Source organism: Lepisosteus oculatus, chromosome 6 (genome assembly GCF_040954835.1).
Source record: "Lepisosteus oculatus isolate fLepOcu1 chromosome 6, fLepOcu1.hap2, whole genome shotgun sequence".
In the NCBI taxonomy this organism is placed as follows: domain Eukaryota; kingdom Metazoa; phylum Chordata; class Actinopteri; order Semionotiformes; family Lepisosteidae; genus Lepisosteus; species Lepisosteus oculatus.
The window spans coordinates 29,905,076-30,049,254 of NC_090701.1; the positions used below are offsets into that span (position 1 = coordinate 29,905,076).

At 36.7% G+C, this 144,179-nt stretch overlaps 1 protein-coding gene and 1 long non-coding RNA gene across 2 annotated transcripts; one reads left to right on the top strand and one right to left on the bottom strand.

The window, feature by feature from the left end:
* Positions 1–35,528: 35,528 nt before the first annotated feature.
* Positions 35,529–40,253, bottom strand: LOC107078229 (uncharacterized). Its single transcript, XR_001479184.2, has 3 exons — positions 40,167–40,253; positions 37,170–37,225; positions 35,529–35,985 (listed from the first exon to the last, which is right to left on the bottom strand). It is a non-coding gene; the product is annotated as an uncharacterized lncRNA (long non-coding RNA).
* On the top strand, positions 37,985–91,454 carry wnt9a (wingless-type MMTV integration site family, member 9A). Its single transcript, XM_006634181.3, has 4 exons — positions 37,985–38,151; positions 78,908–79,167; positions 79,863–80,125; positions 83,492–91,454. Exons 1-4 carry the CDS (start codon positions 38,060–38,062, stop codon positions 83,966–83,968), a joined length of 1,092 nt encoding a protein of 363 aa, XP_006634244.1. The 5' UTR covers positions 37,985–38,059; the 3' UTR covers positions 83,969–91,454.
* The last annotated feature ends 52,725 nt before the right edge of the window (positions 91,455–144,179 follow it).

A 144,179-nucleotide genomic window follows, 5' to 3' on the forward strand; every position in this document is an offset into this window, starting at 1 on the left:
CTGGGTAGACTCTTGTAAACACTTCTAATCATGTTCATACAGTGGGTAGGAATTGCAGTAAAGAATATGCGGCTTTCTGTGCGTTTGTGCATCAGTAATCTGCATGCAAATTGAACATTTTGTATTTTATAACACAAGAAAATTACATATTTCACAAATACTGTCGATAAGGGATCGGACAAGGGATTAATAATAATAATTATAATAATAATAATAATCGTATTTATATTTATACGCTTTTGATTCAGTTTCAGAATGATTTTGTAGGCTTTATTTTAGTAAATAGATTTTAAAAAACTATATTCATCTTATCGAGATTCAAATCTTCATGAAATAGTGTTTTCTTTTTTTTCTTTTCCTACACAATGTATATAGTAATAACAACTATACATAGTTATACAACGATAGTCACGGGCATATTAGCAATTCATCTTCTATGTAAAGGAATCGAGATCCAACCTTTTCCAGTCGAAAGCAAGGTACCTATCAGCAGTTTTGAAGCTAAAATGTATGTACACTTGAGCCATTAAGCCATTATAATAGTTCATTTATAATATTGACAGTAACAATCAAAAATATTTATTTTAAAATGAGTTATTTTAAACCAAAATCTCCAGCGATTAAGCAGTACAGATTGTTGAAGAAGCAATTCAGCCTATGTCAGGGTGGACGCAACGGTCTCCACCCACGCACAAAAGATGTTCGGTTTACTGAAATCATATAATCTCGTAGACCTTCAAATTCAAATACGGGGCATTCTGCAAAGAAATTATTTTCTGTTCTTTGGTATCTCTATATGACATCACAAACACCTGCAGAGTTTCTGCTACAGAGGTCGAAAATATATGATTGGCTGGTTGGATTAAAATATATTCAACCAAGCCCTCGTTTGAACAATAATTTACAGAACTTTTGTTAGTGTTTTTTTTTTATTAATGTTGTACTTGATGTTTCTGTCCGATGTTAAAAAAGGTTTCCTCTTTATCAAAAAGACAGTAATGCAACGACCCAATGTCCCTATAACAAATGCTAATCTTAAAATCATAACATTACCATAAGCAACCTTTCTCTTCTTATACAGATGATATTTCTGTTAATGTCGTTTATTAGCTCACGAGTAATTAAAAAAACGTTACTTTTGTGATCTAAGCGCTATTAGCTAAATAGCTTAATGGCTATCTAGTGCTATTTTCTGCGAAGCATTAAAGAACAACATTTCCCTATTTCCCTATTTCTATTTATCGTTACTTTTGTTTTTAAAAAATGGTAATTTACACAGAACAAAACACTGAAAGACGCATAATGTTAATGATGAGCATTATGAATCAAAAATACCTTTGGACCGTAGTTCTGGTTTCTGGGGACTCAGTGTTAAGTTAGATTCTGAAATAAAAGTGTTGAGGCTTATAAATGTGCGGATGGAAAAAAAAAAGTAAAAAACACCATAAAATATACGTTAAAAGGTAAAAACGCCATATAAATATACGTAGTGCATGTTTACATAACTGAGATAATAACATTTACAGAAGCAGCAAGCAACAATGCTTGATTTGTGCCTTTACTCCTGACCTCCTTGCTTGCTGGTCGCCGCTTTCGTCAAGCGGTGTGGCACTAGCTCTCCTAGTGGAGTTTCAAAGACAAGATCCCTTTGAAGATCGTCTGTTGTGTTTATTTAAAGCGACAGGGTGTTTTGTTTTCCTATTTCGATGTCAAGTAGCTGTTGATGGCGGATGAAGAAAGAAAGATCTACTGCAAGGAGCATTGGGAAGTGGAGTGCTTGTTCGTATTGATATTCATTATTGTGTCACTGCCTCATGTTGTTTTTTTTCCCCTGGCAATGAAAAGACAGGTTACACAGAGAGGTGATGCTGTTCTGCTACACGTGTCTGTGTACAGTACTTCAGCTGTTAAGTTTATCTTTGTAAACTCGAAAGCAGCAACAGTAAGAAGTGTGTGTGATAGAGTAAATGGCCGATATATTTATTATTTGTAAGTTTATAAATGAGATACTTTATTGATAGTCATTCCCAGTTACGTCTTAAAATATTTTAGGATTTGTTCCAAAATCAATAAAAATAAGTATATGACATTTGAAATAAAAAAAAACTAAGCTCAACGTCGGAGACAAAGAGAGATAGATGAGTTTATCAGAGTTTATCATATTTTGTCATTAATAGCTGATATGCTCACCTCCTCCAGTAAGTCTCTTTTTTGTAGGCCTATATGAGTCAATTGAAAAGCTTTTTAGGTAAGAGGCAGCCCGATATTTCACACATTGTGCTCACACACCGTTTAATAAAGTCCAATGTTCGGGCCAGGAGCCTCATCAGTTTCATTTCGGTCTCAGTCTCGGTCTCAACCTGAGAGGGGATGCTTGACTCTGGATGGGAAGGCACTCCATCGCAAGGTTACCCCAAAGTATTGCCGGTAGAGCGTCATACGTTCCGTGTCCACAACGTTCCAAGGAAGAGTGCAACAAATTATTCTTAATTTTCAAATTGGAAATGTTCTGTAGCTGTCTGTTGTAAACTCACTGTAATGACGTAGGGATGAAAGCGCAACTACGAGGACGTCGAAAAGTTTACGCTGTCACAAGAATGACCTTCACACTACATATGTATTCATATTAAACATGAAATAAAGGTTTAAAAACCGTATTCAAATACTCAGCCATAAATACGCTATAATGAACTTTTTTCTCCCCAGAATGAGTTTCCCCGATGTTGCGAGCAAAACTGAGATTTGTGTCCACTGCCACCCTGCGTTGAGGAAACGTAAAGCAGCAAACTAGTGACAATTCGGTCAAAAAGAAAACTCGTTTTCAACATTATATTTACCGACTGTTTTGGCCTCATATCGTTTTATATGTTCATAAAGTAAGTGGGGGTAATATAAAGTACCCAACATTAGTTGCGGACATTGTTAGTGTGATTGCTGGTGGACTCTTTCATTATTTCACTATTGTTTTAGCTTCGCTCTTGTAACGATTTATTTTCAGAGAGGGACATTTAATATGGTACACGTTTCTCATTTGGTGACAGTCTGGCGTGATATGTAAGAATCGACAAAAAATACACTACACACTATGCTGGTTGAAATGTGGCGTGGCACGATGTCTGATTAATTAGGTAGTTCAGTTCAATTTACTGTCTGACATTTTTAGCAGACGCTCCTTGCTGCAACACTCCAGTTCTGTGTAATCTCAGAACTCTGCTGACAAGCGAAGAGTTCTGCACACTTACATCGGCAAAGCTTAGCTAAACAGTCATAAAAGAAAGCAAATACAGTACATAGAGCTATATAGAAGCATACATAAAGCAGGACTAAGGAAAAGACAAGCGGAACACATAATGAGAAAGTGAAAACGAGATGAAGTAGCATACAAGAAAGAAAGACGTGGGTGAAGACATGGGTGATAGAGCTTTGAAAAAAGTGAATAACAATAGATTTTAGCATTACAAAGCACAATCTCATTAGCAACAATGAACAAAAAAGGGCATAAGGACAAGTGCATTGTTAACGAGCGGATTCGGAGTTTTTCCTTTTTTAAGATAAACCCATAAATTAGAGACACGTGTGTCCTCAAAACTGCAACAACATCTGGAGCCTGTACCTCTATTGACCGATTAACCATTTATTAATCACTCACGCCAATTATTGAACGTCTGAAGTCTCTAATAAATAAAAAAAAGGTTTTGTCTTTGTCATTTAAAACCACTTGCAAAATCTCAGTTTTTCTGAAAGGTCATCTGTAATCAAAAATTGCATTAGAAATGACATGCAATTTTGTCAATACGCGTAACGACAGCACTACTATTCCAGCCTTTGTCATTAAATCCAATACACCCACGAGAATTGCCTATTTTTTGTAAGTAATTTACTTTTTGGTTTTCGCCAATCAGTATTTCAATATCCAACGCAGGTACATCGATAACAAGTACCCACCCACGTACAGTATGTGCTGATTCCCCATTTGCAGACTTTAACCTCGTAAATTTATCCAGCATTTACAGTGCATGACCACGAATTTTAGCCGTAGTCACCCAACTTTTTAAAAGCCTTTGGAGTCACCGAGATCCCAGTAATATTGAACATTGCACCGTTACTGAAGAGATGTATAAATGGTTTAATCAAAGTGTAAGATTCAATATAGGAGTCCTGTCATATATCATTTAGTTTTATGTTTATTTATTGTTTTGAATAAGTGAATAACGGTTGAATAACTGAATAGTCATTTGAATAATATACAAATATTGTAGGAGGCAATCCCGTTGCTGCACCACTGAAGTGCAGCACCTGTTAGCCTTCTGTAGACATGCGCTAATATCCTCACTACGCAACAGAATAGGTGGAGATAAGGTGAAACTGTTAAAAATTGCATGGACAGAAGAACCACAACTCTAGAAGTGAAATGGATGTGAAATAAAATACGAAGACAATTTTGATCCTTTTTATATATTTGTTTTTAAAGAATACCCTTTCATGATTTTTTGTATTTATTTTCAAACCCAATTTTCAATTATCATTAGCATGTGCCATTAATTTATTTGGGAAAACAATTTAGGAGTAGTATATTGTAATCATGACTGTGCGATTTCAGTTTTTTATGATAAACACAGTTTGGCTTGTGAATTGGATCATTTTAAGAGCACTATTTTGTACTTTTTTACTGCACCTGTAATTTGAATCCTACTGTATCTTCAGTAGGTCACACAATGGTTGCGTGTAGGATGACGCTTGTATTTTACCTTTATATCGCCATCTAGTGGAATGTTCAAGATGTTGTCACTCGTATCATGAACATCTAATCACTATTCCAGTTGCATTCTAGGAAAATAAATGAGGAGTATTAACAGAATATAGAAATCTGTGATTAGAAATATATATAGTATTAAGGTATTTAAAATCCCCAGTATTATGTATATCCACTATCCATGTAAATCCCTTATTAAATCTATGCCTTCAATCTAGAGTGTTTCAAGATTTCATATGTGGACTAGTTCACGTAGTGCTTACCCCACTTTAGTTGGTAAGTTCATTTTATATGGAATCTGTAAATATAGACATGCATATTTTTTTCTGTACTATGAAATAAAAAGTTTTATATACATATGAAAGTATCTAGCACAGAATCTGACAGACAGGAGTTCTAGCTCAGAAACCCATCTACTCTGTGAATAATGACATTGTAGTTTGTGTATTATTAATGTACGTTTCTTTTAGGTATCCGGTCCACCTTGAAAGAACTGAATGAACACAGAAACATTTCTAGTAGTAAAGCTTATATATTCCATCGCAATATTTTTGTGTAAACCTTTATTGGAGCTTTGTCACTTTTGTAAAACAATCAGGAATAGGAAAGGAGGACGAATTAGGCATTGAAAAAGTTATTGAACTAGCACAGTAAGAATGCAGGACTTGAAATATATCTAAGATATTAAAAGGTTCCAGATGTGATAATCAGTTTGCTGTTATTATTTTAGATATTTGCTGAAGGATTTTAAAGAACAAAAGTACTGATGTTGACCTAGTACTTTTGTTCTTCTCTGGATATACCACTTTCTTTAAAAGGAAGTGCCTGCACTCATCAGAAAGTTGACATAATAGCTTTGTGTGTCGTCTTTATCCTTTAGATCCCATTCTCTTGAGTTCATTCAAGAAACATTTTGCTCCTTCAAGACATTGAAGACATTTGAAAGATGTTTGAAGGTTTTGGAGCATTGCCTTTTGTTTTTAGACACTTTCTATGGTTTTACATTTACCATCTGAACATCCAGAGGCTTTGACTGCAGGTTTCACTTAAAATCCACACAGTATTTCAGTGACAAATCATAGGAGCATGTAATTCCAAATTATGGCATGTTGAAGAAGAGGCAGAATTCATCCTCCTAATGAAAAGCCTATTACTTGAAAAAATATGTTTTAAATAAGAATCATTTTCATTTACCATTTTGTGGGGAAAAGTCTATGTAAAAAGCATTAATTTCACTGAGAATTTGGAATAAACCATAACGACACTAGGTGGCATCGAAGTTCAAGGAAGTTATGCTTTTGCAGTTACTAAAATAAGCTTTAAGTTGTGAGTCTCTAAGGTTTGAACCAGACATTAGTGCTTTATCTTGTCATTGTCTTAAAAGATTGTAATTAAGGTACCATTTTCCTTTATGAAATTTCAATGTGCATAAACCGGTGAGTGAAAACATATTATGTTTAACAAATGTGAAGGAAATACCAGGTTTCTGGTGCAGTCTCAGCTGGTTCAAAGTAAACCCTGAATCAGCATATAGCAATCATGAACAGACACTCACTTCACAGCATGATGATTTCCAAGAGGAGAATAAACCAAAACTGAAAGAATGGCAGAGGACCTGTGTATGGCAAAGCTCATTGTGATGTCTCCAAGATAAAGGGATAATTCCAGACTCTTTTTTTTGTTTGCTCTTTGTTTTTGTGTGGACAACATTTTACCTTTACTGTCTGTTTTCACTATGGATTAAAACATATAAATTAGGGGCACCATCCAGGTACTTTATACTGAAGAGGCCTGGAGTCAATTAAAATCACCTTGATCTGAAACAGTTATATTTAAATATCCCTCATTTGTACGATAACTACATTGACTAAAGAGCTGTCACTGCACTATTCAAGGTTTTTCTAAGGGAATCAATTAAAATGCAATACTAAAGCCAAATTCACAGTCACAGCTTCCAAAGCACATTGAAAAATGGTCACACATTTGGCAACATGGACACTGTGTGTGACCTAGACGTAATGTTATTGTGGGATACAGCCTGGGCACACAGATGCGTGTGCTACAGGTGCAGACTGCAATGTTTTCTGATGTAAAGGACAAAATGGAAACAACGAAAGTGGACAAGTTGCAAAAGTGTGAGCCATTCACTTTCTTCCAACATTTCATCATTATTGGCATGGAAAATGAACGAAGCAGCAGTGTTTGCTGCTTTGCTGCAGTAAAAGTGCACGGGAAAAGCTGACTATAAATTTAGCCTCCGGAAAGGTGCTAATAGTACAATTTGCTACTTAAAAGCAAAGTGCGGCAGGAAATGAAACAACACTAGAAGACTGTGTCACAGTGGTGTAATCTTAGCAAAATACATAAAGGCAATAAAGTTCTACAATAATAATTTACCTAATTCAACAGTTAGCTATTATAAGCCTCAGGATACTTTCTCTTAGCCAAACACACAACTTTTTCTCATTCAGGCTCAGAGCTGCATGGGCCAAAACATACTTCCTGATGCTGTCTGTAGCATAGAGAGGTCAGTCATTTTAATGATGATATTGTGGAACAGCATCACAACAACAAAAACATGTCATTAAGCCATGGCTGTATTAGTTCTTAAAATAAAGCGGCCAGGATCAACAGTCTATGTAATATTTAAGGGTTGTGGAAGTCTGGAATGAGCTACCCAGTAATGTAGTCAAAGCGGACTACTTCTTTCAAGAAAACGCTGGATGGGATCCATGATTACTCAGCTCCTAAAAAGTTCAAACAAAAAACCAAACAAATACGGAGTGAATGGCCTCCTCTCATTTGCAAACTTTCTTGTATTTTTATAAGAAGTACAAGAAATATTGTAAATGACAAAAATAGCATTCAATTATATAAGGTGTTCCTGAAGTTTCAGACAAATGCTTACATTCCCTTCTTTTGGGTCCTGCCAAAAGCATGGAAGGGTGTAATATATTGTTACAATAGTAAATTATGATGTTGTTATTGTGTTTTAGAATTTTGTCATTTGAGAATGACCACATGTATTAATCAATTGTCAAACTTGCCGTAGCGCTATGATCTTCTATATCATATTCTGTCTTGTATGATAAACTACACTAGCTAGCAGACATGGATGTGTGTGATAATATATTTGGAGCTTAAAATTTGAAATTGTCATTTATTTTTCTAATAATGCACATTTTGGAATCACAAATCATCAAGCAGCTTATATTACCCTTACTTCTCCTGGACACAGGGAGGAGTGAGCCCAAAAGGTCAACAGAACATTTAACATCAAAAAGAGGAGTGATACAGCTTCCATTGACGACATTACCAGCTTGCTTGCACCCTTGCAAGTCATAGTGCCCACAGTTAAATAGCAAGCAGAGGACACCTTGACACAGTGAAACCAACTCAAGCCCAGCTCTGTATTGCTGTATGAGGCTACAATTTACAAAAGAAATAGCCCACACCTTAGCTGGGTATGTGAAAACTGTAGGGTTTAACTAATATAGTCATTATAAAACATCATTCTAAAATGCCTGAAAATAGGTTTATTGCAAGTTATTCAGAATTATTCAGAAAGGTTTTCATGTCTCCTGTGTCATCTGGACTTCAGCTCTATTTTATATCTGCAAAACCTGTTTTATAAAATATTCATTTGAGCCGCTTTATACATATGCAAAACCCTGTGCTTGTCTATATTAAACGTCATCTGGTCAGGGTTTATCTAGTCTTTACCTAAATATTTGTAATTCCATTTGTTGCTTCTACAGTGTAAACTAAGCCTCCTAATTTCTTATAATTTGCAAACTTGTCTAGCTTATTAAATAAAATAGTATCTATATCATTGTTATAAATTAAAAAAAGCTGTGGTCCTAGTACAGATTCCTGGGGTACTCCACTAATAACATCACCCTAATTTGAATATTCATTCTTACTTATTCCCTTTGTCTTCTAATTTAATAATCTATTCACAAATACTTACATTTCCCTGAATGCCAAAAACCTGTAATTTGAGAACTGTTTATGAGGAGCTTTATCAAAAGTATTCTGAAAATCTAAATACACCTCTAAGATGGGCCCATCTTTCCAGGAATTTTTTCACCCATATAACTTAATGCACTTTTATATTCTTTTTACTTTTCACACTATTCTTTTCAAGGCTCCAAAACTCAACTCACTGTTTTTATTTTCATATTAAACCCTTCTCTTGCCTGGTCAGCCTGTGTCCCAAGCAACCCTGCACTGTAAGAGAACTAGAAATTTACAAGCAAGCCCTACTGCTCTTATGGCACAGACTTAGGGTTCCACTTCCTGCTCTCCTGTAAGTGGCCCTTCCACTACCCTCAAGCACACACCATACTTTCTTTATTTATTTTAAAACCATAACAATCATAACACACAACTATCAGTCTTGCAGTCTGTCAGGTACTCACCCCCAACCAGGTCTCTTCTCTGTCCCTGCAGTGGAGCTACGTCAGCCACTGTACCACTCATGGCCAGGAAGCAACTGGATTGGCACCCTCTGCCACTCTTACCATTCAGAACTGGGGTCTTCTAGCAGCACTTCCTGTTTTTGGTCCTTAGCCAGAATTTTCCCATTCTCTGAAGTGTGAGAAGGCAGGAGAGAAAACCTGATGCTGTCCAAAAGCCCTTTTCTGTTGGAGCCCCTCCAAACTCCTAGGTATAACCACATTGTTCCCCTTCTGGGGGAAGATTCCAGTGTTCTCCAGCTTCTGTCTTTCTGCACACCATTCACTTTCTCACAGAGCACGCTGGCCACACCTCCCGTGCCTAATGTGGCCGACAGCCCTTCAGCCATCCAGGCTGCACCTCTTCTCCAGTGTCTCCCCAACACACATACAGTACACATTCCCATGAATGAACGCATGCAGATGGTTTGTTGTCTAGCCCTACTGCATCGCTGGAGATCTCTGTCTTACAGTGTCCCAGTGGATGATGTGGAATATGCTTTTCTTCCTCCTCAGTGGCCCTTACAGTTACAGCACAGCCACTGCTGCACCCACTCACAACCAAACCCTCTTTTAGCAACCTCAGGCACACAGCACTCACACAACACCTTATACCATAGCAAGCCTATGGCTGGAAGCTCTCAGTTAACCAGTCATGCTGCGTTTCTGGAGAACACATGCACACAAAAAACATCCCTATAGCTCCTGAACACATCAACACTCAAAGCAGGTTTGGGAGAATTCTCTACCGACAGACATTTTAGGAGAAACATTTTCAAGAGAGATTTGTTAATCCTTTGGGGATACTAGATTTAACTTTTAATTTGCTAACACTTGAGGTAAATGTATTCTGTGCTTGAAGCAGAATCTTTTTCATCTCCATTTTCCATTGCTGGAAAACAGATAGCACCAGTTTCCACTGATATCTATCCTATCCCATTCTACTGTACATCTCTTAAATATCGTTCCTTCAAAGTTTGATTTCCTGAAGTTGTAGACTTTTGCTTTGGACTTAACGGTTCCAGTTCCAAAATATACTTCAAAGCACCTCATATTGTGATCACAAAATGAAAAGAAAGAAGCTGGGGTATTAGCTGTAACACCATGGCTTGATACAGTAACTTGTTCTATACTCCAGCAACACTTTATGTAAAGAATTGCTTCCTGTACTCGGTTTTAAATGCAGTTCCATGTACTGTAGTTTCCACTAGTTCTCCTTTGGTTTACGTCACACAATTTATTGAGAAGAATCTCAATAGGCTAGCTTTGTCAACGTCCTTGAGGTTTTTGAATACATTTATCAGGTCCCCATGTACTTAAGACAAAAAATATCCTTTCAGCCCGATGTTATGTCACACACAGCATCCGTTTGGGGTTTACGACACTTTTGAGCTTAGGGTTTTGGGGGTTACCACTGTATGGCACTTAGGTGCCTTGGCGGGTTTTGCAGTTCTGTGTCGGTTACGAGTTATGCACAATAAAGAGCAGATGTCTGAGAAACCTGTCTGCCTCAGTCCCTGGTTTTACATGGTGCAACACCTTTCCCTTGAAAGTCCCTATCCCCTGAGTGTATCTGCTTTCTCCTCTCTGGACTCATACCAGTTTCCAAAGCACCAAACATTTTTTTTATAACATGGTGACCAAAAACAGTACAGAATATTAAAACAAGTCCATAATTCAATTTTAACACAATATTTTTTTAATTAAATTCTGTACATCATAATGTTTTATGTTTAGGAGTAGATGAAAAATGACCAGAGCCTTTTTTTCTGATAGGTGGGGCCATTTAACAAAATTAACAAAAGAGGTGTGATCAAGTCTGGTGGTCTTGTCATTAGCTTTCCTGGTCATGTGCAGTTCAAAGCCTGGAAATGTTAACCTTTACACCTATCACCAGCCAAAAAAAAAACAGTCAAGTTAGACATGAGGAAATAGCTATTATCCCCATAAGGGTGGTCTCTTGCAGGACAGAGCTGAAATGTATCGAAATGGAAAATCCTGTAAATTAATCTTCACCATAGATCAAGGATGACATAACCATCATCATCATCATCATCATCATCACCACCACCACCATCATCTTCATCATTATCATCGTCATCATTATTATTAATTCCCTTGTATGAGCCCTTATCGACAGCATTTGTGAAATACTTAAATGTTTTTTGAATTATAAAATACAAAATGTTCAATCTGCATGCAGATTTCTGATGCACAAACACACAGAAAGCCACTTATTCTTTATTTGCAATTTCTACACAATGTATGAAAATGATTAGAAGTTTTTACAAGAGTCTACCTAGAAAAAATTGAAAATAACAACTTAGCTTCGATGGAAACAAAGAATAAACTAAAACCACACGTTTATAATTTTGCATTTTTGCAGCTTCAAACTAGGGAGTGAAATCCAGACAGGTTGTTATAGCTACCCAATCCACAGGGGTCCCCATGTCTATTTAAACCCCTCTGCACCCCTCCTTCTCTATTATGTTGAAAGGAAAGAATGGTGTACTACTCCATTTTTGTTTTTGGATAAAGAGATAGACACTATTCTTTTCCATTTGTGATAGATGCATTAAATAAAAAGAACCCCGTTTAACATTTCTTTTAGACAGTCTAGTTCCATTATATTGTTGCACTGTAGGAATTCACTGCTTTCTAAAAACAAACCCAGAAGAACAAATGAAAATGTATCAAACATATCAATGTGTTCCCATGTATGAAGAATTTTAGAGACTGATGTGAAAGGTGCTAGGAATCCCAAATACAAGGAGGTATTAGCAAATACAGTAGTTGAAAAATGCAGACCTTTTGTTCCTGTTGTTACTGTGTTTTTGTATGATATTACAATATTATTAAAGATTAAGCAATGATGCTTAATATCAGCTCACTCTGTATGGCTGACCAATGTACTTCCCTGAGGGTGGAATTGGTCAGAGATTGCTGTGAGAAAAAATGTTTAAGATACTGTAAGCGTTAGAACTATAATAATTGTACTTATTGAATGACTAGTTTATATTGGAAGCTGAGCTGTATTCTGATGACAGTGAACCTAAAGAAGAGAAGAGAACCACACGGACATGTAAATGCATTTGGGAGGCCCTGTTAACAGTTGCTGTAACAGATTATGCTAAATTAAGATTTTTTTTTCAAGGTTTTAAATCTTGATCTCTCATCACTGGATTTTCTGTAGCTCATTCAGTTTTTCCTCTCCAAGAAACAGAAACACATTGTATTCGCCATTATAGCGCTTGACCATGTGTAGGGTGACCTCATCTTTGCAATGATGTCACTCGGCATGATCTAAGGGCTTGTCGTAATGCCAAATGACCTCCCCCTACGCAGAAATTGACAGCAACAGTGGACACACTTACTGGAAGGGCAGCATATCTCACTTTGCTACAGTGGAGGCACAGCAATACCCTAGTAATGAGGTTTCAAGCCAACTTTCCTGGTGGCCTCAAAGTTAGGCTAGTGATTACACTTCTCTTGGCCAGAAAAAAAATAATAGTGGGCTATCCTCTAAGAAAATTATTCTAGTATTTTAATGCTACCACCTTAGAAAATGAAGAATAAATATTTCAACAGACAAAGAGCATGTACAGCACTCATTGTTATGGTTGACATCCCTCCCCTAGAAGGCGCTACATTTACTCCTGTCAAAAGTCCCCTGTGATTGTTGATATGTGTTCCAGGTTGTATCTCCTCCTATTTAAACCCAGCACCTCCAGTGCTCAGGGCTCAGCATTAGGGTATGGATGTCACAAGGCCCGCCTAGCACCAGGATACCCTATGTCCGTCTCCTGAGGGCATAAGTCTCATTCCTGACACCTGCTGTTTTCTGAGCCCGGGGTCTGGTGTTCCTCGCCCGGTCATCCCAGGATCTCCATGTTTTTCCTATGTTCGTGTTTTCCCCCTTCCTGGGGATTTTAACCTTGTTGCGGCCCAGGATGGATGGTTAATGGCCTAATGGACTGTGCCCTGACCTGCCTTTGGACCTGCTCGGATTTGGATGCCTCTCTTTGTTTCCCCGTTCACCATCTCACAAACTATCACTCTTACTTTACTGCACCATTAACCCCCTGTTAGTCTTCCCGTACTCCACCTAATGTCTCCTTCAGCTCTTACTGCTTTGCATAGGGCCTACATAACACCCGACATGGACTATAGAATCTTTCGTAACACGCATGACTGATAACTTGATTGGAGAGAGTCTTCTTGTTAGGTAAAAGGATCAAGTGCTTCTTTGTTCCTGTATTTGAACATGCAGCCTAAATTGTATCCTATTTGAACTCACACATTTCTGGAAGTAAGTAAGGATCAATTCTGCTCAACTCATCTGGTTGTGTTCCAGTATCCACAAGTCCATCCATCAATTTTCTAACAGCTTCATCCTGTTCAGGATCATGGAGGAGCCGGAGCCTATCCCAGCAAGCAACAGGCACAGGATACACCCTGGGTAGGATGCCAGTCCATTGCACTGCACACACACAGACACACACACACTCACACCAGCATCTCTAGAAGACAATGAACCTGAGTATTTGGAAGGAAAGACTTCCTTATTGTGGGAGGAAATTTGAGTACCTGGATGAAAACCTTTGTGAGCACAGGGTGAACATACAGACTCCAAGTCCTGAATTGCACACAGGGCCTCAAAACTGTGAGGCAACAATGTTAACCACTGTGCTACTGTGTTGCCCTGTCTACACATCCTTTCTACATGTCATTAAGGTATTTATCAAAACTCCCACAGTAACAACATGTAGAAAGAATTCTAGGGTGGTCACGAGACCAACGAAAATAAACAAATATAATTTCCCTCTTATTTGCACCAAGTCAGTTTTTTCTCAAGATGAATGTATGACCACCCTCAGAGATTTAACATAGAATTCCTATTGTCATGCTACTGTATGTGTAATATTCATATAAACTTAAACGAATACAGTGAAAAGATACATAGAATTCCCAAAAAGGAAAAAAAAGATAATATACCATTTTACAAGTTCTGGTAGTCTGTAGCAGTTTTCTAGTATTGTGAACAGACAAGATGAAGTTGTCAAGTCTATTTTATCTCATTTTCTTGTAATGGTAACAATAATAACCATAACCCAATTGTGAATAATGTGATGATTCCAAACTGATCCATTCTGTTGTGCCCTTTAATTCAAGGTCATCTATGCAGGAACCAATTAAAAAGTCAAATGTTAGTTAGAGCGAAAGTATAAAAATAACATGTTCACATTACATATGATTATAGCCCCAGATTTGACCTATGTAACTTGAGCAAGTCAAGCATTACTGTTAAATTTATTGTTAAATCATCACCATTTATTATTAAATGATGAAGAATGTATAATTCTATGCCTGACAATTACAGCTTGATTGCCTATCATTATATCAATGTCAGAGCACCTTTATAGGCAATTGGCTAAAACGTGACCTAACCTTCCTTAACCACAGTGAAATTTCTTTACCAGAAACACAGTTGACATTTTCATAACAAACAGAGCAGTTTTGGAGAATGACATGAATGTGTGGTGGTCAGTTTAATTTAGATTACATTTATTTTTCGTAACATTAATTCATTATAAGTGTGTGCAGAATTATTAAGACTTTTTACAATATTTAAAGAGCTCTAAGAAATTCCTGTTTTCCATTTAGACAGGAAAAATGTCTTTCAACTATAGTCGTGGAAATTAAGCAATAATACACTGCAATTGCAAGACAATTACCATGTGTTCTATGAAATGTAGCAGTATAACTCCTGTATTTAAATACATTATTTAAAATTTCAGAAATGTTTAGAACGTGAACATATCAACTAACAAAACAGACCTCTTCACCATTAAATAAAATCAATGAGTATATAATGAGTTTGTGCGTTGCAGCTTCCGAAGAAGTAAAAGTACACTTGAATAGAGAATATATCAATTGAGTTATATTTCCATGGGAACGCTTACACTGTTTAGAAGCCATGTGCATAATTATGTCCACCAGATGTCAGCATAACCTAACTGAAAACCCTTGTAACCTGGTGCTGTAGCTCAGACAAACTGCTGCCATATTTTTTTTTATTTTGAAAAGGTTGCAGATTATAAGCAAGTTAGTGAAATCGTTTTTTTTAACAAAACAAACTTTCTTCTCATTTTCCTTTTAAAAATATGTGATCTGGCCCTTTATTTTAGATGTTTACGGGAACATAAACAACTTAACATTAAAAGCTTAACATTTAATGAATAAGACAATATTTCGTTTTTTAATATTTAAAAAAATCAGCCAATTAACACATTTGTAATTGCTTAACAGAAACAGGCTACAGCATATATATATGAATAATGAATATATATACGAACATGAATGTTTTATTGTAGTCCAGTTCAGTGTGTTTCCATGAAGTAACAAAACATGTAAAGGCAGTGGTCCTGAAGACTCAAGCCTGAGTCTTGTTCTCCTGACATGGTTTCCAGTAATAAGAAGAAATTAAAGTTTGTTCTTACAAATTGTGGGGAAATAACAAAACTGCAAAATGACAAAAATAACAAAAACCCCTGTCTTGAGTGGAAGGTCTGAACTTGCTTGTGTTTTCAGTTCACTGAAAATATGCTCTAATGCAGCATGTCATTGACTTTCAGATTCTCTCCTGTCACATTATTTCCTTAAGTGTTTTGGCGCTGTTCCTCGGTCTTAACTGCAGTGTGATGACCGGTTTGCATTCCACACAGCCAAGCCTGTAATGGCTTGCAGGGTGTAAGTGAGGTAATTAATGAAATTATCAACTGAGGGACTCTGCAATCATGTGTTTTGACAGATGGTGGTAAAGAAGTCAATTGATATTTTAACTGATTTTTTTTTCTGCAATGACTCTGATGCTGTATGTGTGCTCCTTGTGCGACATCATCCCTCTCTAGACATGACCTGGGCTGATTTTTATAATTACAAACTCATGTTGAAATCCCGATGGTATAAAAAAACTGTGGTTATTTCAATTTTCAGTGGTTTCTTAACTATTTTTATTTATTTACTTTGCCTTGGTCAGGAGAGGAGTTTAAAACTTCTCCACTGCTTTTTTCTGTGTTTGAGTACTGTCCCCCATCTGGCTTTATTTCCTGAAGGTGACTGACAGAAAGTTCAACCAATTGATAGCTGTAGGGTAACTACTGGGCACTGCTGAGAAGAGGCAGAAATGTGTGGAATGAAAGGGTGGAGTGACTGCTTAAAATCTGTACAAGAATTTCTAATTTCTCTTACAGGCAAATGAAACACAAATGAAAAAATGGCATTTCTCTAAATACAGCTTTTAGCAGAACATCCATAATTTTTAACCTAGCAAAAAACAAAGGATTAGTATTATTTCACAGGCTGAACTTCTGCGTCATTATGGCTTAATTGTTTTAAATCTAATCCATGCAGTGAATTGTCATACAACACTGTCATCGCTTGATACCATGTCAGTAGGACATACTGTGCCAATACTTTTTTTATAAAAAATGTAGTATTAACAATGATCTGCAGATAAATTGGCCATAAAAATACAACAAGGTGTATGTGTTATACTGTATGTTGACCATTACATGACATGGGAAAACATAAATGTTCAAAGAGAAAAATGTTTAAGATTGCCTTTAAGGGGAAGAATACTTCAGCTAATCAAGTATCAGGTTAAAGTTTCTCTTGCAGTGCGAATATACCTTAGGTTCTGAAAACAACATGGAGACAAAGGGTGGGAACTCTGCTTCATACGTTCTGTGGAATTTCCTATTCATGTGCACTTCCATGTGGTTAAATCCCACACTGTGGTGGTCTGCAGTTTTGTTAGACCTGTCAAAATAACTGGAGCAAGCCCTGTATATCGCTCATGATTCTGAAGTGATTTGTAGTGGGTTTAATAGTACAGTAACAAAAGCCATGCCGTTTATTATAGTGGTAGAAGTTGCAAATCTGTTTTATTTTTGGGACTTTGCACATTTTTTCCTTCAACCTTATTTTAAAATCTGAGAAATCCAAGCTGGATTTAAAACCTGCCTCTTAATTTAGTCAGTAGTCCTTGCACTTCAGTAGAGGGATCTGGGAGAGAATAATACACACAATAAAGAGATAAATACTTGAATGGTAAAGTATATCTTGTGTTCAGTCTTAAATATTCCATTTGTCATCAATTCTATTACATGTATTCTACATGACATTTTCTTGCTTTCTGCATAGAATCATTCTTGTGTGAATGGCAGAAAAATCAGCTTGTGAAACAGAGGCATGCAGTGGAAACAATTAATAAATTAAATATATATAGAACTTTTGTATCCCAGAGGAACTAATTCTAAAAATAGAAGGGTACCCACATTTTGCAATACTAAAGTGCCGCACCCAAGTGCGGAATTACTTCACCAGCTCAATTCAGGAGGAACTTTAAGAACCTTAGGCCAGACCATACAAGTCTAGCGTAGACTTTGGTCAGAACACTGGAGTTAACATCATTACTCTTGTGAACATCATTATCTACAGCTCCACCTACATTATGCCACACAATAACAACCTTACTTTTATCACTGCCATTCCAGTATTGCCCAGTTCCAATGGAACAAGTAAAGGTTTATTCCATGCTAAAAAGAGAAGAAAAGAAACACAACATTTCAGCTGTGGAGCCTTCTTTGGGTTCTTGGACAGGTTAGCCTTTCTTAGCTTCTGAGACCTGACAAGATTAGCGTACAAGGTGGCAATGATGTTATTAAGTGGTGCATAAAGCTAAAGCTTATTCATAAGATTCATAAAATGATTTCTTATATGTGTGCTGCTATCGGTGTATACAAAACTGCCCCAGAAGCCAGATTTCTGTTGTACTTTGCTCTGGCGCAAGTTCTTAATTTCTTAGTTTCTTCATTGGTCACAGACTATTGTATAGCCCCATCTAGCCCTTTTAGTTCAATAAGCCATTTATTTTTAATTCTTTCTTATTATGTTTATTCACTGTTGTAGTTTTAAAAAAAATCATACATATTAATAACTTTTCAGAAAGGCATCCAGCTGTTTCTAGAAAGAAGCAATGCTATTTAGTTTTGGCAACATGGGTGGATAGCATACTACAGAATCCCACAACATGTTGATTAGGTCCGCATCCACTAAGTTTTCATTTGTGTCCTCTACTTCATTTTTAATCATTGTTTATCCCTCATGATCAGGGACGGCCATTAAAACCAATATGGAATTTGCATACATTTTCTTATCTTGTCATATCTTTGAAATGCTTCCTCTGCCCTGGTGAATGTCTTCATTAAGCTGGGTGAAAAGAACCTTTGACATTCAGTGTCAGTCTAAAAGCGAACATTACCAACCCAATGAAGCTTATGGCTCCATAACTGTAGTTTCAATGTTTGTACTGTCTGCTTGGAAGAGAACACTGATTTTGTATCTGTCCACAGACTTGATACACAACATTTTCTGCAAACAGCTTTGGTGATGTGACTCCAGTACTTTTAAATTTCTCCTGAAACGTGAACCTGAGCACATAAATGGAAACTGAATAGAGCATTAATGCACAGGAAACTATTCTTAACCCAAAGGGTTATGGAGTTTGAAACAATTTACGCAGATATGATATAGAAACCAACACCTTATGATTCTTCAATAAATATATAGATAAGACCCTAAGATAAATTAGCTACTGCTACATGAAAGAGACAGACAGGCTGAATAGCATGGTATGGTAGCAGGTTTTACACTTTGTCACCTCTGGGTATTATGAAATGCTTCTAATTCTTAGTCCTGTCTTAGTTATTTGGGTTATGTAATATTGTTTCTGAATTTTGAAGACCTCAACTTAATATTGTCAAATATACATTCATGATACAATATACAACAAATAAGACATGACCCAGATTTGCAAATAAATATCACAAAAGGGTATCCTTTTGTGATATATCCTTCAGAGAACACGTCAGGGCTGTGAAGATTAAAGATCTCTCCAAGCCCATTGTTTCTCATTTCACCTCTGACGGCCATGACCACTCTAATCTCTCCGTCTGTGTTCTCAAAGACGGTTTTCCGAACTCATACATCAGAAAGACCACCGAAACTAAAATTATTCTGCAGCTAGGATCACACATTCTCCCTTCCCTTAACGACAGATTACATTCATTGGAAGTTTCATTTCACACCTCTCTGCACCCATTCTGACTTCACACCTCTTGATTGGCCTCTCTTTCTGTCCCCTGCTCCCGCCTCTCACTCCTCCTCCCTCCCAACCTTTGTTCTCCCGCTACTTTACCTTTGCCTACTGCCCTGTCTCTCTCACACCTGAAGAAGGCTCCACGGCCGAAACGTTGTGTTCTCTTTCTTCTTTTTTTCAGCATACTTGTTCCTTTGCAGCCTACGCATGCTGACGCAGCTACCTACCTGAACTAAATATCACAAAAGATAACTTAGAGAATCTAATGGAAAATAATGAAAATAACAAATCCAATACACAAAACTTGTAGTCACAGTTTATGACTTCCAAATGACTTCTTACATACATACTGTATTTCTGTACATGGAGGCCGAATATTTATTGATTCAATTGCATTGCAGATAAAATGAATGTTTGACCATCCTTTTTTTCAGACACCTGGCATAATTTGCTTCAACACTCTTATTTAACTTTCAAACTCTTAAAATATGCTGATAAGAGACTGGGACATTTTCCAACACAGGGCAGTTACTATGACCCCTCAATCTTACTGTCTGTGGCATTTTGCCCTGGGCTGAGTCTCAGTGAGTCTTCAGAGTGGGAGTGGTGTGAGACTGCTGTCTCTGTAACCAGTATTAGGAGAAAGCCCACCCAAATTTTATCTAGCTCTTCCTTTGATGCAAAATCTCTACCTTTACAGGACTTCTCAGTCCCTTTTGTACGAAAAAGTCTTCCCTTAGTGTCAAGATAAAAAACTAAGCCAAAGCACTTCATTTCAGGCTTTCATAAAGTTCTCTTTCTTAGGGAATCAGGACAAATTGCGACAGGATGGTTTTTGTTAAGAATAACTAGGCAAGATAGATTGTAACCAGGTCTTGGTTCAAGGTTAAGAAAAAGGACTAATTACTCTTCAGACTTACTAAGGGTGCATACAGTAGAGGCAAGGTTTCTGAAGAAAAATGGCCTTTACTTAGAGGACAATTAATAGATTTTACATACAGTATTTCCCATGCTCTTATGGAGAGAAACCTTTTGAATCAGCTCTTTAGAAAAGTACATAGACTTTTGTTACTGGTTGTGCAGATCAAGTCCTTTTTTAGCCGTGTCACCGTTTTCTTTAGGAAAACAGTGATTAGGTCATACAAAGCTTGAGTAGGAAAATGATTTGTTATGGGACTGGTCCCAGGTTCCCTATCATCAGTGAACTGTAGCCTAGTAAGGTGATGATGGTGGGTGAAGAAGAGAAACTGGTTCAGATTGCAGCTCTTACTGATGACAACGTAAGATTTTCCACATGGGAAGGCCTCTGAATGTATTATTCAAAAAAGGATAAGGGTAAAAAGACTTTTAAGAGTTCAGAGAGGGTGAAGGCAATGCAAAGCAGTAATAATTTGTAACAATACAACATTGCTCAAACTAAATGAATGGCAGTTTGCTTAATATAAGAGTACTATCTTAAAAAAAATAGCAGCCAGATAGCTATATCTGCAAATCTGAATCATGATGCCAAGTCAACTGATTATGTGTTTTCAAATGCTATTACTAAACAACTTTGTAGTTTGCTTTCTTAAGTGTGTATCCATCTATTCCCACTTTACACTGATAACAAAGTCTTCCATTAAAAACTGGGACTAAACTAACCCGTGTGAAAGTTTTGATTGAAGGCAAACAATGACTGCAATAGCTTTGTCACTCTGTACATACTGCTAGTGTCGCAGGGTGATTCTGTTCCTAAGCAACCAGTGAACCAAGGCCCTGATACACTTTGTATGCATTGTTTATAAGTTAAATATGGATTTTAGATCTCAATTAAACACTAAAAAATATCAGATAGAGGGCCAAGAATGAGGATACAATATATGGTGACAAAAACGCTTCAGGATTCCAGCTTATAAAATAAAATATAGATAGAGAGAGCAGCAAGCCAGTGTTTCCAAAAGAACAGCTACAGTTAGAAAATATAGTACACCTAACTGGCACCTGTTCATTTAATTTGCCTTTCAGGATGCTGAAAAGTGTGGATATTGTGTGGACAAATCTCAGTTCACAAGATTAGTTGTCTTAGTTTCTCAAACAAAAAAGACAGAAAGTAAGATATTGACTTGGTAGTGTAAGTCTGGGTGACTATAAAGGTGATGAGATCTTATTAAAACAGCGGACACGTTTTTATTATGCCAGGAACAGGGTATACTGTATATTCATAAAACAAAACAACAATGACAACAGCTTGGCTTGTTGGTCTTACACCATACTGTTTCTTGTCTCTGGCTTTCCTCTCTGAAATAGAAAAGAACGTAACACAAAGCAGACTCAACAATATACTGTAGTAAATGCTCACAGTGTTAAGCACATGAAACACAACTACACAACTGTGTAAATAAAATAAATTTTGGAACACATTAATTAATTGTGTTTAAGCTTTTTGGAAACTACTTTCTTCTAAAGTTTCAAAGTTGTTCAATATTTTGAAAGTGGTAATTTACACTGTACTGTATTGATTTTTCACATTTTCAAATTTTCACTCTTCATTATTAGTGCAAAGCCCTCATGGGTTCTTAGTTTAAAGGCCTAAAATATTTGTCTAAACTGTAATAACCTGGGTTCAAGGTAGTGATTTCCAAGCTTGTATCTATCCTGGAATATGTGTACAATTGTCTGGATGAGTGATGTCAACTTTCATGATGCCAGGGACCAGAAGCCCTCTTCATAATCCTTCCAGAGTTTAAAATTAAATATATTTATTTCACTGTTTATTGCATAAGATAGGCATATAGATATTAACACAGGTAGCTGTTTCTCCCTTAGTAAGGATTGACTGTTGAAAAAGACATAGAAAAGTATTTTATAAGACACACCTTTCAAGTTTATGGTATGTATTAAGAGCAGTTGTTATAAGTTATGGTAATTAATATTAATTGACCTTAGAAATAATCAGTGTTTTACAGCACTGAGTAGGGCAGAAAGGTCTAGTCATGCTGGTGAGTGAAGATTGGAATTACTGTCCATGATTGTTAACTTTGACTATACAGTGCACTCATTATGAGACAGAAGTACCAACAATTAGCCTTGCTTTGTATACCTCATTTAAACCTCATGAATATGAAGAAAATATATTTTTAAAGGAAACATTATTGAACATTATTACATTTTGACATTTTTGTCCCAGTATTACCATATTAGTATTTCAGCAGCAGAAGTAAGTTTAATATCCCAAAGGGGATATTAAAAGGGGAAGTGTTATTTAGTGTTTATCCTGATGTGTTAAGAATGCCATGTTTACTTATTCAGAATACAACTGTGCAACTTTGACATAGACATCCTGCAATCAAACTCACTTATTAGTAATACCTCACTCTCTGCAGCTATGTCCTAATCTCTTGAAACCTCTCCCTTTCTCTTCTGAGTTCCCAAAAGACCACAGGACCTGAACTGTGAAGACAACAAATCCTACAGCCTTAAAAGCAATTCCCTAACAGGAGGTGTTTATTGAGCTACTGTATTATTTTTTTCAGTTTGTCAGTTTTGGCAAGGTACTGTAGGGCTAAAAGTCTTCTCACAAGTGACAGTGAGATCTTTGTTTTTTTATGGGGCTACATGCTAGACTCCAGCAGATGCTGGAATAGAGCTGTTGCATAGGTAGCAGTGTCCAGTTTGAGATTTTGGAGTGGAAGTATAGGATGTGTTTAAGAATATCAACGTCTAGAAAACAACCTTGTAGCCTTTTTGAGAGAATAGCATTCTTCTGTAGGTTCTCCAAGTCCATTTGGGCAGTTCCACAAACCCCCCTCCACACAAAGAAGTGTTAAGATGACCTTTAGTGGCTGGGACACACTCCTGAGAGACACCAAAGGAGATTCAGGATCCATCAGTACCAATCTTTTTGCTGCTCTAATGCCTTCACCCACCACCATCAAGCTCAAAACATCCAACTGTACTCTTATATCGGTAAACTTTCCAAGAGTCTAACTGGCCTGGCCATGAACACATCCTAGCTTAGCCCTAGACTTCATAATTTTGATAAGGAAGTGAAATCAAGACATTTCCTGGTTCACAGGATGAAGGCATTCAACATTGTTGGGATACAATGCATACATGGGGACATTCCCGACTATCCAAAAAGTGGAGTTATCTTCCCATCTAACAATCTATGTCATGAAAGGGATTGATCTGTATTTTTGTTATAAATGTGATATTCTGGTTTATTATAGGAAGGGCAATTAGTTATGACTCAATAACTCAATAGGGAAAACAGAGAATCACTAGTCAAAAATTGATAGTGAATAGGTTAGATCATTCCCAATCTGTACTCAACAATCCATGGAGGAGGAACGTATTGCACCAGGATGCCTGAGATACCTGGAACACCTTTCCTAAGGGAAATTCTGATGAGACAGGCTACATCAATCGTGTTGCACATTATGTAGGACATCTGCTGGCTGTTCAAACTTAAATCTCTCTGGACCTTAGTTAACCACAGTCAAAGCAATAGCATTTCAACAAAACTCTTAAAAACATGCCATGTAAACATGTAAACATAAGATGTTCCTAACTGGGGTAAGTTCATAGCCTCCTTGTTGTTCGTTGTACAAGAAGAACCCCTGAACAACAACAGCAGCTGTACAACATGGTAAACCAATTGAGAATGCTTACAGCCATTGTATTGGTGTTACTCCCAAATTGCATCCAGAAATATGGACAGAGAAGGGAAAAGAATATCAATCTGCTCTAGGCTTGGCCAGAAAAAATGGTGTCCTGGGTACTAAGGTCAGTTGGGCTTGCAGGACAAGTGTATAATTAAAAGACAGAGACCAACATGGGGTACCTCTTAGTTTGGTTAGTGGACTACTGGAGATGAGCCACAAGTCTCCAAATTAGATGCCATGGACTTTTATCCTCCTTTAAACCCAAAAAAGGAATAGTCAGAGATTTTTGGAGTTAACAGGATATTACAGGGAGTATCTTGCTCTGCCTCGATTTCCATCTTTCCTTTATCTTGTAGATGGACACCTCAGGCAAGGGGTTTAGGTGTTATCACAGTAGCCTGTGGGCCTTGAAAACCCAGTGATCATCCTTACCATTAAACCGTTACCCTTTGGAAGTGTGCTGCAGTAAAACTTGAGAAGAAGTGCTTCGTTTTTCTGCACGTGACAGACTGTACTCCATAGTGGTAAAGTACTTTGACCACTGTACTGCACAGTACTGTTCAGCACATTAGACGATTGAGGATCAGGATCTTAACACATTAATGCTAACTTACTGTCCAGTTGTTGCTTTTGTTCTCTTCAGTCTGAACTACAGGGGAAGGTACTTGACAGGCCAGCTGCAGCCTTCCGTGATGATTTGACACAGCTGTAGGGGCACCTACTCATTACCACAGCTCTACGTGCAGCAGCTGAGTTTCAGTCCGTTAATTCCTCTGTCTCTTCTCAGTCGTCAAAATACTCCACAGCCTGAGCTGTGAAGAGAGAAAATCCCACAGCCCTGAGCACAAGCCCCACCAGAATGTGTTTATTAAATTAGCTTGTTATGTTAGTTTGTTTCTTTGTGTTTGTTATTTTTGACTGTTCTTGTAAGGAGGCATGGCTTAACACTATCAAGTGACAGTGATTTTTTGTTGTTTTTTTTAAAACATTGTTTTTATTAAACAATAAAGAGGTGTAGTGGCACCTGTTCATGGGGAAGTCATGCCTCTGACATGTTGTTGCCTCGCAAAGCAACATTTTCAGAACTTGAACTCCATGCTACATAAAAAATAATAAAATATGAAAAAGGCTTTTTAATAGTTTAACTGAAGTTCATATAACTCCAACTTCTTAAAATTGTTTCTGTATTGATTTTCAATTTATGTTGTAAATCAATGTCAAACAACAGGATCTACTTTCATTTATGGCAAACATTAACAATACATGTTCCATATTGAAACACACTCATACTGTACTTCACTACATGTGTACAAGTTTTCCTCCATGTAATGTTAGGGTCAATATCATTTTAAAATCTTGTGTGAAGTTTTAATTCTGGCCCTTAACTGTATCTCAACAGCTGCAGAATGCACATGTATCACTTTGGATGTTCACAAGACATGTTTACAAGACATTGGATCCTGTTTGTTCTGGACAGTGTCTGCATGGACATTTCTACCATTTGGATTGAGAGTGCAACAGAGGGGCTGCTACAACATACATGTTAAAAAAGAAAATTTATCTAGATTCATCAAAGCTTAGCAAAAGAATTATAACCCACCATTTTTGTTTTCTTTGCTTAAGAAATGGTAAAAATGTTACACCAGTAGTAATGCTGTAAACAGAAATAAAAGACAATGTGGCCCAACACTGAACTTCTTGCAGCTTGAAAATAATATTTACTCAAACCAAAGCAGCAGCTCAGTTCAGGAACTGCAAATGATGTGACCGACGCCTGAAACAGCAGAGCTACACAGATGCACAGTCAGCCTCCAAACCCCAGACCACAAATTATGTCTGGTGCATGGAAAATATCATGCGGCCTAGGGCAGAGGGGTCGCAAAGTTGCATTAAACGGATGTAAATTACATTCCTCACATGGGACGTGACACAAAGGCAAGGCCAACTTTCTACTTATTTTCTGAGGAGCTGGAAGGTACAGCTCAGGGTATTCAAGGCCAGCACATGATATCCTTTCTTTGAATGGAAAACCCACAGATTCTACTAACGAGTTAAACTGTTAACTTTCGAATACATATGAAAACATTATATTAAATCTTGATCAGCATGCTGTAGATGCAGTGTCTGTAGTTAGCTATTGTCTGTTAGTGTCTGTTAAGGCGATAGAAATCAAAATGTTATAACCACCTTTCCTTACACTTGTCTGGAGATTCCCAAGTTTAAAATTACAAGCATATATAAGTGGACAGTAGAAGTATACTAAGCTAACAGACTGCATATGCAGTCACACAGCTCACATAAACATTGAGTCCAACCAGCCAAAACACCAGTGCCCTAAAGCAATATGAATACTCCTCGGAGACTGACATCACCATAAATATACTCTCATTATACTGTGTGATATATACACATATCTTGAATAAATGATGTCGACAGTAATTAAATAAAAAAAGATGTCTCTATTTTTTCTTTACAAGTTTTGTTTATTTTCCAGTCCATGTACAGCAGTAGTCATAAATCTCTGTCACACCTCTTTAGCTTCTCATCTGAATGCTTACTCCTATGACCTCCTCTGATGCTGAGGCCAAAGAGCATGTGAACCTGCTCGAAAGCTTTGACTTTGAAAGTGTGGCTGATTCTACAGAAATAATTTTCAGATAAACAATACATGCAGAGTGTCTTCTAGTATTCAGAAATGTCATTACTGAAGCAAAACGCATAGACCATTCTGGTATTTTAGAAAGGTGCTTACAAGCTATTTCCCAAGCCTGGTTCTTAATCCCAGTGTGACACACCATGCTAGGGAAATAACTCGACTCACAGCTGTGTTAAAGCACAAGCATCCTGCGCCACATCCCATTTCGCTCTACCAGGAATGATCAGTGTGCACTGGTACATAAGTATAACTGCACAGCATATCTTTACATCATTGTCTTTCTGTTAAAAACATCAGAAAGGTTACAAACAAGAGGAGGCTCTTTGGCCCATTAAGCTTATTTGGCTCCTTGTAACTAATTGATCTGAGCACTTACATTTCATGAAAGAAGACAGAGTATAAACTTCAACAAAATGGCTGGATTGCCACAGGTTACAGTGTTAAAATGACCTTCTCCTGTAAATTGTAACATTTAGACATTTCCTCTGATTCATGTTTCACTTTTGACTCTATTAGGTTAAATTTGTAATGAATAATAGAACCTTGGTTTTATGTCCTATCTGAAGGAAACACCTCTTATAGTAGTGTCCAGGTCATAGGTATGGAAATTCTGGTCCAGGGGGAACAGTGCCAACTATTGGTCTACCAACACCACTATAGCAACCTGGATTTTTGTAGAGGTTATTCATCACAAGACTGACCACATGCAAGCTTGCTTTGCGGCTAAAATGTGGTAGGTCAGCTGACTTTGTCAACGCCATTGAAGATTATGAATGCCTAAATCCTGTAGAAATAGAAAGATGGGTTACAAACAATAGGAGTCCATCTAACTCTTTTCTGTTCCAGACTATTATCCAAACTCACAGTGAAGGTGATCCTCAAGTCCCTCCTCCTACCATCCCAGATCAGCCACTCCAACACAAACATCCTCCACAAAAAGTGTCATTTCTGCCAGTTCTTCAAGATCTTTTCTTCCTATTCACTGTACATTTAACTTGTTTCTGGTGTCACATCATATTTGTCTGTTTTTAATGTTTTAATGTTTTTTATGTTTTATTTGTAATGGTAACTTTGCACAGCAGTAAAACATCAGTATCTCATGGTTATTTGCTCACTATCCAAAATCTTCAGTACAGCAAGAAAAATATTCTGTTTGTTGTTCAAATTCATTATACCTTGACAGCACCAGAAAAGGGGATGGGGTTAACTTGGTTATTTCCTGTGCTAACAATATTCTGCTAATGGGCCCTCTTGCCTCTCACATATCAGCTTAATACAATACTTCTGACTGACATCTGTAAATACTGTCAGATTGGCAGAGACCTTCATTATTGATCAGGGAGGTCAAAGGTTGCTCTGGCACTGCTTTGTAATTTATTAACACGCTGAGAGTTCCTTTGCTGACAGCAGTCACAGCAGAGTTTACAGTCTAATAAAATATCTTATTTCACAGCCTTTGTCTCCGAAGACAAAAAAAAAATCTCTCCCCACGTTATGGAGAGAACTCCAACAAATCTCTCCAATACTGAAAATAGCAGTGTTGAAAAATACTTTTTCCAACATTTAAATCTATATCTTCAACCTACAGAAGTAGTTAGTCTGTTTTTCTTCTTCATTGAGATTGTTTTAATATAAAAAACACAACTAAACTTTCTCCCTTAGCTTTACCTCGTGTGCAAACATTGTAAAAGAATGCCTGTTCCCTAATGAACAATTTCACAAATAAAATACATATCCAATTATTTTTATGTGACCTGATTTATGTAAACTATTATAATAAAAGTTATCTTTTCTGGGGATTCTCTATTGACCTTTTCAGTAAAGGAATCAGTTTGAATTCCAGGCTGGGTTTTGATTCGGGATATAAGTGGTTTACATCTGATGTGTGGCATTGGTATTAATCAACTGCAACCAGAATTTCCAAACCGGAGGCACGCAGCTGGCCGACTGCCTAGGAGTTTCACCTTCCTCCTCCTCTTCTTCCTTTTCAGCCATTAAGGGGTGATGATGTGGACTTACAATTACAAGAAGGTGCCCTGGCATTGTACACTGGGGAGGGCTTAGAAAGCAGCTCACATCACAGAAGGTAAACACTACATTACATGGAATTCACAATTTAAAGACAAGAAGAAAGACTTTTGCTATTTTGAACAACTGAAGGGAAAACACCAAGGAATATCAATTTGAAATCTTTCCAGTGAATATTGGTAAAAAAAAATCATGCCAAGGGAAAAAAAAACATTCTGCCTACATAATTGCTGACTACCTCAAAGAAAGGTTGAAAATGAAAGGCAAAGGTCTGTTAGTCTGTTTTTTTAAAAGAATGGTGTTAGGTGAAAGGCAAACAGAATTCTTCCAGTCAGAGGAATTGGCCAACAGAAAGGCTGCTAAATCCAGATTTGTTATCTGAATGCATCAAAAAGCATTCATCACCCAGACAGCTTTCCTGGATTTATGCACCAAATTCACAAAGTATTAATCTAAGAGCCTTGCAGAACATTGAGGAGTGATTCAAGGTCCTGTCAAGATTGTGATTAGGGAATATTAGAAAACTAATTAAGTTGCCAGGCAGTATTAATAACTCAGCAAGACAGGGATTTATTGTAGTTTATTTTTTCAACATTTTATATGAAGCTTTTTTTCAACCTGTCATACTTTGTGCAAAGCTCCATGTTCCCTGGGACACAAACTGGAAGGTACACAGTTCAAACTGTTTTCCCAGTTACTAAAAGTAAGTAGCACCATAGTGAAGTTTATAAAGGATGTGGGAATCAATTATCCCAGTTGACAGACATGTAAGTCCAATGGTTATTGCTTCTAAAATGGGATTACTTTTATTATTCCCAATGTTAAGAAGTCTGACAAGTACTTTCCATGTAAGCAGGTGTCCTACAGACATTTTCTTTTGAATCCAAGGCACTTGCCGTACACTGGCAAGTATATTATACACAGGATTATGATCCCTATGGTTGCTGGCTACCTAGCGATAGTGATTTTCACTTCTTAAAGCAAAGGATAAAATGAGTGCCAAAACCAGTGTACAGAAATTCATCCTTTCGTAACGTCTTCTTTACCATTAGCTAACCTGCACAGTGAATGGAGATCCCTGTACGGTAGGAAAGGTTCCCAGAGTTCTTTACTCCTTCTTGGTAATACATTCTGTTTGTGGTTTGTTTTTTCTTCTATGTTATAATTCAGGCTCATTTCCATTTTGGACTTTCTTATGTGTAAATCTAAATCTAAAACCACAATATTAGCCATATTATTTTTCAAACTCTGTTTTTAACCGAAACCCCATTTTAAGCCATCCCATGACTTGTGACTGGTTGCTAGTGGGTTCAAGTCACTGCAGTAGACTCTGTTGTTTACCTAGAGTGAGGTGCTTTATCTCAGTTGATCCAGGCACCCAGCTATATGAATGGGAACCAGTATTCCTGTGGTATTCCATCCAGGAGGGGATTCAGATGGTCTCTGATTTTTTCAGCCTAGATACCAGGATAATCTGTGGTTAAATGAGCCATTGGCTGTGGCTTCAATGGAAGTGCCTACAGTACCTGCCTATTGCATAACCAAAAATCAATATCATTTCCAAACTAGATTTTACAGTACTATCTGGGTTTAGAGTTTAGTTGTAGTTTAGCGATAATCATTTTAGGCACGAATGAGTCACAAATTGATACCTGTCACATATGTCACACGATACCTTTCTTGACTATCTTGATAGGAGCTTTTACTTTTAATAACTTTTGCTGTGATAAAACAGGTAGGAGATGTACAAGTACAAGTCTGTTTGTAAGAATCACAACCCTTGATTCACAACCCAAAGAATCACAATTACTACCCTTACATGTCGTAATGACTTTGGCATATTTATTTGCATGTGCAAAATGGTACAACAATCAGTAAATCATTTATGGAGACAGTTTTACAGACATATTGTAAATATAAAGCCCAAATAAGATGAATACCTTTGGTAATATATATATATATTACACCTATGTATCTGCATATCATGTTTTAACCTTAAATATTTTATTTGTACCCTTATTATTATCTTTTCATTTGGAAGCCATATCTTACAGTACCGATTCCTGATTTGATACATCCTTCCATTTTCAAACTGTTTTATCTGACATAGGGTCATGGGGGAGCTGGAGCTTATCTCAGCAGCAAACAAACACAAGGCAAGTTACACCCAGAATGGGACATCAGTCCATCACAGAGTTCACACAGGCACAAACGTGCACTCACTCACATCAGGGCCAACTTTTACAGTATGTCTTTGGACAATAGGAGAAAACCAGAGCACCCAGAGGAATGCAATGCAGACTTAGGGAAAACATACAAACTCCATGCAGATAGCACTGCATCACCGTGCCTCCCATCTGACAAACTGTACATCTTAAAACATATGAATTCATTTTGCAGTTTGTTCATGGTATTTTTCAGTGTTACAAAGTCATGATTTTTCACATTGTTTCATTTTCACGTACACCAGAACTCATTGCATATAAAGACATTGCACACACAATCTCTAAATAGCATTAATCCTCCATGTCAGGGAGTGGCTGACTATTCAAGCATAGAAGATTTAATGCTGGTTATTCTGCCTGATATACTTGCAGTTTGAGTGCAGGATCCGGTGTTTAAAAACAACACCATACAGTATGTAAGTACCAATAAACAGTGAAATTCTATTACAGGTTTATTTCCTAATCGTTGAATGCAGTATTTTCTCTGGGTTTCAATTCTAAGAATCACTGATCAATGATCATTTTTACATTCAAAATGTGTTTTGCCAAATATTTCATATTCGAAATGGTTAAAAGCAAGTGCCACATCTCAGAAGGTTAAAAAAAATGTTTGTCCTACTTCTTGTTTTATTAATACTATAGTCTGAGTGTACAAACAGAAACCTGGCAAAATCCTCGTGCTACCCACCTGTAGATGCTGCTTTCTTCGTATGTGGTTTTATTATGGAGGTGAAGAGTCCTCATCCCAGTTCCTGGCAGAGTTCTCTATCCAGGTGTATTAAAGTAAACTGGATCAGGTCCCAAACATTGTTGGCTTAACAAAGTGCAGATTCCTATCATGAGCTTTTAGTATGTACAAGAAGCCCTTTTGCACAGAAACATCACCTTATATGATGATTTTATAAATAATGTTTAATTTTTTTAAAATATTTGGAAAATAATATTTAAAAACGTATATTTCTAAGTCTATTTCAGCTGCTGCTATCACTATGTCCATTACAGATACTGCATTCAATAAAAGTACTACAACTGCAACCACAACCACTTATCTGATTGTTTTCGAAGTTTCTTCAAAGCAAAGAACACCTGAAGAGCTGAAAGAGGTTAGTATATTCATTAGGTTCAGTTAAGACAGTAATTAGCTTTTAGTAATTAGCTAATTTCTGCTAGACCAGGGCTGTCCAGTCCTTGTACTTGAGTGCCTGTGTATTTGCACCTTTAATTCAGATCATCTCTTAATGAACCAAGTTGCTTTGTTGTCAAAACATGGATGCAACTGTCCCTCATAACCAATTATTTCATAGAGATTTTTCATTGGAATTAATGGATACAATGCCTTGATCAAGTTGCTCTGACGATGGGCACATTTACAAATTTGATTTAACTGGGGACCAAATCTACTGTATATGATTAAAATAAAGAATAGAAATTCACTTATCACCATCTAATCCATCCTCGAATGCAAAATAATATTAAATTCCCATCTTAAAGTTTTAATTGTCAATGTATTATATAAATTGCTAAATGAAAATAACATAAGCAAGACCTTCATATCACTACTCACTACAATGATATGTTTCTAGAGGATAATGTACAAGGTACTGAAACACAAACCTTAAGTGACCTTGAGTACCAAGTGTTAGTTTCTAGTCTACAGATGTGAAACCAAAGGAACACAGAGTACAACGGCAATGATGAACGGAATAATTGCACAGTCTAAATGGTAGAACAAATGTGAATGGATTGTGCTAATGCGATCCAAAGATTGTGCTAATGCAAAACAGCTCCAAACACTTCACTGGCATGCTGTTCTGCAGAACCCTGTTTCTGTCTATGCATGTTAAGGAATTAACTGTAACAAACATTAGGTACAAAAAAGGAGGGGATTTTTCTAAATAGTACTAGGCTGACAAATGCTGAACCTCTTTTGCTATTTCCAGGAGAAAAAATGATCTGTCAGCTGCTCAAAGGGTAAGGGTAGAGGCATGTGGTCAACACAATGTGACAACACAAATTAGGTTAATTAGGTTGGGTAGCAAAGATGCTGGCTCAGAGACAGGTTAAGCTCTGTCATCCAGATATTCCAGACAAGTTCGAGCTCAGTCATGTCACGCTGAGCGGGATCCCCCAGGTGGCGCTGCAAAATCAGGCAGAGCACCACTGGGGTGGCTTTGGGATCTGTTCACCTGATTTTTCTGGCAAACGCCTGTAGGCTTGCAGTAACATCCATGAGGGATGTGCTCTCTCGCAAAGGCTGCTGACTTGCCTGTGGGCCTTGCACTGTGTCATTTGACAAATGGCTCTGTGGGAGGGTGTCTTGGAGGAGTGAGCTTCAGAGTCTCATTCTGTCCCACAGGGTACATGCGTTCTTGCCAGAGAGCCAGTCAGAAAAACAACTTGGCAGCTCCACATTGGGTGTGTAGGTAATACAAAGGAGCTAAATACACTGAAAAACACATTTGGACCAGAATCTGAGCTAAATGACAGCATTATTTTAACACCACCAGATAGATACAAAGAAATCACATGTGTGAATGAACGTTTTGACATATTTTCAAATCATTGTATAGTAAAGAAAGGTTCAGAATCAACATCTGAAGACAACATGACTTGATGATTTGATTTATTCATTTAAGTGTTGACTATCCTTCTTACTGACATCTTTTTGAAGAGGTTTCTACACATTGTTGAACCTAGGCCAACTTTACTTGCATATTCAGGTGGATTTATATGATCAAGGGTAAAATATTAAAAAGACTGACTTGCATTGTAAAAGGACAGATGATTGTAAATATAATGGTCAAAATACTGTATGTGTGAGATATTTAAAAGTATTAAATATATTATATTTAAAGAGATATATAAAATCTTAAAACACTTTTACAACAACTTGTAATGAAAGACAAAAATATTACATTCTGTAATGAAAACGATGGAAGCTGGATTAAATACCTCTCAATCTCTGCATGTTTTAAAAAGTTTCTTTTTTTGTGGTTTATGGGTGAGGTTAATGTCTAAAAGTTTTAAAATTAAGTCTCCACGTGGCAATCATAGTGCTCAGACCAAACTATTAAGGCTGTAAAAAGTAATTAGTCAGTGCTGCCAAATTTCATAGAGAACAATATACGCACAGAAGCTTTCAAAGATGCCTTCTTCAAATAATCAAAAATTCAATGAATGGTATTGTGACATCATTCTACTGGTTCCTTTGTCTAAAATGATGAAAGACGTAAAAGCACATATAAAACATAGTGAGCATGTTAAAACACACCGCAGGCAGATCAGAACACTTAAAAATGCACACTGCTGTTTGCTGACAGGCATAGCAAGTTTGGCTTCCAGATTTACCATCTCGAGTTTTAAAAAAGGGAGCTTTATTGTGAAAAGCCAGTAAGTGGTTTATAGTCCCTGTCAATACAACCCATGCATTGGATTTAAGGAGATTATTCTAAAATTACAACAAGTCATTCAAATAATAATAAATTAGGTACTGCCAGTGAGAGAATGCATTTTAAGCATAAACTCAAAAAGTGCACACACAATAAATTGGATAACAAAACAGATAATACCTTAAATAATATTAAATTCCAAATGTACAATGCAATATTGTACAAAAACCCATTAAGTTGTAAAATGTGCTCAAAGATGTGTGCACTGGCATTACTTCAGTGGGGCACTTCTTTCCTTGCAGAAAAGTCCCAGAATTGTTCTAATATAGCTAGTACCAGGAGCAGAACAGAAACTTGCAAAAATATGTTTTCACTTGCAGACCGCGACAAGAAAGCCCTTTTGATTTTTGAAATACCTTTAAACAATATGTTTGTGTATCAGCAGCCGTAGACTTCTCCTGGAAATATGTAAATGAACAATACTACTTACGTTTAAGAGATTGGAGAAGGGAGCTGCGTCAGCAGACGTAGGCTCCAAAGGAACAGGTAAAGGCTCATTCCATGCTGAAAGGAAAAGAAAAGCAACACTATGTTTCAACTGTGGACCCTCACACATGAAGAAGGCTCCACAGCCTTAACATAGTGTTTCTTTACTTTTCAGCATGAAATGAACCTTTACCTTTTCCTTTGTTACTTACTATGTACAGTGTATATGAAGGCCTTAGAATAAACAAATACGGCACGGATTATATGACTGAAACTCAAACAGAACAGCATTATCTGCTAGTTGATCACAGTAATATTAAACAAGCCCAGACCATTCTGCTCATTCATATTAGATAAGAATATCTCAATATTCTTAATCTGAATTAAACAGCAGCTTTAACTTTGGCTGATTCCTTGCATTTTTTAACATTCTAACTTACTCCATTAAACCAGTACTGTAAATATTTGCCTCCAATCTGCAGTCCTGAATCGAACTCCACTTCATTTCCAGGTGCAGCTCTGGGTAAATGGACAGATCAATAGATTATGAAGAGGGAAATCATAAACCGGTTGTAGAGTAGCTCAGGGAACCTTACTAGATACAGTGACTAGCAAAAATCTTGAAAGCCTTCCTTTAGTGTGTATATTCACTTTGTGAAATGATAAAACAATACATTTTTTAAACTTCATATTTTATTCGAAACTTGAATGAAACAGGAAAAACGGGATTATGGTTATTGTATACTGTAAGTGTTTAGACCCATGAACTCAATATTTGGTGGAAGCACATTTGGAAGCAATTACAGCCGCAAGTCTTTTTGGAAAAGTTCCAGTTTTTGCCCATTCTTCTTGGCTGAATTGCTCACATTTTTCCAGGTTACTTGGTTATCCCTTATGTGCAGCAGTTTTCAATTCTTTCCAGAGAATCCTATCGAGATTCAAGTCAGACGTTGACTGGGCCACTCATGGACATTCAGTTTCGTATTCCTAAACCACTCTGGTTTCATTTGGGCCTTGTGCTTTGGGTCACTGTCCTGCTGGTAGGTGAGCTTTTGTCAGATTTTATGTCTGAAGGTGGTTTTCTTCTTAGAATTGCCAGTACTTTGCTCCATTTATCTTCCCATCAATCTTGACAAGCTTTGCAGTTCTTGCTGATGAGATTATCTCCATGTAGTAGTTAAAATACCTGGACATAACAATAATAATAGAGAATGTTGTTACCATCACCTTTAAAACTATTACAATGCTCAAAACATGTAATAACTCAATTGTAAAACCACTTACTTCTGAAAACAAGGCCTTATATACACAACCACTAATTAATGCCATGTAAGATAAGATAAGAGCACTTTATTGGCCATATACAATTTCTAGTATTAGGAATTTGTCTTTTCACATACCCCAACTAGCTCTCCATGAGACACACAGACAGAAAAAGAGAAGCTTGGGGTCAGAGTGAAGGGTCAGACACTTAAACAGCACCCCTAGAGCAGTGTGGATTAAGGGCCTTGCTCAAGGGCCAAAGGGAGTAGGATTCCTCTGCCGGCCAGGGGATATGACCTGGCAACCTTCCAGCCACAGGTGCAAATTCTTAGCTACAGAGCCACCACACTGTCCATGTAAATGCATTAATTCTAAATAATTGACTGTTAATTATTTACTTAATCATACCTAGCTACTAATAGCTGATGTGTGGTGAGTGTTCTGGCGCACTATGGCTGCCGTTGCATCATCCAGGTGGAGCTGCACACTGCTGGTGATGGAGCGGTGTCCCCATTACCTGTAAAGTGCTTTGAGTGGAGTGTGCAGAAAAGCGCTAAATAAAACTAAGCAATTATTATTAATTATTATAATTACCTTGGTGATCTATTTACAAAGGTCACCTTGATTAAATATCTAAAGATATTTGCCTTTAGAGACTGTTTTGGCGTCCTCTTGTGGCAGCCCTGTAGTTATTACAATCCTTTCATGGGACAGCCTGACGGATTTTAAGGTTAATGTGATCCAGTGTCAAACTGTACCATGAATATGGATATGGATATGAATATGGATATGGATATGAGCAGCATCATGTCCAATGCATTTATAGAGCTGTCATATTTTGTCACAGTGGTACAACATTTCATGCATTGTATTTAAAGTCTTTGGTTGTGGCGGAGCATCTTAAACAAAAATAGTTGGTGCAGATATCTGCTGGTCGGGGGGCACATCTGACAGCATAAATGATGCCATCTGGTGGCACAATCCGTGAACTGTGGGGATTTATTCAACATTTCCTCTAATCTAAATGTCTACTTTTTAAAACTGAAGACATGTTTGATTTTCTTTAGTTCCTCTTCTTTGTCTGTATGTTAATTTCCACATACTTACCTCTAATTTTCAATCCCTGAATTACCAGAGTAGAAAAAGGGGATCCACAGGGTGACCTGTAATGTAAATTTAGATAGATCATCTTTTTTGACACAAAACAGGCCATGTTGCTGTACTGGTGAAATCAGAATCACTACAACGTTTAGATAAAGTTTTATAGTTTGGATATCTGCTTAGGAGCCATTCTCTCACAGTTATCCAGGATTCTCCAACAACACTGTCAATTACAAAACTGCATGTTGCCCACTTTGCATATGCTTACTATGGTCTTTGTGTCTAATTACTAAAATACAAGTAACGCTAAAATAGATTATATCTGGCATTACTAGGATGCAGTAAGTAAACATTTATGTATGTTTACAGTCACAGGTAAAGGACGTACAGTATCTGCCAACTGTTAAGATTTGTTGGGCCATACTGTTAGCCAGCTACAAACAATAAAACCACTCCTTATCTCAAAAGAAGTGTTCTCTGAGCTTCCGTATTAATACGACCATATATAGCGCATTTTTCGACGATCGCATTATTTACAAAGTATTTGAAAGCCTTCAATAAACTGCATTTAACTGCATCTACCTTAACTGCTGCAGCCCTGAAATCTTTTTAAAATATAAAATAAGCAGTTTAGCTCTGTGTCTTTTCCAGAACCTTATTCACTGTTGGAGTACAAGGCTGCATATGGAGTACAAGACTCAGTCAGATTTCCTCTGCGTTATCTAAATAAATGCAATGTTAAAGGGTTCCCACCTCTCTCTCTCTCTTTCGCTCACTTGCTTTCGCTTAATGGGAGGAGCACAGACTCACCGTATAAGAAGTGCCCATCGCACAACTAAGAACTTTACACAGCAACTCAGGAGAAACGAAATGATCTGCCCTGGAGCCGCAGCAAAATGCTGGATGGACACCTACTCCTGGGATGGTTATCATTCACAGTTATAGTCCTCCTTATCAGCTTGCCTGGACAAACCACTGCTAATTTCGGGTAAGTGCTATTATGTTTGAGTTTGGTTAAACACATCGAATAAATACAAGATGAATTAACACAATTAATATTTGTTTTCTAAAGAATTCTGAGTTGTATATGAGGATGCGCGATTTTAGGGACGTTTGTTGGCTCGTAAAAAATGGGGTGATTATTATTAGAAGTAGAAGCAGAAGCAATAACTTCGATTGTAATAGCTGTATAATACAAATGCTGTTTTTCTTATGTTTTTCCACGAAGTTACTAAATGTGTAGCTCGTGTATCAGTGAAGTATTTGAGCTGTGGTTTGTTGAACATTATTTTTCTAGTTTTTTCGGAGTTTTCAAATCTTGCTGATTCTCAGGATTATGCAGTTTCTCCGGAAATATTTCTGTTGTGTGGTTCTCACTCACTGGGAAGTGGCGGCAGGTTGTTCTGCACAGGTTGCTGCTGACATGCAGCTGTTGATTCGTCCGCAGTTGTTTAACTGTTTCAATATAAGCGTGTCAGGCGTTTGTTTCGCCGGCACTTTGATTACATTGTCAATTCACACGCATTGGTTTAAGGCGTTATTCCGATCTACGAAAAGCACTAACAAAAACATGTCTGGCTATTGGGGTATTGCTGCATTTTTTGGTCTTTATAGCGTTTTGCGTATTAATTTGATGGTCTGCGAATGAAAAAGTATAACTGCATTACAGCTAAGTTTATAACTCCCCTGTTGACTTTCATTTAAGCGGAAATGCATTTAGAGTTTCTCGGGATTGGTTCGGTGCAGTCAGAGACACTTCTAGGTTTGTCATTCACTTTAGTCAGAATGAAACAGATACCTGAACTGGAGCTCGGCAGTTTGACATTTCTGAACTCCACCACTCATGAACACATATACATTACAAAGAAGCACACAGACATAAAGTACACTACACCCCTCACACCATAGTAACGCTGTCAGCCGACTTACTGTATGACAATAAATACAAAGATTAGTCGAAAAAAGAAAGAAAAACGTAACCAAAACGGGTGCTTGACGCAGCTACTAAAGATATGTAGTTGACGTTTACTCTGCGGTCATAGTAGTCCAAGATAAATGGACATTAGATACTGTGTGTCCCCGTTGGCTCCCATTATGTTTAATAAAATCAGAATTAAATGAAGGAAAATGTCATAACCAGGAAAGTTCCTGGTCACTGTAACAAAACTTCAAGTTAGCGTCATATTTTTACAATCGTTTTTTTTTGCACAATTGATATAAATATTGTCACAAGGACACAAAAAACTCCAGTCTGAGAAAGGTGATAAAAACACAAGACATACGTATAATTCTCGTCATCAGAGCGGTCCTTACTGAAAAGCAGTGAAATTCGGCAAGGAAGTATTCCGGTTACGGACACTTAGTTTTGTTTCCACGAGCACAGAAACAATGCTCGACAATGTTAATGGTATTAAAACAGTTTGTAATCTCAAATGAATTTAAAGAAAAGTAAAACAAGACCAAATCTTAGAAAAATATGTAGCATCCAAAATGAACCAGATGTAATGCAGCGCTTGTTGTGTGCCCCTCTTAAACACAAGAACTCAATCCTGCACGAATAGAGCTTAGATGCATTACTGACCTCCTATTACTGTAGTTCCCCTGAACTATTTAAATGGGAAAGTACAGTAACACGGCGACTTCATTCCACCAGTCTCTTGTCAGATGTTATATAATTCTCTCTCAGTGTATTGATCAGTTGAAATGAATGATACGTTACTTAAAAAGAAACACAAGTGATGGGGTCCTGGCATACACAGTACACTTTGCGATGTCTCAGTAGTAGAGGTTAAACAAGCATTTAAAAAAAAAATTACAACTACAGCCATTCTTAAGATGCCTCTTCTCTTTAGACAAGCACAAGATTTATGGAAAACATTCAGACATTGAGACTGAATAACTGTATAAAGGAATATAAGAGACTTTGTCCCTTCCCTGATTTAAGAAGATGTGGAAAAGAAGTCATGGTGCATAAAAGTACAGTATTTCTATAGCATTACTTACTGGAGGACTGCTGAGAAATCTTCTTTCTTAACAAGTGAAATGAGTCTGTTGCTCTGAGGGTATGCAGCAGGGTGTGTTCGGTGTAGCATGTTGTTACAGTGTGACATAATTCCCAATGAAAATACCAGAACTACTGTGCATACAATAAGCAGACTTGACTCTGCAGGACACTGTATAGACTACTGAGGTGGCTAAATCATGTTTTATGTAAGTAGGAGTACATACATTTGTCTCTTGCCAGCTTTATGTATAAATCTCTGTGTTGTCATTATGCCTGCACTGAATTTTAAATAATATGATGGTTTTGTTGGGTAATTTGTATGAAAGAAAAGTCAGTGTGTATTTTCTTACATATCATGAATAAAACTACACATTTTCAGTTTAATATCTGGGAGTATGCATTTGTCTGTGTTTATTTATCTGTGTTTTGTTTATAAAAATCATACAAAAACTGTTGTTTCTGATGTCTTCAACACATCAAATTCTTTACATTGAATGCCAAAAGATTTTGACTTTAGGATTCTTTCTATGCAATGTCATTTCTGGATTTGTGGTACCGTATACTATATTTATGTTTTTACTTGGTTCCTTTCAGTGCCTTCCTTGTCAAACATAGATTTGAAGCATGTATTTTACATTATTTTCAAAAAGCAATAAAGTGTTGCTGATTACTGTATATTCTGTGAACTGATGTAGCCCACCCTAGTTTCCATTGTTGTTGGATGTTGAAAGGTACCATTTTAATGTAAAACATTGTGAGTAGTGTTGAGCTGCCATGGATTTAAGTCAATGAAACTGTATTGCCAATCGTTGAGTTTTAGTTTGGTCATCAATCAGATGTCACTTGGATTTACCCATCAGGAGAAGACCATAGTTGACTGCCAAGTCATGGCACCCACTGCATCTCTGAGAATGAACAGGAACCCTCTCAGTGGGGTTGAGCATCGCTTGCTGCTGTAATATTAAATAATGCACACGGGGAGATGTTTGCTCAGTAAGTGAAAGAATCTTGGATCAATTCAATGTCTCTAGGGCATTTGAGATAAAACGTAGAGTTCTGCAATGGTTTTACCAAAAATAAAAGTTATAAAAAAGCTGCAACTGGCGTTCCTATGAAACCTCTTTCCACCTTCCTTTTATCATATCAGAAATAGTTACTTTTCTTTGTCTAAACTCTTTAACATGCTTGAGACAAACATGCACTAGGATCTTAAATAATATTACCTACTGGGACCTACTGTACTGGATTTTTAGTTTTCAGTAAAGCTTAAAGCAGTGTTTACTATGTACAGTATCCGGCCTGTCAGTCTGTATGACAGGGAGCAAAACAAAAAGAGAGGGAATAGCGGGAGGTTTACTCAACACGTTTCAACATTAAAGGGAGCAACCCCAAACTAGTAAAGTGTTACTACTCAAGACACAAGCCTATCCATTTTGTGGATGTTGAAACTAACACAAACTTGTCCAAATAAATACCTGTCTTCAGTGAAAGGCATCTGAGACGTTATGTGGGACTGATTTACTCAAAATAGACTTTAAATGTTGCATACTCAATTTCCCTTGTGCGGTGGAGCATGAGCGTAATATAAATACAGCATCTGTGGCTGAGGCAGTGCGAAGCTGAGGGTGGAGGGGGATTCCTTTTGGAAGAGGCTGTAGCAAAGAGCAACTCAAAATTGTCATTCCCATGCCTCAGGAATGTGGGCCCAGATTCCACTGTTAGAAATGGAACTCATGCTGTATGCGTGAGGTTTTGCTGTTGATTGTGATAGTGTTTTTAAAAGCTTGAAGGACTCGCTAAATATTTTTTTTTACCAAAGAAAAGAAATGACAACGTATGATAGATGAGTGTTGCAACATTGTAAATTCGGGTGCTTAAGAGCAGTGCATTGACATGTTTTCTAAATGGAAATGCTTTCTAATTTTTCGTGGATTGAATCTTTATCTACTACTTTGAACATTCAATTAGTAAAGTAGCTCTGTAAGATAGACAAATGTTTTGTTTCTGAAAAGGTTCAGTCTTATCGCGGGATTTAGAAATTAATTTAGAGCAGCATTGATTTAGATTAATTTACCTGTCTTTAAATTTACCTTTTCATATTGGTACTTAGAAAGTCTAAAATGAACCAGATTTACAGGATCTGTGGTTATAATGATAGCAAAAGTTTTTATTCAATAATATTAGTGTATAACATGCTTTAGAGCTTCAAAACATTAAAAAGACGACATGTTTGCAGTTACTTGTTCCTGCAAACACAAACAGGAAAAAAAATAGACATTATGCTATTTTTATCTAGGCTGGTTTGGATCTTAATCTATTCATTAACTTTGAGACCTAATAGTATTCTTATACTTGATTCTTATATCCCATTGAAAGGTAAGACTTTCTTAAATAGGCTAATATGGATCACTGATCCTGAGGCACTGTTGCTCCAAAATACCATCTCCAAATGCCTTGACAAGCATGGTCTTGAAATGTCTTTGCAGATGGGTGAACACAGCTGATGTCATAGGGTCTTGTAAATCAGTTACAAGGGGATTTGTCTCTAACTCATGGATGATGTGGTCAGTGTAGAGGTAATTTAGTCATTTTTCAGATTCTCAGAAATCAGAACATGCTTTTTGAAAGTCTTGAATAATGTAATGTAATTCAGTAATAAAAAATAAATAGAGACCTAATTTCAATAAGGTTAGGCAACAGAGGTTACGTGTGTTGACCTGGACCCGGTGTGTGTATGTTATCGATAGGATTATCACTGTCTAAGATATACAATCGTATCTGATCTTTGGGTAGGTGATGGCTTTCATTCTCTAGTGCCGGTAGTTTTCATCTTCATTTTATGGCAGTTCTTGAAATCACTTGAGGAAGAGCTAAATAAATCCCCCTTTTGCAATTTGAAGAGTTATCTTATGTTCAGGTGTGATGGCCCATGTGTAGATTCATCCATCTCCACCAGAGGGAGCAGCCACCTTTATTAGCACTGGGATTAAAGTACTCCTATAAAATCAACCTTTTCCCTTATTTTATGTAATCTTGGACAAGTGGGAAGTGAAATTGAAAAAAAAAGATCAGATCGAAAGGCACAAAGTTCTATGTAAATAAATAGTCAAGGAAATGAATTTCCACTTTCTTTAGTTGTGGTCAGACTAGTTTTGAGAATGAAATGCCTTTGATCCAAACTACTGTTTACAGTCTCCGTTTGGTTTTCATATACTCAGCTCTGCTGTAAATTATTTAACTTCTCAAACTGCTGGAGTTTTCCTTTTTCCTGGTTGCATGATTGTGTTCATCCTGCATAATAACAGACTGAGCAACAGTGGTTTGGACCTTAGTGCCTGGGAAAAGAATTTGTTTTTCTTCATGGTTTAGATTTTATTATTTCTAATGATCTCTCACAATGCCTTGCCTGCACTTACTTGTGGTCAGATGTACACTGATTCTCAAAGAAAGGAAGAGACAGTGAAACAGAGAGCAATAGAAAGCATGTGTATTGATAATAATGCTGCTGATGGTTGTAAAAGTCAAGGGTCTCCCAACCATAAATGGCATTATTAGAAATGTGTATTTTTATTCCATTAAAGTTTTCAATATGACTCCAAAGACTGAGATGCTGTCCAACACTACCTCCAGTCCTGCACTTGTAGTCTCTCATGTTCAAAAGGCTAGGGCAGTTATTCATTACATGTCATAATACAGAGGCATTTTCGAATGGCAATGGGGAACTTATTTTTAGGAAATGGCTGAGCCAACAATCTTTTAATGGTGCTCATTAGGAGCCCCTCTATCCCATAATTATACTTAATTTGATATGAAAACATTGGACTAGGCCTGGATGCAATATCACACTCAGAGTCTTAGCTCTGTTTTGAATGCCTGAGGTAATGTATTAGTTTCCTAGTGACAGATAATGTCCAAAGCTTATCTTAGCTGACATGCTGATGGGGGCAGGTCTCACTGAATTGCCTTGATAGCAAGTAGGGATATTATACTGTTATTATACATAAGCCTTTCCTTCTTTCCTTCGATTTGTCACACCAGTCATTCGACGTATAGGATTTAAGAAACAGCAACAAAATGAATACAAAGCACAGCAGTGAGGACCACATTATATGTTGGTTTTGTTTCATTTTATATGTGCCTATTTTACATAGAGAGCTATCTGTGCAGACCATTTGGTTTGCCTTTTTACTTAGCAACAGTATTTGTTTTATCAATTGTCTCACCCTTGTGAGTGACCTGGTGGTGTGGAGGATACAAGCTGTCTTACAACTCTTGAGTCATGAGTTTGATCCCATTCTGGAGTCCTGCTGTGTGGAGTTTGCATGTGTATCTTCTGTGTGGTTTTACTCAATGAGCTCCGGCTTCTTTCCTCCCACAGGCAGGCAGGCTGAATTGTCCCCTTTTAGTGGTCCTGTCCATGGGCTCTCTTTCCTTCCCTTGCCCCCTGTGCTTACAGGCTCTGTGTCATTTCAGACCTCATCAGAATTTTTTCAAGTAGGTAGCTGTGTCAGCATGTGTATGCTGCAAAGGAACAAGAAAAGGTTTATTCCATGCTGAAAAGAGAAGAAAAGAAACACAACGTGTAGACTGTGGAGCTTTATTCGGGTGTGAAGAAGGCTCCACACCAGAAGAAGGCTCCACAGCTGAAAAATTGTGTTTCCTTTCTCCTCATCAGAATTTGCAGCTTTCTAATAATGGATGGAGTGACCACTGTTATGTATTAATACAAATGTACTTTAAGAAGTAGGTAAACTGTAATATTTCTGTTTACGTATTAGGTTCATTTTAGGTTGTTAAGACAAAATGTATATTTGTATGTAAATTTTAGACATGACAATACCAAAATTCAGCGTGAGCACTCATAAAACCCATGTTTTTCAGTATATCACAACAGGTATAGCATAAAACTTTTCCATGATATGTTTAGTACATTTTAAGAGAACGTTTTGTTTTGCATTTATTTATCCATCCATCCATTTTCTAACCACTTTATCCAATTCAGGGTTGTGGGGAGCCAGAGCCTAACTTGGCAGGCAATGGGAACAAAGCAGGAATACATCCTGGATGAGATGCCAGTCCATCACAGGGCAATCAGATACTCACACCAGGGCCCAGAAGCCAAGTAACATACCAGTGTGTCTTTGGACTCCATGCCAACACAAGGAGAACATGCAAACTCCTCACATATAGCAACCCAGAGCCCCTGCACAAGGCAGCAATACAAACCACTGTGCCACCATGCCGCTGTATTTATTTATATTTGCTGATTATATTATATTATCTATATTAGTAATAACTAATTCAGATATTACCAAAGATTTTGTACCACCAAATCGTATCACCATTGTAGTTCCAAAGTATTACATGCATCCAGTGTGATGATAAGATATTTCTGTAAAGAAAATGGCTTTAATATTTGCTTGCCCTACTTAAATTCAAATATTTTATCATTTTGCTGCCAAAAAGACCACGGTGTGTAGATTCTGGCTCTGGACAATGGTTCCATTACAGCATTTACAATTATCTGTCTTCACATTGTGGGATAATCTTCAGAAATGGAAAGAAATCCTGTTGGTGAGACAAAAAACAGTGACGCTCATTACATCAAGAATTCATGTATTACTCAGATTTGCAGCTCATTAGGAAAACATGGGATTATAATAGGACTGGTAAGATGTATTAATTAGGGGAGCTGCAGTGTCTGGCTTTTCCATATGAAACCACAGTTAAAAGTTTCCCATCCACTCCTATGGGAATGTTTGAGAAATGACTGCTTTCCCTGAAGGTCAGAGCCAAGAAAATCTCTAGAACATTGATGGGTCTTTGACTGGAAGTAACCAAGTCTGTATCCATCACCTGATTTTTGTATTTTGTAGTTTTGTAAGTGCTGCATATATTCCCCAATATTATCTGATCCTTTAATGGATATATTTTGTGTGTTATTATATATAGTATTCTGTGAATGATTCTATTTCTGGTGTTCTTTAAGATTTAGGTTAGGATCCAATACAGAAACTGTTTTGTTGGTATAAATGTAACAAAGGAAATACTTTTCTTAAGTGGAAATGATCATATTAAGACTACATAATGGGTATATTTAATCTCTCTTGAAAATATTGAGTATTTGTGTTGTACTCTCACTTCCTCCTGTTATGTGCTTCTGAATTTAAAGAGACATATTTTAGTGTGTATTTCATTACAAACAGACTCTCAAAAGGCTGTATTTAAGTAAACTACCTAAATGCCCCTGATAATGAAGTAGATAGAAATGTATGCTTCCATCAACTTGGTTGTTTCTGTTTTAGGCTAAATAAGGACAACTGCATTGCACATTTCAATACTACTATTACAATTACCCTGTCACTGTACTGTAAGTAATTAATTATACCTACTGTACTTTCTTTGCACTTTGTCATTTTCTGGGTCACAATTAGAATTCAGAAAACTGCATTCTTTTCTTCTTGTCTCTTTATTTCTTTTGGGTTTTACAGAAATGAAGGGGTTAACTGCAGGTCATTAGTTTCTGCAGGATGAAATCTTAAACACCTCAAGAATCCAGGTCTTCCCCTGGGCCAAAGCTTGGCGTCCAGCCCAATACACCTGCTTAGCAACTTTGCTTTTTTTACACTGAGGCTGCAAACTCTTTTTCACCAGCTGATAATGTTCTTTCTTTTGCACTTCACTACAAACACAAGCCCACACAAAAATCGATGTGAGTGTGAGCTGGTCTCTTCCATGTTTGAGGCCTGTCAGTGTGGAAGAGTGGAAACTTTACTTGTCACTTATAATCAGGCACTCAACAAGACTTTTTGTGAAGCCCCAAAGAAAGGAAAGGAGAGTTACTGTAGCATCATGATTTCTTGTCAGTAGCTCTGTAAAAAGAAAATCCAGCATCTGCAGACTAAGAAGTTCAAAATTCAAGGTGAAAATGCTTACTTACAACCTGACTTTTTTGTCTAAACATTTAGGAACTTTCGGAATATCTTTGTTCTTCTTCTTCTTCTTCTTCTTCTTTTTCACAGCCTTAGTCCCAGACTGTCCTGGGGTCAGCTGCTTTGGTTGCTCTTCTCCACTTGTCTCTGTCAAGCACATCTTCCTCACTCACTTCACATACCTCCATATCTTTTCTCACACAATCTATCCATCTCTTTCTAGGCCTGCCTCTTCCTCAAATTCCATTACCCTCTTTGTTACTTCCTCAACGTCCCTCCTCATGATATGTCCATACCACCGTAACCTCGCCTCTCGCATCTTCTCAACCACATCCACCACCCTACATCGTCTACAGATTTCTTCATTTCTGATCTTATCCTTCATTGAAATCTGCAGAATCCATCTCAACATCCTCATTTCAGTTCTTCTCATCAAGTTCTCTTCCCTCTTTCCAACTGCCAAGCATTCAGCTCCATATAGTAGTACAGGTCTAATCACAGTTTTGTACATTTTGCACTTTAACTTGATCTAGGAATTTTCCTGTCACAGATTATTCCAGTTATTTCTCTCCACTTGTTCCATCCAGCTTTCACTCTTTGTTTTACTGCCTCCAGTGTTTCTCCTCCCTTTACCAGTTTTGATCCAAGGTATTTAAAGTCATCAACTTGTTTCAGTTTTCCTCCATTTGACTCCTCAACATTGGTCATAGTATCTCCTCTTCTCTCCATTATCATTATTTCAGATTTTTCTGCATTCATTTTCAGTCCACCCTTTTCCAGACTCCTCTGCCATTTGAACACTTTCTCCTGTAGTTCTACTTCTGAATCTGCCATCAGTGCCACATCATCAGCAAAGATGAGTTCCCAAGGCACTTCTGTTCTTACCTCCTCTGTCAGTGTGTCAATAATGTTTATGAAAAGGAAAGGACTTAGTGCTGATCCTTGGTGTACTCCAACTGTGATTTCAAACTCTTTTGGCTCTTCTTGTTACTAGAGCTATTAAAGTCAATTCTAAGAGCAAAATAAAATGATTCCCTTTCCCCTCATTCACTACTGGGCTTCAACATCCATACACTTTTTTATTCACACGCACAAACACAGGAACAGGGCATTTGCTAGCATAAGAAAGATTTTGGGACAGTGTATTTTCTTTAGGTTCTTTCCACATTTTCTCCCTCAAATCAGAGCTTTTGTCCTTGTCAGTAAAACAGGTCTATGCAGACATGAATATAAAATGAATATACAGTACATGGACAGTAGTACTCTATGTTAAAAAGGATAAGAATATTTTATCTAATGAAGGTTAGGAAAACACATAGTTATCTTGTTTGGATTTTTCAACTATAAGGACTATTGAATAATCATAAGTAAGGTTATACAAATGAAGAGGTCTTTTGGCCTATCTTGCTGTTATTAGCCAATCCATCCAGTAATTTCATAAAGGAAGCCAGAGTATCAGCTTCAATAACAGGGTGGTGTATGCTGTTCCATCCTCTAAAACTCTTTGTGTAAAGAATTGCCTCCTGTTCTTAGTTTCAAATGAAGTCTCACTTTGTGAGTGAGTTTGAATGTTTTGAATGTTTAATCAAGTTCACTCAGAATCTTCTCAGTTTAAGACTAAAACACATTCAGTTCTTTTACCCTGTCCTTGTAGGACATTCCTTTAAACCCAGGAATGTATCTGGTGGCTCTTTTCTGGACTGATGTTAGAGCAGCAATGTATTTTTTGTAACGTGATGACCAAAATTGTATCGTATATTCTAAATGAGGTCTTTCTAATGCATTGTACAATTTAACATAAGATCTTGTGATTTATATTCTGTTTTTTTTAATTACATATTGGGTGTGCATTTTTAGTGTTTCCCACGTTGTCTCAAAGATACAAATTATATGTCAATATAAATACTTAAATATTTTTCATAAGTAACATCTTAGAGTGCAGCATTTCCTAGTTTGTATCTACAGTTTATGTTTCAGCTATTTGTATGTAAGCACTTTGCACTTTGTCGTTTAGGTATTTGGCCAGTGTAGAATTTTATTTAAATCTTTATTAGCTTTATTTTCTGCTTCTACACTGTTGTATTATCCTTATATTTTGCTATTTTCTGCAAACCTGAGTATTTTATTAAGTATACTAGAACTTAGATAAATTACATAAGTTAGGATGAGTTATGGTCCCTGTGGGACTAATTACTAATTACTGTCCTAATGTGCTCATTATAGTATATCACCCCAACTGGAGTATTCATCCCTTATATGTATTCCCTAAGCAAGTTCTACCTTTGGAAAACCATATGGAGTATCCCCATAGGACTTTATTTTCTTTTTGATGATCCTCTAGCCTAGTTCCCATCATTGTTTCCTTTTTTGTACATACAATAGACGAAAACATGTATTGGTCTATAATTACTTGGTTCAGTATTGTCACCCTTTTGATGGATGAGTACTTGAAGATTTGTTAACAGGACTTCTAATACAGTACATGCAACACTTCTCCTTCATGAATTTTAGCCACCATTGCAATATTTATTTTTTATTTCTCTTGGTTTTATTTTTTTCTTTGAACACTTTGAACTATCAGAAACACACTTCTACAAAAGACCACCCCAGTTAATTAGGAAAGTGTTACTAGGTTTATAAAATCAATAGCAATGCCATTAGAAGTTGTTTTGTCTAGCTCAAATTTACAGTAAAACGTAGTGTGTGATCTTTGCTAAATAGGCTGTCTCTGTTCAGACTGAGCTGTTTGAGTTAACCCAGGAGTATCAGGAAACAGCTGTGTCTTTTGACAAAAGATAACTCACTGACACTTCTTTATAGGGGTTTTATGCAGTGTGTTTAGTAGTGTGCTGAAGTGTGTAATGCATTTTTTTTCTTAGTGTGAAAGCAAGCATGTGTTTAGTGATAGAACTGGACGATCTTGTTGTTCAAGTCAGACTTTCATGCGCCTCATCTATTTTGGAGTTATCCAAGTGTATCTGTTGTTGATAAATAATTCATTATTTATCTGCTGTGCAAGTAGTTTTATATAGTCTTTCACCAAGGATATTCTATAAAACAAAGACCAGCAATTCACTGCTTTCTTCTCACTTTCACTTTTGTGTATTTGCAGAAGTGGCATGCAGTGAAGGCTAGCAAAAGAGCTTGTCCATTTTCTTTCTCTCTCTTTCACTCTGCATTTTCTATTTCCTCTTGATAAAAATCCCATTAACTTGTCCTTCTACGGCCCCGAGATTTCAGATAAAAAAAATTAAAGAATTTGAGAAATTTCCTAGTCATAAAGGAAGTTTTTTTGGGTGTATGCTATTTCTGGATGATGTCCAATAAAATCATATAGGATAATATAAAAACTTTTGAAATGGCTACTGTTCTATGCAAAATTGTAAAGGAATAAAATCGAATGGGAGGTTTTCACTTTTTGTTTATAATAATATTAAGACTTACACTATTTAAAGTAAAAAATAAATTCAAACTGAGAACATTTGCCTATTTAGAATATGTTTTATGACTACTGGACCCCAGAGTTTACAACAGTTACAAAGAGATGAAAATTGCATGGGTACCAACACAACTACAGAAAACTGTACCTGGTAATCTTTACAGTAGCAATCACAAATAGGACTGTGAAGTTGTAAAGCTGTAATGTAAAGGGTTTAAAATAGCTTGCACTAACTTTTATGTTCAATGTTTATGAATACAGTCTTAATCTCATTCACATTTTATAAGTGTGTTGAACTAAGCACTTTAGAATTCTCCTTTAGCCTTTTTTTTCTAAGCTATAAAAATAACAGTATAACACTACTGGCTGGTCATGTGTGTGTTTTTTTCACAGTGTGCAATGTACAGATGCATAAAAATATCAAATTTGTTCCAGGTTTGGCATAAGCTTAAGATGATTACTGTATAAACAATACTGGAGTTTCATTTGACCGATCTTCCGTCTTGAAAAGATTAGGGTCAGACAAGATACTAAAGGTATGGTAATGTTTCAGTACCAGAAAGTTTTGTGTGTTATCTGTTAAAACAATTTAAGGTGCTTTGTAAACCCTGTCCGTGTTTTTTCTAGCAGTGCATTTTGTTACATGCATCTGAAGTATTTGAATATTGAGCATTTAGTTGGCTATTTAGTAATGAAACTGGTAAATAAGTACATTTGTTTGCAAAAAACAAGTGACGGCTGTATTATTTCAGTGAAAATAAGTCAGCCAGATGTTGCAGAAGGAATTATTGCACTGTGATGTAGGGAGATGAATGGAAGAGGCTAACCATGTGACTGACTCATTTGTCTTAGGGGGTGAACTTTAGCTTGGGAATCATGTGAACAACACATTGTGCCCAACCAGTGCCAGTCACACACTGACTGAAACATAGCTGCTAACTCAAAGAACGGGCACTCCACACACTGCAGCTAACCCTCTTATAAATCTCTGTTCATGCTTCAGTTCAGTGATTTTGTGGCATTTTCAGTACACAAATGCATCCAACAATGTCCTCACAAACATGTTTTTAAAACAGATGACTAAAAAAAACTGTCAGTTTTTTCTTTTTCTTGTATAGTTTACTGCCCAGTCATGTTATTTTGTATAAGTTCACCAGTGTTCTCCAATAAAATACTGGACATGAATAAGAGAGAATATTATTGTAAGTGATCATGTTCCTCTTTATGCTAATACACTAACATTAATAATATTTTTCTTTATTGAAGTAGTTCCACTTTGCAGTGGTAACATACCGTGGACATTGGTCAAAACATTGCTATTTTGTGACTGATACTCTCTCTCCTACTACAGTATTTCTACCTCAATAATCTTCTGTTTTTAATTCAATGGGACTTGCTAACTTGCTACGGTTTTAGAAAGGGTGAAATAAAGCTAAGAAGAATTTGATACAGGACCTGTGTTCAAGTATACTTTTTTTGAGCATAGATGTCTTAATCAGGGGTTTGGAAAATGCCATTTGAAATCAGTGGTTCATACATCAGTGAAAAGCTATGCGAAGAAAGATGTATGCTTTTTTATCTGTAAGCACACAAATGGATTCATGTCATGGCTCTTGGTGATAACTGACTGTTTTGTGCTCTAGAACTTGGAATTACACAAGCACTGTATAGTGATCCGAGTCTGGCTCAATGGCCACTGTGTCACTGTTTCAACAAAGGTCAGGGTCTGACTTTTGCATTGGTCACATCCTGTATACGTCAGCTCTGAAAGACCCCTTTCCATCTTAAGATATTCCCTCAAGTCTATCTGAATAAGACAGCTTTATATTTTAGTCTAAAACATATCCCTGATGTAGTGTATGTTCAGAGCAAAGCATTGTTATTGAAATGCTGAGATTTTAACTTTTGGAAACATTGTTTAGAGACAAACCAAAAAAAAGAGTGGGTTTTGTAGGTGTATGCTTTAGAAATGTATGAATATAAAAAACAATTGCAGTACCGGGAGCTTGTTTGTTTCCGAATTATTTCACAGTATATGACTGACTGTTATTAATAGTTCCAATATGTGCCATGGGCTGTCAGTCATGCCTTGCAGACTCGCCAGCTGTGAGGTAGCAATGGCAGGTACTGTAGTTGTTGGCTTGGTGTTTGTACACTTCCTAAAACTACTGAATCATATGTAATGCCAAATCAGCGATCTGGGCCATTATGAATAATACTGTTGTGATAGTAGTTGCTTTTGTATAATACTGTTGTACAGTAGTAATCGTTTATTACAAAGTGCACAGCTCAGTTAAGGACTGTATTGCTTTGCTGATTTTGGTTGGACTGTGTGAAACAGATCTGGAGGCTTTTGGGTTTAGATGGTGCAAGTGGGCCACATTCAAATTCTTATTCTGCCATGTTCTGCCTCTCAAAACAAAGTGGTACTTAAGACAAGAACTCCGAGTAGAAAGGTCTGAAGTCCATCTAAACCTTTGATGAGGACATTTTTAGGGGATAATCTAACTGCTAAAAAATGAAAATAAAAGTTCTATGTTTATGGCTTCCATTCCATATGACTTGATCTATCTCTGCTTAGAGATAATCACTCACATTTTACTGTAAATGTTGACCTTTTTGGAAAGTTTATTATTTGAAATCACTTGTATTGCATTTCTGGACTTCAAAGCTTTAGTCCAGAAAGCTCTTCATTTAAAGAGACTGGCAGGTATTTGTACAATATTACTTAAGTTCTGTTGCTAAGCAAAACCTGACCAATATTAGCTGCAGTACATGCATGATATAGACCACCTTGAAGAAAAGAAATAAAGTGTATTTTGGAAAGAAATAAATCAAAATCTATACATTAATACTATTTCTTTTCAGCATTTTTTTTTGCTTGGGTTCTTCATCATCAACACTTTTTGTAAAAAAAGCAGTTGTTACCATGGAAAGCCAAGTGTCTCTATAGTTTTGGATCAACAGCTGTGGAGAATGATTACCATTAGCATAGCATAATTGCCTTGCTGGAGGCCTTGCTTGGCACAGCTCAGACCACACAACCAGCAAGCTCAGACAGTGTAAAAAGCTGCTGTGTCTTGCTCTGCAGTCTGTGTGGGTTCATCAAGGTCGCTTTTGAGATGTGTTGACTTTGGGCTGCGTACACATAGTTCAGCACCTGTTGTCTGGGGCTGTGCTACACTTGTTGCTTGCGATTTTGAGGTGTTTGCTGCTTCTGTCCACCAGAGGGTCCTGTTAACCCTTTCATGAACTGGATAAAGCCCTTTGCACCCAGATTGCGTCTAATAGATGTACAAGAGGCATATAAATATAGATACACAGAACACACAAAGTCCTAAAGAGAAAAGATGCCAAATAAGATATAAAATGTAAAATTGGCAAATTCATATGATTATTTTGCCAATGAGATGTAATAACATGTATTAATAGAGGTTCACATATATTTTTGTACTCATGTTGATCAAATTAATGGAGGAGTTTTATACTGAGTCGTGTAATCTAAACCAAAATGAATAAAATGCAACTTATGTAGCTACTGATAAGATTCAAATATGACAGCTCTATAAACGTGTATTGTAGGATTTAAATGATGAGAAGAATGCAGAAGGAATATAGTACAACCAAACATTTTGGAAAATTCCAGAATGATGAACTATGATAAAAAAATCAATGTTATATGTTAATTGGTAACTTTTTTCTAACATAAAAATCTAGAACTGATTACCGGTTATTGGTTTTTTGGTTCTTTGGAAGCTTCCTTGAGCTTTAAATATATTTATATGCATTTATATAAAGGACTGAATTCTTCAGACCCTGCTGATTTTATTGAATGATTTGCTAGCCTGGGAATTACATGTAGGCTACATCCAGTCAATCCAGTGGCATGAACATATTCTGTTTCAACATTTTTCAAAAATAAAAACAAGTATAATAATGCAGTATCACATTAGCATTCACAGCATGGCTCTATAATTTGTTCCATACGCCCTCCACTGTTTAAAAGAAGTGCCTCATGTCTCTGTTCCATGGAGTTTCCAGGTGCTGTAAAACAGATGGCTGTGGTCTTTCTACTAAGCCTGAAGTACACGTAAAGGCTGAAATTTAACTCTTAGATTCCCCTACAGGGTTTTGAAGATATCAACCAAATCTCACTGTAGTTTTCTTTGTTCAAGGCTTCTTTTAGCTGGTCTGCTTTATATATACTGTACAGTACTGCTCAAACTTGGGTTTGGGTTAGTTGCTCTATTGTTGCTCCTTGTACTGTAGCACAACAACACCATTTTTGTACTGTTGTGATCAAACTTGTACACTATTTTACCACAGTCCCCTCTGGAACATGGAAAACAGAAGACGACCATTTATTTTCTGAAAGGAGTCACCAAGGCAGCTATCTATTGTGACCTGGAACAGGAATGGAAAAAAGTGTTAAAATCACGCTGGCACCTAGCCAGGCACAAGGAGGCACTGCTGTGCGGAGATCAGAATCTCTGCAGCCTCAGTCATGCCAGCACTCAATCACTACAGCTAGCTGTAGCTGAACTGTGGCACAGCCTGAAGTCAATTCCTGTGTGGGGCCAATTCTTGAGTCTCTGGGTAGTCTTTTAGCAAATAAGCCACTTAGGTTACCCTTGCTTTTTGGCACATATGCGAGAATCGTTGTTTTGAAAACTCACGATTCAACAGTCAATTTCACTGCTAATTAGTTTCAACAGGTCTATGTGACAATTGCCCTTGAAAATAAGTAAAAGAAAAACAAATAAAAGAGGTGATAAAGCATTGTTGCCTTTCATGTTTAATATCCCATTACTAACTTTTACAGCCTTTTACATCCACAGGGGAGTAATTGGAATCTAAGACTCCTATGGGTTTTGGGTTTAAGCACCTGTGTGATGGAGACATACAGACGGCTCTTCAGTTTTTAATTCAGAAATGCTGAAACTCCTAATTAAAGTGTCTTTAGATGTGTGTTTTTTTAACATCTGTATATCTCATTGTGGTGTCTTATTATTTCTTATGATATAACAGCTTTTTATTGCCAGGGTGAGTGAGTCCTTCATTGCTTTCCTTCAGTCACATCTGCTGTTTATTAGTCCCCAGTTACTCGCAGCTGGTCTGAGCCAGCGCACTGTGGCCCTTCCAGCACTGATGTGTGGGAAGATGCAGGCACTGTTGTTTTTCGTCTGTTTCTTTTAATTCCGGAAAAACCCATTTTGCTTGGCTTAGGCAAAATGATTCATAGAGCATTGCAACAACATCGAAACGTTTTTCTTTTCTTTTACTATTATTTTTGCAGAAAATCATTTCTCAGTATTGTGAAGGTCATTCTACACTTGGCAGTACTTTGTAGCTCCAGTTGCCAATATCCAAGCTGCCACTGTTTTACCTGTTTTGAAACACTGGAAGTACGTGAAATAGTAAAAACAGGCATCTGTGACAAGTAATTGACAGAAATGTATGGGAATTTCTTGAATTCATGCCTGATTCACACAGGTTATTGTAACATATTCTGTATAGATCTTTTGAATGTCTGCGTGCTTAAATGTTACTAAAAATTGTGTATACATTATGTATGCCCAATATATATTACATTACACTATGTGCTTGTCTAGTAAGTAATCTCTCTATTATAACAAAATAAAATATTTAAATATTAGTCTATTGGTCCTTTGTTTTACAGAAGAAAAATGAACCAGAAGAAAAGGGACCTAATTCAAGACTCTCACTGTATGCTTATAGACGTCTACACTACCTAAAGAATGTGAGATTATCACAGCTTTAAAAATGTAAGTGGGAGCCAAGTGACAGAGACTATCATGCAGTAGTTCAGTGAGTTGTGGGTGACGTGTGAAGAGGGTAAAAATTCTCACCTTAGATAATCAAGCAGCTGTTGCAGAAATTCCCTCTTGTTAATTCTTACTGGATTTTCAAAGATGCTACTAAAAATACCACTCCGTGCTTTGTAAAAGTCTTTGCTCCTTTAAGATGGTGCATACAGTATGTACTGAAAATGTTTTATGCAGTGGGGAGTAACTACCAGTTGTGGGAAACTTAAGTGGAATTTTTTGCTCTAATATGCTATTTGACAATTTAAACACAGAAATCTTAACTTTAGTTTTGACTGTAAAGGCTTATGAGACTAGATGAAAGTACAAGTCAATTCTTCACGGAAGTATAGTCTTGATAAAACCTGTTTTTTTCAGGCAGAAGAAGCATGCTGATGTCTCCTACACCATGAGAATCCCATCAATGGTGAACTAGTGGTGGGGAGGGGTGACAAAAGAACAGTTTCAGCCATATCCAGAGTTTTAAACTTACCCAAAAGTTTAATGATCCTTTCCAATCCTGACAGAATACAAGCTCTGGTGGGCTCTAAGATTACTTTGAAACTTTAGTAAGTCAAGCCATTAATATTTTGCAGTCTTAAAGGAATCATGCATGACATTAGCCACATCAGTATGATTGACCAGTTGTTTTCAGAGGATTTGGAACATGATCTGGAACATCCAGCCTGCACTTATATCTACACCTAACATTGTTAATTATTTTTAGATTTCTCTTTGTGAAATGATCAATTACCAGAGACCTCTGTTGATCACATTTCACATGAAGGCAATAAACTATTAGCTCTATTAGCTGGTCATAGCAAGTGGTGTTAGTATAACTGCATGTTATTCTACTGGTTTGTTGCATGGTAGGATTTTGCTGAATCTTTATCGACCTACCAGCTTGTTTTCTTGATCCTCTTAGTCTTATATATTTATACAATTTTTGGTACCAATCAATTCCTTGAATTTCATTCTTGAGTCAAGATAATCTTAACTTTGGGGAGTATGATTTAGTTGTCTTTAACCATGTTTATGACATTATTAGGGAGAACAGATATGGAACTGTGAAATTACTTGCATGGGATATTTTTTGCTTATTTTGTTTGCTTTATTTTAATCTTCATGACAAATTGCTAAATAGTAACATAGAAAGCTAAAAAAGCACAGCAGGGCATAAAATAAGCATAAAATGAAAATTAGAAGTGATATTATATACCTTAAACGTATTGTGGAAGAAAAGAAAGGTAATAACAAATTTGACTAATTTATGAACAACTTTGATATCTCAGAACTTTAGCATGCGAAAATGTAGCATAGATCATATATCATATGCCCTTGAGATACAAACAGCTGTAAATCTGAAGTAAAATTAACTTGAGCACCATACAGTCTTGAATTGACCTTTTGTACATGTTTGTTCTGGTGGTTATTACTCTTTTAGCACATGTATTGTTGCTTGACTTTGTAGAATTTTAGACACTTGTACATTGCAGCTCACATTCTAAACTGTCAGGTCTCAAGGCCTTCATGTTTGTCTAACTTTTAGCCTAATTCTGTAGGTCACTACACTGTTAACACATTGAAATGAATAAGCTGAAGGGAATTCAGCCCTCTGGGCAGGATCTAATGTTGAGCAGGTCTCAATGCGGAGAATGGAGGAGTACAATACTTTCCAGTCATTAATAGGTACTGTACATGTTGGTGACGGCTCTGGGTCAGGGTATTTCCAAGTGAATTAAACATTGCTTCAAGGGAGTTATTAGCCTAATGAGCCTCTTGAATCTGAGGCAGCTTCAGCACTCTGAAAGTTGGCAGTGGAGCTTAGCTAAGTTGTGTAGTGAGAAATATGAGAAGACCATGCACTGCGGATTTGGTATTTTTACATTTAAAGACAAGATAGATCCACCCAATATTTCCACAGTGATTGCTGTATTTTGACTGCTGTGGTTATATGCACACTTAAGAAATACCTGAGCTGTACTTGCTTGTACCATCTCATATGGTATACTCATATAGTAATGGTATACTGCACCATTACTTAGTAAAATAAACTTTGCATTTGCTGCCTTGTACATATTCCCAAGATTGTTCTTATCTGTTTCTAAGTGTGACCGGCTCCCCGTACGATGATGCTGCTCTTGAGGATATGCAGTACGCACTTACAGTAGCTATGGAAATATGGAACGGAGGGTGGGCCAGCCCTGGTACAACAATATCATCTTCCCAGCCATTTGAAGTCCATAGTCTACTGGCCTTTCTGGTTTACCCTTTTTGCTTAACCTTGATTCTGGGAGAGATAACCATGTCTCTTCTACTTGCTTAACCACATGGGAGAGCAAACCTTATTTCTCCCCTCTAATACCCTGTGTTCTAAACCTATTTATAGAAAAAAAAAACAAAAAGCCATGACATTAGATTCCTCTTATAATATTGTGTGAATGCAGATTATTTTCTCTCTCTAGAATGTCCCCAAGCCGCCCTCAAGTGGCTTAAATTGACAGGGACAAGTCCCAGCTGCACTGTGATGCAGATGATTTTATGTTTATGTTGAAACAATCCTCAGTTTTTTAGATAATGATCTCATTATTATGATCGTTTAATGTATATCTTTACATGTCTTGAATTGTATCTGTCTTGTTAGTTTCATATGTTTGTATTGTTATGCACATTGTCTTTACTACTGCATATTTTCTGACATCTACTGATCTTATTAGGCATAAATATTTGATTAAAGCTTATATTTTGGGAATAACTACTTATATCAAATGGACTAGGTTGATTATAGCCTACAGTATGTAGGAAAATAAAATAAAGGAGTATTAAAAGGAAAATTGTCTGGGTTTAAGTACATTCAAATTACAAAGTACAAAATCTCTGTATTAGTTTACATTAAGTATATAGGAATATAACTAAGTACAGGTATATAAGAATTTATGTTTATTTTAATAATTTATATATCTTCTTTATATTGGAAATAGGTACTGGCATGCTTTTCCACAAATAGGAAATAATTGCAAGCCACTTTTGTATCATTTATGTTATTTTATCTTTAAGTCCCAAAATAATTCCTGCCTCTACCTCTATATCAGGACAATAAATCCATTAGCTATGCTACACACCCAAGATCAGTACTTATCACAAAGTAAATGTCATTGTTTTCATTACTCATTTTAACTAATTACCACAAACACCACAAGTCTTATCCAAAGACAAAATCCAAATTTGTGAGGATTTGTGATGCGATGTACGTTTCCTCTTAGATTGTAATACTGAAGAAGAAAAACAGGGTTGGCATAGCCATAGAGGATGATGGGAATAAAAACATGTTCACACTTAACTCTGAAAGAATGAGTTTAATCCACATCTGCAGTTACAACATTTCTACAGACACCTGACTCTTAAGATCTGCCTGAGCAGTCTTTCACCTGCATTCACTTGTCATTGAGGTGTAGCTCACACAATGGCAGTACAGAGATGACTCCATGCACGTCATAGTGTTTTAGAGATTTTCTTAATAATGAAAAACTGCTGAGAGACTACTGTTCTTGTATTGTTACTCATCCATGCTTTAGTAGGGATATTATTAACATAATTAATAGTTTGTGCAATATAATATAATATATAATTATGATACAACAATTATAAGTTATGAAATTTGCAGAAATTATTCCTCCATTTCATTTTCTCAAAAGCAGGAAATGGTTATTCCATGGGACAATTGGAAGCCATAAGTGAAGGTTAATAATTGTCTCATCTGAGATATCTAAGTGCACAAAATAAATCAAGTCATAAGAAAATGAAAGTAAAGACTGAGTAATTTAACTTGTGGCTAGTCAAATGGTGCTTAAAAGGGGGTTGAAAAAGAACATGGAAAAGCAAAAGCTGAATAAACAATAAAACGAATCATACTTCACTTCAGACATTTGAAGACTTTATAATATCTGACATGTGTGGCATTTGGTTCCAGATAGATGACTGTGCCAATGTTTCAGAGTTTAAACCTAAAAACAAAAAAGGGTATTGGTACCTAACAGAAATTGCCTCATAAGATAACAAATGATTATACCATTCAGTTTACAGGTTTTACAGTTAATGCTAGCCTTTGATTTTCAATAACTGTATCAGCTGCTTTAACTTTTGTCTTGGAAGGCATTTTCAAGTTGCAATGTACCATACGAAAATGTGTTCTAGGAGATGTAAAAGAACAGCCAAAAGAAGTAAGAAGGAACACATGGAAATCCCCTATGATGTGTTGAAAGAAACTGTAGTAGAAGGTTATATGTCATTATTCATAATAAATAACCATGGCCATTAATGGATCAAAGCACAGAATGCTTCCCAAAGTACACAGTATAATACTATCTTTTTGTGCATTAACATATCATAAATGTAAAATGGTACAGTTTCATAGTTTAAAACAAATCTTTGATATTAGAAAAATACATAAGTAAGAGTGTGAAGTAGTGGTTAGTAGTTCTAAATTTCTAACTAAGGTTGTGGATGAAAATACCAGTTGGGGTACTGATGGTATATCCTTGAGGAAGATACTTCATTCAGACTGCTTTAATAAAAACCATCCATCACTTTTCTGACTGCTTCATTCAATTCAGGGTCATGGGAGAGCTGGAGCCTATACTACCAAGCAAAGACAGGATACTCACTGGACTCGAAGCCTGTCTATCACTGGGCTCACACAGACAAACATGCACACACTCAGACCAGGTCCAATTTTAAAGAAGTCAATTAACCTACCAGTATATTTTTGCACTGTGGGAGGAAACTGGATTACTCAGAAAAAACCCAAATGAATACATGGATAACATACAAACTCCACACAGATGGCTCCCCAGGTCTGGATTCAAACCCAGGGCTCCATGACTGCAAGGCAGCAATGCTGACCACAGCTCCACCTTGCCACCTGCTTTAGTAAAATGTTCAGCTTTCTAAATAGTTACAAATATGAGCTGCTTTGGATCAAAGCATCAGTCAAATAACAGAATAATAACAATAAAATGAGTAACTCAGTCATAAAGTCAGTCGAACTGTGATAAAACTCCAAAGCACAAAAAAAGCGAAACAAACAAAATCATCGTGCACTAAGCAGATATTTTTTATAAAAATGAATATTATATATTGATAAAATCTAACATTTCTGTTATCATGAAGCGTATGAGTGACTTCTAATGCATCAGTTAGTGTACTTGGATAGCCAGTATACTTGTTATAGTCTTCCATTACCATGAAGAGATAAAATTCTGCTTTGACTTGCTGGTGAGACAGTTTTTTTTTACTGCTGAACAGCCATGCTTGTGTTGGCAGTGAGCTACAGATAAACAGCTGGAACATCTGGAGTGCCCTGGACCGGGAGTGTCACACTCCGCTCTTGGAGGCCTGCTGACCTTCCTGTTTTCATTCAAACTTAAACTCTCAGTTACCTAATTCACCTAATTATTTGCTTAATTAGTCCAGTTTTATTTTCAAGTGGATGTTTTATAAGGCAGCTTTTATTCCAAGTACATATAGAAAATCTGAGAACTAAAGAACAGTTATAAATTTGCCCAGTTAATTAAAGCATTTAACTTGCTGAAACCTGGCTGGAACACAAACTCAAAGACGTTGTGGTCTCCCCTGGAATGACTTGGACAGTCCTGAGTAATGTCTTGAGGAGGATAGATGATGTAGGAAACTCAACTAGTCTTGCAAATGTATTTATCCTGATTCAGGGCCATTTTCAGACTGCTGCTAGAAGAAATCCTTATTCTACTGACTCGGCTCCTTTCTCTTTCTGTCTTCTCTGAGGCATTGGTCTAATGTTTTGGACTTTCCTTTCCTTGTTTTTGTGCAACATTATCGCTAATCTGTATCTGTTCATTATTCTCCATGTACAAATATTCAGTAATACTATAAGATACATATTTTACTGTGAGCTAACATTTTATTCAGAGAAAGTGTAGCTATTAGAATTTCTCCAACCTGTTTTTTTTTCACTACAAAGAAAGTAAAACTATTCCTCTCTACTACTTGGATAAAACCATTAGACTTAAATTTAAGGATTAAAACCTTTTCTTAAAGCATTGCTTGGGTGAGAGAACCAGGAAGTACATTTCTATGCATTTATTTCAGAAGGCACTTCATCCAGTTCAAGGTGGCAGGACACAGCAATGGGAGGAAGGCAGGGTATATCCTGGATCAGAAGTCAGGGCAGACACACAGACACAAGTACACACACAAACACAACAGAGCCAGTTCTTCCAGAATCCAATGAACCAACCAGTATGTCTTTTAACTGTGGGACTGGAGAACCACACAGTCACAGGGAGAACATCCAAATTCCACACAGATAGCAGCCAAGGTTGGGAAATGAACCCAGGGCTTCAGTGCTGCTAAGCAGTGATGCTAACCACTGTGCCACTATGCAGTCTGGGAAATTATTTACTCCATCACAGAGAATTTACAGGGAACATTTGCAGTGGTGTTGAGCACACAAAAACACAAATACTGATGTACTGTGAGTACTGTATATCTTCATAGAATTAATTTGGGAAAAAAAAACATTCAGTTTATAATACAAAAATAATGTGCCTGTAGTTAATAAATGTCATGGAATTAATCAATGGAGTACAAGCAGGATCAGTGTTGTACTAAAACTCTTAGATTCCAGGTATATACTGTATAAATGTGTCTATTTATATATAAGTAGCCAATAATAAACCTAAATCTTTAAAAATGAAGAAAGTTAAGAAGTTAAAATGCTTACATATTAAAGACAGCATTAAAAAAACATTAGCTTTCTAGGAATGTAATTACAATAAAATAATATAAATATGATTATAAATAACCTGCATGAACAAAGTTAAGGAACCCTAGAGCAAATATTTATGGATTGGTGAAAATGACAAGCAAAAACAAATAAGAACATTTGTGTGTAAAAGAATGAACTCCCGTAAGCAAACAGTTAAGGCACATCTGTAAAGACAAAAAGTGATTTCAATCCCGTTTTAAGGTATCAGTACTGGTAAGGAACAACCTTATCCTGTTAAGGTACTGTAATCATGTCTCCCAAATGGATTACAGTGTTTTTTTTTGTGTGGGTAGAATACAAAATGGGAGAATAAACCATTAGATTTCATCACCAATACATGCACTTTCTTTTTTAAAATAAAACTACATTTATTTGGGCTCTAGGTACAGATTTTCAAATTAGAACTAATATTGCTATAGAACCTGCAAAGTAGATTGATTAATATAACCTGCATTATAAGTTTGTTAAACATTTGTACTGCCCAGTGATCTTCTCCAGAACAGAAGGTCCCGTTCCAGAAGTTCCAGAACTGGGAGCTCCCATTCGCACTTTATGTTGCTCTCTTTGAAGAATTACTCCAGCATCCACAGTTGGGACTTTCTTTATATTGGGTTACTTTGGACATTGAAAGGCACTATATACAGTCAGATAGATATATATATATAAGTACGCGTTATTGATTTTGTTATTACAGTTTGCTGTTTAATTTCTCAAACTTTATACGAACTAACTTTTGTTTTGCAGGTTTTCATGCAGAGCAGTGTAAAATTACATGGTGAGACAGAGCACTGTATAAGGCATAAACATGAAATTTCCTAGGTGGGATTGTCAGGCAATGTGTCTAGGACATAAGCAAGTCATTATTTTGAAGTACTAATAATATCTCAAATGTTTTGTGGTCACCTTTTATGCAAGGAATTAGTTCAACAACTATATTACATTTTTCTTTAAAGAAATCTTAGTTTGAAGCATTGCCTTTCATAAAAAAAAACATGTACCGTATAAAAGCAGTAGGCACCCTAGAACCAAATTCCAAGGACTGAATTAGTGGAATTTGGGCATATAGACTGAAAAAAAAGACATTCTGAAAAACTGACCAGTTAACCTTATACTCAGGGACCTGATAGTTCTGTTGATTTGTATCGACCGACCATGAAATGAACTCGAGGCCTAATACAGTTAAGCCAGGAAGCTCCATCCAAATAACACATCCTTGAACGGTAAATCCTTGCTATTATTATCACGTAATGGTATCCCTGTAATTACTTTTTTGGCAAGCCCAGTCTTGCATTAAAATACAAGTACAGGACTCATTTAACAGTGTGTTATTACTATTATTGTGAAGCTCTTTGTGTTATGTTAATGAAACGGCTATTAGCAGCATGGTTGTATGGCCACCTTGCATTTATCCAAAAATAAATAAGCCATGCATGCTATAATTTTACAGAAAAGCACAGGCTGCAATAAAGGATACACAGGTCTGCATTCTGATTTTAGCAGAACCCAATAAGAGTCGTAGGTAAAGAACTGTTATTAATAAAAGTTAACAGAATGGTGGGCTTCTTTGCCAGCAGCAAAATGTGGGATGTTATCCTAAATACCCTTTAGTACACATTCTCGTTATTAAAAAATAAAAAGTATATTGTTTAATGAATTAGAGAGAAAAACAATTAGGGTAATGCCAGTTCTAAATGTGAACAATTTCAGTAACAGTTTTATTGAGTCTGAAAACTTACTTGTCAGATCATTTAATCTGGTTAGTTAAAAGGGTCACCATAGCGGTACTGAAAGTACGCTACCTTGTTGGAGCTACATTTACATGCGCATTACACTACAAAAAATTAAATGTGATTTAGATAATAGGTTAGCTGCAACAGTACAGATGAGCAAATCTGGTACAGTATATGATGTTGAAGATAGTGGTTCCTCCACCATTTTGTAATCTGGTATCAGCACTAATCATTTATATTGTGGTTGTTAGGAAGGGGAACTTTCCCTCTGTGTCGTCAGGCATCGACTCCACAAAAGAACTGGACTTCATACAACCTGTTTCTATTTCCATCACACTTTTAAATAACATGATACTACTTTGAAATGCTGTGCCTAACAGGACCTTCGACTATCAGATTCTTTCAACTGTCTGATAATTCAAGTATAACGGTCATACATGTTTAAATCTTTTCAGATTGTGTACAGTACTTGTTAAAATTAAAATACAAAAGAGATTTCAAACATATAAATGTTACTTTAATGTCCTGTATATTAAAATATTTACTTAGGTTTTGAAAATAGATACTACTGCTAGTGCATCTGAACAACAACATTTACTAAGTGTTCTGCTGTTCAATATGCATTTCAACTAAAGAAATGTTTGTTTGTACATCTTAAAAATGAGCATTTAACTGCAAAAAACTACAATATAACGTCATTATAAAACTCAAGTTCCATACATTTAGTATATGCCTATGAGATACCTGGTCATATGAAAGACTGTTGTTTTTATAACTGTAACCCTTTTCCAATATCAAATTCTACATTTGCCAGATATTCTCCTGTTTTTTCTTACATCCAAAGGATTTAGTGAGAACTTCAAGCACGTAGAAAGAGTCATATTGGTTTAACAGTTTCAGGCTAATGGGCAAGCAATAACTATTTTGATTTACTAAAGATAATTCAAGTCTTACTATAAAATATAAACATATATATATATAAAACCTATGAGTGGTTTTTGAGTGGTGTCTGAAAAGAAAGACAACTAATTTCCTAATGGCACTATATAAGTTTATATACAGTATATATTGGCCTATTCTGTATTATGTAAGCAAAACCTGTTTATACAGAAAGCTGTTCTTAACAGTTGCAGTACATGATTTCAGGGTGATTTTAAGATACCTCATCATGCATTTTGACTACAATAGAAAACACTTTGCTTCTATAATAATTTTTTTGTTATTGGTATTGTTTTTCTGATTCGCATTGTAAGTGAATTTTAAGTACTACAGTATCTTGTTGTAGGATGCAGAAATTATTTCACATCTCTTCGACTAGTTAGATTTCAGCACCCTGAGTGCCACAGCCCATGTTCCTGGCCCATTAATGCCTTATAGAAAGCAGCCAGGTCTCATCATATCTCAGAAGCAAGTTGGGCCTAACTAGTGCTGGAATTTAAGACCTTGAGTACAGTGTTTCCTAAACATAGTCTAAACATAGTGGATTGAAGTTAAATCTTGATTAATCAAGTTTATCAAACCTTTAATTGAACATTTTGCTATCTTATTAAAGGCTAAGAAACGCTTAGAAATTAGCATTGCCCTTTGTTAGAAATTGGACTTCAGAAGTCCTTGCATTTACAGTAGATTTTTTTTTTCAAGTTGGAATTTTAAATAGTGGATCTACATTTTACTAAGAATGCTTAGAATATGATATGAGAGTTTGACAGTGTTCCCATGTGTATATACAACATCAACTGATAACTAAGTAGCTAAGGAAGAGTAAGAATTTGACATTAAGTTGAAACAATGCACTGCTTTCTATATTTCTTGGATTTAATATACGTAACCAGACTATTTCTGAAACTGAGACCTAGCTGCAGAAAATAATTAAGTGTTGTGTATCACTGCTTTGTGGAAAATCAGGTTACAGCTTCAAGTAGGGTTTGCCGACCAGTAAGTGTCAGTCTTCTGCTTGAACCAGAAATTACAATTCAATGCCCCAAATACTGTCTCAATGTTCTTGTTATATTTAAATATACTATACTTTACAGAAAAAGAATATGACTGAGAATTTCACAGCAATTTAGAATGTTTTGGAAGTGGCTTACAGAACTCTAACAAAAGCACTATTCTCCCTTGTGTACAACCTAAAACCTAAACACAAGGAGGCTTAGACTTTAGAGCCACTGTGGGCATAGAATCAATCAGGTTTTTGAAATTCCTGCAGTTTCTGCAGCAATGTGGACAGCAATCCTATCCCAAAGATGATCTTCAAGATAATAGTTTTGTAGTGGCTTTCTGATAAATTGATTTCTTGTGACAGCCCACCTGCATAAATGTGCTTGCTTCTGACCCACCTGCTTGACAATCATCCACTATCAAGGCCTACTTTTCCCACAGCTGAGATATGCAAGGCTGTGTTGAATATGTATTTTGGGGCAAGGCCAAAATCAATATATGGTAGCCAGCTCCTAAGGAAGTGAACACACAATGTAACTATTTCTTTTTTCTTAAGGCACTATAAAAGTACTTCAAACTTTCAGCCTTCCATAGTGTCTATATGTTTTTGCAAACCCCTAATGCAACAAGAAAGAAGCAAAATCTTTATTATGACACATTAAATGAAGTGGTACTCACTGTATCTTTTTTGGAATATTTTAACATACCTAGACTCATGTAATAGTGTTGTGAAGTTCTACTTACAGTGTATGTAAGTGTACTTTAGCACAAAGTCAACTAGTTAAAGATGAACAGTGAAATATTTTATTTGAACATTTTGACAATGAGATATTTTTCTGACAAATGGTGCCTTACACTTTTACCTCAAGTGAAACAGTTAAGGAACAGTTAAGCTTATCACAGTAGCTAATTAGCAATGAGAATGATGAGAAGACAGCAAGTTGAGTTGTTTAATTAAATAATCCAAACACTCTCTGTGGAAACAATGTTAGTAATGGAGGGCGGGCTAGACATGTAACGACCTGCAAGAAATGCTACAGATTAATATTTTATTAACACCTATATCTGTTGTTATAATGCTGCACCACTGGCTCATTGATGTTTGGATTAGATAGATAGATAATACTTTATTAATCACGTAGGGAAATTGATGTGTTACAGCAGCCCAGCCCAAGACAAGCAAAACAGACATCAGAATAGTTATAAAACAAAAGACAACAAAATCAATAAAAATAAATAAATACATAGGTGTGTGCAAAATGTGCTGATCATAGTCACTGTAAAAACAATAAAATATGTGCAAAATGTGCATAGGTTTATACAGACTGATTGTCCAAAAAGTACAATGGAGTAAACATGCTGTCCATAGACGAGCAAATGAAGGGCTAACAGTCCTAGCCTAGGGCAGCATTATACACCCTGACAGCCGCCGGGAGGAAAGACCTGCGGAAATGTTCCCTTGAATACCGTAGCTGGAGGAGTCTCTTGCTAAAAGTGCTCCGCTGCCCAGTAACAGTCCCATGAAGCGGATGAGAGGTGTTGTTCATGATGGCTGTGAGCTTGGTCAGCATTCTCCTCTCAGCCACCACCTCCATGGGGTCAAGGCTCATCCCCAACACAGTGCCAGACTTCTTGATAAGTTTATTGAGCCTATTTGCATCTTTTTTCATGATGCTGCTGCCCCAGCACACAACAGCGTAGAAGATGGCCACCGCCACCACTGATTCATAAAAAATGTGTAGCAGTGTTCCACACACACCAAAGGACCTGAGTCTCCTAAGAAAATAGATGGCTCTGACCTTTCTTGTACAGGGTGTCAGTGTTACCAGACCACTCCAGCTTATCATCCAGGTGTACCCCTAAGTACTTGTAGGAATGTACGCCCTCTATGTCCTCTCCCTGGATGGAAACAGGGTTCAGCGGAGACTTATTCCTTTGAAAGTCGAAGATCATTTCTTTGGTCTTAAGCTGGAGATGGTTAAGTTGACACCACTCCACAAAATTGGTAATCAAGCTCCTATATTCCTCCCCCCTCCCCTCTCTAATACACCCCACAATTGCAGAGTCATCCAAAAACTTCTGCAGATGACATGTCTCAGAGTTGTACCTGAAGTCAGAGGTGTAAAAGGTGAACAGGAGTGGAGCAAGGACAGTCCCCTGTGGAGCCCCAGTACTGCTAACAATCTGTTTGGACACACACCTCTGTAGCCGTACATACTGTGGCCTGCAGGTCAGATAGTCTATAATCCAGGACAGCAGGGGAGTGTCCATCTGCGCCGCCCTTAGTTTATCTCTCAGTAAAGGTGGATAGATGGTGTTAAAGGCACTGGAGAAGTCAAAGAACATAACTCTCACAATGCTCCCCGTCTTCTCCAGGTGAGAGTTAGCTCTGTGTAGGAGATAGATGACTGCATTCTCCACTTCCAAGTGTGACCGGTAGGTGAACTGCAGGGGGCCCAGTGCTGTACTCACCAGGGTTCTGAGGTGGTCCAGTACAAGCCTTTTCAGAGTTTTCATTAGGTGTGATGTAAGTTCCACTGGTCTGTAGTCATTCAAGACTTTAGGGTTCCCCTTTTTGGGTACTGGGACCAGGCAAGATGTCTTCCAGAGCATCAGAACCTTTTCTAATCTCAGGCTGAGGTTGAAGATGTACTGTAGCACTGAACCCAGTTGGTCCACACAGATCTTTAGCACCCTGGAGCTGACACCATCAGGACCCGCTGCCTTCCCTGATTATAGTTAAGATTAAAAAAATAAATTGCCTTTGCTTCAACGGTCATATGTTCTTTGTGCTTCCAAAAGTGTCACAATGGAACAGATATCCAACAAGAAATGCAACGACAATAGTAGAGCAGTTTGCAGTATTTTGGATGCAGAAACATATTAAGCTGATGTACTGAATGAGCCCATTACATGTTTCTTGGATCCTTTTACTACTGTCATGCTCACATCGATGAATCATTAAGGTCTGGAATTATTCCCTCAGACCTTCAACTAACAGTTATTATCCCTCTGCTAAAAAAAGCAGAACGTAAACTCCAGTCTACTCAGTAATTATAGGTCAATATCTAACTTACCAGTTTTGGCAAAGGTTCTTCAGTGGTCTTTTACTATTTAGTTACAAGCTCATTTATCTACAAATAAACTACATGAGCCATTTCTTTCTGGATTCACATCAGTGCAACTGAAGCAGCTCTAGATAGGGTTACTAATGATTTACTGATGTCTCTGAGTCTGTTTTCTATCCTTTCTTGTCCTGCAGGACCGCAATGATGCCTCTGATATTGTTAATCATAACCATCTTGTTGAATATATTAGAAAGGGTTCTTAATATTCCTTGAAGTGATTTTTGATTGTTATGGTTTAAACCTTAACAAACATGTACAAAACAATTTGATCAAATCGTTCCTCTACTGCAAAGTTAGTCATATTTGGCGTTCCACAGGGCTCTGTTTTTGACACCATTCTTTTTCTCTTAGCGTTGGGTCAGATGCATGTTGGTATGACATCAGTTTTAATTGGATTCTCATGAAAACCCTTATTTATAAATGTATATACTGTAAATAAGCATTTGCTGCCTTGTCACACCGATTTGAAGTTAATAAATATCTGTAACAAAGGTTTCTACATGGAATCCTGAGAGGACCAAGGCTTCACCAGGGCCGACTGGATCTCCTTATCAGCTCCACAATGACTGTCCTCTGTCCTTTGCAATTGTGAGGGGGACTTTTTGCATCTTTGCTTTTAACAATTAAAGGCTCTTTCAGTCTAGTGCTGCAATACAAATGCATCCTTTATGTATTTTCCTGACTTTATTATTATAATATCGTGTGTTCTGCTGTTTCTATCTGAAGAAGATGAAGCATTTTCAAAAAGCTTGGATCTTACCTAAAAGTATAATACATGGGCATAAATTAGCTTCCTTGCAGTGGTTTCCTTTGGACTTCAGAATAAAATTCAAAACACTGCCCTCTTCTTTAAAGGGTTTAAATCAGGACCAGAGTAGGAGACTCTTGTCTTTAAATGGTCTGCCTTCTGACTAGCTCAGTTATATGATTACTCTTTATATCCCTACCTGTCATTTACACCTTTACAGTATGTCTTTCTCTCAGTCCCCTTAATGAGGGTGTGAACCCTCAGATATGATGCTTTCTGTTCCTTCACTCCAATGATGTAGAATGATCTCCAAGGCTTAATTATATCATACATGTCAGCCAAATTTTTTGCACATCTCTTTTAGTAGGGAGTGCTCACCCTGCAGCCTGTGTGAATTCTAATGCTCCAGTAAAGTGATGAGGACACTACAATATACTGTAAAAAAGCGCCGTCCTTCGGATGAGACATAAAACCAAGGTCCTGACTCTGTGGTCATTAAAAATCCCAGGGTGTTTCTTGAAAAGAATAGGGGTGTTACCCCAGCGTCTTGGCCAAATTTCCCATTGGCCTTTAACAATCATGGGCTCCCAATAATCCTCATCTATGAATTCGCTTCATCACTCTGTTCTACTCCCCACTGATAGTTGATGTGTGGTGAGCCTACTGGTGCACTGTGGCTTGTGTCACACAATCCAGTTGGGGCTGCATATTGGAAGTGGTGGTGGGAAGTCCACTTTACCTATAAAGCTCTTTGAATGGAGATTCAAGAAAAGCACTATATAAATTTGAGGAACTATTATTGTTTATGCCTTTGTTTTGTTTTGTAAAGAGCCTTGAGATGTTGACATAATTGAAAGAATAATGCACAGGTTAATCTTTGCTGATCCCCAGTTTGTATTTGGACTTTTCGCCTTCAATTTTCTGAGTTATTGTTGCTATGAAGCCATATGCTTTAGAGCATGCAATACATTCACTGTTGCATCACAATACTTTATATAGAACATGTGCACCTGGAACTTCCCGTGGGTTACTTTACTGCATTTTGTTCTGTATTTTACTTCTTTTGAGCATCAACCCACATAAGGAAGATATGTAAATCTCATATGTACGGTACTTGCTGCAAGCTGCATAATAAGTAACGTTTGGTTTATGTAACTGTTTTGGGCAATCATTATGAGCTGTGGCAGCTGCATTCCAGGAAACGTTTTGACAAACCCAAGCTTTAATTAGATAGGCTGATCGACAGTTAGGCAGTCTTTTAAAAAAAAATGAAATGTCTGTCTCTGCATATATATATATCCATGTGCATGCAGTATGCTGCAGTTATGATTGTGAATATTTCCTGAAGGCCATCTGAAATTGATAAGATTACTATCTGGACTGAATTACCTTCACTTGCATTTACAGGAATAATACTGGATTTCTGCCAAGACTTTAAGCAGAGCATCTGATGTGTGAATAGGTAGTAACATGAACTGTACCCAGTGTTTGCTTTGGCTGCCCAAACCATGTAATTTCTGAAGTTGGAAATGTTTTCACTGAACAAAGAAAAAAAATAAAGTTATGTATGTACAGTGAGAACTTGATAAGTTAAGAAAAGCTTTTTAAATCTCTCAAGCAGTGATGTCGGCATTTGCACTGATTTGTTTTTTTTAAAATATTTTTTGCTTTTCTCCCAGTCACCATGTTTTAAAACAGAAAAAAATATATATAAAAAGGGAGTTAGCATGGTTACAATGTATTTATTTTATTTTTTATAGCACGGAAGGCAGTCATGCAGCACATCTGCCCCTGAAACCAGAGAGGGAACAAAGTGAAGACAGAACTCAGGAAGCACCCTTCTCTTACTAGTGTCTGTGCTGAATGTGACTGGGGTGGACTTTCTTGACCCCTTTAGGATTTTAAAGACCTCACTCCAATCTCCACGAAGCCTTCTTTGTTACAGGCTAAAAATATTCAGTTCTGTGTAAGTCATACTCTGTATCTCAGGGATTAGTCTAGTTGCTCGTCTCTGGACTCTTTCCAGAGCCACAATGTCCTTTTTGTTTTGTGGAGGCCAAACCCGGACAGACGTCATGAGTGATGGCATGTCGATCTTCAGTTGTTTTTATTTTAATCCCTAATAGCCTTCACCACTTTTCTGCATTCTCAATAAAATGCCTGGTTATTTGAATATACTTACACTAACACATATGTTGCGATTTTCTTATTTTCTCTTCTGCTTTGATGAGTGCTACTTTCTAATGGAATGTGGAAGACATACTGTATACGTAGGTCTGGTGTGAATCTTTAATTGGCATTCAACCAAAATTGATAGGAAAGGATGAAATCCCGTACATTTAAAAAAAAAATACAAGACGTCTTTTTATATACCGTATCTATATAATTGTGCTTCTCGGTTAAAACCAATTAATTAAATATTTTCTAATGTGTGTTCAGATGTATGTTTTTTAACATCTTTCATCTGTCTTGGAAATTGAAATGGCATTTCTTTATGATTGGCAGAGGCTAATGAAATACTAATATGCTTGGCTGGCTCAAAGTCTAAGCATGCTACTGTATTAAACATGCCTCTTGACACAGTGACACAGAATAATTCCAGAATAATTAAAGATAATCACTAAAAATAACCTTTAAATTTAGATATCAATATATCTGGATGATGAAATGAAGATATTTATATTTTATCATACATTTATATGAATATTTAAACCCATGCACGGATTCAAATATCAATTTGGAATATATTAGAATTTAGATTTTAGAGTTAAAGACACACAGCTATTCCACAGCTGTTAGATAACCAGTGTTCTGTTGAAATTGATGCTGTTAATATAGTCTATATCTGTATTGGTGGGTTATTTCTTTCTATCCAGTGTGTGGTTCCCATAGCCTGAGATCAAACTACTGTGAATTGCGAAGGCAATACCCCGGATCTAAGTATATATTACAGAGCAGAGAAAGATAACAGAAAGAGACAAATGGAATGTATTTCAAAAATTATATAGACATTATAAACCACTTTCCAGTTACTGGAAATTTCATATTCAACTGAAGAGAACATTTGCTCAGGGACTTTTATTTATTTTTTCCAAGTAAAGTATGGCCAAAAATGGGTCCTACTCTTATGTTTTACTCTTTTGTAGATATACAAAAGCAACACAACTTAAACAACTAGAGAAAGATTTTTCTTTAAAAGGGTCTCTTATCAGCATTAATGCTTATATGAAGTAAAACATAATTACTTCCTTATCATAGTAATGAAATGCATGGAAGAAGGCTTTAGTTAACATTTGCTTCTGATTTAACAATCAGTAATCACAATCTTGAAAACGCTTTTACCTTTTAATTTCAACTTGATTGTTTAGCTGTCTGGCCCACATTATACAGTACTGTAGATCAGACGAAGAAACCAATATTTTAAAAATGTTTAAAACAAATTATATCACAAGATATTCATGAATAAATAGCAAAAGAAGTCAACATATTCACCACCCTGAATTCCACACTTATCCCACACATGAACACCACACATATTCGTGCCACTCTGGCTTTCAGTTAATGTAGATATTCAGAATCACAGAAGGGTGAAATACTAATAAATTCAACCACCATCGACAGACAAAATAAAACGGCATGTAATGTTTACTTTTTATTAATCCCAGATGCATAAACTGGACAGAATTGTATTCAAGACATGACATGCCAGTCATCCATTCAGTAATTCAATAATGAGTTTCAAACAAATGCAGTGCATCGGTGTGTCAGAGGAGAGGCAAACAAATTATTTGGCCTTGACAGGAATTAGGAATCTCATCCTGAAGGCTAGAATTCCTAAATGGGGCAGGTCGTCTTAACTAGTCTTAGCTTCATTCACTGAATGACAAATCCAACACATGCCCACAGACCTAAAGTGAATGGTGAAACACTTTTTCCATTTGTTCCACTTCTTCATCTCTCACACATGTGCATGTATGTGTATTTTTAGTTACTGTTTCATGCTATACGGGTATCTTACTAGTAGTCTGGTTCTGAAGTGTGTGCAGGACAGGCCAACGTATTTTACTACTGTATAGACTTTTTCCGCTGTCATTCTTACAGTGGTACAGTAGATGTTATCAACTACAGCAGCAGGTACAACTCTGAATAACCTTTAAAGTCACTCTATTTCAACAAAAAAATGTATTTAAATATGTACATACCAAACCAATAAAATAGTGAGAATAGGCTTTTAAAATAAGACTGTGGTTTTCTAAATATTGTGTTGGGACGGAGTCCATCATTGAATTGAATTTTGCTGAATTTGTAACGTATCTTCATATCTGTCTCAGAATGAGATAAAGAGCAATATATCTGACCTTCGGTGATTTTATTGGTAATGAGATACAATGCAACATGGACTGAGATGCAGAGGTGATAAGTAGATTGGGGCATCAGGAGATTTTACAGATGAGAGAGCCCGCAAGTGTAAATGAAGGTTATGTCTGTGCTATTGCACAATTTCCTTTTACGTCTTTGTACAACTAAATTAATTTACAGACCTGTTGTGTTATGTTTTAACACTGTTGTTTCTTGGCTTTTACTTCCTTGTCTTTGTTTCACGAGGAGGGCTTTGACTCACTGTTTGCTGGAGAACTATGCTGTTTACTTAAACGATAAAATAAAGTTCACACATCCTGCATATGTACATGTCTGTTTATCCTCTTTTAGTTTTCTTTTTTAATAGAATACTGCTTTTAATGGCCACACAGAGAAAGGATATGTGGGTTTTTCAGTTTGAACATCAGGCCATGCTCATTTTCTCAACTATTTTTTACAGATCTGCGATTGATTTCACTGCTTCTTTTGCATACTCTTAATGGCCAGAGTTTTTTTTACTAACTTCTGTAGTGAAGGAATGCTTTTATTCACTGAAGTTACTGCTGAAAGTGACCTGCTCCTCAACTGAAGTACTTTGTTTTGTCATTTTCTCTCCAAAATACACTCAAAACAGAAAAAACAGCTGTTTCTAGTTGCTTCTTTGTAAGCTCTAGAGAGTTACTATGCATATTCAGTTTTTCTCAGCTGTTGTAAAAATAATCGGTTGTCAAAGGGTGAATATCTTGTCAGAAGTGGTATGATTACATTTGCAATCATGAGTATTGTTAGAGTACTGTAGGTTGTGTTATGCTTACCTGTCATTTGAAACTGCATCTTCCTTTTGAGCAAGGATGTTGTAAATAATTCTTAACCTTTAGCTTAGATGGATGGCAGTACTGTTTATTTAGATAGCAGCATCACATTTTTTACAAAATATTGGGAAGGATCTGTAGATGATACATTTAATTTGTCAGAGGTTTAATGAGGCTCATCTGAGCTTGTTACAATGATGCGATCTCCAAGGAATCCGAATAGCATTAAATTCTCCTGCAACAAGAGGCTTGGTTTTTTGGCATAGTGGAACTTTCTGCTGTCTGGGAAGTGACCCGGTGTCAGAGGATGCCTAAAGAGTGGGCATTCAGTTCGAATTCACTCACCCATCTCATGAGCATCACAAAACAGAGAAATGCGCACAATTGGTGTATATGAAAAAATGTGCAAAAATGGTTATGGTTAAAATTGTTTGCAGAAACACTGCAATTTGGGTATGTTGTAGGCTGGTGATTAGCAATTTTAACGTCACCAGTGCATGGTGAAATGACAGTTTAGTCTGTCAAATTTATTGGAAGTTACATTTTTTGAAACATTTAACACATGCACGCCAGTAAATGTTTTGTGGAGTATACCACAGGAAAGTTAGACTTGAGAGACTCTGCAATTCATGGAATCATTTCAGAGAAAAATCTTTAAATTATCTAAGAGGAATGAATTTATCTGCTATTTTGACAGATAAGTGGATGGTGCAGTGTTTTTAAATAATCCTCCATGAAGTTCAATCTGCTAGTACCAGCCATCTGTTCTTTTCTTTCTGATTATCTCTGGCTCATAGATATAGCAGTCAGTGTGGCCTTTTTGGATTCTGTTACATGTCACAATTTAAGGAATTGTTTGTGCCGAACATTAACATTGATTTGGAAATTGAGTCTCTTTCTGTTGCTTACAGGCAAACACAGTTACATTTGTTTAAGCCATAAATAACAGTATAGAGAAGTGATTCTAGACAATTATTTCCTCTGATCATTCAGCTACATTCAGAAGACATAGAGGGATGTGGACCTTGTGTTTTCATTACTGTAGGTTCTGCTGCACACTGAGATTAACATGTCCGATGTGAATCCCAACTGTAGTTACTGTATGCTTTAGATGTAAATGCATGTTGTGTCCATTATAAATCATTTACATTGTTAATAGTTCTTTTTTTAATTTTGCATTTGATATACATGTATTGCTGTGTGTCATATTCTTAATATTACATTGAAAACAAAGTGGTGTCATGTATGATGTAACATTGTTAAGAAAACGGCAATGACTTGCAGTACATGGGCATCAAAGTGATATTTTGTAATTGCATTAAGAGGTTGTTCTAACTATTTACTTAGGAAAACCCTTAATATAAAAATTGGAAGTTGAGAGGTAATTTCAAGAACCTGATTATAGTTTTAGGGAGAAATAATTTTCTATTTTAGACGGCTGTATGGAAAAGTCTATTTTAGAAAAAATGCTGTTCTTCACAGATAACTGATAACAGTGAGCAGGTTATGTCTTTCCTGATTTGTAATGATGCAGAAGGAATCCAACACATCACATTAAAGATAATTGCTTCTGTATGTATATGGATATTGCTGCAATTACCTTCTATTTATTTTAGGAAGGTGTATTTTCAACTTGAAGAACTCAAAAAAAAGTGCTAAACGTCAAGCAGTAAATGAAGTGGTAAAGTCACAGACCGTAAACAGTACTCACTGAATCTCTAATTACAACTACATTGTCAAATCTTAACACAACCAGTTTGGCACCTACAATTTACTTTGACAGAAATATCTTGGGATTTGATTCTTCTTATGTCTTTGCGTGTGAGACTTTAACAGGTTCTCTAAATATCTTTAGCCTTTTAAAGTTATCCACCATGTTCTTTTGTGTCAGACAGTACTGTGTACTCACAGAATATACTCATGCCCCCCTATACTGAATTTGTATTGTTTGACTTTGATACTTCCCAGATATTCTTTATTGGTAAAAAAAAAATGTTACAGTCATGCACTGTTGACACTGAAAATGTCTTGACAATTATTAATTTTAAGCTATCAGACGAGGTTAAAAAATGAGTAAAATGTACCCACTTAAATTTTTCATTAGGACATCCTTGAATTTTTAAATAAACATCATACTTTCTTATTAAAGGATTTCTGAGAACCAGGCCTCTAGTAGGGCGATTTGCCGACAAAGCATTAGGTCAAATTCTCATTTAGATGTCATCTACAGTTTAGCCAGTTTTTGATGCTCCTCAGTAAAAGACAAGAATTTTTTTTTTGCTGTGCTGTTTTGCGGGTTTTTCAGTACATGGATTGACTGATGCTTAGCAGAACAGTTAAGATTAGTATCCTTATGAAGAGGTTTCAGCTTACTGTGTCTTACCAAGGTAAAATCGCTCAAAAAAGCGTTCTATTTTTTGATGGCCAAATTTCTAGATGCTTTTGCTCGTTTTTATTTTTAGTCATTGCTGTGTACAGTATGTATAATAACTGTGCCCATTTTATCTTTGTAGGCCGAAATGGCAGTAATTTATTTTTCCCAAATAACATGTGTGCCTGTTAAATAGTGTGTAAGAGAACTTTCCCGATGCATTTATTTATGCCATGCACCCCTCCTGAACTATAAACATTAAAATAGATCCATGAATCGCAGATAATTAGCTGCTGCTTTGCCAACACTGTCAGTCAGTGGGACCGAGGATGGTTAAGAACGGACAGTTAAGTCTGCATTTGTGAGAGTAACACACAGCTTTCTTTACTGTGACCACAGTGCTGGGTCGTGCTGCAGTGCTGGTTCAGAATCACCACTTTGGCAGCACACATCCATTAGTTGTCAAACTACTTCATTGAGATTTATAGAATACCAATGGGTGTCATGCACAGAAAGCTCTGTAATAGTATGTAAAAGACTTTGAAGCAACATTCCTCCATTCAGGAAGTGTTTTGATCTTGCATTATCCTGAAACAGAACGAAAAAAGCATGAAGTGAAAATCATTCTTACGGTTCTCTCTTGGTGCCAGACTGACGGGTACGGAACCCCTGTCCATCTTGCCCCTGAGCTCAGAACCTGAGGAGACGTTGGGCAAGGCACACTACAAGCTTTGTGACCGGCTGAAGTTGGACAAGAAGCAGAGAAGGATGTGCCGGCGGGACCCTGGGGTAGCTGAGACCCTGATGGAGGCCATTAGCATGAGTGCCCTGGAGTGCCAGTACCAGTTCAGATTCGAGAGGTGGAATTGCACCTTGGAGGGGCGCTACCGAGCCAGTCTGCTCAAAAGAGGTAAAATAAACCCAACAAAAACTGTTCAAGAGCCAAAGAGTATGCCTACAGAGGTCTAAAGCTCAGGGCCAAGAGAACTACAAACTTGCATTTTTCATAAGTAACCGTACTTTGAAAAACATATGATTTTTAAACAAATTGTATCTTGTTTATAATACAATGCAATAAAAAGGAAACTTGATACACAGTACAAATGAGACACAAAATACATTGCTGTTGTGCCTATTCATGCAGGCATTTGCTTTCTTGAATCTAAAATGCAGATTTAGTTTCAAGAAAGTAAATACCACATACAGTTGCATAAACATTGGCATCCCCAACAGTGTTATTAAATAACTGAACCATTAAATATGGTTTGACAAGTGGCATTTGACAGTTATATCTCTTCTAAATAAAGAAGCTGTTGTAGAAATAATTTATAATCAACTGACTTATTTACAAGGGAATGTGAAGACATATTTTTACAATATTATGGAAGTCTTCGCTCAGGTTTTTAAGATTTTGTACACCTCTGTGTATGTGCACTATAAAACTAAATCATCGAGACCTACAATTTCTTTTACTTTCATTGCTTTTATTTACTGTTGGTTCAGATTTGACTTGCAGTCTTCGCTTGCTTCCGTTCTTAATCGGCAGCATTTGGTCCCTTTCGAGGTCAATGCCAGCGACAGCTGTCTTTCTCTCCCTGTGTGCAGGGTTCAAGGAGACGGCCTTCCTGTTTGCCATTTCATCGGCAGGGCTGACTCACGCCATGGCTAAGGCATGTAGTGCAGGCCGCATGGAGCGTTGCACCTGTGACGAGGCCCCTGACCTGGAGAACAGGAAGGCATGGCAATGGGGCGGCTGTGGGGACAATCTCAAGTATAGCAACAAATTTGTCAAGGAGTTCCTGAGCAAGAAGTCTTATAAGGACCTGCGTGAGCGAATGAACATGCACAACACTAATGTGGGAATGAAGGTGAGCTTCAGCTTTCATTATGGCCCAGATATATAATTCACCGTTGATGGTGGACAGCCCTCAGAACAATGTGGGTAAAGACACACATACAGTAGGTCATGCACATTTGGAGATTTGGAAGAACACCATTATAATGATCAAATAACAACAGCTAACTGTAAATGTGGATGATAAAAGGAATACAACAAAAAACATCATTTTCTGCAGTGCTAACGGATAAGTTATTTTCTCGGTGTGTAAATTTCTTGGCAGCTTATGCAGTGATCTAAAGGGTGGAGTAGAGTAATTGCTGTATATTGTGGTGTAAGAGATGCTGTAGCAGAAAGAACTATGACAGTTTCAGCCTCCCATGAGTGGCATTATTACAATGGGAGAAAACACTTAACCCTACGTGACTTGAAAGAAGTGTCGTGATTTGCCATGGAAGATGTTGACAGTTTAATTCATCCAGTGAGACCTTTTGCCCTTCTCATTTCTGTCTGGTTTTCATGGAAACTAGGCTACGTTTTGGGAACAGGCAATGAAAACCACATGTTTTAAAGTGATTTATACATATTTTATGATTTCTGTAAGTACCTTAAGATTAATACTTAAGCACCTAGCAGTAGATACCACAGCTTGTGCTAACTGGCCAAGCAAGACTCATGACTCCTTTAGGTTTTGTAAATGGAGAAAATCTAGGCTTGTGGGTGGACCAGTCTAGACATGTCTAAAATTCAGTATGCTGGGGAGCTCTAGCAGGCTTTTCTTAGACAGGTGAATGCGCTGTAGGAAATTGAAGATCTGAGTTCACAGGTTCTATTTGAAGTTTAGTTGCTTTGGAGGTGAAGGTTTGTGAAAAAATCAGCTGTCGCTTCCATTAGAACTGTGAACCCAAATAACTATAATTATTCAAACTTAAAAAGCATTTACAGTTTAAAAATGTGGGAAAATAATTCTTAAATGTAAAATGCAATGTCTAATTTCTAAAAAAATGGGACAACACTGAATCAGGAAACAGTCTTATAAGTCCTACTTAAAAATACATAAAAAACAATTGCATTTCAAAAGACATGCAAAATAATAAGAGAGTCTTATAACATGATATATTTAGATTTCCAGGAAGCTTTTGTTAGGATTCCTTGTGAAATTAAAGAAAATGAAAATATAAAAAGCACAGATACAAGGTAATGCATGCATAGGAATCAAAGAACTGGTTAACAAACTGTGTCATCTTAAGGGGCATAACCTCTTACTGGGCAGATGCAAGCTTTGGAGTGCTTCAGTGGTCAATTTAAGGGCCTTTGCTCTTCTTAATCTATACCAATGATTTTGATCAAATCGTTTTTTAGTTACTAGACTACCACCGAAACAAAATGGGCTGAATGACCTTCTCTTTATATCTCATAATATACTTGCAGGTTTGCTTTTGAACATCACAAGCAGGAGTTTATAAAAAAGTCAATTGTATGCAGTGAGCTGCATGATGAAGGAATGCTCTGAACAGTAGTACAAATTGTCTGGAAACTTTAACTCTGCATGTAGCCATTTAGAAACAAATCATTTTGTGGGCTAGTAGTGTATCAAGTTTTATTAAATAATACCAATCTCTTCAAAATAGTTCATTGTTGCTGTTTAGTGAATTCCAGGTTAGCGGTGGAAAACATTATTCCACAGTGATTTAAAAGTGCTATCACCCTTTCTGGAATTTAAAGAGTGCTTTCTGCATAAATGGTACCAGACAAGAACTATCAACAACACATCTCCATGTGAACAGGAACAAAAATTATCTTTACCTTACGTTATTCCTGTCCAGGTCCATTATATTTGGGTGTTATTCTTGTAATAACCTTTTCTTGTTTAATGTTTGCTTGTGAAATATTGTATCTTGTGGTGAAATCTTAAATGGAAAAGAATATCTAAGACATGCCTGCTATGCATCACGTATGCTTGAAATCTGAAGAACTTTAAACATACAATAGATTTTACAAGGATTGGACTCCTTATGTAAGCTGCACAAACACAAACACAATACATGTAGAGTTTACTTAATGAGGACAGAAATGTATAAAACACTTAAAAGATATCTAATTTACAACCAACGATACTCTGTAAGAATATATCAGATGCTTTATTTATATAAAACAAATACAAAATAGTATAAGTATAAAAATACTAAAATAATAGTAAAAAAATACTACACATAAAAATGTGTAAAAGAAAAACTGCTTTGGAGAAAAAGAGTGGGCTGTTAAAGAATCTTGCTATCACTTGTGGGATGCATGTGTAGTATTTTTATAAAATCATTACCAGTATTGTCAATCTTCATTCAGACTGCCATAAGATATATCTAAAATGAGCAATTAGGATGAAACCAATGTCACTTCTGGCCAAAGCCCAGTTTGGCCCAGAGAAACTCATTGTGGCCTACATTTGAGCAAAAGGCTCAAGATCCACCCTTGCTTGGTCTCAGCGCATGTTTTCAATCAGACTTGGCAAAGAATGTTAGAGCTTGGCCAGGGCATGTGCTCAGTAATTAAAACAAGAATCTCTGCAGGCCCTCCATTATCCACAAGGACCAGCTCAATGGGACGTTTATTAAAAAAGCAATTTCCCTTCCCCTCCTAAAGAAATTCTCTTTCAGGTCCTTCTTATTAGGGAACAGTAGGCACAATCAAGCCCCCTAATTCTCATAATAAGGTGGAAGTTACTGAGAATTATGATTAAAGAGTAAATCCATCCCTAACCCCCTCCTCTCTCCTCTCCTTTCTTTTTGTGGTCCATTAATTAAAGAGCACAATATTAAAGAGTTTGAATTAGTTCTACTTGGGTAGAACTAAGTGATGGTTTAATTAAGACCCGTCATGTTCTCAGGCACAATATTATTAACCTTGAATTTCCAAATACAGTGCAGCAAGTTTATTAGAAGCTTAATTCAAATAGACCAATGTTTTTTTTTTTCCCTTTTTGACACAGTAATTAGTCCATGAGGGAGCTGGCTAGACATTTTCTTCCTGTGCATCTTACCAACAGACATCAACATGAGGTCATCCAATATGACAATAACTCCATTAGTAATAGTAACTTATTGTGTAACAAAAAATTTGAATACAGTGAAATGTCTTCTTTTTGCAATGACAAGAAATTGAATATAGTGAACTTCTAAATCCTAAAAACTGCTTGTGGAGCAGGTGCAGGGGTTGAAGTACAGTGTTAATAAAAGCAAACTTGATTTCAGTTAATTGTTTCTTTTTTAGTAAGAACAAACGTTCAAGACCATCAGAATCTACTCACTGTTTCGACTGCGGATTGTCAGTGATGTGCTGTTAAGAACTTCTTGACTTAGCTATTCCATTTTTTTTTTCAAATCTCCTCTTCTCCTCTCAGGTGATCAAAGCCGGGGTGGAGACAACCTGCAAGTGCCATGGAGTGTCAGGCTCCTGCACAGTCCAAACATGCTGGAGGCAGCTCTCTCCCTTCCATGAGATTGGCAAGCAGCTGAAGCAGAGATACGAGACCTCACTCAAAGTGGGGAGCTCCACTAATGAGGCCACAGGGGAAGGAGACATCTCGCCTGCCAGGGCTCAGCCCTCCCCAGGCCACAGTGATCAGATCCCCAGGACCATGGACCTCATCCACATTGAGGACTCACCTAGCTTTTGCAGGATGAGCAAATACTCCCCGGGCACCTCGGGGAGAAAATGCTATAAGGACAAGAACTGTGACAGCATCTGCTGTGGTCGAGGTCACAATACCCAGAGCCGAGTGGTAACCAGGCCGTGTCAATGCCAGGTGCGCTGGTGCTGCTATGTGGAATGCAAGCAGTGCACACAGAGAGAGGAGGTATATACCTGTAAAGAGTAGCAAAGAAGCTCACTCCCCTTCCCCATTCTGGACAGGACTGAGAATGGGCTAATCAGCTGTCTTAAATTGAGAAACTTCTCCTTACAGACACAAAAACCGGGGGTTAGAGGCATTACGCAACCAGCTGATATAGAACTATATAAGCACTTTGAGAAGTTTCCACAAGTTGTTATGAGATGTCCATCAGTTTGGTCGCAGTCCTCAAGCGAGAGTGACCTTGTTGAGAGAATCTGTGACAGGGGACGCTCAGATTGAGGGAAAATGACACTCTCTCACTCCATCTCCCATATCCCTCAAGGGCAACGGGAACAAATGCAGTTGAATCCAGTCATGGGTCATGTTGGCCCTGAATAGAGGGATCATGGTTTATATCTAGCATTTAGCATGGGAAAAGTGTCAAAGACCAAACAATATCGTTGAACGGGAATGCTGGCTAATGCTTTGGTGGAAACTAACTCTGACTGGAATGTACAGGTGAGGGAAAAGAGGAATTTAACGAATTGAAGGTGCTCAAGATAACTATAGAAAGAAACTGTGTGACGCAACAGGGTATATTAATAAATATACATTTTAGATTTACCACTTTTTAAATATAAGAAAAAACCACTAGCCACACAAACTACTGGAGTTTTTGTGCGGTCTTTGACAAGGCATTTTGGAAAAGCAATTAATCTCATGCTCTCTCTTTCTCTCTTTGTGGAAATAATTTATGGAACTAAGGTGTAGTTTTGTTCAACTGTAATTAAGACCAGTGTTGACATTTTCTGTCATAAAAACACAACTTTGTGACTACTCCTTTATGTGCAAATTACACAGATTATAAAATTTATTTTCCTCTGACTTGTTTTAGTGCTTCTGAATGCCATTGTAGGAGGATACTAGTACACATATGTATTTAATTTTAATGCCAGTCAACTTTAAGGCTGTTCTTTAGCCTGAAACTCACAAATTCATATTCAGGGATTGACTGAAACCACTATGTTTGGACTCCGTGCTAAACTAAGCTATGGCAACACTGGGAAGGAATCAAACATTGAGGGACAAATGATCTAACTTCAGTGGGTTTTAAGGTCTACAGCAGTGGCATCAATGGGTCCTGTATGATTTTACCTCATGATAAGGATCTTAAGTACATTGTTAATTACACCCCACTGGCTGTCAACTGAGTGCTGAATATTTTTCCAGCAATCAGATAGCAATTAGATAGCAACCATACCATGTTCTGACATCTCTCAGTTTGAGAGGAAAAGTGTCATTGGTATACAGATGTATACAGTAGTCTTCCATTACACAACACAAGTGGGTTTAGGGACGGATGTTCAGTTTATAGCCTATGGGCTAGTATAAGGTATTTTCTGCCTTGTTTGAATGCTGAGGTTTTTGGCCTGGTTCTGTGGTATGCCAGTCTTCTTGTGTTAAAAAAGGACTGTAGTTTTCAAAAAAGCAAATTAAAGAGTGAAACAACTAGAGCACAGAATGTTCCTTCAGTCATGTCATTCAATTATCATCCTTTTTAAAGGCCATATCAAAACTGTAGCCCAAGATAGGTAAAAGAATGCTAGGATATATTATATATGAGGGTTCTGAAAGAGATTTTAAGAGATAAAACCAAATTAAACATTCAAATTATTTTTTTGTCCCAGAAATACCAGAGACCTGTCTTTATACTGTTATTTCAATTTGGCATTGAAATCAAATTACAAGTGAAAAGTTAAAGTATTTTTTAAATTGTAGTGAAAAATTGGTATTTTGTAGCATGCTTAGATTTTGGATTATAAGGAGTGTTTTTGCTCCTTATAATGACTACAACATATTTTCCCTTGATTTTCACATCTTTCTAAGCAATTACTATGTGGTCACAAGCAAAACATATGATGTAAGGGACAGGTGTTGCAGCTGCTTATTTGGTTGGTTTTTGAACTCTTTGCTGTTAACTAACAAAAGAGCTAGTTACCAGTGTTGGCAGAAAGTCAGAAATTCATAACACTTTGGTATAAAATTTCTAGCATGTCAAACACAAAGCATGTCATAGAATAGTGAGGAAAAGAGTTCTTAGAAAGAGCAGGCAATGCTAAAACCAATGCAAAAACAAATTCAGCTGTAAGAAAAAAATCACCATCAAAAAGTCATCGTAATCATTGTGCTTTTAATACCACATTATTGTAGCAACATTTTTACTTGCCAGTCAGCCAGTTTATTTTTCCGGAGGGGAATTCCTGATTGTTTAAGGCCAGTTTTTCCATTTTTCCCATGGGCAGTTTTTTTCCTTTTCATTCCAGTTTTAACAGGAGGCATTCAAATTAAGCAGACTTACGTACTGCAAGTTATGTCATGACTACAGAACACAAAATGAGTGTGTGAGTTGGAGTTTGTGTATGTATTATGTGGGAGTAATCCTTCTATTTTTAGTAGTTTTAAATAGGTATTAACATGTGCTGTATCTGTCTTTGCTCTGGTCAGGCCTAAACTAATGCAGTACCAATGTGTATCAGTGATTCTGACAAGGAATGGTTTTTAAGCTGCCATTTTTTTTAACTTACAAGTTGTCTTTGTGAAACCCATTCATTGGAACAAAACCAGTGAGGCACCATTTCTCAATTTATCCTGTCCAAGGGCTTTCAGATGGACTTTGAAATGATCACAGTTATCCTCCCATTTCAGAAGGGACATGTTATCTAGTAAAACTAACCTCTTTAGTAAGGACTAAAACTCTCAATCTATAAATGTACTGATAATATAATTCAGAGGATATCCTGTCCCTAGATACTATTGTTTTGAGGAAAATGAAAAAAATGATACAGTGTATAGTAGCTATTTCTTAAACAAACTCTAAGGTAGCCAAAAGCGGTCTCCTGCATACAGTCTTGATATTGTCGTTCTGATAATTGTTTTCAGAAAAAGATGCATTTTTACTTATTTTAAAAGCTTTAGGAGACTGCAGTTCACCATATCTTCTTGGCAATTCTGACCGACAGAGAATCTGAGAAAGAACTATTTCTGAAAAAAACTTTATTTCACTGAAGGCTGTCTATACAGTCTCTGTTTTAGTGACGTTTTAATATAGGCATAAAAGAGAAAGTTGTGCAGAAGTGTGGTAACCAAATTAATTGAAGTAGTTCTCAAAAAGATGCCATCTCTACATTGTAAATTCATGGAAATTTTCTTAATTCATAATTCAGGTAATGGACATATAGGATAATCTAAATAAACAGAACCTAAAGAACCAAATAAGTGGAAATGCTATAAACTCTTTTGTAAAGGCTCCTCACTAATTTTATTCTCTTCTTAACCCCTCATTCTTTCAGATAATCTTTGCATGATTTTCATTTTTCATAAGGCTATTGTTAAAATCACACCTTCTCACAGCCCTATTCCAAGAGCTAGAAATTACAGTACAATCAGTACAATACACAGGATGCGTATCGTAATCCCACTTAGTACTTCAATGAAATGATAACATTTTGTTAATAAGCATAATTCTTTTAAGACAGCTGACTGGGGCCTAAAGCTGTGATTCAGATGGTTAAATTAAGAGCATTTGAGGGTAAGGTTTAGCCTTTGAAAAAAAACTAAAATGTGCCTCTGGTTATATTCAGGTTTGGAGCTAAATTAATATTTATTTATTGAAAGCAGCCCAGTGTTTACTGTTACCCTAGTTCACACATTGTCTAAAGTGGAAATCCAGAGCATGCCAAAGTTTAGGAGAATTACTCAAAACAAAACATTAGAATATTTCCAAAGTAAATTGACAACATTATAACTTTTAACGGTAGCCTTTAAGTAGTGCAATTTAAACAAATGATCCTTTGTGGTCAATCTATTTTACTTAAAAAATTAGCAAACCTAAAAGAGTTTGATATGATGTGAGACAAAGGAGATGACACTAATCCATTAGCCTGACTGTTCCTTGAAGTCTATTCCAACTAATTCACAAAAATCCCCCAAATATCTAGACATACAGTATGTACTGAGCCAGAAGCTTTGACTCCAATTGATTTTTGAAGATTAAGTTTGAGAAGCAAATAGTAAATTCCTTTGTATTATTTCTTTAACACAATGTAAGCCCTGGACTGCATTAGAAGTCATTCATAGGTGACTTCAACCAGTGGTAACTTACTGTATGTGGTCCAACTAAAGTAAATCATCTAGGTTCACTGTTAGTTTTCCTGGGCTTAAGCTTTTTCTGTGTCACCTGCCAGTAAAGTTTAAAGACCGCTCTTCTAAACTTTATGCACGTGCTTTGGTATGGGCATGTGAACATCCACATTGATGCCTTGTTTTAATTAAGGTCTAATTGCACACAACTCCAACTTTAGGCCCTGCACTCTGACCCCAAGACTACCCTAGTTACACCCTATCTAGATACCAACATGAACACTGATTTGCCACAAACGCTAATCATCTACCTTTTTAAACAATCACATTTTAACATGTTTTAAATTATTTTTTAAGTATGAGTGACAAAGGATGGCATATGCAATACCGCCCTACGCCTTTCAAAAACATTTTAATTGCATTTGATCCTACTTACTAGGCACTTTCAGAGGTTTCAATATACTTCCTACATAAATACATGAGAGAGTGGATGCTCAGCAATGCTAAGTAACATTTCAAACAGAGGCCTCCCCTCAGATCTTGCTCTGTTGATGTACTGTCATCCACTGTCAAACGTCCGTACCAGAAAATTGACACACACTCTAAGTGAGCAAGAAGATTTACCTGCACATCCAAGCTTTTTTGTACGTAAAACCGAGTATATGACTATGTTAAAAAAACAGTATATATTATTAGCATATGAAAACAACTGACAAAATATATAGATATATTATATATTAACTTTTTTGTTGTTTTAGGCAAGAGTGAGTGAACTACTGAGTGAGAGACCCTATATTGTAATATAGCCCCATTCACGCACTGAAGCCTGAAAGCTTTCTCTTTAAGTATTTAAAGAACTGTATTTATATATAATGTGGACATATTGCTTTTTGTGTGTATTGTAAATAGTTAAGGTTTATTCTCCTGTGGTATACAGACAAGAGTGAGGCACATGCTTTAAACTCACAGGCAACTTTAGGAGGATGTTGGGAAGATGGTGGAGAACAGGGTGGGTGAGGGGTATTTTGGTGCAACATTTATTTTTTAAGCTCCTGTCTGCTTCCAGTCACAAATAACAGCAACATCATAGATTGTTAAAATATCTAAAAAGGTATATATCAAAACATAAGACAAAAGAAACAGATAGCACACAGAGGTTATCTAATTATCATGACTGGTTAAGTGCAATGGAAAACATACGCAAACAATATTTTATACCATTTCCAAAAAGTGGCCTAGTGAAATGTGAGGGAGATGTGATGGAATACCAGCACATTCATGGGTAAATGTTTGGACACATTTTTGCAAAACACTAGAAAATTAGAATGTTTTTTGATCACTGTTTATATGTAGCAACAATGACATATTGAATTGTCACATCATGTTTGTGAAAAAGAATGAAATTTGAAAAACTGTGTTCTGTAAAGGATTTGAAAACTTTCTTTCATATTTGTCAATTGAAAATAACATATATATAAAAAAACTTCACTTTTGTGTGATCATGTCCTGGACTGGGAGTACCAGTGTATAATGTATAATACTTAATTAGCATGGCAGGGAATGAACTGTAATACTAATAAACTACATTAGGCACTGGTAGTGCATGTACCAGCCTTAAAGAAAATTACTGCACAACAAGTGCACTAAAGTTGCATTACAGGGAACAATGTTCTAGGTGAAAGGGATTTTGATTTGCTATGCCTGTAATTCGAATAAGAGAATTGTCAAAAAGGTAGTGTTTGGATACAAAACCCAGCCAATTAATATATAACTCAATCACTCACTTTCAGAATGAACAGAGCATTGAATGATATTTTAAAACCATAATGGCTGGGTGCAGACCTTCAACAGAAATGCCTGCACCACAACTCACAGATCCACAAAGCATGTACATTGTTGCTCGGGCACAGTTTACAGGTTTTGATTTTGCCTCAAGTTGTGGTTTTACAGAGTCCTCGCAGCAGTACTTTTTGAGTGTTAGAAAAACTACTTCAATAACTTAAGTCCTCCAATAAACAGTTTGGTGATGTTTCAAGTGAATTAAACAAGCTAAACAAACACCAAACTAAGCACAACCATTTTCATTGAACTGATGTGAAGAGTTTGGGCAACAAACGATGTCTTCCTTATTATGTTTGTTGTATCCATTTTCTGTAATTCTATTGCATTCATCTGAAAATATGGTAATTTCAACAGTTAGACAAGAAAGTCTCTTGTTCTGAAAAATTGATGACCATACATCCTGCAATTTTGCTGTTTTATAAATTCAGTCTGATTGTTATTATTTTAATCCAAAGCATTGTATTTTTATTCAATCATCTCTGAGTGCATCTGTCACAACTTTTTTATCATAAATTGGAAGACGGAATTTGGTTGAAAGTCAAGCTTGTATAGGCTGAAGATTTTGTAACTAGTTGTTTGAAAATATCTGAAATGTGCTTTTTTGTACAAAAAATAAAATGAGAAAGTTAAATTATTTTTGAAAATAATGAGCATGAGTTTAATGTATATACTGTAAAGTCAAAACTTTTGTTGTGTCCATATTTTTTTACGAAGGCCTTCTGTGGGCTTAAGAGGTACAGTTCCTCTGAGGTTGAGACTTTGAGACAGTATAGGCTTTTGATATAAAATAACTGTTGCACCTCCTTTTTAAAACTTGTTTCCAGAAGAATATAGTTTTCAGCACAAAACAAATCCTTTCACCTAAAATATTTCATTTATTATTTATGGCAACATTAAAACTTTATTGTTACACATTAATTCATATTGTGTCATATAAAATTATTTTCTGGACCATAAAATATTGTCTGTTACTGAAAAGAAAAAAGAATGTGAAATGCAACACACTTCTTCCCATTTATTATGTGTTACGAGATTTGTTTTTTGTTTATGTAAGAAAATATGTTCATAACAGTAATACTGGATATATACATATATTCATATATACATTCCAGTAAAACTAATATTAGAATGTAATTAATTCATTTTTGTAGGCACCATAAAATACCACAGAGCACTGTCATGTTTAATTTTATTTTACAGTCTTTAAGTAACCAATAATTAGTTTCAGATCTATGTACATGTACTCTTGATTGTAAAAGTTGAAACTGTTTGCCTGTCAATCAAAATATTTAGTCTTGGGATTTGTTTTGTGCTGCCTTAAAAAAATATCATTGTCCTTTTTGGGGATAAAATACTAACAAAGGTTTATCCTTTTCCTCTTTTTTCAGTGTCTTATGGGAACCTAAATTATTTTCCTCTACCTCATGTGTATAGCTTGTAGGTATATAAACTGATTCTGAATGACTGGTAAGAATGTATTTAAGTTATTTAACATCTTTGTATAACAAAGGCAAGAAAATCTGGAAATAATAAATGAATTTTTAAATTATTTTTAAGTGTCATTATTAATTTTTTAGCTTTAAGTTTTTCAATCATTAATCAGTAACCATTAACTGGTGAGTTAAATCCTGGAGCTAAAAAGGATGTTATTCTAAAAACCCACAGTCATACTAATGCAGTTAATCACATTTCAGCCTACATGGTGAGCAAATAAATTAAATCTCTTACAAGTCCTGAATTAGTGTTACTGAATGTGACCCTCAATCAGTTAGACAGGGGAAACATGTTGTGGATGTTGGGTAGGAAAGAGGCACTATTCCTAGTTCATACAACACTCGTTAAATAGATAGTGACTAGCCCTTCCTGCCGTCAAAAAAAATAAGCCTGTGAAAAGGTTATTTCCCATTCTTCACAAGATTTTCCTTTAGGTCCAAATAACCTGTTATTATTTTTGAAAGAACAGACTAGTCAGATGTGAGGTGTGTCTGGAGCATGCATTTATCTACTTTCTCTTGTTGCTTTTCTCTAAAATTTAAACCATTTTTCATTCTGAACAATATTTTTGTAGGGAAACAAACAAGGATTTCAATCATTGGATCTCTACAGAAAGCAAAGTTTGCTGCATTAATTGTATTACGCACTTTAAAATAATGTATTCTATGTCTACAACATTTACAGAGTGGGTTCCAATTTACAGGAACATATTCCTAAACAGGATTTTGATATAATAAGCTCTTAAAATACCTTAGAGATATCTAATTGATATCTAAATCGGACAGTAAAAATAAAATGTGATTTATGGCACATCTGTTTCAATGCCTGAAACATTGTGGCATAAGCCCATTATATCCTCTACACGTGTAGCAGAATTACTGGAATTAAAGCAGAAGCCCTTAGTGTTAGCTGTGCCTCTCTTGGGTCTTACTCCCCATGCCCTGAGGAATCAAGTCACTTGAATATTCCCAGCACGGCTAACCCCTCCCTATTTCCTGCCTTGTGCCAGGTTCTAATGTGAGCCGTAACTTTGCGGTGCACTGTAATCCTGCAACGTTTTGACAGCTGTTCCCACAGAGGAAGTGGGTGCAACTGGAGCACAGACTGTATAAAATCTTGTATTTTTTTCCCCTTTATACTGTGCAATAGAGTAAGGCAGATGAACAAACTGAAAGCATGAGATAATTTGTACACCGAGATTTAGAAATGCTGAAAACAGCACAAAAACAGCATAAGAATTCTGCAATGTGAACCACCTAAAAAAGGATGCGATTGCTTATTTTTTTTTGCCAGGGTGTTATTTTAAAAACCTGTCGACTGCAAATTTGGAAGTTTTTGAGAAAGAGAATGCAACAATGGAGCTCATGAATACTTTTACAGACACTAATGCTCTGATAAAATTCAGAATTCAACTGACTCTTCCTCACAGTTTATTATAAAACTCTTCTTCCAGTGCAAGAATAAAGCTTTATGTACTCTTTAACCATCCATTCATTTTCCTAATTGTTTTATTCGATATACTGTAGGGTGGTAGAGGAGCCAGAGCCTATCCCAGCATGCAATGGGCGCATGGCAGTATACTCCCTAGACGGGGAGACAGTCCATCACAGAGCACACACAGACATAAACACACACACGCACCAGGGACAAATTTCTCAAAAGCCAGTTAACCTACCAGTAGGTCTTTAGATGGTGGAAGGAAACTGGAGGAAAGCCATATAAACTGCATGAAGATAGCATCACACAAATTGAATACTGTTAACCACTGCACCACCTTGCTTCTCCACTTTTACTGTCCCACTCACACAAAAGACAGAAGCCTGAATAAGTGAACAAACTTCTTCCTGCATTGGATGGAACTGGCCAATGAAGATGATTCATCATCAGCATAGTGACATCAAGTTCTGGACTTTGAAATCAATAAATACATTTATAAATGTACTAAAAAAAAAGTCTGTCAACTGTCAACCAACTCGGAGATCTTTGCAGGTAACTGTATCCAGGACTCAAGTGACTCCTACTCTGTGAGTCTTTCCCAAGCACCAGAAAATGGATAGGGGGAGGGACACCATGGTGGCTTAACCAGAGAACTCTTCTGTGGTATAAGCTGAACACAATAGCCCAGACATACCGTATGGTGGGTCAATTCAATTTCCATGAGTTAATAGGTCAAAATTGTTGAGCAATGTAGGGATGGTGGATGTGTTTGAATCAACCAGAGTCCATTCTTAAGTTCCCCAACAACAAAAACCTTGCAGGGTCTTGGGCACATGGGCATCAGAAAGTTGTGCAAAAGGCTTTGCAAAGCTTGAACTGTGAAAAAGCTTGAACTGTAAAAAAGGCAGATGGTTTGGCTGTATCCTTCTTAAATGCCTCATGTACATTTTCCTCAGATTTCAGAAGAAAAAAACATATTACCAAGTAAATAAAATGCAATATGTACAGTATGACTAGAAAATGGTACCACCTACTACTCTGGGAGTTAGTTATTTATAGCAAAACAAAGAAGAAAAATGCACATTATGAAGTATTATAAGTGTCACGATCGTAAACCCCTCCTCTTAAGGATGCTCCAGCCCTTCCTCAATGACCTGATCTCCTGGACCTGCCTCCGGTTCCTGACCCCATCCTATAAGAGCCAATCTGCCAATCTGGACTCAGCTTTGGAAGATGGACGCCTAGAAGCCCACCTACCAGCGAGTTCTGGAGGGGCTCCATGGCATAGGCTTCACAACGGTGTCCTGACCATTTAGGTCCGGGGCTGGGAGCTCCTGGCCCCATTACCCCCTTTTATTCCCCCTACCCTTCGCTGAATCCCGCTCTGGCTTTTAACTCCATTTGTCTTTGTAAAAGATGGACCACCTGGCTCTGGACATTTGCCTCCCCACGGATTTCCCTACGAACACCCTTCGGGCTTGTTTCCCTGGACCATGTCCCCCCGAACACCTTCGTCACGCCCCCCTGTTCGTCTACCAGCCCATGTCTGTTCACTCCCTTCTGGATTGCGCTGTCTGTATAGGGTCCTGAAAGACACTTCGTGACAATAAGGTTATGGGTAATATTGTTTAATTAATGCTTGGCCTTAATGCTTGGTCTGTTTGGCCTTACAACTAATTTAGATGATCAATTGATCTTATTGGAAGAAGTGTGGAACTGTTGAATGGCCCTTGTGTGTACTGTATTAACAGTTTGCTGAATGCAACTGTAACTAGAAAACATTCGATTTCATTTAGCCAGTATTTTTGTGAAGCATTTTAAACTAAAGAATAAAAATGTCCCCACACCCTATAAACAGTCATGCTTTTCCTTGTTTGAAACAGACGATTATCAAATGCAGTATAATGTATGCACACACTACAGTATATGAAATCTACATTCTGCACCTTTGGCATTCTTGATTATGTCACATATGTTTTCCACCCATTGTCCTGTAAAAGATATTAAATTGAACTGACATATAACTATACAAGTTTAAGCTGTGTTAAGGCTAACAATGCCTTTTAAAATTCAAACACAATATTTTCTGTGTTTTATGGGTATTGGTCTCTCCTTTATTTAAAAAAAAAATATCTGTCTTCCTTGATTCTTTAGGGCAGTGATAATATGTAGTAAATTCTGCATTTGAGTGGTTTCAATACAGAACACTAATGCTTTGTTCTTTGTATCAATGTGCAAATTGAGAGCAATTCAATTCATTCTAATCCTTTAGAATTAGTTAAATGATACATGACACACAAATATTGTGTCATTCACTGGCTATCCCTTGCGGTTGGGAATATTTGATTTCTTTGAATCTGAAGGTCTGATTAGACTAATATGAAACCTGTACACCATCAGACAGGTTGAGCTGGTGATGTCTCAGAAAATATCTAAGGCTGAGCAGGTGTTGTCTCAGAGAATATCTCTTCAGGTATAGTACATGTGTTGCATATACCAAGTTAAGATGTCTTTCTTTTTATTTCTTTTTTTCTTTCTTTAACTCTATTTCTAAAACCTTTGGTTCTCAGTGTGCTCATCTCCTTTATAGATATTCTTCCACCATATAGTTTTGTCCAGGACCATAATCTTCCAGGAGTTTGTATTGATGGATTTTGTACTGATTGAAAACAATGTTTCATGTTTGCTTTTACCATACTTGGAATGTATTTCTGTCTCAACCGATGAAACAGTCACTTCCATTACAAACCACAGCTAGATGCTTCCATGTATAGTATCACTATTGTGCTGCTATTGCCATTAGTTTATCTTAAAAGAATTTGGAGAATGTACAGTACTTTGGATGTGGAAAAATTGCTGCACACCATCTTCCACATAATTCTTAACAGAATGCAACCTTGATGACCAATGGTTTAGAGACCAATATAATTTCAGGTCTCATTACACTGTAGCCTTCACCCTGAATAGCCTTTGTAATATTACTGGTGGTACATTTTACCAAACCTGTATTGGATAAAGACATTAGACAATGTATGGATAGATATGTTCTTTCACTGTTTCTGCTTTTTAGAACTTGATTGATGAGCCCCATTTGCTGACTACAAACTAGCAGGTGGTAAATGAAATACATCATCCTGTAAAGGTTGACCTTACAATACTTAGAGATTACAGATTCTATGGGAAGTACAAGGGCTGGACTTTGAAACGTACAGTACGAAAACACCAACCAATGTTAAGAGATGGTAAAAACAAATAGAGGGAGGAGGGTAGAGTTGAAGCTGTCAGGAGAAGATGAATGGACAAAAGAGGGAATAAGAACAGATGTGGGGTTAAGAAATGGGAGGGATAGCCAGTATGAAAAAGAGAACAGCTGTAAAGAACAAAGGACCTAAATTCAGACACGAGCAGAGATATTCTAGATTGAATAGTATACAGAAGAGGAGCAGATTCTAGGCAGAAACTATACTGAAGAAGACAGAAAAATAGAGGGTAGATTACTAATTCAAGAAGCTAAATAGGAAACAGGTAAAGCACTGAAGACAAGCGACAAGACTTTTTTCAGCCAGAACTAGAGGTCATTTTAAACCATACAAAATCCGAAGCACTTACACCATTGTCTAATATCTTAGACTTTTTTGCATCTTTCTTCTGTTTTCACTCAATGTTCCTTCTGCATTCACCCATTCTTCCATCATCAGAAATCTGCTCATTTCTGGTTAGGGTTTCAAAGTATAAATGCAACAAGGTGGGACTTCACCCTGGACAGCATGCACAAAAAGAAGCAATTAAGTGGCACCAATCATCCTAGCCAGCATATCTTTGGAATGTGGAGGGAAACTGGAGCACCTGGTGAAAATCCCACACAAACAAGGAAAAATCGCACATACTCAACAGAGAAGAATCAAGCCCTGGACCAAAGAGCTGAGCTAGAGACTTCCACATCACGATTCTACGATTGTTTTGTGCTGAAACTAGCTATAGTACTTTGATAAAATATACATGAATAGTTAACCTTGATAGATTTGCATTTTGTGTGTAGAGAGGAACAAGAAGGCTCCACGGACGAAACATTGTGTTTTCTTTCTTCTTTTTTTCAGCATGGAATAAACCTATGACTTGTTCCTTTGCAACTAATGCTAGTAGTGCACAACAGTTAAATAGATGGCAATGAGTCAAGTAGATTTGATAAATGGGGTTGATTAGATCCTGCCTTGAGTGGTTGAGGCCAAGTTTTTCAAGAAACATATCTGTATTGAAGACTGCTATATAAAAGGTTTCAATTATTCTCAGCCAAAATGTAGAAATAACAACTGAACTTAATTCTCAATTGAACAATTGAAAAAAATAATAGTAGTGGATTTGATTACATTTTTGAGACTAATAACTGCAATAATTGCAATTAACTTATATTCTAGAACTTGTGCTTCTTAACCTGGGGTGCATGAACCCCCTGAGCTTCTGAGATGCTCTTTCTGGGGATACAAGACACGCCAGATTTTTTTAGAAGCTAAATAATTGAAAACAACTTTTTTAATAAGGAGTGCGAGAACATATTTTGAGAACAAATGGGGAGCAGTCTGCAGTGAAGGTTAAGATGCAGTGCTCTAGAGGCTGAAATATCTAAGATGTCTAAGACCGTTGGACAGCAGTGGATATCACACATACAGTAAATAAGATTTTCCTCATGACTCAACACATCTGGTGTGATCCTTGTAAATATTTTGGAAGGATTTTAAACCTTAATCTTCTCTCTTGGAAATAAAAAAAAACTAATATTATGTAATTTCTTATTTTATTACTTGTGTAGGGCAAAAGAAACATTTAACTGTACCAACATACAGGATTAAATAAGTGAACAAGCAATTTATTTCTACATCAATTGACAGGGGTTTAATAACAGTTAGTAATTCCTTCCCTAAGTAAAGGGACAGAGCCAAACTTGGAAATGATCCTACTAATTTATATGCATTCATTTTGTCCAAAACATCATCTGAGGTCATGTGTTATCATTTACTGGAAAAATAAAGAGGGGAGAGAACCTCTTTTTGGGTCTCTCAGCCTATAACATGCTTGGAAACAACTGCTGCTGGAAAATATTCCTCAGCAGATGTTGTCCTGAGTATCTGGACTATTCTTGATCTATATGATCATCTACATTATTGATAGAAAGTACCATCAAATAAAACCTGTAATATAATTTAGACGTAATAATAATCTAGTTAATTTGTTTATTAAATATGGAAAATCACAAAAGAGGCTGTGCACTGTAGACATTATGCCTTACACAGTGATTGTGGGGATTTCCATTCCCCAGGTGCAAGCTAACCTGTTGTCCTAAATACCTTTCATAACAGATTCTTTACATAATGTCCACTATCAGTAAATAACTTGCTTTATTTAATATTGAGCTACACCTGCTTCATTGCATAGGTCCTTAGTGTCAATTGCTGTCAGGAACAGTTCTTTCCTGGCCCTATGCGGACGACACGATCCGGAGGGTGAAGAAACAATAGGGAAAAATATAATGCAGGAGTGGGTCAGGAGACAGAGGGGCGTGTCCGAAGTGAGCAGGTGTCCAGGGGAAGTGAGTCCGGGGCGAACAATTCAAGCATAAATCCAAAAGGGAAATCCAATACAGGAGGCAGAATCCAAGACCAGGGGATCCATCCAAAGTAATTAAAAACCAGAACCGGGTCGGGACCGGCAGGGCAGGGAATCTAAAACCATAATGGAGCCAGATGCGGCAGGACCCCGGGCTCTCACGAAATAGGATTCAATGAGAAGCCTCAGGCAAACGCCTGCACCTGGCTTTAAAGGTGGAACTAAAGAGGGGCTGGAATAAGAAACAGGTGTGGGGAATGGGACAGAACGAGGAAGGGCTGGAGCGCCCTTTAGGGGAGGAGTAACGATCGTGACAATTACCATATCTGTTTCTACTATCCCTGTGAAGTACTCATGACCACAGTGGCCGATGTCAACAAAGTATTTTTGGAGAAAACTACAGAAATGTTTCCAAGCATACAGATTCACACTTTATTGGGACCCGTGCATTTAAAAATAAAGTGGCAAGCTTTGTATTTGTTTTTCTTCTGTATTCTAAAACAGTTTGCCTTCAAAATGTGTCCGCAGGCATGGCTACTGTCCTTTTCTGAGAGAATCTTTGAATTGTTGTTTGACTAGTAGGACACGATCATGATTTGATTTCTCTAATCTTAACAGCTCTCTAAGTAATTGGGGGTAATCCCGTCACTACTTTAGAAAAAAAAATAATTGCGACTAACAGTGGTTGTTCAAATGGAGTAAAATACATGAACACCCAGAATGCTGTAACTGACATACAGTAGGTCAAAGCAATGCATAACACATCTGGCTGGAAGGGTAGTTTACATACTGTACTGTACCTATTTTGAATGCATTTTAGTAGCTCAGCTCTTACATTAAGAGAGATAACCTATAACTTTCCTTTCTGTTTTCTGGACTTAAGCCAGCGTTCCAGTGTAATGGTGGCACCAGACAGTTTATAATTTCCATACATCCTTTTTTTGCAGATTCCTTGAGGAAATGTTTGCAGAGCAAGAGACAGGAAGGCTAATGAAACATACACAAGCCCAGCGCTATGCAAACATGTGAAGTCACTGTGCTCTCATGGTGGCTTTTTTAAACTTTCATCGTTGAGACAAAAATTGTTCACTTATTTCAACGGGGACCTTTTGGAAAGTGTGATAGAGTCTGGATTCCTTGTGGAGCTTGAGTGCCTTCCCCACCCTCCAAGGTTTCGCCCTGTTTACCACTGTTTTTGATTGTTGTTAGGTACCTGTCAAGGCGCTAAGTTGTTCATCATTCCCAGAAAAAACATGTGAGCTCAGAATCTTTCAAAGCAACAGCAAAGTAAAACTGGCCAGGTGGAAAAAATCTGTAGGTAGTTATACAGCATCTGCAATTCTAACAGGGATCATTCTGTATTTGTGTTTGTGTGTCTCTTTATGTGATATGGTACATACAGAAGAAGTGCCAATCTTGTGTCTAAATTCAAAAGTCAAATACAGGTATATATTGTATGGATATTAAACATAAGTATCTGTACTTGGTGAATGAGCACAACTCACCTCGATGAATCAATAATTTATCCGGGTGATAATTTATCCAAAGTGACTTATTGACCATTTGTGACTGTTTTTTTCCATCTGGGCACTTTACTGAAGCAATCAGAGTTAAGTTCCTTGCTAAGTGGTTTAATAGCAGTTCTTCACCCAGAATTTGACACCCAACCTTTCAGTTACATTCCCACACCTCTAACCATTACTCTTGCTACCAAATGGGTCTAGATTTGACTGTGCTGGGTAAGTATGGTATTAAAATATTTTATGATATAATATACTATTTCTCTAAATGAAAAATGTAAATACAAGCTATTAAGGAGGAATATTTTGGAATTAATTGTAAAAAAGGACACCTGGTACACTTAGTAAATCTAGAAGCCATACAGAATATGTGCTAAATATTTGTTATTTATTGAAACTGTTCTTGTAAAATAGTTAACATTCTCTAATAAAATAAGATCTAAGAACACATAAATTAATCTACTCAAACTTTTGTCACTTTAGGCCCATGTAAAAACTTTTTGGTGACCTTAAATATACCCCACCTTGGATAATGCCCACACATCATAACTTTTAAGCACAATTATGTGCAAGAGGAAGGGACAAACAAGAGTGTTCTTTGCTTTAGGTTACAGAAATGTCTCTAATCATATTGTAGTAATCTTCAAAGGAGCTTTCCGGAACCAAGTGTATCTATAAACATAATCAAAAACAATGGTGAATGAATAAGTGAAGCCATTATGGTATTGGTTATAGCATGTACAGAAAGGCTTTTTAAATTATATTTGTATTTATATTTTTATTATATTTATTATATTGTTTGAAGAATGCTCTGGTGACTTTTTGCTTGACAGCAGATGAACCTTCAGATGTACAATACTGGACTTGCAAGTATTCTTTCATCATTGTTTTTGATTATATAATTACATGCAGTTGGATGTCTTTGAAGGATGTTTCAATGTAAGAAGCCAAGAATTGATAGGCATTGGTTGTGAACTATTTTGTCATGTCCTAAGTGGTTGATTCCTTTGGGGAAGGATAGCTGAAATGTGTTAAATTGGATGTCTGAGGAAAGACACGTTGTTGCCAGTACAGTAATCACTCCAGGCTTGGGTTTCTAGTTCTGCCTTTCCAGCACCTTTCAAATGCTCTTAAAAGTATACCAAGTGTGGGAAAAGACTAAATCCCAAGTACAGTTTATTAGAACAACAAGAATCCAGAAATCTTAGACTGATTACAGACATAATGAAAAGGAAAGGGAATGGTAAAACAAAGATTAGCATGGCATTTGAAGCTACATGCTCTACATGAAAGTGACTTAAATAATTCAGAGTGCTCTAAGCTGTGGGCTTGAAAGCTTGGGCAGACATGGATGGCTGAAACAGCTAAGAAAATAGAGCAAAGGAAGAGGCTATTAATCCCTGGCTCCTTCAAAGTACCCTCTCGCCAATATGTTTTAATGGTCTTTTCTGTTCCAGTCCTTTTATATTTTTGCACTGTAGACAGTTGAAATTTGACTATGGCAATTAAAGATAGAGAGTTTCCATTTAATTTTATGTTTGATCAGTCTAATTAATTTAAACATTGTTTAATTTGAAGGTTTTAAGTTGAACTAGATGGTCTACTCATACAGTACATGTCTATAATAATCCATTTTCAGTGCTCTTGACCAGATAAGGATTGTTTTGGCATCATGTCAAGGAAAGAGGACTAGACATCTTCTTCCTCCCCAACAGATTAGAGCTCCTCTTGGAAAGCTATAGTTGAAAGCTATAGTCCCACTAGTGTCCTGGATTGACCTCAAAGTCTCTGCCAGTGGGAGGATCCTTGTATATCTCCAATGGATCCTCTCAGGACTCATCCTTATTACTGTAGGTTGTTCTAACCTCTTGAAAAGGCTCCTCTCAATCGAGAGCAATAACGACTCTGGACTCTGACATTCTCACAAATATTTGAGGTTCTCATTCTATAAAGTAAGTGCAACAACTAAAGACAAAAAAATATTATTTTGAGAAGAACTGCTGTATTTTGGTTGATCACTGAAAGGTGAAACAAAAGGGAAAAACCATTCAACTACTCAACTCAGTTTTCTTGCTGAGAATAACTTCTAAAAAGCTAACATTGATCTGATGTGGAAACATGGGGAAATATCCAAATTTGTCATGTTTAATTGTATTATAATGCAAGAAGCAGTTGTAGGTAAAGTAAAAAAAAAGTGAAATGCAAAGTATCATGAAGTTAGTTGATAATTAGTTGATAAATCATTTTATTATTTCAATACTGTGAATACCCAACAGTTTTGAAGAGTATGAACCAGAGTTTGGAAACCTCATGACAGACAATGAAGTGACATGGTTATCCTGTGGCAGAGCTCTGTAAAAAGGGTTTTGAATCCCCTTGCTTAGATTTGTGATTTCCTTGAAAGCAATGGGAAGAAGGAGAAAAAGACTGGAAAATCCAGAGTGAATAATAATTATTATTAAATATGGCACTTTTGACTGACGTGAATAACTGGCCATTTGAATGTACTAAATCTCTAGTTGCAAGGCAACCACAAACTTCCCAAAAACATGCAGTGTGCCGTTACCACTTTTCAAAACATTACAACATTATTCATTCTTGAATAATGTTCACTTTCCTAAACTCAAAGCAGTCACTTCAGAAAATACTGAACTTTTGAAATATTCCAATTCCAATTCATTTGTGCAGGTGTTGGAAGATTTGAGGGTGGAATCTGAGCCTATATTCAAACATGTAATAGAGTACAAGGATTATTTGTGTTTTATTGAGAATACCTTTGTGTCAGTGTCATCTCTATCACCAGTTATCATGGACAGTTTTCTTGGCCATGCTAAACTGGAGATTGAAATTGTGGAATTTCAGACAAGTAAAAAGCTGAATTTAGGGCAGGCATTTATCATTTCTGGAACAATACCGCTCAGAAAACTTACAGTATATGCTGCTCTGAAATATTTTTGCAAAAATGCAGCCATTTTTCAGTCATTCTGTCATCTTCTATTTAAACTACTGATTTAAATGTTTTGACACCCAGTCTTGTGTTTCAAAATTATCTGATCTCTAAAGGGTTTCCAGAGGTAATCCATTTCTGACAAAGAGACATGGGTGTGCATAGCAATGTATATTCCCATAATGAGTGTTTCCCCATTTCCAGAGGGAAGTGACATGTAAGGCAATACTCCTGTATGAGGGCAGCTCTGAAATCCATTGGTTGGTACATGGATTGTGAGGTTAAAAGTAGTGGTTTTGCTTGGAAGACATCTGTTTGAGTGTAATGAGTGTAAATGAAAACCACTTGGCTTAATTAGATAATTGGCATCCAATGGGAGTGAAATTCCACATGAGGAAAACAATAAATAGGATCAGCTCTATGTGTAATTGGCTTCTCCACTTGGTTAGTGCACTGTATATTATCGGCCAGGGGGCACAAAGGTTTGCTCCTGCAAGAAAGTGAGGGAGGGTTCAAAAGTGAATGAAGAGAATCTAGATCACAAAGGGAAAGTGCTCCTGTTTTTTAACATCAGTGGACTGGGGTAAAATCTCTGAGGTAGAAGTATGATAAGTGTAGGAATGACAGAGTCTCTCTGTAAAAAAGGTACGTGTTTGTGATAATTGTTATTGAGAGATATGAAGTAGTTGAGATTAATTATCCTGTTTTGAACTTCCTAAGACTGACTTGAAGTGAAAAAAAGGAAGAAAAGAGCTACTCTAGTGTGGGGGAAGAATGCCTTAATGGTGGTCTGTACAGGTTTCTCAGAAAGGTCATCACTGGAAAATCTTGGAACCTGGAAGGGTTCCATCTGCCAAACTCTGACAGGCCACTCAAATGCATGAAAAATGTGATGCTCTGACTGAGCTGTGTTCTGTGGTTCACAAATTGGCTTCACCACATATATTGTGCACATCCCATTCAATGTTTTAAGAGCTGAAAGTAAAGTTAAAAATATGCCACACATGGGAAGATAAAATCTATTACACTGTGATTAAAGACATGGCTGCAATAAAAACCAGAAGACAGTGTTGTTTCAGGGTCATCATTGGGAACCCCTTATTAAGTACAGTAACAGCATATTTCTCTCTCAAGAACGTGTGTGAATACCTAAGACTCCGTAATGTAATGTTTGCAATTATGCTTAAAAAACTAGTCTTAATAAAATAAATCTCCAAAAAACTCATCCATAGAACTATGCAAATACATGTTATTCTTTATGCTCTGCTCAATGACTAATGTTAATAGCAATCAATGTTCAGTCTATGTCTTTATTTCTCCAAAGATAGTAATGAGATCATTTGTGATGGCCCACATTGACATTTTCATTTAAAAGCTGACTTATTTAAGGTCAAGGAGATGGAGATCTTATAGCATAATTCTTAGAAAGATCACATAAACATTTCTCTGTATTGAATCAAGGTCTCTGGCTGGTCATGTGTGTCTGTGCATGCACCGGGATCAGGTGCACTTGCCAGAAGAGGCAAAGTTTTCACAGCATACTATTTTAAAAAGGAAATACCTTCAGTTACTCCATTATTCATTAGGATCTCAGAGGAATGGAATGCACTAAAGACTATAACAGATACAGGTTAATAAAACTGATCTTCCTTGGACATTTGCTGGGCTACCAGTCATGCAGGTGAACACAGAAATATGTTAATGCATATTCTCATGAGAAAGAAAAAAAAATCTTTATGCCAAATTGTTTATCATTATTTCAAGGTAAGCAAATAGTGATATACTGTTAGCTTACTCACAAAGTAACATTTTTTTTTATTACAGTTCCAATACAATAATGTTTCAATGTCTGTAAACATGTTTATTGAAAACAAAAAAACATAATTTCTTGTTTTTTTTTCTCACAAGGAAAACCTAATGAGGTGACATCTGAGAACTACTAAACTAGGGCAGTCCAACTTTGCTCTTGGAGGGCTTGTGCGTCTGCAGGTTTTTAAGAGTGTTTAAAGCTGTAGCAGCATTTTAAAAGCTGTGACAATTATAGAAAATTAATTAAGCCAATAATGAGTTAAGCATCATTAAGAGCTACCTTGGAAAGAAATCCTGCAGATAGACTTGCCCCCCAGGAACCTCCAGAGTTGGACCACTCTGTACTAAACAGTATTGATAAAGCAGTTCATCCTCAGCAGTCTCTGTGTGGCCTCACTGCTAATCAGTCATGGGTGTAAGCTACAAGCTCAACCATTAGATGCTATGATTAATGCCAGGTGGGGTGGTAGCACAGTGGTTAACGTTGCTGCCTTACAGTGCTTGGGCTCAGAGTTCAATTCCCCACTGTGTGAAGCTTGCATGTTCCCTCCCTTTGTTCTTGTGGGCTTTTTCTGGGTGCTCTGGTTTCCTCCCACAGTCCAAAAACATACTGGTAGGTTAATTGGCTTCTGGGGAAACTGGTCCTGGTGTGGGTGTGTGCGTCTTTGTGTTTGTCTGTCTGCCTTGTGATGGACTGGCATCCCATCCAGGTTGTACACTGCCTTGTGCCTGTTACTTGCAAGGATAGACTTTTGCTTCTCCTTGACCCTGTATTGGAAGAAGCAGCCAGAAAATGGTTGACTAGTTTCTATACTGTATTTTAGTCCTCTATCTCCCTCTACTACTAAAACCATTATTAAACAATCAAGCCATTGGGTAACTTTAATCATCTCATCTAATCATTTAATTCCTACAATGTATGTGCATCAGAATGTAAATCACAAGCAAGGTATATATAGTAGCTACTGATTTGTTTAATAGTATGACAGACTAAAATGATCATCAGGAGCAGGTATTCTTCATAATATCACAGACGTCCAAAGGGACTAACCGTGGGGAGCAGGAGAGCGGAAAAAGACCCATATGCGTAGCGGCGAGACGGGAAAAAGGCCCAGGCTCATTAGTGCAAAGAGTTCAGGAATGCCGTATAGAAACCTATGCCCTCAGGGAGCGGACGTGGGGCGCCCTGGTGCTAGGCGGGTCTCAGGACATCCGAACGTCAATGCTGAGCAAGGACAGAGTGCAAGACCCGGAAATATATAGCCCGAGGGAAAGAGAGGGACAGGAAGGACAGCAGACCGGAAACTAGGGACAGGACAGAGAAGGAGCGCCCTCTGGCTGCAGAGGGCGTGACACATAATGTGTCAACAAAATAGTTTTGTTTGTCTTAAGAGATGACACATATGAAATCAGAAAATAAGAGCAGTAACAAGGTGCTGTACTCTACGTGTAAAAATATTTTCACAGCATTTCACAAGGAACACATAAATGCCATTCACAGTTGGGTGAAAAAAGTATCTGGTGTGTTATATTTTGCTGTTAAATTTAATCTTATCAACTGATTCACACATTATACTGTATGATTTTAAAAGTGAAATCTGTTCACTTTTCAAAGATCTGTCAGACATTTCCTGATTCTCCATGCCAGAGTGGAACACTGCATTCATTGAGTGCAGATAAAACTTTGTTGACTAGAATAACAGTCAGTTTCCCAGTACTTCACTATGCAAAACATATTGGTCTTTCACATCTGTAGGTTCATATGTAACTGTAGTTTGTCAAATATTTTGACCAACTCTTTAATTTTGTTGTTGTGAAAATCAATGAAATACTCCCGTCTATTGATTAGCTAAAAGATTTCCATTGCCACTTGTTTTGTTTGTTGAGAAACAATTTTCCATGGAAATATTAGCACTGATTATTGCTTCAAACTGACATATTACGTCAAAAACCCAGGATATTTCTTTGAACAGTAAAATATAAAAAGGAGTACAAAGTCAAAAACATGAGCCACACCTTTACCCAGAGGCTTGTAGGAGATTGAAAGAAGCTACCAAATGGACTAAATGGGCTGATCTAGATCTAGTCTATAATCTTTCTTGTTTTCTTCAGATGTTGGCATATTCATCTTTCATTGTGATTTCTTAGCACTGGACTTACCAGTTTTAAAATGTTTATCTGTTGTCATATTTTCAGGTACTTTAATTAGTTCTGTAAAATAAAATACAATATTTGCATTGGTGTACGGCAAGCTAGGTGGATTCTGTTACACCCAAGGAAATGCTTTTTGATGTAGTTTTTGTATACCCATTTTTCTTTAATTACATCATTTTTTTGTTTGTACCAATAATCTGATCATACAGTATATAGTTTCTAATTGTTCAGTTAATCACTGTTGCTATGCTAATAATCTAAGAATAATAGATATACACGTAAACCCATCTTATGTTGCCACCAGCAGCCACTTAAAATAGTAGTTGTTAGATACTATCATTAAAAAATCCCATTTGAAAAAGATACAGACATAGCAAAGAACAGTACACTCAATATTACACCAGTATTACAGATATAGTGAGTCATAGTTTATGTGTTGAAAAACATTATAATCCTTTAATATACCTAGAGAGGATTACACAAATGAAAGCTTTGCCTAACTTTACTAGTTCACTAGTGTAGTGAAAAGTGTTAAGGCAGCAAAAGCACTAAATGCTTGTGTTTTAGTTATTTTATAATAACTGTGGATGAATACATAGCCTAAAGTTTGTGATTTGTGATTTTGGAGTTAAGCCTGCCTGGGATTAAGAAAATATCTGGTATATGTACTCAGGTGGTCTATGCTGTATATGCACTTTGTGTTATGTGAAGACATTTATTGTTTAAATGCTTTAAAAAATGCACTCTTTATAAACCTGTCTATGCAACAGGGCAGACATTAACATGTTGTTGTACATTTTACTGATATGTTGTTTGCCTATAAAAAAAGACTGGTGCTCTGTCTATCATCAGCCTAAATTTGGCACAAATAACTTCCAGGAATTACATACACTACCAGACAAATATATCTCACTCCTGTCATATGGAGTAACAATACTGGCTTGAAAGGAGAAAAACAACTGGCCAAAAACTTCTACAACTTTTCCTCATTGCACAGTTGCATAGTTTACCATTAGCTAATAGCAATCTGTCAAGAAAAAAAAAGATTCATAGATCATATTCAGCAGTTTTATTTAAATAAACAAACAAAGAAACCAACTGCTAAATAACTTTTGAACAGAACAAAATAAGAACGTGACAAGCTCACCCAAATCCCTTAAATTAAATGTTTTTAGAAAAGTACCATAACACCCAGTTTATGTGTGGTCCACTTAAAGGAAATAATTAAAATAAGTCCTTATGCCAAAGCACTGATAAAGGCAATGTCTGTTCTTTTCTTAAAACAGTTCCAAGAGTTGCAAACATTTTCTTTTTAATGTTGAATTACATTTCAGAAAATAATAACAGACATACAGTTGAAGGTGTGAATTTGTAATTTATGATTATGCTTATTGGTGAAAATTACAGATATCATTTTACTTAGCACTTACTTGACTGAGCTCTAATACTATACCTTTTTCTCTGAAGTGTGAAAGCAACAGAAACTAATCTTTATTTTTCTAATTATATTGTATTTTAGCTGCCTTCTTATGCATTTGTCTCTTTCAGCTTATTCAAATACTGTGTCATGAATGACCTGGTCTTCCATGTCAATTAGTTTGTTGCCAAGTAAAATGCTTTTGGATTTCCTTTTTATGAAACGTTTTGACATTACAGTCCAGTGTCTTGTATATCAGGGCAGAATCTTAAAATCATCACCTATGTGTCTGGGACACTGAACAATAATGTTACACCAGGATTCCCAGGAATAAAAAAATGGAAAGAGGAATTATAATATAATGGAATTGTTGTTTGAATGATAGTAAGTAAAACTTTGTAAATATTAAATATAATATGTTAACACTCTTCTCAGATGTCAACATTTCTCCTACAGCAGTCCTTATTATATAGAAAGTAGTTCTCAGTTAATAAAGAAATTTGATAAAAGCTTTAAAGCTTCCAACAAACTCCATTGTCATGAATACCAAAACATATGGTGGCTTTAAAGCTATGAAATACATGTTAGTAGAAAAGAAAAAAAATGTATTAAACATGAACCATGAAGCAACAACAAAATATCAAATGATATTGTGTAAAAAGGAGAATTATTGCGACAAATTGTGTCATGCAAATCAAAACAAACTTTGGTTGTTGATGAAATGTGTACTACATAGCTTAATAACACAAATGTTAAGATAAGGGAACTTAATTTTATATGGTTGGCAGTTATAATATCTAATCAGTTTAGTTCAGTTGTCATATATTTCCTATGAGCAAATATTTTCCTGTGAATATTTATGAGCCACCTGTATTCTAATATTGATGTACTACAAAAATATGCATACTAAGCAGACTAAAATTTGAACATCATAATGCACATAATCTTTAATCAATCACCTTGTTACTTTGAGACAATTGTCATTAATTTTAAGTGAGCAGCTACACTACAGCTACAGCTGTTGTTGCCAGACTATGTTCTCACTGTCCAAGTAATTTCAGAAAAGTAAGTTGAGTGTATTCAACAAGTCCAATACAACAGCCAAATTATAAGAAAATACAATTCCTGTGATCAATTTACTTGCTGTTGATGAAACTACCCAAGTGGTAATTTATGGTGTTGTAGTTTCCCAGTACAGAAGCAACTTGTATTCTTAGAGCAAAATGACAACCAGGCAGCCATATTGGTTCATGCCAGAGTAGCACGTTATTCTAGTGACTATACAATTAACACTGAATTAGGCTCAAATTTGCCAAACAGATTTTGAATAGAAGTTAGTGGTACAGTTAGTTGTACAGTACATGTAACGACACTATATGAAACACAATTGTGGTCAGGCAGTTGTCTTTAATATGTTGGAGCCCTTTTTGACATTTTCATCATATTGGCATTAAAAATATAAAGTTTTACGTTTATTGGCCAAATTAACTTCCTTTACTCATTTGTGTTAAGGAGTTAACTTTATGGAGCATCTGAGAACCCATTGTTGACATAAAAAAAGAATTACCGCAATGAAGGCACACCACTGAATCAGAATCTGATGTTAATGAAACCATAAACTTTTCATAGAGGAGGTTGGTATTGATGTCTTCTGTCTTATCCATCAAGCAATGGGAGGAACTGTGCAAATAAAAAGCATTTCCAATTTTAACTAAGTCAATTTTATTGAAATAAACCAAGTTTCAGTTCAATTTTTGCAGACTTTTACAAAACTACCCACCTGATCAAGAGAACAGTACTTGTCTTGCAAGATTTTAAATTACTCTGTGGCTCTAATGTCTTCCCTGCATTCCCTGTCTTCCCTATCACTAAGCTTAACAAGGTTGGCAAAAATATTCACTGAAGCATCTACTGTATATTGACTGCATCCAAATACAATATAGATCACTTTTTGTTCAAGACTGTGACTTCAGGCAAAGTGCAGTTTGGTAACTACAATTACAACTTTACCCTTTTATTACAGACAATTTCATAATGTTCAGACTGAACATTAGAACATATGACTTTAGAATACCATATGTACACTATGTCCAGTCCATTTAACTACTGGTAGCTATTTTCTTGTTCATTACCATAAGAAAACGTTTCACTTTGCTTCCTTATAATCTATGGAAACATTTCTGGATATCATCTATTTGCAAGCGCAAAAGACCGGAGAGTGAAAAGTGAAAGGTGAAAATGAGATAAGTAATTACTGGCTGGCAGGGCTAATCAACCTAATCAACCCACAAGGTGAGGCGCTAGCAAAGCTGCAGAGAGTGCTGCGCATAGCAAGGGCTGGCTTGAGGAAAAGACTGCTGCACAGCCCATGGGTCAGAAAAAAGGAGGATAGCGAGCCTCTTGAAAAAAAGGACCAGGTTTCAGGGCACTCTTGAGGCTGAAATTTCTGTGCCTAGTACAGATGGTCTAGTTCATCTAGACTTAGCTCATCTAGAGCTCAGCAAAGAAATATGAGGAGTGCAAATAGTAGTGCTAGTGAAAATAAATAATAATAATAATAATAATAAAAAAAATAATTGCTTATACTGTACTTATATAGCGCTTTTCTGGACACTACACTCAAAGCACTACATTTGATGGGGACTCCCCTCCATCACCACAAGTGTGCAGCATCCACCTGGATGATGCGACAGCAGCCATAGTGCGCCAGAATGCTCACCACACATGAGCTATTAGTGAGGAGAACAGAGTAATGAAGCAAATTCATAGATGGGGATTATCAGGAGGCCATGATTGGTAAGGGCCAATGGGGAATTTGGCCAGGACACTGGGGAACACCCCTACTCTTTTTGAGAAACGCCTTGGGATTTTTAATGGGATTTTAAGTCAGGACCTTGGTTTTACATCTCATCTGAAGGACGGCTCCTTTTTACAGTATAGGGTCCTCGTCACTATACTAGGGCATTAGCACCCACACAGACCACAGTGTGAGCGCCCCCTGCTGGCCCCACTAGCACCTCTTCCAGCAGCAACCTTAGTTTTTCCCAGGAGGTCTCCCATCCAGGTACTGACCTGGCTCACACCTGCTTAGCTTCAGTGGGCTTGGCTTTATATAGAAAAGTGGGAATCGAATAATAAGCTAATTAACATGGAGCAAAAAAAGGTGGTCACAGCAACAAACCCTGGAAATCCGTGAGCCCTCGTGAGAATGTGCAGGTTTCCCAGGGCAACTGCTAGCTGAAGGATGCTGTCATGATACATAAAGTCTGCACTCCACACTTTTTACAGCTTCAATACCATCAGTTTCCCAGCTCCTAACTTATTAACTTCTTGACATATACAGTACCACAAGCAGCATGTATAACAAACAATGGACACTGGCTTTAGAAATATTTTTATTTCTTTTCCATTTTGCAGGAAATATTTTCTACAATGCTGAACTACATTGTCAGTAACTCCAGTACCTTCTGTTCCCTTTTCTCTAGCAGTTTTATTCCTGTCATTTTTTCCTGTAGGTTTAAGGGTTGACAGAGATTCTCAAAAAATCTTGTTGAATCTGCAATAGTTTTATCCTCCTTTTTTGTCATGTTAGATGGCACACTGTTCAACGTTGTTGTCATCTATTTTATAAAAGTATGACTACAGTGTCTTCTGTCTTTTGAGATAGATAAGGACAGAGTAGCCTTAACACTAATGTGCTCACATGGTAAATACAGTGGTTTTGAGACTGGAGGTTGAATCAAAATGCAGGTTGTTTAGCTGAGTAAGCTGTAGCAGAAAAAGAGAGTAAAAATGCGAATCACAATCTGAAGTCACAGCCATACAAGCAGGGGTCAAAGGTTAAGGGGAATATATATATATATGGGAAATCAAGAAAACAGGCTGAGTCGAAGCATGATGATGATGTTATCCGGTCAGTCAGATCCGACTTTTGGCAATTCTATAGGCCATCTCTCACGACACTTTCCAGTCTTGGACTTTCCCTTTCAGCTGTTCTACTGTATGCCTAAGCCAGTGTGTGTTTTGATGGCGTCGAGACACCGCGTTCTTTGGCGGCCTCGTCTTCTTGTTCCACTGAAGTTGAAGCATAGGGAGACACAGAAGGAGATCCAGAAGAATGGCTGAAAAGAGATAAGAACTGGTGAAAACTGTCATATAAGCAAAACCAGGGGCCGCTGAGAAACAAGAATTGACTCTATAACTGAATGTAGAAGTACTGTTGTTCATGGAAATAGATACTCACAGGAAAAATATAAGTACTGGTTTAATTGTGTTCAAGTGGAATTGATCTTTGTTCAAATCTTGTTGTCACGGCAACTGGGGAATTAACAGCACCAGTGTCTGTTTCTGTTTGTTTAGGCAGATCAGATAAACCACATCCAACAATCTGTCTAAAACCTTACATGGATGCTCCCAGGAAGAAGATGGAGCACAGTCTCTTCTCTTGTCTTAAGTAAAGAACCCATTCCTTATTGGCCAGACCACACTAGGCACCCAAGCTCTCATATTGTAGTATCTCTTCTAACTCATTCACCAGCAGTGCTGGGCCTTTTTGTGCCAAGTAGACATCATGAGAGTTGCAAAAGTGGAGGGTTTTCAGGTGTCATATTAGTAGAAACCAGCCCTCAGCCTCCACACTGTGGCTACTGCAAAGTGCCCTGCTCAGCGAACTGCCTTCAATACCATTTTTTATGGAGAGCCCTTGGGAGCACCAACATCTCTCCCTAGTGCCTGACACTACCCCCTTCCAGTGAAGCACCCTTTCACAGAGCTACTGTAGGTCTCAGCTCCAGTCTCTCTGGTGGATGTGCATGTTAAAGCCAACTCCATACTAAGGACAGGTCAGGTCAGAATCTCTATTCTGCTGTGTTACAGGAATATAAAATATAATTCAGGTGGGTAGCTGCGTCAGCATGCGTAGGCTGCAAAGGAACAAGTAATAGGTTTATTCCATGCTGAAAAAAAGAAGAAAGAAAACACAACGTTTCGGCCGTGGAGCCTTCTTCAGGTGTGAGAGAGACAGGGCAGTAGGCAAAGGTAAAGTAGCGGGAGAACAAAGGTTGGGAGGGAGGAAGAGTGAGAGGCGGGATCAGGGGACAGAAAGAGAGGCCAATCAAGAGGTGTGAAGTCAGAATGGGTGCAGAGAGGTGTGAAATGAAACTTCCAATGAATGGAGAAAATTTAAAAGAACAGTAATCTGTCGTTAAGGGAAGGGAGAATGTGTGATCCTAACTGCAGAATAATTTTAGTTTTGGTGGTCTTTCTGATGTATGAGTTCGGAAAACCGTCTTTGAGAACACAAACGGAGAGATTAGTGTGGTCGTGGCCGTCAGAGGTGAAATGAGAAACAATGGGCTTGGAGAGATCTTTAATCTTCACAGCCCTGACGTGTTCTCTGAAGCGGTCTCCGAGTCTCCTTCCTGTTTCTCCAATGTAGATGGCTGGGCATTTACTGCAAGAGATACAGTAAATAAGGTTGCTGGAGGTACAAGATGCTGTCTGGGTGATCCGGAATTGTCCTGAGGGGCCTTGAATGAGTGTGGTGGTGGCTGTGTACTTGCAGGTGATACAGCGAGCTCTGTTGCAAGGGAAAGTGCTTGGTGTGGATGGTTGTTGAGGGCAGTCAAGGGAGCTGTGAACAAGGAGGTTACGCAGATTAGTTGGTCGGCGATATGAGATGATAGGGCGATCAGAAAAGAGGGCCCCAATGGAGGGATCATCCTGTAGGATGGAAAAGTTCTGGTATATTTTATAATTATTTTATAATATTTTATAATTCTGGTATATTATAAAATATAATATTTAGAGAAATATGCAGAAATTCAGTGAGCACAACTCTACATGTAAGTTTCAGTTTTGATTTTAATGTATTATGATCTTCTAACTTTCAGTACTAGTGTGCAATATCCATATCTGACATACATAATAAACAAAGACAAACTTAATAAGTTAAGTGTCTGGAAAAGCTGACATTTTAAACTGCAGATAAAATATTTATACTGTATAACCCTCTGGTTAAATATTAAAGTTAAGCAATTTTAATACGCAATAGAACAAAACAATTAACAGAGACAATGGAAGAAATAAAGGAATATTTAACCTAAAGGTACAAATTACTCATCTGGGAAAGGAATGGCTTCATATGATTCCTAATGTTATTCTTTAAGGGGAAGAAACATTTTAAGTAAAGAATTCATAAGTAATATAAGTAAACATAAGTTAAGAATTCCAAGAATCAATTGTTTTTAATAGCTTGTAGAATATGTGTACAGTATATATATATATGTCCAGTTTATAGAGAGAACTCACCAACATATCCTGACTAATTAAATACATTATGTTACTTTTTCATTATGTACAGTACACAGCATGTTTTTTTGTGCCATGAAATTAGTGACAGCTCGCACAATCTGAAGGCTTGGATGTTCCACTGTAGGCAAGTTTTTTAGAGTCAGCAAAATTTTAGCATGATCAGCATTCATTAAATGGCAGTAAATACGTCTGGCAGGCCATCTGGATCTCCTTTAATGTGTTTTAGGAATGGTCACTTTGGGAATAATGAAGTTGTCCACATGCTTTCATGTACTCAGTTTCCAGTGGACACTGTGTGTTGCCAATACACTAGCAATCTGATTATCTGAACACCTGGAGAGGAAATGTTGTACAAATAACTAAGGTTAGAATAGACATTCTCCAATAAAAAGTAGACAGACTTAATAGTTCAGAAATTCATGCTTCAATCCTAACACTGAGATTCACATCTCATTTGCTTTTAACAATTTATTTAGGTGTTACTGGTGAATTTACCTTCTTTATTGGTCTTAATGTTGAAGCAGTTATAAATATAATCTGGGCTTCACAAGGCAGGTAACTATTATTAGCAATAGATTTAGAGTTTCCTTATATTTTCTCCTACTAAATAGTATTTGCTTGGCAAGTGGTGGATGTGTTTTTGGGTCTGATAGTACTTGGCGTGTCATTGTTTGTCTTGGAGCCCCAGATGGAACTGATACAACATATAGTGTGCAAAATCAATCTATGTCAGGAAAAAGCATGGACTACAAAAATACTGTACTGTACGTCGCTATGGGTGATAGACATACACATAACCTCTACAAGACTGTACAAATATACCGTACATACAAGGTCACAGGTCAAGAGGACAAAGACAGCTATAAGGAGGATGTAGAAGAATGCTAAATATATAAAACATTATCTGAATTCAAAATGTTTGTGTTATACTTCCAAAATATTAATACCATAATAAGTAAATACCACAGTAGTGGAGCCTACAGTACATTTAAGTTACCTTCCTTCCAATCACCACACCCAACTCTACACATGCAAAGTGTTATACAGCTTCACAGCTTGTCCTATTCAACAAAATGGTTTGTTCATCTCTGCAATATGGACTGCATTTCATTTTTTTCAAGTTACACCAACCTCAACCCGTTAGGAAAAAGGGTATATGCTTGCTTTTTGCAAATCATTAAATTAAGTACACAGTCTAATATGGCAAACATTCTAATCACAATTTGGAATTAGCTATACTTTTAGGAACACTATAATCAAAAGATGTGAGAAAGTGCCTGTTATAATAGTCATGTGCAGTGAAAGAAGGAATAATTAAAGAATAATTGCAGACCAGTCAAAAGGCCTAGTGAAGCTCACAGGAAATTTCAAAAGAACAGTTGACTAAAGTTCAATCCTCAAGTCTCCAGATGTTGTAAATCCGTATTTGTTTTCATCTGAATCAGATCCACATCCATATGAGTCATTCAGTATTTACTTTACTTGATATCCTTAAGACATTGAAAAGACTAGATATTGTCTATGTTTCACTTAACAGAAAGATGTCAAGAACGTATGACCCTGTATTGGATTAAGCTGTTAAAGAATGGATGGATGTTGGGAACTATGTGCAACATTTTCTATTTGTTTCATGTGTCATTATCACTGGTTAAATTCAAATGCAATGCTTTCTAATTAGAGCTATAAATTAAAATAAATATTAATGGAAGAGTTTGTAGTACTTGGTGGGATGTGGATTGGACTACAGATATAAAAAAAACAGCAGAGTTTAAGGTCTGTTTAATAGGATGGTAGACATCATCTGAGTACAAATACAAACAACTGCATAAAAAGATTCCAATTAAAGAACTTGTGGAGAAAAGATAGTACAGCTCTTCACACTTCCCTAGTTTGCCTGTGGAGACTCTGATGCTATTACTGTATCCCTGTACTGTAGTTTGTGTTACAGTTACAAAGCCTGTTTGCTTTCTTTAAAAAATATTTACGACAGCCTATTTTCAGGAGAACTGAAAGGGGGTTAGAACAGGGAGCAGATGCGGGCGATGAGTGGAAAACAAGGAAGGGGCTGGAGCGTCCTTAAGAGGAGGGGTCTACGAACGTGACAGTATGATAAAATGAATAGTTTTAGATATCCAAAGCTTTCCTTCCTGGAAAACATATTCTTCCACTGAGACTTTACTCCAACCTTGTAGTGCTATGATTTTGAATGAATTACTATTGATTTTCCATTCATGTTTCAGTACTTTTATAGTATTTTAACATTATTTTATCAGTTTAGTACAAATAATCAAGGCTTTTTTGTTGTTTCAAAAGAAGTATTATCCTTCATTAGGTTCTCTCTATACCTCTGCCTGTCAGTATTGTACTTTCCACAGTTTATTTATGTGTTCCAGGCCATTCTCTCAAAATTATTACGACATTTCCTGTCTTCAATTCTGTGGTGTTAAGGTTTTGACTGTTTATTCATTACTTAAGGCCCAGTTTAAAATTCTATTAAAATAGTTTAAAAATATATAGTGGAATTCTAAAAACGAGCAACTACTTGTATCAGCATTACTGAGAAATGTAAATCCAAAGCCCATTATACTCCAAAGAATATAATCACTATTGACTGAAAAATATATAGTAATTGTGGAGTGTGCATTACAATTACAGCCATGTAAATCCCTCAGCTAGTTCAAACATGTTAGGAAAAATAAAGAATTCATTTTTGGCACAAATCAGGTACTTGAGGGCATCATTGTTGTCTTGCCTTTAGGGATTTTAATGATGAATAAAGAGAATTTCCATTCCTAAAAAGAATATTACTTGCCTGGCATTTTTATCTAAAGCAGCTTACATTAATTTATTTTCATTTACTGTATATGGCTGAACATACTGTTGAAGTAATTTCAGTGAAGTACCTTGCTCTAGGGGTAAAGCAGTAGTGCCCAACCCAGGACAACCTATTAGTCTCCTTACAAGTCCTAACTTCTACCTCACACCTGTCTAGTATTCTACTAGCAAATGTAAATCAATAATTGGAAGACAAATTAAACCTTCTGCTAAGGCAGTCTTCCTTTTCACGAGCACTATATATTATATTAGTTACATTTTTCGACTCCAGAAAGCATTTGCATTTGAATATATTAGCTCATTGATACTTTTTCTATAAATCAGAGTTTTGAATGATGCAGCAGAGCCCTTTTGTTTGAATATAAGATCAATCCATGTTTTTAACTTGTGAGCACAGGATTTCTTCCTTACTCAGCATTCGTCATATTGTGGTCCATATGGTTTTTCAGTTCCTTATAGATCAGGATCCCCCCAACCACTCAACCAAAACGTTGTTTAACTTTGACAGCAGGCTGATTCTGTCTCTGTTCTTCCCTACTGATCCCATGGGATGGCTTCACAGCCTACTAGCTTCTGAGAACTTTATTCAGACTTGCCTTTACACCACACATTTCCTGATCCAGAGGCGCCTCAACTAACCACAGTGTCATGTGTCTTAATCACATAATCATGTTATAATCCACTGGACAGCTGGAGAAGACTTACTGAACAAATTGAACATGATATATTGCAGACTTTCTGGGTTTACTCATCTCTTTACACCTCTTACATACCAAAGCACAGAAATTCAAAGCCAGACTGTGACTTTGTACAAATTATTAAATAATCAAGGATTATTTTATGGTGGTTTTATAAATTCTTAGACTAAATGCATTTTACTAATATTTATAGAAAAACAGTGTATCTTAAGTTCATAAACATCTAATCATGGTCACTCACACAGATCAACTAACATCTAAAATGTGCATTATGCTATTTTAAAACATAGAAGTAATGTTAAAAAAATGTTCAAAACATTTTTCTTATTATGTTGATTGGAGAATACTTTAAATGGCATTAAATTGAAGCAAGTAATTTGATTAAACTGCTTATCATAGGAGGCATAATGGCCCCCTTCAGCAGGAATAGAAATGGTATTCTGTGTCCTTCTTAGGCTCATGCAGCTGGAATCACTGTATTTGAGCAAGCAACGGCTGATCCAGACAGGAGGCACAGTGACAGTGGTAGGGGTGACCTCATAACCCATAACTTAAGGACAGAAGAATGATAACAAAACTGTGAACCAACCGATGAACTCATGCTCCCCAAGGGCAGACAATGGCAGCATGAGAGTGTGTGTTCTCCTGGTGATGCATGGTGTTGAGTGCAACAGACACTCAGTTTTGGCCCTCTGTTACCTTTTCCATTTTTAATGGTGGCCAAACTGCCACATTGCAGTGCCTTGTTAGGAGAACATTCTTTTAAAATTATAAAAGGAACGCTCCCATCACCTCTTTCATCACAGCTGTCCTGTTAGGCATGTCTGTGATTTAAGGGTTCTCTTGTCATTATTAAGCGCATGGGTTCTGTAACAAGGAACATGTGCTCTAGACAGGGAGATGCCAAGCAGTCATTGAGCTGGTTAATAGTTTATTACACACGTGTGCAGTTGCCTATGAACTTACATCACCACTTAAAAGCTTGGATAATGCTAATGAAGTTTCTCAGCACATTTAAAAATTTACTCCACCCACTACATAAAGCCAGTCGAGAGAACTGCAGGATACTAAGTGTTACTGGAGTGTTACACAGTTGTGTAAGACAGCATTTCAATAAACTATTACCAAGGGCTCTGTGAAAGTCAGTTTTTTTTACTGCATTAAGAAAAGTTTACAATATGTCTTTAAGGAACACACATACTGTATATATATTATATACATGCAATGTATACAAATTTGTAAACTTAAGTTGTATTCTACAGCCACAGCATGTGTAGCCTATTTCTTTCTGGTTTAAATAAATAGCTATATTGCTTTGTCTCTGTTATGTTGTTATATTATCACCTTTGAAGGAGCAGATTAGATCATCACACCTGAAGCTTTAAAACAATTCTTGTTCTATAAAAGGAAAGAAGACCCTACTGTTTTCATTTAGAATGAGCCAATGAGTCATTCCATATTGTTATGTCTCCTGAACAATTAAGCTTCAGTTGGTATACATTCATTCTCAGGTTTCAAGTCCAAACCTGGCCTTTTAAGGCAGTAACAATGTCTCTCAAACCTGTTCCTTATTACCAATGCATGTGGGATTAAGATAATATCCCATTTCTTTGAAAACCTGCTTCCTTCAAATCCATTAAATGAATGTCAAGAAAAGCCTAAAATAATATCATCTTTATACCACATATTATATTATATGTGCTAAATTATTTCCAATGTATTCTTCTAAAAGAGCTACTGTCACAAAATAAAATCAATTTTTAGTTTATAGAACTCCTTAAACCAAATAGCTACATTCACATTGTTTCCAAGGGGTAGATCATGTTGTCTAATGTGTGCACATGACATGGTGACACAGTGATTAGCATTGATGCTTTGCAGTACAGGGTCCCTGGGTTCAATTCCAGATCTGAGGGTCCTATTTTTGTACGTCCTCCCTGTGTTTGCATGGGTTTTCTCCAGATGCTCAGGTTTTCTCCCATAGTCAGAAGACACATTGGTAGGTTAATCAGCATCTTGGAAAATTCCACCTAATTTGAGTGTGTGTGTTTGTGCCTGTGTGTGTGCTGCGATGAGTTCTTGTGGCATCCAGTCTAGGGTGATCCCCCTTTCACCTGTTGCTTGCCAGGATAGGCTCTGTCTCCCCCATAACCCTGAATTGGATAAAGTATTTAGAAGACGGATGTATGCACATGAACACTTAAACCATAGGAGTATTACCAGAAAAAAATATTTTCCAATAGCAGTGTGTTCATTCAATTGCACTGCATTTCTGGACTTGTATATTTGCAACATAGCATCCATAATGCTTAATCAGCATCTGACAATACTTTTCTATGATGAAGATTAGGAAATAATGACGGAATTTTTTTTTGCGTGTGTAATCGAGCAATGGATTAGCCTTCTGTGTAAGCTGTAGTTTTGTACACTGTACGTCCAGGGTGGGGATCCCATTTGCTGCGATCCTTGCCAGGAACAAACTGCTTTCTGATAATTGATGCCTGATAAGGTATCTAAGAGGGTTTTTCAAGGAAATTAAGAAAGAAGAAGCAAGAGATAATCCATTTGTAAACAGCCATCTCCAAAAGGGCTTTCATAATAGTAAAGCCTTTAAGGACTATGACTGTCAAGCAGATTAATGACATCAGTAAAGGCATTCCAACTTTGAGAAGTGTGGGTGAGAGAACTGGACTAACCATCAGAAACACAAGATTAAATGTATTTTTACATACCTGTTTTTGAATTTCAAAGTTCACATCTGGTTTTCTGGTGGCTTAATTCAGAAACAATATTATAAAATATTTTAAAAAGTGATGTGTTTAGCTTTTGAGAATGCTCCCCATTTTGCAGGAAAGTGTTGACACAATTAAGTTATGTTATTATAACTGGAGAGCAGATCACAATGATAAAAGAGTATTATTTAAGAATTTAAATTCTTTGCATCTAATATAATTAAACAATGTTTAACATGCTAGACAGCCCCACTGAAGCTACCATTCAGTTCATTGTGGAATTTAAAGATTTTTCTATTTTACAGTGACAAGTCTTCACAATGGCAGAACACAAAAAGGCAGAGGGATTAAAATATGCCATTCTGAGTATTGTTTTAAGGAAAAAAAGGTTTCTTACTTTATTGCCATTTCCAATAATTTATGTAAGGGCAGAAAATACACAGCTAAATAAAGCTTATACAGGAAATACAGAAGTCACACCGCAGACATGTTCTTTCATAGTGGCTGAAACTTTTATTCTCACATTGATTTAATAATCCTTAGCTGCAGCCCTCACAGTGCATAACCTCTTGCCCCGTGTCATGAGCCTTTTATAAAAATATCCATGTATACACTTAATCCCCTGGTCACTGTAAAAGGGCTATGTCCCATGAAGACAGCAATCAATGTTAAGTATTTAACATCTTACCCTGGTCTTGTTTTTCTTTCTCCAAAGCATGCAGGTAACCCTGTTGAAGAAACAGACTAGGGAAGGATTAGGAAGTTCGCATTTATTAATGAGTTCACAACATGAAACGAGCGTTCCGCTTACTGCTGGAAAGAGTGCCCAGCAATTTCAGCTGTAATCCTGTCTGTAAATGCAAGATGGTGCACTGCACAGAGATTCCCACCCTGACTGTGTCTGCGATCATTGTTTGTCCACCTAATTAAAATGAGGCGAGAAAAGAAGTTCCGTGTTTAACAGAAAGTGCTTACAAATCTGTCACAGAGAACCCCTCAAGTGGGGCTTCAGGTCTGAATGGAAGCCTCTGTCAGAGATTTTATTGGCCCCCCAAGCAAAAAGGAAAAAGAGAGCGAGGGAGAAAGAAAGACACAAAGAACTACATCTTGTGAGAATTTGCTTAATTGCAGGTTGAATTTAGTCCTTTAAGATTACGGAAGAGTTAATCCGTTGACTTTGCAGCAGTCAACAGCCTGGCTTCGATACAAGTCAGGCTTAAGCCACAGCTAGAGAATGGGGTGGATATTGAGAAGAGAGGGTGGGAAAGTTGAAATGCTCCTTTAAAAAGTGACAATAAGAAGGGCTTTGCAAATCAGCATAGTGAGGAAATTGAAACTGAGGCCTGCGGTAGGTTTCAGGAAGTCGCCCCCCAACACAGTAGACAGTAAGACTTTGGAACAGGTGGCTCAGTCAGAGTGAAGAATGGCACAGTGCCACAGCCATACTGTAGCTGCACAGCAAGCAAGTCCCAAGTACTGTACTAGGCCTCTTATACCATGGGCAGTGGAAAAAATTACTTTCTTGTCAAAAGTACTGTCATTATTGCAAGAAAACAATGTCAGTCCTTTAATTTCTACTTATGAGGGTCAGTACACAAGTTTGTTAAAACTTTTTTCAGCTCCAAAACATTCTCCACTAGAGAGTTGGTCCTATGATGGTTTTAAAAAAATAATAATAATTTACCTCTTCCATGCTTGAATGGGCAGCACTAAATGAGAGAAAAATAAAAGTGTTTGCAAATGACATGAGTGAAAAAATAACTTAACATGCTTTATTCTTAGAAGGCTCTTCATATATTTTGTTACCTGAATTCAGATCAAGACCAACTAGCATGAAAAATATATTTTGCATGTCACTTTTTTAATAAAAATTATGAAGATTTATTATTTGACAGATTGACATCATACATAAATAATAGTTACACTGATAAGTGTCATAATCATATTTCCAATATCTTGAGGAAAGGGACTAGTTGCAGTATATCCATTATTTATTTCAGCACTTGTGCAATGGTGAACTGAGAAATAGTTTGTCATAACGTTTTCCTGCATGACAGTGACCTAATATTATGCACACAAACAACAGAACATAATCTATAAAAATGTCAGGGTTATTTATCAAACTAAACATAACCTTAATTAAAGCTCTACAAATCTTTTTGAATCACAACAAAAACTTGTAACATATACAGTAGAGAAACTTTGAATTTGGCATACTTTCAGTGTAGTAAGTTGGTTTAGCTTGAAAAAATAAGGGAAACATTCTCAGACTTGCAATCACTTAGGTTCAGTGAAAGTTCTGAAACTTGTTCAGGCAGGATTTTGAATGCGCCATAGAGCTGGACAGTGATGAATTCCTCTTGTCAATTCTATTATTTTTCTTTCAAATTATTTTGGTTATGTTTGGAGGGCTGGTGAAAGAAAGAGACAAGATTATTGCAGAAGAGTAGCCCTTAAGCTATTTACAGAGTGGGAAAGTCACAAAACAATGTAAATGAGTTGTCTTTTATTGAGTTACTGAATTATGGAGTCTCTGTCAACATGTACAGTTTACGTGCTGTGTGAATGCAGACTTTACATGATAAAGCTGTTGTTAAATTTTCCTCAAATTGAGACATCAAAATACAATTTATTGATAATTCTGCAATAATTGTCCTTTATTTTATTTGATTTTTACATTTTAAATATATGTAACGCATGTTAACTCACTCTTGTCCTGGGAGCTACAGATCTTACAGGTATTATTGTTTCTCTGTAAAGATTATATTTATTATCAATTCAGAAAATATTAACTAGCTTTTTAATTGAAGTTCCATGCAACTGTAACATGGCAAGACCCTGTTTCCAACTCTGTGTCAAATGCAATATGCCTTTGGAGAAGATTTTTTTTAACCTAAGAAAAACATACAGAACAAGAACTGTATTGCAAAAGCCTTCATGCTGAAATCTTATTCATGTCTGCCTGAAGGATGATTGGTTTGTGCAACATATCAGCAGCACATTTATTCTCACTTCTGTCAACACGCCTAATCACTGTGATTGGCAGTGCAACAAAGACATTTACCTGTGCTGAGTCAAATCTCATTCAGCATAGATATGTTTTAGACATTTTAGACATGTATACATGTTTTACACTTATTTTTTTACATACAACCTGGTAAACTTAAGCAGCTCATTAAACCTACAGTAACAGACGTATTGTATAAGAATATTCACTACACTGTGACATTCCCTATACAGCTCACCTTTCATAGAATGCACAGAAAACATTATTTACTTTTCTTTGAAAGTAATGTACATCTCACAAATCTAAAAATGTGTCCAGTTAAAATAGGGCTAAATGGCACATGGATATTTTCAAAACTAGATTTTCAAATCTGACTTCACAGATTTTCCACATCCATTAAGCCAGACATTCCAGTAGCAGGACAAGTATTTTTTATCTATCCATTTTCTATAACTGTACAGCCTATGACAAGATCTCAGTGCACCAGAACATGAAAACTTCATAAAGAATGTGTATACTATTAACAACCATGACTCAAGAGCTGTGAAGCAAGCAGCAGCACACCTTAAAGTATTATTAATATCATTGTTGTTTTCAATAAGATGGCATAGTGATGCATTGGTTAGCACTGCTGCCTTATATAACTGGAGCCCTGAGTTCAGTTCCTGGACTCCTATTTTTGTGGAGTTTGAATGTTCTTCCCCTGTTCATGTGAGTTTCCTCTGGGTGTTCCGGTACCTTTCCACAGTCCAAAGACATACTGGTAAGTAAATTGATTTCTGGGAAAATTGGCCCTGGTGTGAATGTGAGTATGCAAGTTTTTGTGATTGTGTCTGTGTGTGCCCTGAGATGGACTGGTGTCCTGTCCAGGGTGTACCCTGCCTTGTACCTGTTATTTACCAGGTTAGGCTTCAGAGTCCCCTGTGACTCTATACTGGATAAAGTGGTTAAAAAATTGATTGAAAATAATACACCAACACAAAGCATCACTTCCTAATAATTTAAAGCGAAATTGTAAAACTACTAAGAGACAATACTTTTTAATACACTACTCAGAGTATTGTATATGTTTTTTTATATTTTATTCATATCTCTCATTTTTTATATTTGACATTTAATCTTAATGCAGAACATTAAACAAAGCTACAACTAAAATGTAATACAGAGCTAAAAAGGATTATTTTCCAATGCAGTGATTTGAATGTCAAAAGATTTTGTCACATTGCATCTGGAGTTCATGTTCCTTATCTTTAAATTTTACCATAAGATAAAATGGGAGAATGAAAATTTATTAATTTCAATAATAAAGATGTTGCTGTCTTTAGCATGGTCAGCTGGGTGGTTTTGAAAACAATATGCAGCTACAGCATGTTTTGTCTTCTTTTTTGTCTAGTTAAGTTGGTGAACTTTTTCCTTCTTGGGACTTGCAGGATTTTGACAGAATTAATACATTGTTGAATACACATGTCATACAGGAAAATTTAATGTGACAGCTGAGGTCAGTAAACACTACCTCTCTAAATCTTATCTCTTCCCTAGTCAGCTGTTCCAGGGTTCCTGTCTTGTCTGAACCTGGAAATGTTTCAGTGACACTCTAGTGCTCAGAAAGATCCTAGAATGAGCTGCTGATACAATGGAAAATGTAAATATCAATACTAAGTAATAAAGTATGTTAATTGTAGATAAAATGAACCTAAAGAATATATTTGCTTCTCTGTTTTCGGAGTACAGCTGCCCATTGCAAAAACAGTGAGAATTATGTTTTGATATATTTATTTCATTTGTAATCATGTTATGAAATTGCACTAGTATATAACAGTCCTAAAACAGCAGTCAATCAAACAATCCAAATTATACTGTGAGCTAAAGGACTGCAAAACATCACATAAATCCTGGATAAAACATAGTGGAATAATAAGGGCAATTTATTTTCAGGTATAATAAAATAGCAAGAATAAACAAAAAATTTCTAAACAAACAATATAAAATTGAGTTTTAGAGAAGGGACTGGATAAAACACTATGAAATAACACAAAGACAGTAATTTTGCTTAATCTATTACTTTAAATCAAGGAGTAGGTTTAAAAAACACATTAACAAATTATTTCTCCATCTCTCTCATTACAGTCTCCCAACTACTCCCTCCCTTAACACAGGACATAGCCTCAAAATTAATCATAATGCTCCCTCTCTTATCCAGACATAGCCAATGAAAAAATTAAACCTGAATCCAGAGGAATTTTGAAATGCCATCAATAGAACAACAATAAACAAATAAACCCTTCTCCAATATGGGCTTATCCAACACAGATTTGATTCTACACAAAAAAAAATCAATATGAATAATATTAGGTGTTATTGTACAATCACAATGTATGTACAAACAGTATGTATGGTCCACCAAAATCCATGGTAACAACCTCTAGATACTTACTGAGTAATCTCTCCAACACTCCCACACCCCCATACTCTATTCTGTCTCTCAGTCTCGTGGACACTGTTACCACAAAAGGTTTAATGAAATTGTGATCAATGTTTTTGAATGGTTTGGTACTATTGAAATGTTATTATATTTCCAAACAATATTTTCTCAAAATGCAAGGCACCTGTAAATGGTAGAGAAGGCAGCTCGTAAGGTTATGGCATTAGTAGAAAGATTTCAAATGGCCTTAAATAATTCCACAGATTCATTGTTGCACCATTCGTCATCACCATACAAATGAAAACATTTAGTATTTTTTATTTACCATATGTAAATGTTCTAAATTATTTTGCTTTTATTGTATAATAAATGGGCAATGTTTAAACAGTTGATAACCCCAGCCAATATGCTCACATTCTAAAATATAACTCTGTACAGTTATTTTTCAATGTTTACCCCCAATAATATCTCATTATGTACCCAGTTTTTCAGTGGAGAATGTTTTTAATCAAAACATGAAATCTCAAACTGAATACTTTTAAGGGTGAAAGAAAATAATGTGAACAAAAACTGCAAGGAGAAATCACAAGCTAAAATGTTCATTGTACTACCTTTGTAATGGCAAACTTTACTTAGTTCAGGTGCACAAAATTACTTTGACAAGTGACACAATTTGTTGATAGGCCTGTCTGACTGCTATAATAGTGGTTCACATGATTTCAGACTAAAGAGTGGTTAGCTAGCAATTTTTAAGTAAATATTCAACCATTCAGACCAAGGAGCTTTTAAAACAACTTATGTATAATGTTGTAGCAAGGCACAGCTCATGAATCACTCTGAATATACTGTACAGTACAGTACCGGAGCATTTTAAGTTGGTTAGGAATTGTAAGGTGTATCATACCACCCAGGCTGATTAGGCTATGACTCCATGCAAAAAGAAAATTAGTTAGGGAAAAAGCTGACTGTGACTGAAGTACCTGGAGAGCTCAATGGTTCAGAAGGTAAAATATACAGTATCCATGTGGGAACAATATCCCAGTCACTCCCTAAACCTGGCCTGAAAGCCTGGAATGGAAAACCCATGTAGTTCCAAATGTAGTTGGCAACAAATCTTTTGATCTTTTGAAAACAACATGTAGGAACCAGCTAGGTGTTCAGTTTGGGGGATTTTACGCAAAAATAGGATCAGCACATAACACTACATAATACTAATAATTGCTCACACTTATACAGTATAGCACTTTTCTGGGCAGTCCACTGAAAATGCATTACAGGTAATCAGGACTCCCATCCACCACCAATGTGCAGCCCCACCTGGATGATGGTGGTAGTTGTTTCTCATCAGCAGGTCCTATAATGCTTGTCAAGATTAAAGGAGATATACTGTACATAGGATGGAGAAAAGAGTGGTCGAATTTTAAAGAAAAACCATCTTCCATCTGCTTATGACTTAAAACTGAAACATAAAATCTCCTTTCATGAGGTCACTGTCATGAAACATTCACCAACCAACTTGAAAAAGCTTGAGCCAGTACAGTACCATATGCAAAGAAGAATAGATCAAAATTGCACCAGCCCTGTCTATAAAGTGGGTAGAACCTTATCCTAGAAGACTAGCAACTGCAGTTGCTGCAGAAGGTGTTTCCAACAAATATTGACTAAGGCACCTAAGGAGTGTCTTTCTTTCTGGTTTTAACTTCTTGTTAGTTTTCATTTGTGTTCTGTGGTTCTGTTGAAGGAAGTCTATTGGGATGACATGGTCAGTGTGAATTCTTTTATCCGCCTTGTAGACTTGTAATTTAAGTCTAAAAAGTTCCATACCTTCAGCCTGACATTGGAGGAAAATAAGCAAGGACCCTTAATCCCTGTAGTGCATTGTTCATTTTAACACACGCCCCCTGATTTAACTGCCCCTGATTTAACTTGTACAATTTTTTTATAAATCCTAACATTTTGATTGCCTTCATTATTGAATTTGGCCAGCTGTCATTTAACTTCTTCTTCATGATATTTTAATGTTTAAATATAGATGAAAAAAAAAAACTAAATACCTATTTGTTCTCATAGGTAGGCACTTTAATCAAATTAAATGTGTTTCACAATATTAGTCAGCTTTCCTGGTCATTAGTAGTTCGAAGTAAAATGAATCTGGAAATGTTAACCTTTGCACCTATCACTGGCAAATGATAAAAAGAACAGTCAAGTTAAACATGAGAAAATAGCCATTATTCTCATAGGTGTGGTCTCTGACAGGGTAAGCTAAATCTTCACCATAGATCAGAGACATCATACTCAGTCCTCAAGATTTTATCGGTCTCTCAATATGGTCAACAGTTAGTTATTAATAATTAACAATCAATCCAATAATTCTTTCCGTTGTGTATTTATTGTTCAGAAGCACATTTCAGAAAGATTCTGTGACCTACAAAATACCTTACAATTGGTATGATTGGGATCCCTCCTCTTAAGGGCACTCCGACTCTTTCGTATTTTAGTGATTATATGCACCTGCCTCTTGTTTTGCTCCACTATTTAAACCTGTTGCTCTTGCTGTTCCTGGCTCAGCATTGGGAGATGGACACCGGGAAGCCCACCTACCATCGGGTCCAGGAGAGACCCAACAGCATAGGCTTCATCACAGTGTCCTAACCATTATGCCATCTGCATCAATTCCTGAACTATGCTTTGCAGGAACCTGGACCGGCTCCCATTATAAGAATGGCATGGAATTAGCAAGTATACTGTAGAGCAATTTCAAATAAACTATCATTATTGTTTGTTTCCTTAAGTGAAAGTGGTATTATACTATCAAGTCAAGGAGAGTTATTATAAACTGAAATTGTTTTGTCTGACCACAGATCAATGGGCCAAAGTTATACTGATCACAGTTCCATAACAGTTCTCTCACTTTTGTTTTCCTTGAGCTCTCCTGATTGTTTAAATAGACTAGATTAATATAACTATTCCCTCTAGTAGGTGACAACCAAGAAACAAAGCAGTCATGAGCCATGTCTACCATCAGTTTCAGATACTGCCATCCATGAAGCTTTTTCCCAAACTATTTGAGGGAGATTAAAAAACCCACATTTACTACTTCCTCTGTTTTGCACACCCCTGGACTATTAATAATAATGTAAAATATACATTATGTGTATCCTCCAGATTGAGATTATCATGTTCAATGCTATCCCACAGATTATCAGTATCATCATCATTGGTTTCCAGGGTCAAGCTGTAGGTGCCAATACCTTGCTTTTTCGGTGTTGTTCTGTCCAGTGCCATTTTGGTAAGGCTAGACTATGTAGATCCTCCTGGCACCCGACCTTCTACATCATACAGCCACTCTCTTCATGGCTCTCTTTTTGATATCAAACACTGGTGTCTTTATCAGTCTGTCACTCTTCATTCTGCAGGTGTTTGCAATATATACTGTATATATGTATTGAATTTTCTTTCTTTAACAGTCCGTTACAGTGTTTTCTACTCTCATTGTCTCTTTCTGTTCCCATCTTATGTTTAACACTTAGGTTCAAAATTAAACTTCAAACTTTACATGTAGTAATTTAAAATGAAAAGGAATTGATTATTACATATTTAAATCTGCCTAGAATGATTTTCCTAAAAACATTAGCCAGTTTAGTTTTCTCTTTTGAAAAAACAATTCTCTGACAGAGTTTTAGGTACTTGCTTTTTATTTATTATGTTTCAAATTTCTTTCCACTAAAAATTCTACATTTTTTAAAGTTCTCTACATATGAACAGGTTTTTGGGTGCAAAGGATTTTGTGTGCAAACAAAGAACTATACAGGAAGAATCTAAAATGTAAATGTAAATATAGATTGGTAACTTGTCTGTTCACTAACAGTCTCAATCAATTTAGCACTTCCCATTGTGCACGATGAAGGATGTGAAAAAGTTCAATTAAGTTTTTGTGCAATTGTTTGTTGCTGGTAAAAAATTAAGCATTAAAGGAAACTTATTCATGTGTTGTTTTCCACCTGAAAGAAAGCAAAAAGGATCAGAATGGAAACTACACATCCCTGTAAAGAGCAAACATTCTACTGTAGATGGAATTAAGATGAATAGTTCTAAAGCTCAAATATTCTAATGATGAGATTCTTTGTCCATAGCAATTTGTTTATTTATTTTTTTAAATGTCCACTATTGTTTGGAATACTATGCAAGGTTCAAGAATCATAAGCAAGGTTTGTTTACATCACTCTTTATTCCCTTTTGCGTTTTATTCCTTTCAAACTCGGCCAACATCATTTTAATTGCAAGCACCAACGTTTTTTTGTGAAGAGTCTACCATATTCCACACTTGTGTGAGTCTCCAGAAACATACAAGAACTTGCTTAAAAGCACATTATCCTTTTCATCACTGCCTTACCCCTGCTGTCCCTAGCACAAAAGACTGCTTCGAACTTTTCAAGTCTGTGTTTGGATGGAAATCAAAAATGTTGCTCTTGACCTTTGGAGGTTGCAGAGTAATGAAAGACTAGGTGTAAAATTATAATGGCTTTAACAGATTAGTATTCAAGTTATGCCAAAACACCAGGAGAAGTGTTAAAATCCTTCATAATAAATGTCTATTACTGTAACACTCACTTCAGCAGTTTGGGATGCTTAGCATATCAAAAGACTTGTAGAGATAGAAACCAGCACAGGAATTTGATGCCATTTTTTAGACCCACTGGTCTTTCTAATTCATATAAATGATACAGAATCTGCTATGCTCAAGAAATCAGTCATTTTCACAGACAATACCAAAATAAAATAATGATGATTTAGGAATTAGCATTATTTTAATCTTTTATCAGGGAACATGGGGCATTTGTTTCCACAAAGAGTTGTGGAAATCTTTAACAAACTACTGTACCTAATTATACTGTCAAATGCCCTAACTTTTACTTCTTTCCAAAATGGCTGGTCATGACTCTCAGATCAGTTTTACTAATTGATATAAAATAGACTGGATGGGAAGAAGCTCGTGAATAAGTAGAAAATTCCAAACTATTGATTTTGATAGTCTGAAAGCAAAATAAAAAGATAAACAAGTACAATAAAAGAAAGACACATTAATTAGGGAGAAACATTATTTATGATCAGATTTATCACATCGTGAAACTCATTATCACATAGCCAGAAAATAAGGGGTGCATGCACCTTCTGGTGTTTTACATGTGGAATGATAATTGAGGCAATACCAGAGCCTTTTGTTTGAGTTTTCAGTTCTTGGTACAAACTTACCAACATGGAATCAGCTCTTTAAGTGAGAGCCAATGAGCTGCAGATGTTTTATAAACATAAAAAGGAACTGAAAAGCCCTCAAAGAATGAAATAAAGTAAAGCATTTTCACTGCTGAAGTGCAGGTGACGTTCAAAGAGACTGCTGAGGTCCAAGCAGGTTCTCTAGTTACTTGGGCAATAATAGACCACAATTACCTCGAAGCTCTGATCAGCTCTCATGGTGAGAACATTTGCAAGGCTTTGTCCAGTACAGAAAAAACTGTAAATCTCTTTGAAGCTGATCCAGCTTTTGAAAAATTGACAACATTTCTTTTTTCTTCGTGGTTTACTTTGTACCAAAGAAATCATCACTGATTGTACAGCATAGATTTTTAAAATCCTGATTTTTTTTCTCCTTACTTTCTAAGTTAAAGATACACAAGCTGAAATAATCCATTGCAGATCATACTATTTACAGAATCAGCTGATTCATTATTTAATGCTCTGGGTTCAGAGTTCTGAAGAACAACCTGAAATGATCAATTTCTTTTAATTTCTATGTATTCTAATATTGTTTAACATTTACCAATCTGAGTTTCATTTTGCAGGTGTATTAGATCCTAAGAGAATATTATAATATGAGAAATGTTCAAAGAAAAAAATCCTTTTGACCCATACACTGTAACCCATTCAGTGACTATAAAGTGATACATCTAAGTACCTATTTTTTTAGATTTTTCTTAAAATCAACGGTTCATGAGGTTCCTGATTAATATCTATGTATAAAAAAGGTGATTAGACCAAAACATTTCACAGTTGAAAGGAAATCCTTTCAGGGTTTCTCTATCTTTTCTAATCCAAAGAAAGTGGATTTTTAAAATCAGGAATGTTAGATCAGACAAATCTAATTGCCACAATCTGCTGTGCTGTATTCAAGTTTACTTTAGAAAAGTTCAATGCAACTATTCAGGATCTTCCTGTCCATTTTGGATTTGCAATATTGTATAATATTATACAGCTACAGATTGTGTGAATTTATCATACCATGCAACCCCTCTGTTTTATATAACTGTGAAAGCTGTGTTGAAGGAATCAGTGAAAATCAAACAACATCTGATCAACAAATTCTAGAAATATTATAATGTATGAGTATAGCCAGTGTCATCTCAAACCTCTGATATTAAATGAACTTTGCAAAGGACATATATAGTAAATAACATGGCCATGTTAAGTGTACTTTTAGTGAGAAGAAGGTGCTGTGAATTTGAAGTTCAAGCTGTCATGTAAAACACCAAGATCCGGCAGGGCTAGTGTGGAGATTAATGAAGAGCAGGTGTAGGTCGTCTAGACGATTGCAAAGTGCAATGCGTGCAGTGTAATTGAATGTGCAGGTGCATCTTGGTAAGCTGCCAGCCCTCACTGCTGTAATGTTTTTAACTTCTTGACATCCTACTTAAGGTTTCCAGTTATTACATAAAGTGCCTCACAGCACTTGTTTAAAAGCAAAGCGAGGCACACAACCCCTGCTTGTAAAAATATATCTCGGTCATTAGAAACTTTTGTTTGCTTTCCCCTCTTTCTCTTTAGTGATCATTATACTAGTTTTTCACATATAACCTTTTTCGCAGCCACTCCAAGCAATATATAATAGGTTGACATATCTCTTTCATAGGAGTCTCTCCAAAGTTGTCCGTTTTATAATAAGACATTGGTTCATTTGGATTGCTCTTTATTGACATGAACCTGCCAGAGCCAAAGAACACAGTCAAATCCATAAATACGAGTCCTCGACAGATCACCCCAATAGGAAGGGCAAATCCTGTGGTGTGTGTGAGTCATGCAATGGGAGGCTCCTGGGTTGAGTCCCAGTTGTGCAGAGTTGCCAGCCTTGGCATGAAAAGAACCGTGCGTGCAATGTTATTGGGTAACAAATACTAAGGCACTACATTAAACTAAAGACAGAAGTCAAAACATTTTTAGCATGCAGCATAGCCACATCATGCTCAGCTTTCAACCTGGCATGGAGTTGATGTTCACAGAAACCACAGCTTAGGTGGTTCTCTGGGGGGTCTGGAAAAGTGATCTTAAAACACAGTCATTTTTAACCTATTGTATTAATTTGAGTAAATGCAAAACGTATTCTCCTTGGCAATGGGATTGAAATCTGTTTCTCCCAGTTCTGCAAGGTTTTGCATCAGCAGGATATATTCTGCATATGAATTGAAAAGAAACTAAAACAATGAACCTACAGTATCACTTGACTCAGAATAAATGCATTGAATAACATCTTAACACACTACATAGGAAGTCCAAGTAATTCATTGACATATTTCGAGTCCAGTGTGGGAGATCGAATTCTGTGGCGATTTGAGAAGCTTTACATTCAATTAGATGAACACTTCTTCAACTTGAAGGTTTGCTGGATACCTTGAAATGCTTTTTAAAAGCAGTACATTATCTGTAAGCAGGATGCATTGAGCATCTGTACATCCTATAGTCATGAAGTTTTCAAAGCAGAAATACTTGGTCAAATAATAATTAAAAAAAAAGATTATATTGTGTGTGTGTTATGGAGCAACTGTGTCTTTCAGTTATTGTGATGTTGCTCTGTGGGTGTGTAGCTTAGAGACCAGTCAGAGAGAAAAACAATTGTAGGCATTCATTTGACAGTGATAGGAAGACCTACTGCATTTCTATTCAATATTTCGCTCTAGAAATAGTTTAGTACACAGATCGTAATGTGTAATGCTTTACTTGTGGACTACACAACCAGATGGACTACTAAAGCTTTATGGCTAGACCAGTGAAAATGTTATATACTGTATGTCCTGTTGGTTAAAAAGGAGAAGCGGGTGTGCTTTCCTGTACTGTATGTTATGAGGGGAAAAGTAGATAAACTAAGATTAAGATTTAGTTTATGGAACCTAATGCACAGTGCTTTAAGTTTTAGGTTAGGGGGTAATCAGTTGAGGAAAACAAGTGTAGAGACCCTGCTTTAAAAGAGGTTTATGACATAGATCCTCCATTCCATGCTACCAGATTAAATGGGACCTGCCGCAGGGTGTTATTTTCAAAATGATGAAATGGTTTCACTTCAGGATATTGCACTTCTGTTTAGACTTCAAAGGGCTGTGCATCGGACCATTAGTGAGGATTACTGCACGTATATCACCATTAAGCAGGCAAAGAATGTTGAGAGAGTCTGGAAGACATCTAAAATTCTGGAGAAAAGTGCCTCAGGACAAGTCAACAAGTCAAAGAATGCTGTGTAGAGAGTTTGGTGTTGCTCCCGATATTTTACTGGATTCTGGAAGGCCCAGACCTTTACTTTTTCAGTTTCTTCAGAAACCATAAATATTGTTTATGACTGCAAAATCTTTAAATTTCAGCCACCTGTCTGTCATGTCATTGAACCCCTGACTCTGCTTATTTTTGTGTCTAGCTCTGCTTGGAGATAGAGTTTTTATGCCATTCTTAGCAAGCCATTCACTTGGGATTAATAAGTGCATTGATTACCTAGCCGTTTATTTCAGAACTATCTAGTGTTTATTGGTATAAAATCCAAGTGTCTCTTTGAAGTCAAAACATGGTGTTAGTGATCACAAGTCCATGCTCTGAGCATGTTACTGTTTGAAGAATACTGTTTGAGTTGACCTACAGTATGCAATTATATTATATGAAGACTACAAGTGGAGTAAATAAGGGTTCTGATGTTCATGGTCCCAAAAATATCTTCTGTGTTTTATTTCAATCTAGAAAGGAGACTATGATCTTAGGTCATGTTTTAGGTAACTTTGTTTAGGACACACTTTCTTGTATTCTTCGAAAAAGATGTAAGCAGGGTAGATCTTTTAAAAAAATGTTATTCAGTCACAGTTACAGCTGCTGAAATGCATTGGTGCTTGATGACCCATTTTTAAAACCCACCTACATGCCAGACCATGACTAGGAGCTTCCAGACATTATTGTCCTTTTCCCATCACAACTGGCTAGTTGCCAAAGGATTTGGAGAATGTGCTGGAGACAGTAGACAGCTGTGTATGACATCTTTTATTGTGGATAAATTCTTGCACATCAGCTTCCAGACATACGTACCTTGGCAAAATGAGAACTTGATCCAAGGGCACAGGGTCCAAGAAAATTGGCAGTCTCATTTTGCTGCAGTCTTTTTCCACCAGAATAGCCCTTGTGATATTTATATCATGTACAGACTGTCTTTCACCTGTTCTGCTGTTGAGTGCTTGGTTATCAGAGTGTGAAGGATGGAGGCATCCTATCAGGCCATCACAGTAACTGAAGTGGCTCCAGGACTCAAAGACACCTTCCATACTTCATCCTATCAGTGCAGACCCTATATTATTCATTAGCCAGGTTTGGAACCCTTGTGCACAATACATTCAGTAATGGTTGATTTTAGTGTTCATTCTCATATGGAATACAATATTACTTAACATTAAATGTTTTATGAGGGATCAAGATCTTACTACACTAGATCACATCTAGTTCAGAAAGGTAGCACCCTCATTTCAACAAACACCCTCAACAAACTTCTATTGTTTTTTGTTAAATAGCCTATGCAGGTTCAAACTTGTTCATAGACACTATGTGGTCTGGAACAACCTTAGCATTGTTAAATGTTTACTGAGTATTACAGTATGTCAAACTTTTTTTTTTCAAAATATTTTATATATTGACCTAATATTGTCTACCCACATTTTCCATTAAATTTCTTCAAGAGATCTTATCATAGTGTATTGATACAATGTGCCATGGGACTCAATACACCATCTCAAGACCCACTAAATTTGATTTAATTTTGAATCAGTGAAAGTCAACTATATACTGTAAAAACAGATCACAGAAGTCTGTTTCTTCATTTTGGTAGCAAATTACTGAAAGCAAAAGTTGTGAGAGTAATAGAGGAATAAAATAAATAGTGCTTTTTTGATGATGACCATAATGCTGACAATTTATTATTATTATTATTAGTAGTAGTAGTAACCATGAGATCACAAGTCACAACAGATTGTCAAGATCAGTTTTTGATGGTTTAGGCAGGAGTGCTTTGCTGCTACAGAACTCTACTACTCTACTTGTAGTGATTCATGACAACGTGACTGCATGGTGCCACATTGATCAGGTCCCATTACCTACTGTAACCTGCTGACTTTCCAGTTAACTTATTCGGACATGAAAACTTTATAGCAGAGATACTCAAATCCTTGTGCTATGTATATAAAAGCAGCTTTCTTATTATATAAAAATAAACTGTTCACTAGACATGAACTGCATTGAACATTGATGGAATGAGCTGGAATGATTTATGGCATGTAGGGCTCAAAGACCAATGAGAAAGCATTTGTTTATCCTGGTCTAACAATAAGAAACAGAATCTGCAAACTGGCACAAAGCATGGTTTGCAGATGTACAGCTTGCATTGCATCCAGTGGTGGTCACACTAGCCAATGAACTTCATCCCAGTTGATCAGCTCTGTTAATGACAAAAGTTAATCAACAGAATTAATTTACTGGTACAAATCTGCAAAATTCAAGAATAATTCCCAAAACTACTGTAAATATGCTTTCTCTGGGCTTTTGACATTTTAATGTCAAACCGGACAAAACCTGAGTTCCTGAATACAATGAAGCAAACAAAGAACACAGTATATTAATGAAAATACAGACCTTTAGACTGAATGACTAATGACTAAACAAATGTTGCTGTATATTGCTTCTCAAACTTATCAGCTATTCTTCCATCAATTTTTCAGTAAGTGCATTATCATTAGATAGAGAAGGTGACACGAGTCTATAGCAGGTCACTTTTCTGACCAGCAAAATCCATACTGTACGGTATGTTTCAAAGTAATTACCTGACACCCACTCCTATTGGAAAATAATGTCAGTTTGAAAACATGTTCTATTTGTTTTTTGGATATTAATAGGAAATCCAATATTTTAATTTTTTGTTTCCATCTAAAAATAGATACAGTACCTGCAACACTCTGCATGACCACATTATAAATCATGTCATCGTTCTCAGTATGGATTTGCTCTGCCTTTCATATTTGTGCGTTTCTTAGATTTTTGTGCTGGGCAGTACATGTCATGGCTTAATACAAAACCACAAAGATTGGGCAAGTTAAGAGTCTCGTATTAAAATGCAATTTTGGCACTTGATTGAAGGTGCTCTTTAGTTTTCACTGATGTGTTTAAAGGGAAACGTTGCTGACCAAAATTTGGCAGAAAACATACTTTGTAAACTAAGTACAGTACTACACTAACACCATGTATTAACCCTTAATACACCCTTAGCTGAAATGTTGTGTTTCTTTTCTTCTCTTTTCAACATGGAATTAACCTTTACTTGTTCCTTTGCAGCCTACGTATGCTGATGCAGCTACTGTACCTACTTGAGCTACTGTACAGTACTTAACCCTTAATACTACCTCTACCCTCATTCTCATTCGTTTACATCAGATCACTTCAGCTTTTTGGCTGTATACTGTAGGTTGATATGGTTTCAAGCTATTTGTTATTTCAATTGGGAGAACTTAATAAGCAAATATTACTAAAATCAAGGCACAGATGGAAAGTGAAATGACATATAAAGAATTGCATCTTTCAGTTAATTGAGGTATTGAACATAAGTTTGGGTAGAATCAATGAACTTTCACTTTCCTACTGTATTAGTAGATGCACTCCCCTCCCTGCCTGTCTATAGATGGCACTGTACACAACTTTTCTAGCACTCTTGAGTTTTGTTTCATCGGCATACAGACTTGTTTTGCATTTAGTATTGTAAGGACTCTTTATTGGCCATATACAATTTCTTGTATTAGGATCTTGCCTTTGTTCACATACCCCAACTTGCTCTCCATGACACACACATAGGGAGAGAAGCTTGGGGTCAGAGCGCAGGGTCAGCCATTTATATGGCGCCCCTGGAGCAGTTGGGGTTAAGGACCTTTCTCAGGGGCCTAATGGAGTAGGATTCCTCTGCCAGCCATGGGATACGAACCGGGAACCTTTCAGCCAGTGGCCCAGATCCTTTGCCACAGAGCAACCACTCTGCCCCAGTGGGGCTCCTATATATGGAACCCCAAATATGGTCTCCTATATCAGCAAGCCTTCCATTATCTTTGAAAAATGATGGCAGTTTTGTACCCTTTCCCCCTCCCTCTCTGACTTGCTAACCATGCCTGCCCCATTCTCTCTTTTCCCTTCCACTCTGCCAATGATTATGAGCACATGAGCATCAGCCTGCAACAGAAATGGATTTTCTTGTTAATTTCCACGCTATCCCTATTGCTCGAGTCTAGGCAGCTACAGTCAGCAATGGGTCCCCCCCTCCCCTTTTTGGTTGTCATCCAACTGGTAGGTCAGCCCCTGACTCTACCCTCTCCCAGAGCTCCTAGTTGCAAATGCAGTATACATATTTTTCCCTTCTCTATTCATAAATTCAATTCAGAATACATCCTTTTCCATTCCATTTAATGTGGCATATTTCAGCAAGCAGAAGCTCTCTTCCAATTTCATCATCAGGCTACTCTTTTGGGACAGCATTTTCCACTGCCCCTCAAAGTTCCAATCTAGCCTGTGCTACTACCTTCTACCTGGTAACCGGTATCTCTCTTCCTGCAAACTGCTTTCATCTTCCGGTTCTCAAACACTGAATTTCAATATCAAGCTAGCTGGTTCTGTTACTGCTGCTAGCTGCTAGTGCTGCCACCTGTTTGTTGACTTGTGTTTTGTCACACACAGCATAATGCTTCTCATGCACTGCATATCTGAAACTACTCATTCAAAAAAGCTCAAGTCTACATCATATGCTCTTTTGATTCATTTAATGGTACATACACATTCTGTTTGGTTCTGACGAAACTGCAACTAAACTGATTTGCTCTTAGCTCAGTGTTTGAAATTTGCACCAGTGTTTTAAGAATTTTTTGGGGGGATGTGACAGTGCTGATCTCTGTAATTCCCTCAGCCTAGTGACTTTAAACCAAAGTATTAAGCGTGCTAGCCCTATATTTGCTGGTTATTTTAGTCATAAATAGAGAGATATTTAACAGTTTAGAATGTATAGAGGGAGCAAAATTTAGACTCTCTTTAAAGTAACATTAGACTTCAAGTATCCATTGGAAAAAAACATTAAAACACTCACAGTAGTTGTTAATATAAATTCTATCAAAATTATACTGTACTTACATTACACTAGCAAATAGAAGGATGGCTATCAGTAAGTACTGTTTCGGGTAACATAAATAGGATCACCATCTGAAGAAAATTTCATGCAAATTTCCATATCTGTTAAGTTAAAATTAAAGGGAAACCAAATAATGATGTACTGAAGGACCGTCTTTAATAAAAAAAACAGTTAAATTGTGTAACCTAACTAAATGAGAGTGAAAATGGATAATATTAACAGCGTCATCCAGGGATCTTTGTTTATTTGTAGTTTTGGCTTACCATAATGATTTCAGTGAATACTGCCCTCCTGGCTTAAATACCTTCTTATGTATCAGTATTCAAACTAAGAGGATAATGTGTTAACTGATATCTCAGCATGGTGGGGAAATGGAAAAGGGGTAATGATGGACCAGTCACATTTCTTGTTAGGGAGAGGCATTTTGCTTTTTTTCAGGGTAAACCTGATTTTTACACGTCGCTGTGCATGAGATCATGTTATGTCTTCCATTCTTTCTTACCTTGACAGGACCAACATATGTTCATCTGCTGCTTCACAGATGGTTGTCTGAAAAATAAATATTTCCAGGCAAGTGACAAATGTCAGAATTGTAGACTTTTTGAAGCTACAAACAAAAATATTGGATGCCTTCATGCTAATGTAAAACCTGTGGTAGTTCATATTTCTAAACCATCATGTGATATTTAATGTTTGAATCCATTCTCAGATTCAGTACACTCATAGCATCAAAACTGTCAAACCAGAACAATGTTTGAAGAACAGTTTTTCCTGTGCAGAGTAAAGATCCAAAAATGTAATCACCTAGATACTCAGAGCATTAGTGGTCAATGTATCATTTACAACTTGGGCTGGATTTAAAAAGAATATTTAATGTATACAGTAGAAAAAACTGTGTGCAGTTTGCTGAAAGAGAACTGGCTGACCATGGACTACATCCACAAGGAAAGACGCATACTGTACCACATGCAGGAAGAGCATTCCCTGTAATTGTTGTGTTAAACTGAATCAAAGTATTAATGGAGACAGATGTGAGCACCAACATTCTGGAGCAAAATGGGTGACTGACAAGCCTCAGAATAATCCAAGAGCTCAAATCAGTGGTAAAAGTGACATAATTATCACAGAGTGACTTAATTATTAGAAGTAAAAAAAGTGTAGTGTGTATGAATGATGTTGTGTTGCCTGCCTGGTGCCCAAGTTTCAGTCCTGTCTGAGTGAGTGGATTGCTGATGCAAGTGAAAAACGGGGGTGTTGAGCTCAGACAGCTGGGAGCTGTGTATAAACACTTCAGGCACCGAGAAATAAATAAATACTCATTTCTCAAATGGCTGTTAGAGAAATCAGTGACACTTGTGGGTTTTCTGATTTCTCTCTATAAAACAGAACTGAACAAGAAAAAGCTTACTGTATCTACTCCCAGGGAGATAGATAAGTAAAGTTTTACAAACACTGCACTTAATCGATGATAGTTACAGTAAAAGTCAGATTGGTTATTGCATCATTGATGCATTGGAGGTCTTTCTGGAGCAGGTATAACATGTTGCAGTTAATGGAGCACTGTTGTATTGGGGAAGTTGTATCTATAGAATACTTACAGTAAGAAGTATTTCAAATATATATGAGACATCAAAACTAATAAACTTTAAATAAATTACACATTTATCCTTAAATACTTATACTGTACATCAATGCTAGGAACATTAATTAAATAAAATGCAAGAACCTCAAGGTTCACTATGTTAACAATTGACTATGACATTTCAGGAATAACATGACTATGTGACAGTGAAAAGAATGGATATAAAATTAATGACAACACTTTCTTTTAGAAAAGACAGAAATGATAGAAGGTCTTAATTGTACAAAAGGAAAACAAACCCTGCAAATTAGATAGCTGGAGCAAGAGAGTTAAACCGGTGAGAATCTATACACTGAAGGTTAAATTGGAAAGTTTAAATTCTAAGATTAATTTAACATTAGGTGTGCACCTTTCATCCTCTCAATAAATTACACAAGTATTTCTTCTACAGTATCAACCTTAGCTGTCTGTTTTGTTCTGTAAAGCAAGTGTTAAACATGGTGGAGAGACTTGACAAATGTGCTGCTACAGTATATGTTTTTTGAAAGAGTTAACGTTTTTTTTCAGGAGTGGAAGACAGTCAAAAACATCCATACTTTCTCTACCAATGCAAGCTTTTCTTTTAAGAATTATGTTTTTTATGCTTGGTATAAAATGCTCTCTTTCTAAATCAAAGCTTTATCCAACTTTGTCATTTCACTTATACAGTATATCTACCTGTATAAGGTAAGACAGTTTAGTTAACACCTCCTGGAAGCTAGGCCCAATTTGTTTAATTTGTTTCTGTATGAAGTTCTGTACCCCAGAAACTGAAAAATTCATCAATCTCTGATAAATGTTAATGCTACACTAATGTTAGAAGTGGAATGGTGTCATAACCTACAGAATTTAGGAATGGAAATAGAAGAACACATAAGAGGAGAAAGGCCAGAGGACAGAATTTATCAGCACCCCCCAACTCCTGCCCAAATACCATCAAAAGGCTGAATTCAAAGGAAATCTAATCTCCAAAAGGGTGGGTAGAAATGTAGAACACATCTGGTTCCTAATTAATCAGAGCCACCCCACCCTCCTTGTAGTTGCAAGGGAGGAGTTAGCTTTGATGGCCTTTCTGTTGGGGCTGACTCATACGGCTTTACTCCAGCACATACTCCTTAATGATCCTGCTGGCCTAAAGAAGTAGTAGCAAGATCTGAACAAGATAAAATCTTGCTGTTCAATACCATGTGATGAGAGACTAAAATTGTAGATGTAGTACAGGAAGAGAGCAGTAAGGGGAAATCAAGTTGTTCAGTAAATCAAAAAGGTGGTATGGGCCCACACTGCTGGGATTATAGAGAGGGACACTGTCTAACACAGAGAGGACAGACTGGAATCAATAGTAGGACAGTGGCAAAGCTAGGTTTAAGGTGACCTGAGTCAATCACTGCCCTGACACTTATCAATTATATGTGATTTTAGGGCAATGGTGTGGCTCTGCTACTTTCCATCGTCAAGTTCTACTGTAAGATCCTCAGAAGATAAAAGTGATGGGAGTGTGAGTGGTAATCCACATAACCACTTAATGGTAGTCCTGGCTGTCACCTGTTAGAAGGTAGCCTTCTGTTAGAAGGTAGCCTTCTAACAGGAAGAGAGACTTTAGGAGACCTCTGTCATGCTACATTTTACAACAGACCAGCTGGAGCTGTTTGTGGAACTTCATGTGGTACTACAAGTCTTAGCTGATCTCCATCCAGCAAACACTGCCCTTCGAAAATTGCTAGTGCTCACTACTGTATGAATATGATCCACTTTTGTGAATTACCACTAACACTCCCATCACTGTTATCTTCTGAGCTTGTTAAAGTGGAACTCGATGATGGAAGTTCTGAATTATCACATTGAGAGGCTCTGCAGCTCTGAAACTGATGTGCAAATTAAACATTTAAGCATATTGGGTTTGTCAAGGGTGATTCCATCATTGCTTTTATCTATTATGTAACCCAGAAACATTATGCAATTTCATTCCTTTGTGCATATTAGTTATGTAAAAAACACAGAAACAGTTTTCTTTAATTTTCTTCACAAAATCTATTAATCTTTATTTTAAAACAATTGTTTTAAGCATTATCTGGTTACATTTGGCAGCCACACTCTGAGGGGGATTTCCTGGAGTGCCACCCAATTGAAAACCTCTGCGACATTGGCCTAAATTATTTACTAGGTGATGTACAGGTACTAAGAAATTACACTGAGGCATTGTGGTGGGGGATATGGAAGATAGAGTTAATATGGCTGAAATGAAATGAATGGCATCTTAATTTAGTTTGTTAAAGTATCTACTAACAAAGATGATCTTATTGTGCTTGTCTTTTCAGCATATAGTACATGTACAGTATACAGTATTTAAGGAATACTGTAGATGAGCTGGAAACACTCAGTATTTGTGAACTTGTTAAGGAACATTTGGTATATATTTTAGATAACTAAAGCTTGAGTCTAAATTTAGGGTTAATTAATTTTATAAACCAAGAACATTGAGGTAAAGCAGAGAAGGAATTTACTGGAAAGAAATAGATCCAGGGTCTAAAGAAGGACAGTAAGTCTTCAAAACGCATACAGTTAAAGGGTTAAAACAAGACCATTCCAAACTGGGAAAATGGTTTATAAATGGAAATTAGGAGTACACATGAAAGAGAATCCTCTAGACTGCACAAAAAAGGGCTTGAAAAAGGAGTATAGTTAGCTACAAGAGCAGCTAAAAAACAGATACTAGAATTGCCAAGAGACATAACAAAACAATATTGTAACTGAGGCAAATAATAATAATGCAAAACATTTTATTTACTACAACAGTAAAAATACAGATAATGTGCAATGTTGTCAT

What these genes read in the sequence shown, in the direction of transcription:
- wnt9a (XM_006634181.3), top strand. Translation starts at nt 38,060, where the DNA reads ATGCTGGATGGACACCTACTCCTGGGATGGTTATCATTCACAGTTATA. An exon ending in CAAACCACTGCTAATTTCGG is followed by an intron (nt 38,152 to 78,907) that starts GTAAGTGCTATT and finishes TCTTGGTGCCAG; the next exon opens with ACTGACGGGTACGGAACCCC. An exon ending in ACACTAATGTGGGAATGAAG is followed by an intron (nt 80,126 to 83,491) that starts GTGAGCTTCAGC and finishes TTCTCCTCTCAG; the next exon opens with GTGATCAAAGCCGGGGTGGA.